Below are 144,179 nucleotides of genomic sequence, written 5' to 3'. Positions count from 1 at the left end.
CAAAATTTCTTGATCCCCCCATAATATTTCACTATTTTTATTTGATCCCCCCTGTGAAAACATTTAAAAAATGTGATGCCCCCTCTATTAAACATGCCAAAATTTTAACATGCTAAACACTTATCATTTTATTACACGAACATATTGAAAATGAAATATTCTCAGTGGATTGAGTCCAAAAACATATTTGAGGGAAAATTGCCTTGAAATAGGGCTCTTTCATGAATATTAGAAGTTGAGCAAGCCAGTGCTTTGAGTAGCTTATTCTGACTTTTTTTCTAATTTCCTATATTGGGCTATTAAAGAAAACTTGATCCTAAGTATCTCTGTAAAAATTTACATTACAAAGTTAACTTTTCGAAACAGTAACAACACATTATTTACTAAGAGGGGTCTATTACATGTCCCTCTCTTGAACGCTGCTTAAACTTAAGGTCTTACTGAAACCTCCACTGAGTCGCTAAACTTTTATATGGATAGTTCATTTCAGCTTGAACAATTCAATTACTCATTTATTGTACATTTCATTCATAAATGTGTGATAGTTATAACCTCAAAATATAGATTTATAAGCCTAAAAAGTACAAATTTTGAGGGAGTGTGAGGTATAAATGGAGTCAAAGGGATCTTGTAATGAAAACAAAAAGATACATAAGGGTTGTTCATCATCTCAGAATCATCTTTTGTATCAATACTCAACTGTTTGTATGCAATATTTTATCATTTATTGGAGAAGATATTGCTCTACACTATATTCTTTCATGATGCGGCGTGATTTGTATTTTTTGACAAAATTTTGCACAAATCGCTGCATGCAGATTTCGTTTTAATTTATACTTAATTTCTCTCAAACTATTAAGCTGATTATAACAAAATTTGGCAGTAATGCTTGTCAATTTAGTGATCGAAGTGAGTGAAATATAACGACTGAATAATTCGGATTATGAAGCACCTTTGCATTTTATATGGGACAAAATGACACAAAATGGCAGCTTCCTACATCACCAAAGTCGTGTGATGTCTTACTTAATTGTATATGAATGGTGTTAAAGATATATTTTCGATTTGACTGTTTTATAATGTTCTTGATATTTTGTCTCTTGAAGTATATGAACTACTAATTTCCATGTGCAAAAAATATTGATCCCCCCACTTTGAATTTATAAAAAATTTGAACCCCCCTTTTCCACATACAGAAAAAAACTTGATCCCCCCTGCATTTTGACCAGCCCCCCCTCCCAGATAAAAAATGATAAGTCACTAATGGAGATGTGTCAATAACGTATTTACAATGTTCAATATTTACAAGGACAATCCCCATCCTAACACCAGGGAGTGTTAGGACACCGGGCGGATCTGTTATTATGGTGGAGGAAGCCGAAGTACTCGGAGAGAACCACCGGGCTGCTCGGCGGGAACAGACAAACCGAAGAGATATCAGCAGATTGATCTCCAGGTCAAAGTCGGGAGCAACTTTGACCAACCGAGGCCCCCATAGTACCCATTCTAGTTTAAACACCGGTCTGGGTACCAGACCAGACTGTTGACACCGACTCTGACAGGTAAAATGAAGGGGTCGTCTCAAAATAAAAAAAAGTACTAAATAATTAGCTTTTCAAGGTAAAATTTGCAAAATAACAGTTAAACAAGATTTTACACAACGATTTATTTATCATTGTTTTCTGTTTATTTCCTATATTTTTTTAGTTAATGTATACAGTTTCACACTTCTTAGCTCAAAGGTATTTGTGAGCTATTGCCCTGATCACTTGGCATCCGTAGTTTTGTCCGTCATCTTTTCCGACTGAAAAAAAGTATTTTACCAAACTTGGTATAAACGAAAGCTCTTTAGATGCAGGAATTATGTCTGACAACCCTTTCAAATTTTAAAAATTGCCATCGCAGCCTTTGAGCGTTCAACTTCTTGTCCAAAAATGAATGTAGGATTGATGAATGGATGGTTGGATGTTCAACTTAAAGTGGCAAGCTAAATTCAGGAAAGGGAACATAATTAGATATGAATATTTGCCCTTGCATTGTACAAGACCGAAACACCGATTTTTAACGTTCCATTTCAAAAGGTAACTGTCCGCAGTAAAACATGCCAACCAACCTTAACACATTCTGACTCAGGGCCCACCATGCTTCGTGCTTAGTGGAGAAGCAGTAAATATCAATTTTTAAGTCTTTGGTTTGACCAGTGGCGGATCCATAATTTCCAGAAACGGGGGCCCGCTACATTTTTTTGGCTCTTAAAGGGGGGTGCACGATCCAAAATTTTGCCAAACATTTCTGTTATTTTAATTAAATTTTCCAGAAAAGGGGACCAGGTCCCTCTGGGCTCCCCTTAATTCTAATCCACATCTGTTGACTCGAACCAAACTTGGCAGAAATTTTCCTGGGTTGCCAGTTTCCTTTTTCAGAATGGCCGCCCCAGCTTTTAATTTGTTGGCACATATTTTCAAGTAATAATGTCAGCACTGATTATATGTTCCCGCTTCTCCCAAACCACTTGTTAACTTTAAGTTGTTGATTCTGGGGTTTTGTTTTGTTTTTTGTTTTTTTTTGGGGGGGGGGGGGGGTGGTGGGGGGGGGGGGGGGGGGGGGGGCTAAGAAGAAAACTTTCGTTCTACATTTTATTTTCAACAAATATCGAGTCTGACGTTTTTTCTTACTTGAACTGGTCCTTGATTTGTTACTTCATTGATATATTGGTACTGCCTTTGTATTGCAAATTTCTTTTTCTTACCAAAGTTTTGTTTATATCAAAAACCGGGATATGTTTATGTACATAACTATAGCATTATAGATGCAGGAAAAAAATCCTTCAAAATAACGTATCTGTCTTCATATAAATGTGAATGAGCTTGACGACATGTCCGATTGAACTGTGTAGTTATAGCGATAGTATGCTCCGTTTATGGACTCCTTATGAATCAAGTGCGCGGCTAAATTAATTTTTGAGACGACCCCTGTAATTTTTGCTATCAGAGTCGGAGTCAACAGTCGGAACCGAGACTTTCCGTAAATCTCTAGTAACTAGACGTGTTAGGAAAGGGATTTAAATACTCACTGGTGTTAAACTGATACTCGTAACTGGAATTACGACGATCCCAATATGGCGACGGCAGAAACAGGTAAAATCTTTTCAGTCATTTTTCTCAAATGTAGCCCGTTGGTGTCAAGAGTTACTCAGCTGCAAGGTTTTTCTATACCATTACATCATATTTGAATCGTAACGGTGCACTATAATTGTCTAAGCGCTTAGAAAATTGCCGTCGAAAAATTCGGGATGATAATCGTAATTCGATGGCATTTTTCTTGTTTGATAATCGTTATTTCTTTATGGGATAATAGTAACTGAAAAATAATAAATGTGTCTTCCAGCTTGTCAATGGTATTTTGTGTGTCAAAACGGCAATGTCCAGTAAAACGATGACATTAACGCGCAAAATAAAAAATAATTAAGCAACTTACAAGTTAATATTTAGGACAAATTTACTCACATGTATATATATCTCGATTTATAACTGACACCAATATGCATAACCTTTGAATATATACATGTACCTGTTAAAGATTTGGAAAATGAAGCAGCTGTCGAGTCAGTTATTGTGGTAAATAGATAATTTAAATTCTTTCAAAGTTTCAATGTTGTTTTCGCGTTTAGGGTTTTTTTTTGGAAGTGGGGAAAGGGGGGGGGGGGTATTAGCATTATCCCATATCCCAAAAGTGCAATCCCGTGTACCACATTTCAATATGCCATATGTTTTGCCTCAAATATTGCATATATCCAATCGACTTTTAAATCAATAAAAAAGGGCAAGTTAACCTCCCCTATCTCAATATTCCCTATACCACGGGGGTGGCTGTGGGTTACTTCCTATATAAATATATAAGTTATAATAACATGGATCAGATTTTTGGTCTTCGGCCAGAAGTGACACCACCCCTTCCCCCCGTGCCTTATACAGACCTCATTTATCATATGATCGCTGTCAGTTTTGAGTTCCCTGTTGTTTATATTCGGGGATGGGTCCACAAATTCTGTAAAAGGGAAATGGGTGGGGGGGGGGGGGGCTATAAACTGAACATTTATACTAAATTTCTGCGAGAAATGAACAAAATTTTCCATCAGTTACTTAACTGCATTATTGGATTTAACAGTTGATACTTTGATTGGTGGATATGAGTTTTCATTTTGCCCTTTTCCTTATATTTCAATAGAAATACATATAGTTTAATTTTGGAGTGAAATGTATCCCGGTTAATATAGCCGTTCATATTTTTCGAGTGAATTCACTTTTGTTCTGTTTTACACTGATATTTTATATGATTTTAAAAATTAAATTCAAATATTTTGATTAAATACCCATGTATTTTGGGACGTTTCTTTAAACAGGGTGGATGGTAAAGGATCTAGAATGGTTACCAGTTTATTTATTGTTCCTTGTGTTTATTGTTCCTTGTGTTTATTGTTCCTTGTGTTTAATGTTCCTTGTGTTTATTGTTCCATGTGTTTATTGTTACTTGTGTTTATTGTTCCTTGTGTTTATTGTTCCTTGTGTTTAATGTTCCTTGTGTTTATTGTTCCATGTGTTTATTGTTACTTGTGTTTATTGTTCCTTGTGTTTATTGTTCCTTGTGTTTATTGTTCCATGTGTTTATTGTTACTTGTGTTTATTGTTTTTATTAGCCTTAACTAAATGGTGCGTATAGTCTTGCGAAGCATTTGAAGGACTGAAAAAAAACACAAATATATATTATATATATATATGTGTATTGGTCCTCAGAAGGCATAATATGTAGATCATCACGGTCGAAACTGGTTTAATTACAAAGACTTTAATAGATAATCAAACAAATATTTTGTGCTTCAGAAAAACGCATGACAATTATGAAAGGCTAACTTTTGTTTTCATTTGATAGAAAAGTACTAAGTATATGGTAATTATGCAAGTACAAAAATGTTCTTTGTTACCTTCAATATTTTTTCTTTACAATAACTTCCATGCATATGTATGCAGCATATTTTTATATACCAAGTATTTATGATTTCTTGAATCAGTTTGTTTCTGATATGGCGGAATATGCGCTATGATTTCTTAAAGTTGCAGTCATTCTTTGAATAAATATAGCTTGTAAGGTAATTTAAGGCCACATCAATTTGATTTCTTGATCTTCGGGCTTTTGGCCAAACTATTAAAGAACACAAATCCATGTTTGCCAATGAACTCCACGTCACCATGTACTTTACTCCATAACACACAAAGCATTCCAACTTTTCTCTACTCTTATATTATCATTAAACGTTTTAAGGATGTCATATTATTAGAATGCCAAACTAAATTGGTGTTGTTAAAATTTATAGTTATTTTCTGACATATCGAAATGTCAGTGACGGTCATGTTGTAGCTAAGCATTTTTATAGTATTTATGGGCTATGCAACTTTTTACACATTCAAAAAGGTGTGACATTTGTTTTCAAGTCCGTATTTAAATAGAATACCAAACAATATTTCTTTTTAACTCTAAACATGAAGAGATCATGATGACATTTTTAAAAATGTTCTCCCATATTTTGTGACGGTCCTAGTTCCTGGAGTTTTCAGTATTTTAACATAGTTCGTTTTTCCCTATTTACAAATTTATTGAAGCTGGTCCCCCTTCCAATTTTATGATATATACTAGTATGTAGCTGTTTACATTAGAACTGTTAATCATATATGCACAAAAAGAAATGTCATAAGATGTGGGAACGTTTTCGTGATTAATTTATCACCATATTTTCATCATATGCTATTAGATAGACGTTTTTCGTATCAATACTAATCAAATACTATCCAGTTACGATTATCTTCTTATTTATTAATACCGAAATTACGATCATCATTTTTGCGAGTTACGATTATCATCCCGAATTTTTCGACGGCAATTTCTAAGCGCTTAGGCAATTATGGTGCACCGTTACGATTCAAATATGATGTAATGGTATAGAAAAACCTTGCAGCTGAGTAACACTTGACAACAACGGGCTACATTTGAGAAAAATGACTGAACATATTTTACCTATTTCTGCCGTCGCCATATTGGGATCGTCGTAATTCCGGTTACGATTATCAGTTTAACACCAGTGAAAACTGCGCTGGTGTTAAATAACAATTACACAATAACGATACACGATTTAAGTGTGGACCTTCTCAAAATACAATTGCATTGAAAAGTATCCAGGCGTAGCAGTTAACGTGGACTTCAAATTTAAAGACATGTACGGACATTTCATAGATATTAATATTTGTATTTGATTGATTTAGGAGTGCACAATGACTGATATGAATATAATATTATATGTTTAATAGTCAAATTATTCAGTTTGTCTCTCCACAAGTCCAGCACACATTAAACAATTTGATTTAATTCGTGTCTTGAATGTCTCCATAAAGTTCCGATAACCTTTAATGTTTTAAACGTCTGATGGTGTGTTCTATAAAAACTCAAAACTCTGAAATTCCTCTATCTATTTTTTTTCCTTTCGTGGATTTTTCTTAATTGGTGTCTCCTATATGGCATAACAGTTGATGGAGTTTATATCTTTGGAGCCGAACTTTACATCTTTATATCTCCAGCGCGGGACTTTATATCTATAGCGCTAAACTTTGCAACTCTAGCGCTATACTTTATATTTGCAGCGCTGCACTCTGCATCTTCAGCGCTTGATTTCATATCTACAGCGCTAAACTTTACATCTCCAGCGCTTGACTTTAAAAAACACAACTCTTTATCTTTACCCACAGGGCTTCGCAGATATAAAGGTATACTTTAGTGTGAAAATATAACGATGTCCCATGACAATTACATCACGTGAGTAAGGTTCTGTGAAAGTTTCACAAAATTCTGTCGAGAGGTTCATGGATCAGATACAAAAATGGACAGACTGACGAACGAACGAAAGAACGGACGGATGAACCCTCCACCTATTACTATATACCTTCCTATCTATAAAGCGGAAAGCATAATGAATATTTGCCAAAACAAAATGAATGAAATCGAAAAAATTGCCCAGCACATAATTAAGCAGGCCATACAACAGGTGAAAAGGAATATTCCGTTTTCAAAATAGCCTCCTGACACAAAGGCAATAAAATTAACTTCTGCTTAACGATATTTTCAACAACATCTTTCAACATATCAAGATAAATCGCGGTGTTCTGTTTAGTTGGTGGAGGAAGCCGTGATGTCAAGAAAAAAAACTACCGACCGTTCACCGAAACGTAAATTTAACAATTTGCTTTTTTTAGCACCCGTATGTGAATTCACACATTTTAACGGGTTTTTTGCAGGTATTGTCCCCCTTCGGAATAATATTAAATTACCATAATGGCATTCCTAGATAAAACGCAAATAATGATAATAAAATTGAATACTAGTAGGACAAACCAATATGTCTTCCCTGAAGGGTAAAAAAATCTAACACTTCGGATATTGGAACCATATTTTGCAGCTATAGTACTTCTTTAATTCCGCTTTCAGATTTATTATATACGACTCCACTGACGGACGACGAAGTTTCTTGAAAACATGGTTAACAATTTGTATTGAATGAACAGTTATGATAGAAGTCGTTATCAGAGCAAGGAGAGAAACAATGTTTCCAACTAAAGGTCACCGTATTATCTTCAACATGGAGCAAAACACATACTACATAAGAAAACTTTAACAGGTCTCGATATGAAAACAAAATAGAGAATAGAAACGGGAAATGTGTCAAAGAGACAAATCCGACCAAAGAGCAAATCACAGCATAACGCCATAAATGGGTCTTCAACGCAGCCAAAATATCCCGCACCCGGTTGCGGGCTTCATGTGGCCCCTAAACAATAATGTTTACTATAAAATAAGAAGACTTGGTATGACTTTCAATGAGACAACTCTCCACCAGAGACCAAATGACAAAGAAGTTATAACAACTATAGGTCACCGTACGTCCTTCAACAATGAGCAAAACCCATATCGCATGTAGTCAGCTAAACGTGTATTGTGAGATCTCAACCTCCCCACCCCCTAATACATCGAGCCAATATGGAATAAACAAACACAAATCACATTTAAAAAAATTCAAATAAAAGCACATTTTAAACATAAAAGATTGATGTAAAGTAAAACATCGGATTTTGGTGTGATTTGATTGCAGTAGTTTTTTTTTATTCCTTTATTTTATCATTTTGCAGATTTCCCTTATAGTCATTCAACAAAATAGTAAGAACAGGAGGGAACAACGATCTAAAATACTATAAAACAATGCAATTTTATGATAAAAATATTAATATATATATGAATCAAAGTACTGAAGTACTGAACATCGGATGACCGCAGGTTCTTGTGGATGGTCAAAAGCACATGTCACAGAAATAGATCACATCTCTATACCTGAAACTGAGGTTAAATTACAGAGATATATTTTTTTCTGATACAAGTTCGTGCATGGATGATGAATAAATGACAGGAAATTCAACCGCACCGTAATAACTATTATATTGTAGTGATACAAATCAATATACCTGGGACTATTATACTAATATAATAATAGTCCCAGATACATTGGTTTGTTGTTATATATTATATTAATATTACGGTTGCATGTATATATAATTTTCATCTATTTGTATATCATTCTATTCTACTGTTCTAATTATAGTGCAGGGCAATTGCATTGTGGACACTCTTCTGTTGCCGGGAGTTTCGCAAAACGTTCTTGAGATATTCTCCCGTAAGCTTTAACACAATTTTTCGGTACGTGTGCATAGATATCATCAATGATTTTTTACTTTTATATATATAACTAACGACAATACATTTTCATATTATTAATTTGTGTTTTAATAAAAATATTTATAGGAGTATCCATTGAAAAAATGAATTTGAAACAAGAGATAAGTAATGTTATTTTGCACTAGATAATGACCGCGGATCTATAATTTTTATAGATCGGTTGAATCCCAAAACTAATTTGCATAATGGAAATTTAATCAAATTTAGGCGATAGCAATACATCGAAATGACCTCACGGTCATCGCGATGTAAAAATGATCGTGTTGTTTTGCATGGTCCTCTTCTATGTATTGTGGAATAAATTATCATCATCTCCGCAGTATCAATCACATCCACACAGGTAACTATAATGAAGAATAATCTGGAATTTTGAGATGGTCCCCACTATAGCCTGTAGTAGTATTGGTATTTAACATCAGCGCCAGATTCGTATTGACTTTCCTTACACGTCTATTCATTAACTCTAACAATATCAACTGGTCAATTTAAATGTCCCACTTGTATTGTCAATTTTACAATCTGGTTGAGTCACAGTAACTGTATTTAGATTTGATCTTTCAGTAACTGCGAGTACAATTAAATCGGTATTTCGTGTCTTTAGTCTTTTTGTTTTTGTCAATCTGTTGAGTTTCGCCTTTTTTCCATCTGATTTTTATAGTTTACTCGTGTGGTTTCACCACTATCTCATGTGAAGGCGAAGGTTGGGTGCTCGCTAACATGTATAATCACGTCACATTCTGTATGTGCCTGTCCAAAGTCAGGAGCCTGTAATTTAGTGGTTGTCGTTGGTCTTGACCATCATATTTGTTTTTGGTTTTTGTTTTTGTTTTTGGTTTTGTACATGAATCTGATGTAGTTTTTTTCTCATTTGAATTGTTTTACATTCTGTCATTTCGGTGTCTTTTATATCCTACTATCCGTTATGGGTTTTGCTTATTGCTGAAGGTCATAAGGTGACCTATAGTTACTTACATCTACGTCATTTGGTCTCGGGTGGATAGTAGTCTCATTGGCGATCATACCACATCTTAATTTTATATAAACCTAATATCAAACACCAGTTGTGGATGTGTGACATTACACTCTGACATATCCGTAAACTAGATGTACTTGAACCCTAAATCTCGAAGTTCCTCCACATAAAATATGTTCCAAACTCAATGCATACAAATACGAATAATAGTATCGCAATATTACTGAAATATTGCGACATCTGTAAGGAACATTACTAAAATAACAATATGCAACTGTATGTATGACTAGGAGGTACGATGGGGACGCTGAAGTGCGATGGCCACGCTGAAGTGCGATGGTCTGCCGTCTTGTCTTATAACATCGACTTAGTGTTTGAGATAGTGATCCAAGATGGAATCATGATACAGTGACTATAAAAAGATATATTTCGTGTTTAGACAAAGCATTTCATATTTTCCTCCAGTTGTAGTAAAAAAATCTACTGTGATCTATCTTATTCCTTGCTCTCATTCACAGCAGCCAAATACATTTGTTGCTTATTTTGTGTCGTTCTGACTAAGCAAGTAGTATTTGAATTTCTAATGGCGGCCTCTTTTTTCAATCATTAAAATGCGAACTGGTTTGAATGGACAATACTAAGTAACCTTTGCATGTAGCGTCTATAGTGGTCAATTTCTAAACGCTTGTATGAACGTTGGATTATTTTTGTCCACAAAGAAAACAACGTTTCAGTTATGATTGGAAATGTAATGACTATTTATTATGACTGACGGGTTATATTCTCGGTGATTTACTTAAAACCCCCGAAAAGCTGTTTCTAACAAACAAATCAACTTCTACAGCGACAGGAGAACATGGAAAACATTGAAAATACAGTTTGTGTAATCCATCGCACTTCAGTAATACACCAACGCACTTCGATGTAGCTATCAACAAGATAGCGTTACAATGCCACCATCGCAATCCAACGTGATCAAAAACTCACTTCAGCGTCCAACCATCACACTTCAGCGTGAGCATCGCGATTCATAGTCCTACATAGAAAATTTCAATACTAATTAGATAAAAAAATGAAAACAACACGTTATAAATTTCGAAACGCTTTTCTTGATTTACCTTCATCAGATAATTTCAATTATACTATCATATCATTTTCTTTCAGTTTTTCAGACAATAAGTGATCTCCAGATGTATACAGAAGATAACATATAACTGAATAAAATAGTTTATCGAATGATAATCATTTTCAAAACATGTGTCATGTCTAGTCAATCATTATGCTCAATTTAGTTTACAACAGGGTTATTGCCGACTATTATTCCAAAAAAATTAACGCCTTCTTGTAACCGAAAACCCCTCAGCAACGATGTGAATTACTTGTATGAACAATAATAATAATAATAAACTGTAAACACAGAGATATGTTTTGCCATTTTTTTTAATTTGATGGTAAAATGCAAATGTTGAAATGAAATATCAATACTTTAACATGTAAGCTATGCAAAATATTCCAAGTCAATGAACCACGACTGAAGGTACAGGGCCAAAACAATCTCCATGGAAATGAAATGTGCCAATGCTAATACAACTTGACATACCTATGTCTCGCTTTATGACTCCATCAAGGCGAGACAAAAGTTGTACAAGAAAAATTTTCATTTCAATTCCGAACGACAAAATTCATTTTGACAAAAGAATGAAAAGACGACGTCAATGAGACAGCAATTCAACAACACAAAGAACAAGGAAGACATCTAGAGGTCAACATGCATAAGGTCGTCAAAGATATCATACTGTCGACGACCAGGAACATGACATTTCAGGATATTTCAGTCAAATGACAACAAGACACATCACGTTAAGGTAATACCAGACAGACAATGGCAAGGAACATTACATTACAGGAAATGCCAGACTTACGACAGACACGAACATAAGGAAGGACAATACTATAGCAAAATAAAAACACAAAAACTCAGGAAAATTAAAATTCACGAATCTCACTTTAAATCGTGGTGAAATTAAGTATTCCGCCTATTTATACAATTCCTGTTCGATTAATGACACATTATTGTTCGATAATAAGTCGTATCTTCTAATAGGTTTTTGATTTTTCTATAATGGATAGATAGAAAATGTAAAATGGTCGTCAAATGACTCATTGTATGAGTTACTGCCCTTTAATGAAGATTTTTACCCATTTTTGCATGTCGAAAATTATAATAGATAGAAAAATTGTAAGAAGCATCAGCATATCAAATCTATGAATAAGTCAACATAGCTTACCTTCACTTTTTTCCAGAAAACCTTAGAAGGTCGAGAGAAACTGTCATTTGACACTTTACATGATTAATTCCCCAATAATTGAGGCACTGTTTTCATTTTTGTAATTTTGCTAATTATTTTGAAAGCTATAATAAATAGAAACCGTTATTATCAAAAGGTTTATTGCACTTGAACGAAGAAATATTTTTTTGGGGGGATTGTCTTGAAATGTATGAAAGATAGATAGAATCTGTATGCACTAAAAGGATGAAGTATCGCCTCAATAAACAAAATGTATACACCTTAAAAGGAGTCATTTTTGTTTTTGTCATTTGTTTGTTTGCTATATTTGTAGACAACGCGGAACAGATTATGGAATGCCCATATAACAATTAATTCCCTTTATAAAAATAAGGAGATGTGGTATGATTGCCAATGAGACAACTATCCAATAAAGTCAAATTGAAGTGGATGTAACCAATTATAGGCAACCGTACAGCCTTCAACAATGAGAAAAACCCATACCGTACGGTCGGCTATAAAAGGTCCCGACATGAAAAATATGAAACAATTCAATTGAGAAAACTAACGGCCTTATTTATAACAAAACAGTTTACGAAAAACAAATATGACAGACATGAACCAACGACAACCACTGAACTCCAGGCTCCTGACTTGGGACAGGCACTTAAAGAATGTGACGGGGTTAAACATGTTTGTGAGATCTCAACCCTCCCCTAACTTGGGACAGTGGTGTAACAGTACAACATAAGAACAAACTATAAAAATCAGTTGAAAAAGGATTAACTCATCAGATGAATACAAATAGAAATACATCTAACAAAAACACAAGGTGGACGTGGACGGCTACCTATACATCCCAAAAACAAAAAGACACTATGTACAGATCTTTAATTCCTTTCAATGTACCTGTAAATCATATTTGTTAAATCACTCATGTCAAATATCTAAACACTTCAAGAAGTCAAAGATGATAATTATTTATAAGAACCGTATTTATATGGATTCATTGTTTGAGTGTATGTTCCATTTTGAAGAAGCATATGCATATGTCATCGCTTTTGTTCATTTTCTTTATTTACAGTAATCGCTAAATTTCTATATTTAATCATCCTTTTATTTATTGTAGTTTCAGTTTACATTATTTCACTAATCACAGAGTTTTAATGAATCGTTTCTTGGTTTTAAGTGTATTAAGGCATTAACCTTTTTATTTACTTTCATTTTAAATGGTGTTAAAAGACGCGGACCTTGCAGAAGACACCTATTTATTTGAAATTTTATATTATTATAAATAGCAGAACCATATAGGAAATTTACAGCAAAAAGTTATTTTATTGTCACAATCTATTAATTACCCACACCATTTCATCGAACGTGGTCTCATCTCATGAATATCATTGACGGCTAGCCTCATGAATATAAACGCCGGCTAGCTTCACACTAGTCTCATATCAATAAGAGTTATATTCCTTAAACGATTTTTACCTATTTTGCGTTTATTTTGGTTTTTTTTCGGTTGTTTTTTGTGTGTGCTAAATATGATTGACAAATATGCAAACATAATCTATAACATTAAAGGTGAAAATAAATATCAAATGTTATTGTTGAATGGATTCTGCGGTTAACCAATTAATTAATATTTCAAATGATTTTGGAAAAGCTTTAGATAGCGGTAAAGAAATTAGGGTAGTATTCTGTGACATAAATAAAGCTTTTGATCGAGTCTGGCATAAGGGACTGCTATTCAAACTTAAAAAAAAACGGGCATATCGGGTTCTTTATTAAAGGGGCACTAGCTGTCAAATTCATGTTCACCGATTTGACTCAAATTCTCATATTTGATTTATAACAATGTAAAACATTTATTCAAATTATAAAAGGTCTAAAATAAACAATATTCCCGGCATGGGCTCGATAATATGTAGCTTCGTTTCGTGTGTATTTTAGCATAAACGCCATCTAATTAACTGTCGAGTTGACCCCCGAAGACCTCCGATTGCCATATAAGCGATATAAACATAAATAAAGATATAAATAGATAGCAGAATCGTGCATTTGGATTTTTCTAGGTCTGTTTAATTTCATATTATAGATTAAAAATATATGTTAATCATCGTTTTTACCTGTATAAGAATGATTTTTTGTGGATCGAATCAGTCAATCAAATGATTTACCTTTGTTTCATTTTCAATGTTGACATTCTTTTCCTTTAAATAATTGAACACGCACAATGCATGCGGTATCAATCTCTAGCCAAAGGTTTAAATTGAAGTTCACATGAATACGGATTGCAAGTGAATAATTCATCCTCAATGTCTCTTAGCTTATTTTGACAATATTGAACCATACTGGCTGCTAAAAGCGATATATTATTTCGCTATTTCATTTTCATTAATGATTGAACAAAAAAAAATCGTATTTTATATTTTTTATATATCTCGTAGCTAGTGCACCTTTAAAGTGGTTTGAAAATTATCTAACACATTGAGTCCAGCGGGTGGTAATTAACGATTCAAGTTCTGAATGGCTACCTGTAAATGCATGCGTCCCACAAGGGTCCATTCTGGGCCCTCTCCTTTTTCATATTTATAAACGATATTGTAGAAGATATTCAAGCTCAAATTAAACTATTTGCAGATGCAACTTCATTATATATTATGGTTGACAATCCAACGGAAGCAGCTAAAATATTAAATAACGATTAAGATAAGATTTAAAATTTGTCAAAGGAATGGCTTGTGAATTTTAATGCCCAAAAGACTGAACGTATGAATATTTCAAAAAACTAAATAGAACCTTTCATCCTCCATTAAATATGAATACCCAAGAACTACAAATAGTAAGTAAACACAAACATCTAGGTGTCTTTTTTTCCAATATGGATCCTGGAATGACCATATTGAATATATAATTTCTAAATCTTACAGTAGAATAAATATAAAGAGGAAAATGAAAAATGTTCTTGATAGGTTTACACTTGAAAAAATTTACATATCATTTGTTCGCCCAACTCTCGAATATGCAAATGTCGTTTGGGACTCTCAATATCAGAATTTGATTACTAAACTTGAAAATATCCAGCTTGACGGGGCGCGTGTCGTCACAGGGGGTACTAAACTTACCAGTATTAATACTAGTAATTTATATGTGGAAACTCGATGGGAAAAATTATCTGATAGACGACGCAATCATAGATTAATTCTTTATCACAAAATTTTGAATAATAAAACTCCAGAGTATTTAAGAGACTTAATGCCCGATTCAGTGGGAAGTAGACATGATCATTATACAAGACAAAGAAATGATATTACTCAACTCAACACACGGACCCGTTTATATTCTGAATATTTTATCCCAGCAACGACAAGACTATGGAACACTCTTAACTTTAACATAAGAAAATGTGAATCTCTACAATTATTCAAAAAACAAATTCGTACCCAAAATAGTAAGGTCCCAATGTATTACTATGTAGGATAAATTCGTCATGCTCGCTTAAGAATGGATTCAAGTTCATTGAACTCTCACCTATTCCTTCGTAATTAAGTATACTCTCCAAACTGTCGTTGTGGTGATGTAGAAACATGTTCTCATTTTCTGTTATCTTGTCCCATATACACCGATTTAAGACATGAACTATTAGCTTCTGTTACAGTTCTTCCTGTCCAAGTTGACTCACAAATTTTGCTTTTTTGATTAACGGTACTCTCAGATGAGCAAAATAGTCATTTCTTTAGTTTGGTGCAGAAATACATTATCAAAAGCAAACGTTTTAACCCTTGATGTTACTGCTTCATCATTCAATAAGAACCCAAGCATTTCACACTATATACATTACAAAAATTCATGTTTATTTTTTTTTCTCTATTGTATTTTTCACCTTTTTCATATTTATATATTTATTACAGAGCATGCCAGTATTTATAATTACATAATTTTTCAATAAGTGTATTATTTGTGTAATAGGAGACAGATTTGTTACGCAAATTTGCTTAATTCTGAATCCTAAATATTTACTTCAAGTTATGTGATGATTTGTTTGAATAAATATTGTTTAAACTAATATATCCATCATCAGAATAAAAAAGCACTATCTAGTAGCCGCATGAAAATTAACTATGTATTTGCATTCAGGTATCACAGATCAAATTTATTCGTTCATTGTGTGTTAATTTGCGTTTTTTGATTGAGTTAAGCCTTCCAATTCAAATTTTATAGTATGTCTTTCTATGTTGTGATGTTATACTATTGTTTCAGGAAAGGGAGAAGGTTTGGTACCATTAAAACGTTTAATCCCGCTGCAAATGTTTGCACCTGTCCTGAGTCAGGAATCTGATGTACAGTAGTTGTCGTCTGTTTATGTAGTTCATACGTGTTTCTCGTTTCTCGTTTTTATATAGATTAGACCGCTGGTTTTCCCGTTTGAATGGTTTTACACTAATAATTGTTGGGGCCCTTTATAGCTTGCTGTTCGGTATGAGCCAAGGCTCCGTGTTGAAGGCCGTACCTTGACCTATAATGGTTTACTATTATAAATTGTTACTTGGATGGAGAGCTGTCGCATTGGAACTCATACCACATCTTCCTATATCTATAAACAAACTATGCTAAACAATACTATATGCATGTAAAAGCTATAACAGGATTACACACGGACACTTAAGAGAGCTCAAATCACTTCATCTTTTGAAATAAAAATAATTTCTTCTTTCCCTATTATTTACATTCTTACATAAAATTATCCTGTTTAACTTGTTATCTCATCAAATATCTTTTGAGTGTTTAACGGTTTGTATCAAATTACATATTCGTTGCGTGACTTTGCAAAAATAAAACAAAACAAAAACCGACAAACCCAAAAGGATTGGTTCCATTTCTTAGTCCGTTTTAACCGAAATGATTCGTCACGCATATAAATGTAACGAAACGTGGAAAATTTGATAGATTGATAGCGATTTATAAATATTACATTCTGGCTCTTCAGTGGAAATTTAATAACTTGAGACAAAAAGTCCTAATAACTTTGAATCTGTTACGATATTCAAGCATGAAAACAAAATAATGTATAGCTTATAAAACATCCAAATATACACTTACAATATCGGTAGGTACGCAATTTAATGAACCGGATGTTCTAGTTTGTGGAGTTCAATACATATAAAAAATAACACCAAAATATAACTTTAAATATACATGAGTGAAGGGTGTCGATTTTTTTTTTAATGAAAGTTAATAACTTAGATCTTACTCCCGTAGCACTAGTTGTGATATCTTCCTGGTTTTAAACGTGATGTGTATTTCCATACATTAATCGATCATAATTGTTAATACTTAAAGAATTAAATTCAAAGATATTTAATGATTTGTAAAACACTTCAGATATTTAAAAGGATTTGTGCACTTCCCTGTTCAGGGTCAGTGCTCCCTTTGTAAATTCACTATGCAGTATATATATAAACAGCTATATAATCGATGATAATAAGGAATGTTATTTCTAAATACTAGCATACAATTTAGACTGGGTGTTTCTCTTACGAAAGGGAGTTATATAGAGACTGTTATACGTTAACGTTTGATACAAGTTGAAATCCGACCACAAAAACTGTTAAGGAGAACTTAATTTAAAATGCATATACTTATTTCATGAAAATTTTATAGTATGTCTTTCTATGTTGTGATGTTATACTATTGTTTCAGAAAAGGGAGAAGGTTTGGTACCATTAAAACGTTTAATCCCGCTGCAAATGTTTGCACCTGTCCTGAGTCAGGAATCTGATGTACAGTAGTTGTCGTCTGTTTATGTAGTTCATACGTGTTTCTCGTTTCTCGTTTTTATATAGATTAGACCGCTGGTTTTCCCGTTTGAATGGTTTTACACTAATAATTGTTGGGGCCCTTTATAGCTTGCTGTTCGGTATGAGCCAAGGCTCCGTGTTGAAGGCCGTACCTTGACCTATAATGGTTTACTATTATAAATTGTTACTTGGATGGAGAGCTGTCGCATTGGAACTCATACCACATCTTCCTATATCTATAAACAAACTATGCTAAACAATACTATATGCATGTAAAAGCTATAACAGGATTACACACGGACACTTAAGAGAGCTCAAATCACTTCATCTTTTGAAATAAAAATAATTTCTTCTTTCCCTATTATTTACATTCTTACATAAAATTATCCTGTTTAATTTGTTATCTCATCAAATATCTTTTGAGTGTTTAACGGTTTGTATCAAATTACATATTCGTTGCGTGACTTTGCAAAAATAAAACAAAACAAAAACCGACAAACACAAAAGGATTGGTTCCATTTCTTAGTCCGTTTTAACCGAAATGATTCGTCACGCATATAAATGTAACGAAACGTGGAAAATTTGATAGATTGATAGCGATTTATAAATATTACATTCTGGCTCTTCAGTGGAAATTTAATAACTTGAGACAAAAAGTCCTAATAACTTTGAATCTGTTACGATATTCAAGCATGAAAACAAAATAATGTATAGCTTATAAAACATCCAAATATACACTTACAATATCGGTAGGTACGCAATTTAATGAACCGGATGTTCTAGTTTGTGGAGTTCAATGCATATAAAAAATAACACCAAAATATAACTTTAAATATACATGAGTGAAGGGTGTCGATCTTTTTTTTAATGAAAGTTAATAACTTAGATCTTACTCCCGTAGCACTAGTTGTGATATCTTCCTGGTTTTAAACGTGATGTGTATTTCCATACATTAATCGATCATAATTGTTAATACTTAAAGAATTAAATTCAAAGATATTTAATGATTTGTAAAACACTTCAGATATTTAAAAGGATTTGTGCACTTCCCTGTTCAGGGTCAGTGCTCCCTTTGTAAATTCACTATGCAGTATATATATAAACAGCTATATAATCGATGATAATAAGGAATGTTATTTCTAAATACTAGCATACAATTTAGACTGGGTGTTTCTCTTACGAAAGGGAGTTATATAGAGACTGTTATACGTTAACGTTTGATGCAAGTTGAAATCCGACCACAAAAACTGTTAAGGAGAACTTAATTTAAAATGCATATACTTATTTCATGAAAATTTTATATAGAAAGGTCAAAGTCCACGATTTGCCTTTGTAACCCTCCAAGAAAACCATTAGAATTTAAAAAATAAAATAAAAAGGGAGGTGCAAAATGGCTTCAGGTTTAGAAAAATCTGTGAACAAATTTCATTGAAATCCTGTCAATGGTTTAGGAGAAGTTGTAAATAAAATATGCCTGTCTCCATTTATTCATGTATATACATTGCAAAGAGGAAACCAGAAAATCATTCTTATCTAAACATTAAAAACAAAAAACAAAAACAAAACTTTATAAATTTCATGGGTCCGAAGCGCTTCTCTGGGTTTACCTCCATCAAGAACGTTCAAAGCCGAATATTTGATAGACAGGGATGTATAAGAACCGAAATAGTTGAAGATCTATATGACCAAAAAATTGCCTAAAAATAATAGCCAAAATCCATCTAAGGTCAATTTTGCCTGCGGCAGTTGAAACCTTAGTTTCTTATTTTATAAAAAGATAGTTAAGAAAGGTTCTTTATATAGCATGTTAGTAGGACCGAGGACACAGTTATCGTCCATAAATATAGTCCCTAGTGTGGACAGTGTATAACTTGCCAATGTTTTCATACACTTTCCAAATTTATTTCTTTATATTTTATGCATAAAATATTAAGTAAGGGGATGAAATTACATGTTAAAAAAAATTGGGTGCTGAATCTTAATGCTAAGTAGTGATTTGGTCCAGTTAAAAAAGGTAAAAAACTAGTATGTCTGAAGCTGTCAAACTGAATTTTAGACTCCCTTAACATAGAATTGTCAATATTTTGAGTTAGAGCTGGTAGACTTTTCTATAATTTTGATATTATTTGTCCCAATAGTAGTACACTACTCTTAAACATTCTTTTTGAGATAGAGAAGGTGCGATTTTTTTAATTTGACTTTATTGTCTAAAAGAAATGCACTACGAAATAACTGTGTTTCTCGGGCCAGTACCGAAGTACTGAATTCTGAGTTGATGATACCCCCTGGGGACTGATAGTCCACCAGCAGCGGTATCGTCCCAGTGTTGGAAACAATGAAAACAACACTTTATAAATTTCATGCGTACAAAACACTTTTCATAACATATGGCATGCAATATAAAATGAAGGTGATTAGTGTCATGCAATTGTATAAATTATATAATTAAGAGATTAATTGAACTAGAGTCGACCATTTTAAGAATTGCTTTTAAAAGCCAACCCCTCTCCATTTAATACATGGCAAAGTCAGCATTTTGTTAAAGGAACCCAAATTGAAAGCGACATGAGATTCACATATTAAAAAAAAATTAAAATGGACTGGGCGTGCTGTAGGAGAAAAAAATACATAAACCATAGGCAACTCAAAGAAAAAACAAATACATAAAAGCTACGGGGCTTCCAGTTATATTTCTCCTCTTATGATTAAAAGGAAATACTGAGTATATGGTAACTAAACAACGCACCAAACCAGAGAAAAGACATCTAAACCGAATCAGCTCAGCACCAAACCAGAGAAAAGACATCTAAACCGAATCAGCTCAGCACCAAACCAGAGAAAAGACATCTAAACCGAATCAGCTCAGCACCAAACCAGAGAAAAGACATCTAAACCGAATCAGCTCAGCACCATAAAAACAAAGACAGTTTCTGATACCCAATAACAACAGTACTCATGTCCCCGAATGACCACACACTGAACTAATTTTAAAATAACATAAAACGAGTGGTCCTCTCTCGAACTTCAACAGATGTTATCCAAAATGTGATACAAATGCAAGGACTACACACAAACAATAACATGGCCTCGTGATATCAAAATGCTAGAAGTTCAAGGCTTATGATAAAGTAGCAGTGGCGGAAGATAATAACGCACTCTTTATGTTTTATTTTGGCAACGTTGCTAAGGATGCGCATTCTTCGGGGGAAAGGGGGAGGGGATTCACTAACGTCATCAAATAAGTATAATAATAATTATAATATTTTGCTTTATTTAAATACTTAATTTAAAGTAGTTTTAAGGGAAAACTAGCATACACTGTAGTGATATTTTTGAGTATTGTCTTTATAGGTACTAACATTGAGTTTGTTCTTATTAAATCAAAACATAACTAAACATGATTGCCATACAGATATGAACACTTGTAGTCCTAGATCCTGTCGATACTGTTGTTTTTGAAGGCCGTAGAGTAATCTTTAGTATCTGCATGGTTGATAGTTGTCTCGTTTGCAATTATATCAGTTTTTATTATCATATTTCCTTATTTTTATAATGCTGTATATTTTAGCACGCGAATTCTTCTGCGGTCCATAAAATTCGAGACAAATGAAAAATTCTTACTTTTTTATCAAAGTAATGTACTACTAAAATCTGTAATTTTTTTGGTTCGAGCGTCGCTGATGAGGTGCGCGTCTGGTGTACAAAATTGTATGTCTTGTATCTTTTTCTTAGTTTTTTTTAATAAAGTTTTGACATTCGGCGGTAATAGCCAATATTAGAAAATGGTATCTCAAACAATTTGAACCTCGGTTTTCTGTGTTTTAAATAAAAAATATGCACATGGACCCCAATTTCTATTTGCAATTGAATGTGTGTTGCTAAAAGAATGTAATATCAAAATATCTAGAGAAATCAAAGATAGACTTTTACTGTATGCATTTGAAATGTCAGTGAAAATTGTCTACGCCTTTCTACTACTTATATAATTGTATGATTTCACATTTTTTTTTATCGCACTCACCATTCATTTTGGAATTAATTTTACTTTTTAAACCTCCATAAATGAGCATGTTGCAAAAAAATGACTTTCTTTATCCTCACTTATCCCTGATATCGTGAGGGTTACTTCAAATCTGTTACAGCAAAGGGAAGTATGGAGGACCATGGATCTCTAGTTCAAGATAACCATAATTTTACATAAAGTGATATTTTTTTTATTGGCCTTGTTACTGAATGTACACAAGGACAAAGACGACATGAACGATACAAATATAAAATTCACAATGCGATCAGTTACATACATAGCAATGTATCAGTTAGAATTAAAACGAAACTTTTTTTTACATTATCGTTCTGAGTAGAAGTAAAACTTCTGGTACCGAAAAAAAAAACAATCAAAGATCTTATCTGATTGTGTATCGGCTGTTTTAAGATATTTTAACTTTGATTAGAGATGTGCTTTTGTTGAAAAGGGGGTATAAGTAATAGACAAGTTTGGAAGTTGTTTACCATAAGTCTGTTTATTTTAAGACCAATATTAGCTCTGTATATTTTAAAATCTGTTAAAGACTGTACGGTTTGTGGTATTAAGAGATCATGTAAACATGGCTTCCTTGTATACCTTGTTTAACAATATAGCTCATGCATTCAATAAGCAAACAATTATTAAATGTCGGGTATTATTATGCAAATGATCACACGGTACACTGACAATATAGTTGGCATATCGGATTTCTGAAACTATCTATGTACCGATACTGAACATTATCTACATTTTTGGGTGAAAAAAATTGACATTTTGTGAGAAATCATCTTCAATGAACATCGTGCTGGGTTGAATGATATTAACCAAAAGGTTATAGCTATTTTTATATCATTAATCTCTCTACGAAGGTTTCAAAAAATATGTTCATTGAAAAGCTGAATGCGGAAGTTCTATAACGACTAATAGAATGGAATAGATTTCAACAAAGACATAAATAATTTAAATGGTTGTTCATGTACATGTAGTTCAGACTTCATTGACGTTATAGCATGGGCTGCATAGACGGGGAATAAATAGAGATTAGTTTGTTCAACCGGGGAACATGGCTTCAATTTCAAATGGAGTTGAAGATTTGTCACAACTTGAGAGACTTGATGAAGACACCATTCAAAATGTTCTGAGGGACAGATATGCTAAAGACGAAATATATGTAAGTATAATATTAAAATCAGTTGGCACACAGATAATATTGTATTGCCGATTTTTACGAGTTGACTTCATACTAGTTATATTATGTATGTCGAATGCCTTTCCAAAATAAAATAAAAATAACAGGGTAATTATAACGTATTGTATTAAGGTTCATCATAACAAATGGACAAATATGGCCGTATTTTCACCTCAAAAACTACTCTGTGTACAGACTTACCTGTGTAGTTTGGAAAGTTTTAAGGCCTGGCATCCACTAGATATATAAAAGTTAAATTTATTTTTCATATCAGAAAGATAAAATCGTTTTTGGATTTTGATGGGCATTTTTTTTCCTTCCTGCAGAAGGTGTAAAAATAAACAAACACCTGAATTGCATTTGATACTGTCCACTCAGTTTCTACCTTTAACTCACCTATAGATGTGTAGATATCTATTGTCCATGCCAATCAAGGACAATCAATACAATACAAACCAGTTGTTACCTGAGAGGGAGCATTTCAAAGTTGTATCCCAACTTAGTTAATTTTTACACCTTCTGCAGGAACGAAAAAAAATGCTCATCATAATCCCAAAAAGATTTTATCTTTCTGATATGCAAAATGAAATTAACTTTCCTATATCTAGTGGATGCCAGGCCTTAAAACTTTCCAAACTGCACAGGTAAGTCTGTACACAGAGTAGTTTTTGAGGTGAAAATACGGCCATATTTGTCCATTTGTTAAGATGAACCTTAACCACAAACCAAACACAGTGTGAACAATATTACTTTAAAGATAGAATCTAAACATTTAATCAGGAACACATTGGCCTTCTCGGGTTAATGTAAAACGTGTGACAGAAATACAATCGTTGGTCACGTTGGTCGCAATTTGAAATATGTAAATATGTGATTGATATATTCATTAGTGGTCATACCTTCGGAATCGTTTGACTCTAGTATAATGACCAACGACAATATGCATTTATATAGCCCTTTACCTAGATGCCAATAGTTTCCACTTACGACAGATGTTTGCATTCGACCTTAAGACAGTAGAAAGCAGAAGTACGGGGCAGAAACTGGTCAAACTTTTTCCAAATGTGGTAGTTTGTTCTATCGTCATTTATGTCGAGAAATTAGAACATCCTGTACTTTTATGGTTTAAAAATCTTTAGTTCTAAAATCAAAAATAGTAATGTTGGGAAGCAGAAATCCGGAGGCAATTAAAACACCCGAAGAAATCTTAATTTGGAATTCAAAAAACAAACGTTCATTATGTACATATTACGAATCTGTTCCCGAAAAAAGAGTGGTATTGGTCTTCAGATTAAATGTTTTGGATTCTTTTGTTCAATTCATGGTTAATTGGGCAAGTTGTAAGAAATCAATATGTTACAAAAAAATGCTGTGCCTATAATAATTATATACACATTATACAAACATAAAGTTAAGGTCTACTAAACTGACGAAATTGCTTATATATGTGCAAATGACATTAATTATGTGTCACACACAACTTTTGTGAATGTTTAAACCTCCTTACAATTATACCAATGGTTTTGTACTCAATTCTATGGATCGATCATTCTTGCAATTCACTGAAATAAAATTTGATTTTTTAAATTGCATAATCTTGGCAAATTTCCAGGATGATTGTTCAAGTGTATTTTAATATTTAGGACGCCTTTTTACTGGTTTTGTTTAGTTTTAAAGTTGCTACTAGTACAACATATCTCGAAACTGCAACTAAGATAGACGTAGGCCTATTTTTGTAGTAGTTTAATTCAATATGGAATAGAAAAAACATTCAAAAATAAAACCAAAATTCTAATGAAATCAAAGATATCTATATTGTCTTTCTGATGCAAATTAGTTCATTTCAGTTTTAGAATTTTCAATAAGTATATATATAATAACATGCTATTGTTTTGTAAATGTACAGCTTAAGGTCAAAATAAACAATATTAGTCTAGGTTTAAATACACTTCTTAATTTGTAAAGTATCGAAATTTCCACGAAACATGATGAGGTTAATTGGTTTATAAGTTCATATTAAAATGAAAGCCAAGTCCTTTTAAAGTTAAAATCAATTTTAAAGGCATGTAAATTAACACGAGTTTAATGAAGGAATATATTAACCAATAACAACAAAATGTATATGTGTTAAAAAGGTGAGAGAGAGCCTCAGATCTCAAGGCCAAAGTCTTTACAATGTTATACCCATATCACTTGAGAAACTACATAATGATAGGGTTTTACCTTTACAAATCCTTATTTCATATTACATTTTTTCTGCACTCTGATTTATTTAATTAATACAAAAATTGTAATTGTTTCATACTATTATCATCATATTATCTAAATGTTATTGTTCTATGGTCCGCGAAACAAATATTATCTGGGAAGAACTTATTGGCTTAGAAAACGTTATTTTAATACACTTCCACAACTGACGCATGCCTATCATGTCAGATGGGTTTGCTATTTCCCTTTTAATTACGCGAACAATGCATTTCAATGAGATCAGTAATATATGTTGCACTGAAAGTGAAAAGACATTTAAGCGTTATACTTTAAAGCTTGCCTGACTGCAGAGGCGATTTAGGGGGGCCCCTCTTTGTTGGAAAAATTTTGGTTGATTGTTTTAGGGAATCACTGAAGCATGACAGGAGCGGACCCCCTCTTAGGCAGTCAGTGGGCCCCCCTCATGATAATTTCTGGATCCGCCACTGGACTGTAGGACCATGAGAGGTGACAATTGGGGTCAGGTGTTCGTAGTTGGTGTGGTCTGTTGTATAGCTAATATTTCAGGTGATTCCTGTTACCCTTTTTAAATAAAATAAGGTCATTAGTTTGCATCCGTCTTCTTTCCGTTCGTCGTTAGACAAGAAGAAGTCGCATCATCACCTCTGAAATCACCAGGCCAATTTGAAACTTGGCAAGAAAATCATATGGAATGTCCTTTGTATAATTTCATCATTGTGTTCCGATCTGATGAATAACATGAAAAAACACGCCGAATAGAAACTTTGATCCTAGTTGGTCAATTACCAACAATGTTTTCTGCTAAGAAACTACCAGTCAGAATGTTTGGTGAAGTTAGAAGGTTGATTGATTTGAAGTCATTTTCAAAAGATCCTCATTTGATGTTGACCGGGTGGAAAACATGGCGGGATAGGGCGAACATTGTTTCCTTTGAAATCCTGTGAACAATAACATTTTCATATTCTTTTCTAAAACTAAAAGGCCAACAAAGCAGGAATGGTATACCAGTATAAAATTTCCTCTATATAATTGATCCTTATTTGGTTACAATCGAATTGAAATTTTTGGAGAGTATTGAAGTGAAGACCCTTTCCAAAAAAACGAAGCGTGGACATATGATCTGTATTTTAATCAGATTGAGGGACAAGCTGACTCGATCTCAGAATAATGTATTTACATAGATTAACAATAAACCAATAAAAGCCATAAAAAGGCCCAGGAATGACAAAATGTGATTAAATTAAAAAAAGAAAAACAACTGCCTGATTCATACAGCAGTTCGCAAAAACGATTAAACAATTATATGGCAGACAGCAACCAACGATAACCACTGGATTACGGCTAGTAGTTTGGTACAGGCACACAAAGAACATGTTGGGGTTAAGTATTCTGTGAGCACTCAACCCCCAACTTAGTGTAACAAATCAACATAAGAACACACTGTAATTATCAGTTGGACTCGTCAGGTTAGTACTAAGAATTATAAATACACAAAAAATCGTCCCAAAAGATAACTGAAATCTACTTCAAAGTCAAATTTTGACTAATAAATAAACCCTGTTCTCCCAGACTAATGATCAACTAATGATCTAATTGAAATCAATAAAATTTGTTAAAAAAACGAAAGACAACAACGACCACTGGATTACGTGCACCTGCTTGACACTATGAATGATATCAAAAATAAGGAGATGTTGTATGTTTGCCAATTCAATGAGACAACTTTCCATCAAAAGACTGAAGCGAAAAGTATGAAAAAAATAAAGATTAACATACGGCCTGTAAACCCACACCGTAGAGTAAGCGTTAAAAGGGCCAGGGATATCAAAATATGAAACATTTCAAAGAAATTGCCTGATTTAACTTCTTACATTGAAAGAAAAACAATTATGACAAACGGAGTAACGGTTTGGATTGGACGTTTGATTCTATCACTTTTGACGTCAATTGGAATTGATATTGCATCTTGCATCTTGCATCTTGAATCATTCATGGGCTTATTTTAGGACAATTCTCAGACTAGCAGAAATGAAATAACAAAACAATGTCAAATGCTTTAATACAATAATGTGAGTTTTCAAGCCCTTTTATTCAGAATGCGTATTTTGAATAATCCTTTGAAATCGGGTTTTCCTTTTGCCAACCGAAAATCATATTTACTCGGTATGATTTAAAGAAGTCTAATATTTCTGAATGTTTATCTTTTGTTTTACACCTCATTGCAATAATTTAATTACAAATTTGTTTTGTTGTCAAATGTGTCAGTTTATTATTTTTCTGTCAAGTTTTGTTTGTGCAATTTCTTGCAAAATTTGATAATCGATTGCGACTAATACCCATAGGTAAAAACAGTGCCAGTTACAACATGATTATATGCATAGTCTACTTTAAAAAGGAAAACGATTGTCGATTGAAAAAGACAAAGGTGCGCAGTGCATTTAATGTAGACTTCATTTTTAAAATGATTTCTATTGAGGTGATTTAAAAATATATTCCTTTCATTACTTAATTCAAAGACATATAATACAATATGTCTGTCTCTGCCTGATTGGAGTCATGTTAGCTTTATGGTTGCGGGTAATACTTATATGAACGTAAATAGCAATTGTAAATATAATGCTGATTACAGTCTTAAAATAACATAACAAATGTTGGATAGTTTGTCCATATGAAATCATAATACATTTCTTGGTAATAAGGAAAACGGATTTTCCCTGCAAAAATTACAAAATGTAAGGAATGTCAAACTTTCAAAGTGTAAAACTAAGGGTTGCCCTGGTTTTGCAGACATGGCTGGCTTTTGCCAGATTTGGCATAACTTCAAGTTTGGATTTGTTTTGTTTAAATGCTATTCAACTTAACAATTGTTCATTTTGTTTTCCCTACTATTTTGATCCGAGCACCACGGACAATTCTTATGAAGACGAAATACGCGTCTTGTTAAAGGCCTGGTATCTTTGATGAGTTTTTTTCAACTATATTGAGAAAACCACACAACAATCATGCCTCAATACGGATCCTCTAAGAGCCCGGCCAGAAAGTGTTGTTGCAAGGTTTCTATAACGTAAAGAGAGCTTGGCACTATTCCTTCACGGAGCATCGCCGGGAACTGACGCCCTCATTCCGAATATTTGTACATCACACACAACCATGGCTTTACTGTCCGGATAGATGACCGTATTTCTATGGACCTGAGACTACTATATTTGGAACTATCTTCACTCTATACTCTGAGATTACTATAACACATGTATTTTAGAAAGCTCAGTCATACTATAGAATGTATGTGTAATATCTCTCTTTATCCTTCTCTGATTTTTTTTGGTCAAAAATATGGTTAGACAGTTGTCACCGTGACTGCCGCATACATGATGGAATTTGAATTTGAATACGAAAGTTTACTTCCCTTTAATTCGGTTACATATAACGATATAAACATATGTTCGTGTAAGCTTTTTATCGAACTTATAACTTACATGTACTACATAAAACATTAACTTTGATAAAGCATGAAGATAAACGGGATTTGTGCAGCCGATATATGATACTGAAATGCATTAGATTTTAGCGAGAGAAATTTATATATTACTGAAAAATTATTACACCAGGGTTTTCGATATCATAAACTAGTCAAAACATTTACTAAATTTTATCATCGGTATAAGGACATCATTCGTAAATATAACTCAACATGCAGACATCTTATACGTTCGGGTATTTCACATCCAATCTTTTATGGTAATATTCTTTACAAAGCACAAAAATGTCAGTATTCACCTCAAAAGCTAACAAAACCTTTAAACAGACTTATTAAGAAGGGATATAGTTACGATACTGTTGTCAGGTCATTAAAGATTGAATATTTTGGCTTTAATATTGATTCACTTATAGGGTCTTTGCATCAGAATTAAACATATTTATTCTATAACCAGTTGTTAGCATGACACGGGTTATGTTCTTCTCATATATTTTATGACGGTATAATACTAAACCCCTAACAGGAGGGATTGTGCCTGATATTCATATGATGAAGACATAATCTTTCAATCAGTTTAATTGAGGTCTGGAGCTGGCATGTCAGTAACTGCTAGTAGTCTGTTGTTATTTATGTATTATTGTCATTTTGTTTATTTTCTTTTTGTATCCTATTCTGACATCGGACTCGGACTTCTCTTAAACTGAGTTTTACCGTGCGTACTGTTGTACGTTTGTTTTTTTCTACATTAGCTAGAGGTATAGGGGGGGGGGGGTGAGATCTCAAAAAACATGTTTAACCCCGCCGCATTTTTGCGCCTGTCCCAAGTCAGGAGCCTCTGGCCTTTGTTAGTCTTGTATCATTTTTAATTTTAGTTTCTTGTGTATAATTTGGAGTTTAGTATGACGTCCATTATCACTGAACTAGTATACATATTTGTTTAGGGGCCAGCTGAAGGACGCCTCCGGGTGCGGGAGTTTCTCGCTGCATTGAAGACCCATTGGTGGCCTTCGGCTGTTGTCTGCTCTATGGTCGGGTTGTTGTCTCTTTGACACATTCCCCATTTCCATTCTCAATTTTATTATACAGCATTGTCATTCAGAACCTGGGGCTTGTATCATAGATGGTTAGATGTTTTGGGGTTAGAAATATGTGCCATTCGTTCTAGATTGTGTAGCACATACTATGAGTAATATTGAATTACATGCAAATCACAGTGTCATCATAGTTGGCAAAGCACTTTTAAATTTCTATATTTTTATGGCCCGCAACAAAGTTGTCGGAACCATATAGTTTTACCCTTGTCCGTCATTCCGTCATTCCGCAACGGACAGTTATACGAACTTTTTTTCTACACGCCTTCACATATTTAGCTGATTTTTAGTATGTGAGTCTACTATGATGAGTTACAGATCGAATGTACATTTGGTTCCGCTCCGCTGATTTTTGCCGAAATTACGGGGCTTTGGACTTTGAAAATTTCTTGAAAACAGCAGCTGTACGGACTTTTTTTTCTAAACGCCTTCACATATTGAGCTTATTTTTAGTATGTGAGTCTACTATGATAAGTTACAGATCTGAGAATACTATAACACATGTGTTATAGTAGTCTCAGTACAGATCGAGTTTATATTTGGTTCCGCTCCGCTGGTTTTTGCCAAAATTACGGGCTTTGGACTTTGAAAATTTCGTAAAAATAACAGTTAAACAGACTATCATTCTTAAATTTCCACTCAAGCTTTTTTTGCGAGCGGGGCCATGCGTGTCTTCTTTTTCGTCTTCTTCCAATACAGTGCAGTCCTCTTATTGAGTATTATCGCACTATTGCCCATGCTGGGTGTGACAACACAGGTGCAAGAAAATATTTACAGGTGCAAGTTAAAAACAGTCTGATGGTGCGATTAGGGGATGCTGCAATTCAGTACACCCTGCTTGAAAGCATCTAGTGAGGTGCTATCCACCAAAGGTTGTGGAAGGCTGTTCCATATCCGTATACTGTCTGGAAAGAAGAAATGCCTGTATGTTGATGTTCTGACATACGGTACAAGAAATCGTGTTGTGTGTCCTCTAGCTACTGATGATGTATTATGTAGCTCTAGCGTTGGTATTGCTACGAGGCCATGTACTATTCTGTACATCATTACTGCTTTACATCTGGCCTTTCTCTCGGCTAGTGGTTGCCACTGTAGAGTTTTTAGCATTGATGTTACACTGCTGGTTTGTTTGTAGTCGTTCATTACAAACCGGGCTGATCTTCTTTGCACACTTTCTAGTTTCTGTATGTCAAGGTTGGTAAACGGGTCCCAAACTGAGCATGCATACTCAAGCAATGGTCTAACTAGCGTTGTGTAGCATACAGCTTTTGTTTGTTCTGGACAGCGGTGCAGGTTTCTTTGGATGAAGGCCCTGGTTGAATTTGCCTTTTTAGCTATGCTCTCTATGTGTGTGTTCTAATTAATGGTTTTATTGATTGTTACGCCTAGGTATTTTGCTGAGTCAACCATTTCTAAATTATGCCCATGAATGTTGTATCTTGTGGGATGTGGTTTGCGCTTGTTGGTTACGCGTAGATTTTGGCATTTGCTGGGATGGAGTTCCATTTGCCAATCAGATTCCCATCTGAGCAAGTTGTTCATGTCTTCTTGTAATAGTTTTGAGTCTGCATCATTTTGGATCCTTCTGTACAGGACGCAGTCATTTGCAAATAAACGAACTGTTGAATACTGTACGTAGTCTGGTAGGTCGTTGATAAACAAAAGGTACATGAGTGGCCCAAGTATACAATCCTGTGGTACTCCTGATTGTTCACCGAGATCTATGTTCTTAGCCAGTGGCGTAGCAAGGCCTTTTTTAAGTGTACGCCCGAACCTCGGTGAGGGGTCTGGATCCAGGGTGTGGCTATGAAAGGGACTACTGTGGGAGACCCCCCACGGAAGCTCACGCGTTATCGAGAAAGAGATAAGGAGATGTGGGGTGAAAGTGCAAACCACATATCGTATCTCAGCTTCCACAGAAATATAAAAAAGAAGACTGTAGACAAAATAAGTACATTTATCAAACAATCAAATGTTAAGGTATGTACGATATTGTGAATAAAAGATACCAGACTTGTATAAATCATTGCGTATGCAGTGTAATGCTAGAACCATTATAACCCTGTGCTCTCAATTTTTGTAGACAAATACCATTTTGATTCATAAATTCAAGTACATAGCAGATTTGCCAGTTGTAGCTTTGGCGTGATTTAATCCTAAAAATAATTCACTTAAGGGAGCTACCGTTTGATTTTTATGGGGGGGGGGGGGGGGGGGGGAGGGGGCTAGGACGAAAAATTTTGTCCTGCATTTTTTTTTGTTGTTGTAATCTTTGTCCTGTCTTTTTATTTTTCACTCTATTCGGTCCTGCCTTTTTTATTAGTTTATCCTGACTTTTTTACATAAATTGTCATCCTGCCTTTTTTTTAATGCCAAGTTGCTCATCCTGCCTTTTTTTTACTCAAAATTTCATCCTAGCCTCCCCCTCCAATAAAAATCAAATGGTACCTCCCTAAATGTATCACAAACTGAAAGCTGGGTTTGATATGCTTTATCTGTTGTTGTATCAGCAAGTAGAACAAGAAACGATAAGCTACAACAAGAGTCCTTACGTTGGTCTAATATTTGGTCTGCACGTATGAGAATGAATTCATTTTGGTTTTCTGGGGATGTGTATTTGACCAGTCTCAAGATGCATAGCAAAGACGTCATCCGAATTTGCAATTGTCTTAAGTGTTGCCATAAAGTTACTTTTTTTCTTCAGTATGGCTACGAAGTGGTATATTCTGTTTTCACAAAGGATGATTACATCAACTATTTTTGAAAGTATATGTCGGTTTTTTGTTAGAATCTCACGAAGAAAGGATGACAGTGAAGAACTAGAGAAGCTATTGACTTGGATATTGAATTTGCAACATCCAAAAAGTCTTGTCCCAATTTTACACAATGGATTGGTGAGCAGAATCATCTTGTATGTGTTGTTTTACATGTGACAAGTTTGACCAGTCATTTACAGGAGACAAAATTCAAAATTATTTTATTTTCATATCACATGTCGTTTGGCAAAAATAGCACCATAAACCTTTTGACTGGCCTAGTTAAATCCTTAATGCTGTCTCCTTGGCTTCAGACTATCAGACACCACCACTTTCATTGTTAACAAGATTTTATATATAATAAATTGCTTTGAACAATAGGAAACTGACTAGACTTCACAGTAGATTCAGACTTTGACAGAAAATGAACAAATATGTAATATCATATCATTTGATTAAAAAAGTTAATTTCGTCATTGAAGAAAATATTACAAGCCTCATGTGCTTTTAACCAATTCTTTTAATTTATTTAGATTTGTATATTTTTTTTCAAAATTCATGTGTACGCCCCGGCGGGCGTTTTGACGTAAACGTAGCTACGCGCCTGTTAGCCAAGTCCTGTATTGTAAGGATCAGTTGTGACTCGCAGGAACGGTTCTTTCTCAATCCATGTTGAGCGTCGTTTAGGATGCAGTAAGTTTTAAGATGTTTTATCGGCAATACTACTGCAGATAATATGTTCTAGGATCTTGCATGTGACAACAGTCAAGGAAACTGGACGGTAGTTACTGGCACGTGATTAATCTCCTTTCTTGAAATTGGTACAACAAAGGCTTCCTTCCAATCTGGTGGCATGGTGCCTTGATTGATTGATGCTTGAAAGAAAGTAGTAAATGTTGCTGCCAGGTACGGTGCAAGCTCTTTATTAAGATGTCTTTTTGGGATCTCATCTGGACCAGCTGCTTTATTCAAGTTACTTAACAATGTTTGACATGTGCATCATTCTGCATGGTACTATTTGCTGCACGGTCATCGCATGCTACCCCCGGGGTATGAATAATTGATGATCATTGATTTATTGAACACAGAAAATATAGCATACTGTAGTTTCGTTGCTTTCCCCCCTTCACAATGTCCCCATATACTTCCAGAACCTTATCGTCAATATCGACGTTTTGAGCCGTAGACAATGTACCAAATCAGCACATTCAAGATTAATGCACATTCGTGAAGTATTCACGCTGATGTGCAGTGGTACCAAAAGGCCTTAAGATTGAGGATTGAAGTATGATGGGGACAATTTTGTTTTGCCCTCCCCTTTTTTTTTTCAAATTCCGCTTTTGTTAACCCTCTTACTGCGGGAGGGACATATGTGTCTTCCCCTGGCTTACTGCGGGAAGGACATATATGTCCTCTGTGTAAAAAAATAGCTTATTTTTTTCCCTTATTTAATATTTCTAAAAAATACCCCTTCCTTCATTTATTGTATACATTTCATATATTTGAATCATTATGTGGTTATCATTTTTGTTATTTTTTCTTTTTCATTAAAATGTCATCATTACGTCATATATTATTTGTCGACATTTGACATCGTAATTGAGTTGTGAAGACAAGATAGCGCTTCCTTTTAGAATGAGGCATTTAAATGCTTCTTATTGATAAGATAACACAGAATCATACAGAAAAAGTTCAACACAAACAAATAATTATTGAGCTGTACAAGCAAATATATTTGCTAATTGGCTTTAATTTTGTATCCAAATATATATTTCAAACAAATGTCCTAAACTATCTCAGATTGGTAGGGACATATACTAAGTGTTGAACTTGGTGCTTGCAGGGTTTTTCTTACTAGTTTTGAAAACAAATGAATTACACAACGAAAAAGTCTGCGTTGGTAGATAAATGAATAAATAAGTCTACAATTACTGACGTGTAGTATTTAATTGGCATAAAAAAGCATTCTGTAATCTGAATATTTTTTATGTTTTGTTTCAGCTATTGTTAGCTTTAGTTTATGTGCACAAATGGATATTTACTATGCGGTTATTCAAAAACCGTTAGTCACAGAAAAACAGACAAAACAATGAAAAAAGCCCATACCGTATAGTCAGCTAAAGAATGCCCCGACATGAAAAATGTGAAATAATTCTAACATGAAAACTAACGGCATAATTTATAGCAATACAATTAATGAAAAACAAATATGACAGACATGTACCAACGAAAACCACTGAATAACAGGCTCCTGACTTGGGACAGGCACAACAGTGTGTGCTTTCTTTATTTTTCCGGTCTATTTTGTTGGCCAGTGTTCCCCAATGTATCTCACATTTCTGATAAGTTTAATACAATTTTGAAGATGGTAGCTTTGAAATATTTGCCGCTGAAAATTAATTTAATCTATTTGGTGTTATAGTTTATTTTATCCTGACAATATTCAACCTTTTTAGAACATTTCATTCTTATTATCTCTATAATTTTATAACGTGTGGCTTGTCATGACTCGATGATACACCACAATGGAACTATAACTATAAGCGTATCACATTTTTTACACTGCAAATCTTTCTTCACATTTATCCAATGAAATTTTTAATTTGAGACTAGTATAATGTTTATTCCTCATATCATGCTGCTAATAATGACGTTGCTTCGAACTAAACGTTTTATATATTTAGTGTAAAACGCAAAGTTGGGAAAAAACTAACAAAATCGGGAGATGTAAAGACATTTTCTAAAGATATGTCAATATAACATTGATGTACAAATATAAATGAACACATATGGTGTTATTTTGGATTTAGTTTGCGTGCGTTATAAACTTTTTATAACTGAGTTTATTGCCTACTGTTACCGGGTATTTTTCCCATATAGCTATATAAGTTCGTAAGAGCCCTCTAATATTTATTCTGTAAATATATTTACAATGATAGTTACTTATAGTATAAATATACTATTAAACAGGTTGGGAACAACCCCTCAAATGAGAGATAACCCCTAAATGTAATGACTATCCCTTTTATGAGGGGTAGAATTCAAGTGATAAAAATATATTTTTACAAAAACCACTTCTAATTACAAAAGGGCACATGTTTATATTATTTGCAGAAACTTAACCAAGAGAACAATATGTCTATCTGGTATTATCTTGACAAAACATGTCCATGAATTTTGTAATATTCATGGACTTCAATCTTCTTTAATTTTGAAACTTAACCAAGAGAACAATATGTCTATCTGGTATTATCTTGACAAAACATGTCCATGAATTTTGTAATATTCATGGACTTCAATCTTCTTTATTTTTGAAAATAAGAAGACCCCACTTTTAGAAAAGTTGTTCCAAATATAATGAATTTTCTCCCTATTCAGTTAAAAAAAGCTGAGTTATTATTTTTTCCTTTCTACAACAGCAAAATAACCCCTTGTCCGAGGGACAGACCATCATTTAAGGGATATCCCTCGTTTGGGGGGTTGTTCCCAACCTGTTAAACAAAAGTATTCAAAGAATATTATTATTGAAAATATTAGAACCAAACCTCGTCAGTATTATTTATTAACGTTTTGATTTTCTTAACATATTTAAAGTTATTATTTGGAAGAAGATCACTTGTATATAGTAATCTATCATTTTTTAAACGAACGTATCAAGTATTGACCTCTCGAGATAATGCTGACATAAAAATGCTAAAAGTTGCCTTGAAAGGCTATAGAATTGTACATCTGACCTTTTTAAAGTCATTTTACAGTTTATTTACAGTTTTATATACATGGTTTCACTCCTGACTATACATGCTATTTAAATTTTCTTAAAAAAGCACACACAAAAAAGTTTTCATTATTGCAACCAATTAACCAACATCACTATTACAATGCCGCAAACAAATTTGGTATTAGACGACAGGCAATAAACACATTATAGTGCATGCTTTAGAAAGAAAGTTTATATATATACATTCTTTGAATCCGACAAATTTTTAAGTTCAGATTTTAAAATCGATAGTGATTCTTTTTTTCGTATGGATAAATCTATTGTTTTTGCTTTGTATATGAGTGATACCTAACATCCACGCATTCTAACATCTATCTAAATCCCGAATGCAAACAAATCTTATTCGAAAGATTCCATATACATAGTGTTTAATTGTTATTATATTACAATATAATGATAAAAAAGATACTAGTATTACTAGACTTGTAATAGCTTACACCAATTCTACATAATTTAGTGTTCCGGCGGTTTTTGTATCATATACTCAAGATAAATGTATTACATTTATGAATGGGTTTAAGCATTGTAAGCCCGCCATCATCAGGGATTCACCTATAATATCATTTCAATTTTGTCGACGTTAATAAATCGGCTATATTTTTATGCTTTTTATAAGCTATTATTGGTTTGACCGAAAATATTTCTTTGCAAACCTGATCATGCTTGAGTAGATCCCAATGTTCAACGCAGCGAGAAAATCCCGCACCCGGAGGCGTGATTCAGCTGGTCCCTAAACAATATTGATATTATTTTTTCAGTTCAAATTTTAATATCAGAGTGCTATGAAAATACAGGTGCTTGTACATGCATGGAAAACGCAATTCAAACAATAAAAACAAAAGAAATATTTATTGTATAGGTTATAATCAGGATTCACTAAAAAGTTCATAACAATGTTTAGTGTCGTTTGGTCTACCATATGTTATGGAAGTATACTTTACAAAAATAGACTTGTAGTAATACATATACAGTATATCATTAATTTTCTCTTGTTATGCATGATGTTTAATTTACATTATTTGTCATGTTGTATATGTCATGTATGCTGTACAGTTGGATTACGCAATATCATATTTATGATATGTGCTTTATCCAATAAAATATTTGATTTGATTTGAAAAAACCCACTGAACATATGTAAAACTGACTTGAAATTTCGTAAAATATAGTGCTGTGTTGCAAAAACTGAACGTTTTCTTCCAAACACAGCAAAGTGCTTGGCTTTAGTTAATTGAAAAGCGCGAAACTTCCTTAGGACGTGACGTGAACACCATTATGACGTGATGTGATGTCATATAATTAACGTTATTTTTTGAAAAAATAAACATCTTGGCTTTATACATGTATACCTTAGTAAATCTTCAATTAAGCAAGGTAACATGCTGCTATACAAGATTGAATAACAAATACTGTTTATGTTATATTGTACTGAAATTGACCCGTTTCTGGACAGTGTTTGGAAATTTCGCTCCGCACTAAGAGGGTTAATGTTTTCGTTTAATCTTAATTATTTTCGGGGTTTTCTGTGTTAAACTAACATATAGATACTAGAAATAACATTTGTTTACTATTTACTATCAATAGACGTATTTACACTTGTATGCAAATTTGTCCGCCATTACGTAAAATCACACAGGTTCCCGTAAATTTTGACATCATAATTCAAAACATTTGACGTCACAATTAAAATGTGATTGTTGCCTGACGTCAAAAGGTGATTTGGAATAGATCTAAGATCATTCGGAGGCAAAATATAGCTAAATACCAAAAGTGTAAATACGTTAATTGCTAGATAATACTTTCCACTAGTCCAAATAATTATGACGTCTTTGAAGGCTATTTTAAATTTTTGCTTTGACGCCTTCCTGCGATGTAAGGCGTCAAAGAAAAAAATATAATAGCCTTTCAAGACGTCATAATTAATTGGACTAACTTTCCACATATTGCCACAGCGGCCAATAGGTTAAAGCGCTGACTTTTGAAAATAGAGGTCCCTGGTTCGAATCTTGAAGGAGACAATGTGATTTTCTAATAAGAATCATGCTCTCCATTACAATTAAAACAACATCCAATTAACACTTTTAAAGTAGTACTCACACCAGAATATGCAGTCATTATGTAGACCATTATTGATTATACGTGTATATTGGACTTTTCCAAAAAATGTACATTTTTGACAACTGGAAAATGAAAAAAAAAATGTTGAGAAATAAGTGATTTAATGTTGTACATGTCAATACTTTTACATCAGTATAAACCAAATGCAAAATATGCAACCTTAAACTGAACAGTAAATTAGACAACTCTGTCAAAGTGAACATGGTGTACTAAGATGTCCCTTTCACAACAATTATTTTAATTAAGGTTCTACCATGCTATAAAATTAGAATTTAAAGGTATTTTCCTTCAAGAATCTGACAAAATAAATGATTTTATACGGTTTAACTATTTGATTTGCAATTTTAGCTACTAGAAAATATTACAAGCTTTTTTAAAGATATTCACAAATGTCCACTGCGTAACGATATATGTCCCCTCTGAAACGCTATTGTTCACTACGCAACGGATTGTGTCAACTTCGAAACAATATGTTGTGTAGTGGACCGTTGTGCAGTGGAATATTTATATGTTAGCAGCCATTGTTGTTAAACATGGTTTCTCAGATACATGTTTTTGTGATTAATACATTTTATTTCATAAACTCCACGTTTTTTATGATTTGAGGTCATCATTTCTTAAAAAAAGACGTTGCAAAGTGGACAAGTAAAAAAGAACACTATCAATAGGACTTGCCAATTGATTCAATGCAGATGAACTATATCATCAGCATCCAAAAATGACCGCCATTTTACTAAATGAAAATTGTATTAGTGGCAAGTAAGACTACAATTTGAATAAAAGAATGATTAGAATTTTGCCACTTGTTTGTTGTTGTTGCGAAGTGGACATTTTTTCATTGCCACTACTTAAAAAGTTACTAGCACAAATCTATTTGTACTTATCTAAATATTTGAATACTTTTTGTAATGTTCAGATGTAACTCTATGATAAAACATTGAAAAAGGAGCAAAAAAGTGTGTCTTCTAATTTCTACCTATTATCACTTCAGATGGATGTGTTCTTGTTGCTATTCATACAATCTTACAATAACAGTAGTCTATATGTGCTGTCCCTCTATTTTTGTGTGGAAATTTTCTTATGTGGAGAATGAGAATAGAGGGACAGCATGTACAAACTAATTTTATTTGTGTTATTGTTTGAATAGGGACAAAAACACAAACACTTGCTATGCGTTATGAGTTTTGCTCATTGTTGAAGGCTGTGTGGTGACCTATATTTGCTAACCTTCTACGTCATTTGGGCTCTGGTGGAGAGTTGTTTCATTGGCAACCATACCACATATTCTTATTCTTACATTAAATAATAAACTAAACATAATTTGAAATATTTTTAGAAATTTTGATTTACTTAAATCAAATTTTAACACCAAAATGAAGGAAAAAAAGAAAAAAGAGTATTCAATGCCCGAAGTGTCAGTTGACCTTTTATTTAATAGTTCATTTAGATATATCTTGAAGTTATTTTCAAAAGTCGACATATTGTGTTTCGAAAGAAAAATTCAATAATGACCATGAAAAAATGCATTTTATATAATTTCAACTTGTGAGTAAAGTCACTTTATTTTTAGAATACTACGTCATGTATCAAAATATTAGGTTATTTACTGGTACAACTGTAGCTTTAAACTGAATTTCCTTCTGGAATATGAAACTATATAAAGTGTTGCAATCAAATCCCATAGCAAGAAAGTAAGAAGCTTGACTAGATCCTAAGTTTCTTTATCAAGATATCTTTTGTGAAACACAGATTTGACAATCAAAAATAATCTGGAAAGTGAGAAAGCTACTATTGTGAAATAAACCCTTCTCCCAAATGTAAGAAATGCAGTGTATTGACCACATACTAGATTTCTTGCTTAAAAATCCTTCATCTCAATTGAAAAACAGGATGCATTTGACTTTTTTGTATGTCTGAGGATTTAAATTACGAAATGTGATATACCATGTGTAGAAAATGTGTGAATGTGAGAAATATTATTATTATTCAAAGCTCTCAGTTTTAATCAAGCTGTCAGTGAAAACTTTATGAGCAAAACATATTTGTTGAGATATGAGAATTCTTGATTACAATAACGTTATTCTATTATCAGTTGAATATGTACCCAGGTTTCAGAGAACTTAAACATTAAATCACTAGAATAAGAAGGTTTTGTTGAGAAATTTAAATTGCTTCTTAGGGAAACAGAAAAAAAACACAAAAAGTGTTTTATCTTGCAAGACAAAAGGTCATTCAAACTATATCATTACATAATTCTAAGTGTATTTAAAACAACCTCTGACAGATCGTAATGCTAGAATTTTAGCAAAACATATACACAATGATTTACTTTCCACACAAATACAGCCATTGAAAATTTCATGAAAATTGTTTCCATTCTTTTTGCTTATAATGCTAGATAAAAATTGTACAAATATTCAGTTTTTTCAATGTTGTCAGATTTTGAGCTGATTTTGGGTACATTATTCTATAATGATGATCTTGTTTGTGTTTTGTTCCACTTACCGACTATTAAAGAAAATTATAGTTTAATAATTATTCTCTTTCACTTAAAAAAAAAATGGGGAAAATCATTTGTTCTTAAAAAAAAAAAATTAATACAAAAAATTCACAGATTTTTGATATTAGCCACATTATGATTATAAACTTGTGTTGCCAATGTATGCCCCTGGTATACCTCAACTTTCATGTAAATTTCCAGATTGTACATTTAACAATTCGGGTTGCATTCCTGTTGTACTGACACATTAAGTTTCTTCCTTATTTTGCCATTATATGCACATCATGACATATCTGATTTATTGTTATAACTTTTAATAGACCAATAGCAGTCATACATATGCACATGTTTGATAATAAGTGCTAGTTTCATTGTATAGCTGAAACATGTACTAGTGCATTAGTGAAGGATACCAGTTATGTGTATTTAGTAGTCCTGTCCTTATCTTTATACATGTAGAAACTAATTAAATTGTACACAACGTTTTATTGTTTACAATCATTAGGTTGAGGGATATAAATGCTTATATCTACTTCATATGGTCTCTGGTGGATAGTCTTCTTGTTGGCAATCATACAAAATCTTTTTATTTTTATATTGAGTGTTGTTTAGTTATCATTATTAAAGATAAATTCTAAGGTTGGAGTGTTTCAGACATCAACAACTTTGAAACTTGGACAGAAGCTTTTTTATAATCAGAAGTGCAATTATTTATTTTCCATTTTTCAAATTTTTCAGATAAAAGGAATTTTTGTTTGCAGTTAACATTAAATAGACACAGTTTGGGGTTAAAGTTTTGTTTTAGACATCTGACAATAACTTTGTCTAGCCCTAATAGAACTTTATGAAACCTTGACAGAAGCTTTTTTATGATTAAGAGATAATGTCTGAAGCAAAATTTTTAAAATATTTTTTTTCATTTTCTTTTATTACTGATACATGGACTTATTTTTTCGCAGTTTACATATACCGGTAGATAATTTAGAGATTATCTGAAAATTTTACAGAAGCTTAATTAATGCCAGAAGGTCCAACGACACATTCAATCGTCCTTTGATTTTTGTTGTCTACAAATATAATTCCTAGTGTGGACAGTGTATAACTTGCAAATTTTTTTCATACACTTTCAAAATTTGTTTCAATATACATTGTATTATGCATGAAATATTAAGTAGGGGGATGAAATTACATGTCAAATAATTTGGGTGATGAATTTTAAGGTAAAGTAGTGATTTGGTCTAGTTGAAATAGGTCATAAATTATTATGTCTGAAGCTATCAAACTGAATTATAGACCCCCTTAACATAGAATTGTCCATATTTTGAGTTGAGTTGATAGACTTTTCTATAATTTTGATATAACTTGTCCCGAAGGTAGTAAGTACACTACACTGTAAGAATCTTTTTGAGATAGAGCAGGTGTGATTTATTTTTTTAATTTGAATTTATTGTTGAAAAAGAAATTCACTGCGAAATAACTGTTTTCTGAATTCAGCAAAATGTAGATACTGTACTTTGGAAACTTCCCCTGAAATGTTTTGTTGGTATGAATTTGTCAAACTGAATAAAAGTATAGGTTTTACATCTTTATTTGATAGAAATAGTGTAAAAATGTCCCATTTTGGCATTATATGGTCAAAATAAGCACTTTTAAGCAGTTTACATTTTTATGCCTGAGAAGCATGCTGACTTTCTATCTGAAAGGTTTTTTTATTTTGATATTTGTGTTTCTCTGCTAAATTCAAGTTTCTTTTTTGACTTTTACTTACTATAGGCTTTTTTGTAACCTTTGGACATTGGACGGGTGTAGCATTCGAAGCATGAATTGCTCACTCTTCCGGAGAACCTGATTTTACTCTCAGTTTTTATGATCATTCACATTGTTTGTGCTTTGGTTTTTGGTGTTTATGGTGTTTGTGTTTTGTGTTTGCTTCTGCTTCTTGTTTTCTTGTCCTCGTCTGTGTTCCTAGTGTTGACGTCCCTTAATTGTACAAGTTTTTACTGTGAATTTGGTATACTTTTTGCTTTTCTTGCTTAATGTTTTGTTTTGCTATGCTATGCTGTGTTCTTGTTATTTTTATGCCCCCGCCGTAGCGGAGGGGGCAGTAAGTTTTACCTTTGTCCGTCTGTACGTCCCAAAATTGGTTTTCCGTTCTCTAAGTTTAGTTTGCCTCAACCAAATGTTATGAAACTTATACACAATGCTTATTACAACAAAACACTTATTAAGTTTGAATTTTGGTGGCGTCACTTTTACCTTTCTAGAGTTATGCCCCTTTACAAATGGAAAAATTGCTGAATTTTTCGTTTCCTTTCTCTTACTTTTGTTTGCCTCAACCAAATGTTATGAAACTTATACTTATAGATTATCATTTGTCATCTCAATGAGATTGATTTTCTCGCTTGAGCCGGTACGGCTCGGTTCTTAACCTATGACGATGTTGTTAATTTCATTGAAAACGGCACGTGCCTCCTTAGTTTCTATCGACAATTTTTCAAATCACTCTACTGTGCTGAGAAAGGAAATTATCAGTCAGTAAGATCAAAGGAAAATTTCGTAAAATAGCGATAAACATTGCTTATTACCACAAAACACAGATCAAGTTTGAATTTTGGTGGTGTCACTTTTACCGTTCAAGAGTTATGCCCCATTACAAATGGAAATATTGCTGAAATATTCGTTTCCGTTCTCTAACTTTAGTTTGCCTCAACTAAATGTTATGAAACTTATAAACAATGCTTATTACCACAAAACTCAGATCAATTACAAATTTGGGTAGCGTCACTTTTACAGTTCTTGAGTTATGTCCCTTTATAATGTTATATGCAAGCGGAGGCATCATCTGTGTCCCATGGACACAATCTCCATTTATTTATTCCTATGGTACTCTTTAAATTTTCCCTTAAATGATCTACTGTTACAGCATTTTCCAGCTATATTACAGAGACTACCTATACTGTTGTAGTAAATAATATTTCTTTAAATTGGACTATCTACATTATTTTCAGGTATAGTTATTTGTCAAATTCTTGAAAATGCCACTTGTTTAAGGCAAGCCATTGATCAGATACGTATTGACTGGTCCTCCATTTGCAGAAAATCTGCCATAGATTTGAAAACTAAAAATTCCTCCATAGATTAGGAAACTAGAAAACTTGCCATAGATTTGGATTTAAAAAAATCTGCCACAGATTTGGGAGGGCATGACATTATGTTTACCATAGATTTGAAATATGCCATAGATCTTGAACCCGCCATGGATCTGAGTCCTACAAATATATAGATGGAAGAATAATTTAAAATAAAAAAAACTTCAAAAAGTTTTAATTTTGTGGGAAAAAATACATGTTTATATAAGCCCCCAGCCTTCCACTTTCATTTCGAAAATATCTATTTTCAGGCACAGGCTTATATAAATTTGACTTTTGAATCATTGTAATAAATCTGATACATCAAATGAGTGTTTAGTTACTTCAATACACAATATATCATATATATATACATCATATATGAGAGCATTTAAAAGACAAATTTTTGCAATATTTAAATTTTTTAGGCCCAAATCTTGATAGTTGAAATTGTTCTTTTTAAACATAAAAAATAAACATCCAACAAATGGTCAAGTCTTTCTATCCTAATAGGTCTGAGGATACAGTTATCGGCCTATGACTTTCGTTGTCTACAAATATAGTCCCTAGTGTGGACAGTGTATAACTATAATTTTTTTCATACACTTTCCAAATTTGTTCCTTTGTATTTTATGTATGAAATATTAAGTAGGGGATGAAAATTCATGTCAAAATAATTTGGGTGATGAGTTTTAAGGTAAAGTAGTGATTTGGTCCAGTTGAAATAGGTCAAAAATTAGTATGTCTGAAGCTGTCAAACTGAATTATAGACCCCCTTAACATAGAATTGTCCATATTTTGAGTTAGAGCTGAAAGACTTTTCTTTAACTTTGATATAATTTGTACACTACACTGTAAGAATCTTTTTGAGATAGAGCAATTTTTTTAATTTGAATTTATTATCTAAATTCACTACGAAATAACTGTGTTCTCGGGCCAGAAGTCAAATTTTGCAAATATGTTTTTTCATTTCAGTATTTTTTTGATAGATGGACTAATTTCTTTGCAGTTAACATTTACATAAAGTCCAAGATTAAGTTCTTGAGACATTTTAAAACCACTTTGTTAAACCTTCATGGAATGCTATAAAACTTGAACAGAAACTTCTTCAAGATCAAGAAATAGCATCTGAAGCAAAAGCAGATTTTCAAAAAAAAAACAATTCTCTATTTTATTGATAAATGGACTTAGTTTTGGCAGTCAAACATTCACTTTTACACTGACAGCAGCAATTGTTGGCAAGATGCAGATTCTGTGAAACCCTTTAACAATTTTTATTTGTTGAGAGTCATTTTTTCGATAAATACTTATTGTTTCTGTTAAGTATGTTCACAATTTTTACAAATTGACATTTTGTATAGACACGTCACCTCCTTTTATTCATCAAAATGGAAGGATATTGTTTACATTAAGTTGAAAGATATTCAGCACAAGCCTTCTTTTATTCCTTCTAGATATCTTATAATTCACTGTGCACAAGTTTCTGTGTGGTAGAGAAACAAGTTCCTGGTGTTGCACAAGATATATGTTAGATAACTGAGAACTGCATACCATTGGATTAAACCTCTCATGTCTGACAGAACACAATTTTATTGTCCAAATAATATGATGTTTTTATCAGTGCAAAAAAATTATAGGATGGATATCATAATTAGCATATTGAAATGTAATATTATCCTGCAATATATACAGGAATCACATTTCTGAATAATTAGTAATGTATTGTTGTCTGGTGTTGTAGACTAACAAATATGCAATTGATAGTAACATTTATGGTAGTGTCTGCAACAAAGTACTTTTTATACGACCGCAAAAAAATTTTTGTGGTCGTATATTGGTATGACGTTGGCGTCGTCGTCGTCCGGCGTCGTCGTCGTCGTCATCGTCGTCCAGCGTCGTCCGGCGTCGTCCGAAGACACATTGGTTTTCGCACTCTAACTTTAGTTTAAGTGAATGGATCTTTATGAAATTTTACCACAAGGTTCAATACCACAAAAGGAAGGTTGGGATTGATTTTGGGGGTTATGGTAATAACAGTAAAGGAATTAGGGGCCAAAAAGGGGCCAAAAATAAGCATTTTTGTAACTTCCAGACATAACTTGTGTGTTAGTGTATGGATCTCTCTGACATTGTACCACAAGGTTCCATATCACTAAAGGAATGCTGGGATTGATTTTGGGGGTAATTGCCTCCAAATTTTAGGAATTAGGGGCCAAAAAAGGGGCAAAAAACAAGCATTTTTCTAGTTTCATGACAATAACTTGTGTGTAAGTGTATGGATCTTTCTGAAATTGAACTACAAGGTTCCATATCACAAAGGGAAAGCTGGGTTTGAGTTTGGGGGTAATTGCCCTAAACGTTTAGGAATTTGGGGCCAAAAAGGGGCCAAAAAACACATTTTTTTCTAGTTTCCAGACAATAACTTGTGTTCAAGTGTATGGATCTCTCTGAAATTGTACTGCAAGGTACCATACCACAAAGGGAAGGCTGGGATTGAGTTTGGGGGTGATGAATCATAATGGGGGTTCATAAAATTTTGGGGGGGGATTTATTTTTTTTTCCTTTTTTTTCTTTTTTTCCTTTTTTGTTTCTGTTAAAATTTTCCATTTTAAGTTGGTAATTTCTGATTTATATTTAAAATCAAATAATAATGATATGGTAGGAGATACACACCAAACAGGATGTGTAAATTATTATATAATAAGTATTGTGCAATAGCAAGAAATTTTCAATTGCACAGTATTGCACAATAGCAAGAAATCTTCAATTGCTCAGTATTGCGCAATAGCAAGAAATCTTCAATTGCACAGTATTGCGCAATAGCAAGAAATATCCAATAGCACAATATTGCGCAATAGCAAGAAATTGTCAATTGTACAGTATTGCGCAATAGCAAGAAATATTTAATAGCACAGGATTGTGCAAAAGAAGATACTTCCTATAAATTGCTTATTTCTTGACCAATTTCAATGGGGTTTTATTCTTGATTTCATGGGGTTCTTTAATATGCTGAATCTAACCGTGTATTTAGTTTTTGGATTTTGGGCCCCGTTTTTAAATTGGTCCACATTGAGGTCCAAAGGGTCCAAAATTAAACTTTGTTTGATTTCATCAAAAATTGAATTATTGGGGTTCTTTGATATGCCGAATCTAACTGTGTATTTAGATTCTTAAATTTTGGTTCCGTTTTCAAATTGGTCTACATTAAGGTCCAAAGGGTCCAAAATTAAACTTAGTTTGATTTTAACAAAAATTGAATTCTTAGGGTTCTTTGATATGCTGAATCTAAACATGTATTTAGATTTTTGATTATGGGCCCAGTTTTCAAGTTGGTCCAAATCGGGGTCCAAAATTAAACTTTGTTTGATTTCAACAAAAATTGAATATATGGGGTTCTTTGATATGCTGAATCTAACCATGTATTTAGATTTTTGATTTTTGGGCCCCGTTATCAACTTTGTCCACATTGAGGTCAAAAGGGTCCAAAATTAAACTTTGTTTGATTTCATCAAAAATTGAATTATTGGGGTTCTTTGATATGCCGAATCTAACCGTGTATTTAGATTCTTAATTTTTGGTTCCGTTTTCAAATTGGTCTACATTAAGGTCCAAAGGGTCCAAAATTAAACTTAGTTTGATTTTAACAAAAATTGAATTCTTAGGGTTCTTTGATATGCTGAATCTAAACATGTATTTAGATTTTTGATTATGGGCCCAGTTTTCAAGTTGGTCCAAATCGGGGTCCAAAATTAAACTTTGTTTGATTTCAACAAAAATTGAATATATGGGGTTCTTTGATATGCTGAATCTAACCATGTATTTTGATTTTTGATTTTTGGGCCCCGTTATCAACTTTGTCCACATTGAGGTCAAAAGGGTCCAAAATTAAACTTTGTTTGATTTCATCAAAAATTGAATTCTTGGGGTTCTTTGATATGCTGAATCTAACCATGTATTTAGATTTTGGATATTGGACCATAAAAGGTGAATGTCCAATTTAAAATTTTTAAGTTCTTAGACCACATTCAATCTGTGTTAGAAACCTATGCTGTGTCAAATATTTAATCACAATCCAAATCCAAAGCTGTATCAAGCTTGAATGTTGTGTCCATACTTCCCCCAACTGTTCAGGGTTCGACCTCTGCGGTCGTATCAAGCTGCGCCCTGCGGAGCATTTTATTAAAAGATAAAAAAAAAGAGATCGCATTACAAATAAAAAAAACCAAAATACCCTCCCCTTTACACATAGACACAAATGAATGCTTTATTTTGTTGATGAAAGTCTGAGATAAGGATATTGCATTCCTTACATTTTGTGAAAAATTGAAAAAAAGGTAACTTTTAATAATATATGGCAAACCCATGCTTCACAGTGGCATATGTCTTAATTTTTGTCTTTCTTTTCTTTCTCAAAAGGAAAATGCTGTTGTGAAGTAATGACTCATTTACCACCTAATCATACAAATCTACATAGACATAGCTAAATGTTAGGTTGAAAAATATTTTTTCTTAATATTTTTCTTTTATTATTCTTTCAGACAAATTGTGGAGAAATATTGATAGCAGTCAATCCATACAAGAAATTAGGAATATTTGATTTTAATGTAAGTATTTCTATTAATAGTAAGTTTGTTTGATGATACTTTGCATTATACTTTCTTAAATAAATTATAATATAATCAATGACTTCTGTTTATTCAGAAGTGTACTGGCTAGAACTTGTAAACTATTCAGAAGGTCTTATGAGATTTTTCATGGACGTGTTTTGTCATAGGAAGATATGTTGTGTTCCATCATGAACAACTTATAATTTAGGTATTTTTTCCAAAAGAGTCAAATTATTGGCAAGTCTGCCTCATGGTTAGAACAGTCTTATGAGGGGGTACAAAAAAGTAAAACAACAAAAATACCGAACTCCGAGGAAAATTCAAAACAGAAAGTCCCTCAACAATTGGCAAAATCAAAAGCTCAACCACATCCAAAGAATGGAAAACAACTGTCATATTCCTGACTTGGTACAGACATTTTCTTATGTAGAAAATGGTCGATTAAACCTGATAAACAAAAGAAGAATAAATGAATATTGATCATCAGTGGAGATAAAATGCTCACTCTTTAATTTAAAATTATCATATTGATAATAAGTGGACTGTACAACAGATACTACAGAAAAAAATAAACATTTTAAGGTTCATCCTGACACCTGGGACAAGTGAATGAAAAAAAAACAAAACACTTAGAAATGTTCATTTATCAAGAAAAACAATTAGAAGGCAGCTTACCAAACAAATTAAAGGCGAGAGTTGCTGAATTTAATCTTGTGTTTATAGTGATTTAAGTTTCATTTCCCTTGAATAACTAACTTTAGGATTCTGCCCCTTAGTCAAGGTAGTGATGTGAGTTGCCAGAGAGGATATACAAATCAAATGGGAAAAATAGAATTGTTAAGCTAATTCATTGTGTTTTAATTTTAAAATGTGTATTAACTATTATGCTAATAGTTAAATAATTCATGTCCAAGGGATTTTTTTTTTCATGAATTAAAGTACAAAATGTATGTTCTAGTAAGCATGACCTGGTTGCATACCATTTCAGAAAATGATAACTAATGAAGTAGATAACATCTACTAATCTCAAATTTCTACAACAATGGGAATTTGATATGTTTGTTTTTTAAAATATGGGTTGTTTATTCTGGTTTCATATTAGATTAGGGCATCAGTTAAGAAGAATGAATAACATTAGTTAGTAGTCAGTACTTGCCTCCTTTAAAGTATCATCAGTAATCAATGTAGAAAGATAATTGTTAAGTGTGTAATCCTATAAGGATCTACCCTCCAAATGAGTGGGGTTCTTGCTTTACCTCTGTCTGTCTTCCCATAACACATTTCTGTCATGTTTTTCCCTTTAACTACAAGTAATAGCTTTTTGATATATAGAACCAAGCTTCATCAGAGTTTTATCAATTCTGTGTTGTGTTTATGCCATACCCTATAACAAGTTTTCAGGTCCTTCAACGTTCTACTACCTGTTTGTCAAAACTTTTATCCTAAAAATGCCATGCACATCTATGAAACTTTTGTCAAATTTTTCTCAGCAACTATAACACATTACTTCTTGATACTAGTACATGGCACCAAGGTTCATTTGATTATGCCATACAGTGTGACATCTTTTCAGTCCTCTTTGATGTTTTACTTTCTGTTTGCCAAAGAATGTTTTTACAATATCATGCACAAACAATATATATGAAATTTTTGTCACATTTAGTCAACAACATTGGGAATGAGTATAATTGCTCACAGTTCATCTTGTTATTTTTGTTCTGTAACTTTGTGAAGGGGAGTTAATTTACTGATGTTGCTTTGCTTTTATAAATGAGTTCTTTGGTACAAATTACAAGTTTATGATAGAAAAATAGATTCACTATTGGAAATATATTAAACATGTTACAGCAATGATGTATCAGATATGAACCAACATGTACTCATTGGAATAGCAATATTACTTTTAGAAACATGAACAGTATGATTGGAAAAAGTTTGAAGCTAGCGCACCACCTCACATATTTAATGTGGCTGCTCGGGCTTACCAAAGGATGCGTGAAACAGAGACTAATCAGGTCATATTGGTTAGTGGTGAGTCAGGAGCTGGAAAAACCGAAAGTACCAAACTCATGGTCAAACATTTTGTTCATATGTGTCCACACGGAAATGACGATCTACACGACAAAGTTGTGAAGGTAAAAAATTGTAATTTAGATAGATATATTATTAAACTGACATATGCAAATGGTTTTATCAACTGTGTGCTCATCTTAATATGCTTTTATAGATGCCTATTTCTGTTGCTTCGTTCAAAGTGGCTAGTAACAGAATTCAAATGATACAAAAATTAAAAAGATTTAAGTATGAATTGAAGTGTATAAAAATATTAGATATATGACATATATGCGATGTATTTCATATGTGCGAAGGAATTAGTTAATGAATTATTTAGAGATTTTCTTTAATTAGACTCCTGTAAAGCAGTTATAACAGTTACAGTTGTTATTATATTCTTGAATATTTTAAGGTGAATCCCCTGCTTGAAGCATTTGGTAATGCACAGACAATTATGAATGAAAATTCCAGTAGATTTGCAAAGTTCTTGGAGCTAAGTTTTGAGGAAAATGGACAAGTGCTTGGAGGTAAAATATAAACTTTAACGATAACAATTTTATTTGATGGCTTTAGATAATTAAGGATCTCTCTTTTTAATGAATTTACAGATGCACATATCATAGGCACCACTGCCTGAAAGTTTATATCAAGGAAATTTTAGGACTAAAATATCTCTTTTTGAAATGATAGATTTAAATCAAAAGACACTCTTAATTCTCTCAATGAACAATTGAATTCAAAACAGTATATTTATAATAAATGACTTTTAGAAATGTAGTGGAAATAATTACAACCTGAAAAAAGCACATGTTATCGTATAAGAAATGAAAACAACACTGTATTAATTGCATGCGTCCCAAGTTCTTTTCTTAATTTACCATCATCAAGAACACTCATAGCCTAATATTTGAAAGACAAGGATGTATAAGAACCAAGACAATTTCAGAGCTTTAGAACTTATACATTTTTTAACAAAAAGATTACTACCACATTATTATTTAATGCAAAATGCACATTCCTGTTTTTCAGCTGTTGTTCGTGACTACATGCTAGAGAAATCCAGAGTGGTAAATTATAGTTATGATGAAGGGAACTTCCATATTTTCTATTCCTTGTTTGCTGGCGCCACTCGACAACAATTGGAAGAACTAAGTCTGAAAGAAGCCAAAGATTACAAGTTGGTATCTATCTCTCACAGAAAGAGAGATAGTGTTTGCATCTGTTTTTTATTTGTTTTCTTTAAAATATTTGCTTGCATACTGTGGATTCATTAAAATTCGTTGAATATCAATTTTCATAGATTTCTTGGTTACAGGGAAACCATGAATTTAAATGCTCAACTAATTACAAATTTTCTATAGGAATGTATGCAAACATTGACGAAAATACACTTTTTCCTCAATCAATGAAAATCGGTACATATGAAATAAATGAATCCACGGTTTACTGTTCCTTTGGTTATTTATTTAGAATATTTTTGATGATGGTGATCTCCAAATATTGTGATGTTTACGAAAGAATGTTATTTTGTTTAATGGGGATCAATACACTTCAAATGCAGTCTTACAATCTCTTGACATAGGATATTTGGTCATGACCTCCTTGGGTAAACTGAAAAAACATCATGGTGATAGAATGTCTTAAAATTACAATTACAATACTAATTATGTGCATATATGTTATCAGAAATAAAAAGTAAATTAAATATTGATTACAGTTTTCAAATATAAAAAAAAACATGGTAAAACATGACTCAATGTCCAGGTAATTAAAATTCTGCATGTTCAATAGTATTTAATTTAAATATTGTTGGAGCTATTTTCCTAATGCTTGTAGTTTAAGGTTTGGTTGGTTTGCTTGCTTTGTATGTATCAATGTTTGCTCAAGCATTGTAATAAAGATTGGCATCTGCAATCAAAAGATAGGTGGGGCTTCAGCTTGTATACATTAAACTTAAATGTTATTGGATGTTAAGTATACAGCAGAGTATAATGTATTCAAGCTGAAGCCCTGCCTATTTATTAATTGCAGATGTCAATCTTAATTACAATGCTTGAGCAAACTTTCATACCAACAAAGCAAGCAAGCCAACCAAACCTTGAAACTACAAGCATTAGGAAAATAGCTCTAATCTTGAAACTTTATTTTGCTTATTATTTTAACAAAATTTGAAAAGAATCTAATAATTCTTGTTGAAACATAGTAATTAAGTTCTGCATACACAACCATTCTTCATTTGGAGAAGATTAAACCATAAAATTCTAAATTATTTAGAAGAAAAAAAACCTCTTTATTATGCGTTTGGAAAATTTGTCACTGTTTTGCCTTTTGAGATTACAGTTACTGCAATTATTATAATAAGAAAACATTAACAGCTGTCTATCTGGTTTATAGATAAATGTTTCTTGTCTACAATGTAATAATTATTTGAAATATATCTATATTATAGAATATTGAAGAATGGTAGTCCTGAATTATTGAACAAAACTACAGAGTACAGTCAGATGTACACAGACCAGATGAGTGTATTACACCAAATTGGCTTTGATGAAGAGGTATGATGGATGATAATTCTTTTGTTGTCATAAGACCCTTTCTGAATATTAAACACACACATTTATTGCAAATATAGATTGAAATATTTAGAATTTCTGGTAAAATACTGAATGAAAATTACTGCAAAAAATTTTGGTCACTTTAAAGTATTCAAAATTTAAGTGATAAGCAGTAAAATTAAGAGAAAGCATTTTTAATTCTATATATCGTGAATGTCAAAATTTAAATTCGCTATATTCTATTGCATGAAAAATTACGTTGAATAACTGAAAATATTAATTTTTCATTACGTACCTATCTGAAAGGGATATAGCTTTTATTCCTACACAATAATGATATTAGTGATATAATGTAAACTTGGGTACTTTTTTAGGACATGGGTATTCTACACTGCATGCTAGGTGCTATTATTCATATAACTGAGGTGAAGTTTAGAGAGGCAGAGAAACACAATGAAGCTTTAGAAATTGTTAACCTTGATCATGTTAATACAGGTAATACTATTTGTTTTATCAAATTTTACTTTCTGGTAAGCTGAATCTTCTATTTAAAGGACAAGGTTCACTTTCGCCCAAATATGGCCTTGAATTTCAACTTTTTCATAAAATTTCAAAATTGCTAAAATTTGGTTCATAAATGGATCTATTTCAAAAACCTTACTTCTTTTTAAAAATAAATCTCTTCATAAGAGTACATTCTTGGCTTCAGAATCAGCACATTTTGAATATATTGTCAAAATACGATGATTTTGTGCATTTTTCGGACCTAAAAGCTTGAGGAAAACCTTTGGGTGGCAACCTAGGATCCAAAATGTTCTGTAATCAAAAGTTGCCAATGATGATTATGAATTCCTAGACACAAACACTTTCTGGATTGTGGGTGGCGGCCAAAGTAAATTGTGTAAAAAACTGAAGAATTATTGAAAATTTGACCAAAACTGACGTTACAACACAAATAGTGCATACTTAAGGAGTCAATACTTCTGTCTTTTTAATGTGATGTACCAGAATGAAGATATTTTGGGTTTAAGGTAATATCTCAACTATTTCTATGTGAAATTTGTAAATTTTTCGCCTGATTGAAAAAAACATCAATAATTAAGGGCCAATTTTAACCCTTCGTGAACCTTCTCCTTTGTTCATAATTTATTTATATTGAATATATAGCAATGTCAATTAGACCTCCTGAAGACAACATTATAAAGTGAAGGTCTTTTTGTGTCTATAAAACGCATTGATACATAACATGCACCCCCTTTTTTGATCCTTGAAACTGGAGAAAAAAAAAATCTTCACATATAACACACACAGATATTTTTAAAAAGTCCCAACTTCAATTTCAGTAAGGCAGCCATTGAAACAGGATTTTTTTGTACAAAAAGTTGATTCCAGTTCCAGGTTACAAAAAAATGTTGCCGAATTAAAGAGTTTATTGAACAATTTTGGTTTTTACCTGCATCACCATCGTCGAAGGCAGGTCTAGTAACCTCTTGTCTCTGTCCATCTGTCCGTCCGTCAGTCCAAACTACCTTGGGTTGAAAACATTTGTCAAAGTTTTTTTTTGGGCTTATATTGAAGAAAATGCTTTTATATTTGGTCAAAAGCTTGATAATGATGAGTTGTAGTGTGCAAGTAATATTTACATCTGGTGTGCAGCCACTCTCTGTTTGCTGATAGTTTTTATTTTTACAATACTCATTGTACAAGGAAATTTTTGGTCAAAGTTTGCCTGGCTTTAATGGTAAGGAATGATCATTTATGCTGCAGTATACATGCAGCGTTGATCAATTGCATGCAGAAACACAAATCCAGACCAAGTATTTGTCTTGTTTTAATTATTTCATGGATGTGTGCTAGTTTGTAAAGAAACAGGCAGTGTTAAACGGGAAGTTATTAAGAAAGAAAATTGATGTTGATGAAATGTGCATGGATAGGATTATTCTGTAGCAATTAATAAATGAACTTCATTCTAATTTTTAGAAGATAATATAAATCTGTACCAAAAAAAAATTGCTTTGAAAACATTAATTAATTTGTCAAAGGATAAAAACAAAGTTTAATTAGTCTGGATTATCTCTTTAGGTATTTCATGCTTGCTATTACAATTAATTAAAAAGTTAAAATCATCATATCAAAACATCATTAAGTATTTTACATGAAAGGACAATGGCTTTAAGATGTCATTAATCTCTGAGGCTTATTAAAAAATCATGATTATTAAACTATTATTGATGATCAATTGAGTAGTCTCTTCACAACAAATTAATTTACAGGTTAACCGTGTTCCATAGTCAAGTTTTTAACAATATGGGATTAACATGTCTGGAATTATGATTTATAAGAAGGTTTTATACAGGTTTTTTAAGTACAAATGTATAAAATCATTACTTAATTTACAATGTTCAAAGTCACATGACATGTGAGCTCCTGATACAACAGTTTTTTTTTAATGTGACTGTTCTTGTCAAAACCAACGTCTTTCATTTAATTTTCTTACAATTACCTTTTGCATTCCTTGTTAGAACACATATATAGACACGTAATGAAATTATCAAACACTAATGGAAATTTGGCCATTGACAAAAATATCTTCTCATCTTAATTTGGATGTTACCGAATCTACCTTCCAGGCTACATAGAGCTGGACTTATTTACACAAGAAAATAACAAAAAGTCAATGGAAATGTTGCAATTACGAAACAAGAAAGGCCAACAAAATTAACACATTTTTACGTATATCTTATATCACACTCTGTTTAGTGTGATATAAGAAATATCTGTTCATGTGGGAAATAGATAGCAGGCCACAACCGTAAGAGAAATCCTTCTTAACATTACAGGATTTATTATTGGGAGCCTTTATAGTGAGCCTAAGTTATAAAATTACATTGTTATTGGGTCACATAAATGGCAGCAATTATGCCACATAAGTTCTCCTAGGGTTCTATGGGAAATATATGAAGTGACTATAATTACCACACAGCTCTTATTATTCATATAAATAGTCCATTATTAAGATTCCTCACTCCATTCCAGCATACCTGTCAACTGACCCATATCCTGTGGGTCACAACTAAGAATTTCACCCCATACCCGGGAGTTTTTAAATACCTGCCGGGTCGTTAAATAACCCGGGAATTGGAAAATGACCCTTTTTCACCTTGATTCTTGAGCTGAAAAACAGTGGACTATTACCACAGCCAGAAGTTATTCAGTATTCTGGTAATTTAGAATACATCAATAAATTTTTGCAAATATCCAGGCCAATTCTGTGTAAAATTAAAAAAAGACTTGAATAGGTGTGATATGGTTTTAGAATGGCCATTGTCAACTTTGGGCATATATTCAAGTGAGCATTACAAACTCTTAAGAGCCTCTAGTTTTGTTTATTTTTCAGCTGCAAAGTTGTTGAATGTGAATCCATTGGACCTTGGTGTAGCACTAATAAAGACAAAGACAGATTATGGAGGTAAAGTCATTACTATGACAATTTTCTACCATTGTTGGGCGCATTTATACATTACTCAGATTAAAAATAATTTAAACCATATAGAGGTTAGATTGCCGCAGTCATTATCCATCTTGTGTTTGCACACAAGTTATTATATTTCTACAGTTTCAATATATAAATTTTATATTTCTAATTTGTCAGATTTTTGTGTGCTTAATATCTAAAAGATTAACTATCTTGAGTGGAGAGATATTGCAACTTACTTGCAACAGAAGGAGAATCCACATTTCAAGTACTAAAAATTTTCAAGTTGTAGCCAGGTTAATATCTTTGGTGGTTCAGTGTTATAAGACCAAGCAAATATGTGGAAAATATTAGTAGCCTAGCTCAAATTTAAGGGGCCATGGGCTACTGGGCACCTGCTTTTTTCCATCTCTGTGTTAAAAGTTTCAAATGAACACATATTGCTGCCAATAGCCTGTTATTAGGGATTATTTTAAAAGTACTGATATTTTTCTGCACTATTTTGTATACTATATTTATTAGTCCCCTACTGACGAAGTCGAAGGGGACTTTAGGTTTGCACTCCATCCGTCTGTCTGTCTGTCTGTCCGTCTGTCTGTCCTTCTGTCAGTCTGGCAAATCAGCTTTCCACACTTTTTTTCTTCATGCTTGAAGATATTGATTTGATATTTGGTACATTGTTTTATAATGACAAGTTACAGATCAAGTTCGAATTTTGTTCCGGTCTGATAATTTAGTCCAGAGTTATGGACCATAACTCTGGACCATATCTAATGTCAGAGTACTATGTTAAACCATATTTCTGTACAAAGGGAGATAACTCATTTTTTAAAAGACATTCATTGTTAAATTTTTTGAAGAATTTTTTAGCAGGTTTGTTTGTTATTTAGTATAAACTAATTTTCTGAATGCTATATATATATATAAAGAAATATTTATAAAGAGAAATCCTTTAATTAGATAATAATCTATTTTTATTAATGTATATATTTCAATACATTACATTGTGTAGATAAATGTTGTTGACATTTTATAGATAAGTTACAAATCTATATTAGTTTGTGACAAATGAAAGAAAAAATATTTGGAACTATTAATTATATTTGATTATAATTTGAAAATAGATATACACTGTATTACATCATATCTAATTTTAGAGAACTATTAAACATATCTAATGTTTTTTTCACTCATATAATCAGTTTTCCACACTGTTTTTAGTCATGCTTGAAGATATTGACATGATATTTACTTTTTGTTTACACCATGACAAGTTTTAGAACAAGTTAGCATTTTGTTCCAGTAAAACGAATTTTTACCTGGTAGGGGACTATGTATTGCCATGCAATACTCTCAGAATGCTTGTTAATTTTTACTCTTTAATAGTTTGTTCAAATGCAGACTATACAGATTGTTTGTTTCTTAATTTTGTATTTTTTGCATGTATATATGTATGTGTTTGTGTGAGAAGTATTCATGCAAAACTCATGTTGAAATACTGTAGTATGCAGAATAATGAAATTATTTATGAAGTAAATGGTAAAAAAAAACTATTAAGGTTAAATGTCAAAGAATTCTAGAACTAAACTTGCATTTTTTCCTTAGGTTTTGGAGGTAAGAATATGTAGAATTTCTAGAGGTGTGTTTTTTTCATTAGATTGATTTGTAACACTGTTCATTTGCAATTTGTTCATTCACGGTTAGTTCATTTTCTTTTCTTTTGATAACCCTTCATACTGCATTTAGTTTAGACCAACTCAAATATTCAGTTGAAATCTAAATAGTGTGCTAATAAATAAGTTGACATTGAAATTTTAGCTATGGAAGATATCATTATTGCAGTGATTATATCTTTTTTATTTTGATATCAATCAATAGACACGTAAACTTTCTGACATTTAATTTGCTGAATATTTTACATAATTATGTAATTATTTTGAAATTGTGAGGTGACAATTTAGTACAAGGTTTTAAAATACACTTAAAATATACTGTTTACATGTTATCTTTTTTTTATGCAGTTATTTTATGGATATAGATTTATCATTTTCAAAATAAGCTTTTACTGATATTCACTGTTGAGTGACCATCATGATATATTACACAGGATTTACACTTTTATGTCAGACAACTTTATAGAGAAATACATTTGAGGTAGATGGAGATTAAATTGATGATGATGACTCCCCTATAAGGTTTGAGGTCTTGTGTTCTTCATAGAAGACCTCAACAATAATTGTCAAGATAAACAAAAGCAATAATTGTTTTTTGTCGAGCCTGCAAAATTTATTTCTTGAAAGCAAGACATAGCAATCCTATATCCTGTCGTCGGCGGTGTCAACATTTAGATTCAGTCTGTGGTTAAAGTTTTATAAGACATCAATAAATTTGTCAAACCTACATGGAATTTTATGAAATTTGGACAGAAGCTTGTTTATGACCAAAATACAGTATCCAGAGCAAAATTTTGAAAATATTTATTTTCATTTTTCCATATTTTACTGATAAATGGACTTAGTTTTTTTTACAGTTAACATTCATATTTAGTCTGAGGTCAAAGTTTTTCAGTCATCAATAACTTTGTCAAGCCTTCATGGAATGATATGAAATTTGGACAGAAGCTTGTTTATGAACAAAATACAGTATCCAGAGCAAAACTTTGAAAATAATTATTTTCATTTTTCTGTTTTTACTGATAAATGGACTTAGTTTTTTACAATTAACTAGTAGATACAGTCTGGGGTAAAAGTTTGGTACACATCAAATACTTTGTCAAACCTTCATACAATTTTATGAAACTTTTTTATGATTAAGAGATAATGTCTGAAGCAAACTTTTGAAAATATATTTTCATTTTCAGTATTTTTTTGATAGATGGACAGTCTGGGATTAAAGTTTTTTGACATAAGTTTGTTAACCTTCATGGATTATTATGAATCTTGGACAGAAGCTAATCTTCAAGGCAAAGAAATAGCATCTAAAGAGAAAGTGATTTTTTTTCTAAATTCTGTGGACTCCCTTTTTAAGTCAACATGAGACTTTTACACCGACAGCAGCAATTGTAGGCGATACACAGGGTTCTGGGGAACCCCTTACAAATTTTTTGATACATTGGATGTATATAGTATTTCAATGAAATTTTGTATCGTGTACATACACCCAATATCATTTCTTTTATTGTTCATAATCAGAAAATTTGTTTCGAGAAAATATATATAAGTTTTTTAAAAATGGCTCACAGGTTTTTTTTATAGCTGCTTTCAAGTGTATACTTGATCTAATTTATTTGCTTATTAGTTTATGTTTGGTATTTGATAGTAACAAGCTAAACCTTTTTTCCCTTTCACCTATATTTTTTTAGCATATTTAACAAAGATGTAGGTAGTTTAAAGTAGAGCAGAAAATTCAAAATAACTGAAGGATTAAAAGTGCTTTTAAAATGATTACCAATCTTAATCATTAAGCTTAGAAAACTATCATTCTTTATCATTAGGCTCAGAAAATTGTCATTCTTAATCATTAGGCTCAGAAAATTGTCATTCTTAATCATTAGGCTCAGAAAATTGTCATTCTTAATCATTAGGCTCAGAAAATTGTCATTCTTAATCATTAGGCTCAGAAAATTGTCATTCTTAATCATTAGGCTCAGAAAATAGTCATTCTTTATCATTAGGCTCAGAAAATTGTCATTCTTGATCATTAGGCTCAGAAAAGTAAAAAAATTAAATGATATTTTGCTATGGATAATAGTTGTAAATATTTGTTTTATTTAACAGGTTATCCCATTGGTGATTACTTTTAGTTAGTTTGGAGGATCATTACTGTTTCCATGCAATAACTTGAGATCTATTCAATCAATACGTTTCAAATTTCATTCTTTTTTTCTCTGACATTACCAGGCTGATATCCAGTTGAAATTAAACAAAAGAAGTGAAACTCTTTATTAGAGAAGGTAAAAAAGGTCAAGTTGGTATATTTGAATTGTTTACATCTGTTTCTATGGGCTTTAAAAGTTTAATGTCTTCGCATGATTTAGGATGTTTTGCATCTTATATACGTGATTTTACTTAAATTATTGTATGGTACTTAAAGATTGTGGTAGTTACAAATACCTGTGGATCTTTTTTGTGCATAAGCATAAAATCCACAAAAAGATAAAAGAATGATCTTTTTAAAGAATTAATTTGCATCTTTGCCCCCAGTGACAGTTTTTTGTGAAAAAATCCTAAAAATGGGAAATAACCTCATCGAAAAGAGAAATTCGTGTACACCTTTTTATGTTCAGGCGTGTTTGAGTTGACTGTTTTGTCTTGAAAATGTATAAAGCAAACATATTTGATACATCTTCTCGCTTCAGATTCTATTATTTTTATATATTTATGCTACAGGTTGATATGATAACATTAAAAATTTACAGTAGTAAAAAATGAAATAAATGGATCAAGTGAAATACCTTTGTAATGAGTCATGATAACAGAATAGGTGTGTTTAAATAACAAATTTTAACTTAAAGTTCTTGACCACATACTTTACAAGTGGATCTTAAAAATGCATAACTTTAAAAAAAAAATCATTTTTTTGTGTGTGGTATCTAGGGTAATAAGTTTTTAACCTCTTTAACTTTCGAAAATTCCCCCTGACAGCCGATCGGAAAATTTGTTTTAAGTTGACAAAAGGCTTAAAAGTACATTTAATGATGTTCAATAGCTAGTAGATACATTTGTCTTTTAAAATACAACTGTCATGCAAGAATCGTAATGAAGCTATGTGGATAAATTTATCGGTTTTCAAGAGCTTAATTGACATCATGTCATCCCCACAATGTCTTCCATTTTTAAGATTAAAAAATTAGGTGGCGTAATGGGGAGATAATTTTGACGAAGTAAAATCCTGACTGTGACAAAATGGTCAAGTTCAATATTTTCACTTTTGCCATTGAGGAGTTATGGTCCTTGATTGTCTGAAAATTATGTTTTATGTTGTTTCAGTGCTATAGCTTAAAAACTAGCTATTTAACCAATCCTTTTTAAATTTTATTTCTCCATGAAAAATGGAGGTCAATTTCTATGTTGCCAATTTTCATTTTTGCCAATCAGGAGGTATGGTTCTTTAGATTGAAAAATGCAGCTTATTGTCTTTATCAAATCCATGAATTTGTAACATATTCCTTTATAATGTTAAAAGTTGTAAGGTTCCAATCAACACAGAAGTTACTTTGAATGTTCATAGAAGCACATGAGCATGGAATCTCTCATCACATTTTCTGGGCTTTCACTAATTTGTACTTGATGTTCAGATATGCTGGGCTTTCACTAATTCGTACTTGATTTTCAGATATGCTGGGCTTTCACTAATTCATACTTGATGCTTCAGATTTTTATTGTGTCTAATAATAAGATTGATTTCTTTGCTACTTTTTGTTGTGTCTGATGACATAATGGAGGTCAGGTTTTATACTGACAGTTTTCACTGATGCTGTTTAGTAGTTATAACCATTGATTGCTTTAACAATGACTAATATATGTATCACTCACAAGCGTGCCCTCCTAAAATGTCATGTGTCTTACCCTCCACCAAAAACCTGATGTTTTCAATCAAGACCCTTATGACTGCCATAGATGTTTTGACGTCACTGAGAACATATTAGTACTAAAAGTGTTTTTAGATGTTTAGGTGTCTTAAAATGGACACTTTTCTTACAATCAAAATTGTTGGACACATTTGGGCAATTTGTGTTTTTTAGGACACGTTTGAACAAAATAGACATGTTTCAGTGAGGCAGACACATTTGAGGGATGGACACATTTAAGAGTGTTACATATGTATATAAGAAAAAAACCTGTTTGCTGTCTTTTTTACAACATCTTTTCAATGTTTATGATCAGGTTGAAAAATGTTATGTGAACAAAAGAGGATGTAGGGTATATGTCAATGAGAGGGCAACCAAACAAGATAACAATGTTGGAAAGACATTACTTTTCCACATATGGTATACAACAATAGACCAATGACTACATCATATGTCAAGCTTTTGAATTGTAGTTGCACCAATTCTAGACAAAAAATGAATGAATATAAAATTGATAACCAAATAAAGCAAGATATTTTTAAAAATTCAGTATTTCATGAAATTAATTGGTTTTGTGCACTTGATTAAAATGATTTTTTTGAAGTGTATATTTGATTGGACTAGACAGATATAAAATACAGACATTTACGTTTAAGGTGAAGAAATCCATGTCCTAAAAAGTTTGAACCAGGCAAATGATGGACGGGATGCCCTTGCAAAAGCTATTTATGAGAGGCTGTTTGGCTGGGTGATCAGGACAATTAATGATGACCTCAATCCATCCAAGCAAAGGTTAGAACTATAAGATACAACTAATTATAAAATACTCCATTGTCACTGACTTGGACAGCAAACTTTTTAAGTGTCATGCTCATCAGGAAAAGGATTTTTCCATTTATCCTAAGTTTAAAGAACTTTTGCAATAGAAAGCAATAATTTTTTGTGTATGAGGAGCTATGTTATAGTTGAATTAGTTCAAATGCTCACATGATTTTTATGTCAAATTCAAATTAGGTGAGTTGATGGAGAAGTTGATTTGATTTTAAATTTAACTGCAAATGAAGTCTTTCTTGAAATGTTGAACATTAGACACAAAAAGGAAATGTGATTTTTTAAAGGTCTCCATAGAGCATAAAAATAGACAAAAAAATATTTAGGTAATGAGTTTTTTCCAGATTTGAATTCTTTGATTATTTATTCTTTTTATAACATTGACCATGGGCTTTTTAATGGAAGTAAAGTATAGAATACATGGCTTTTGGATTATTTAAACTGTTTCACTGCTATTTGTATACTCTGGATTTTTTCCTTTTCGTGGGTTCTAATTTTCATTGATTGAGGAAAAATGTATTTTCGTGGATATTTGATTTCATTGTTTTTCCAACGTCTACATACAAGCCTATAGGAAATTTACACTTTTTTGAACATTCAAAATTGGTTGTTGACTGATACCCACGACATCCAGGAAAATTGGTATCCTAATATTATAAATAATGAGTATAAATTCCAGATCACTGTAGAAGGGTGATATATTTGCATTATAATTTGCCTATGTTGATAATGTTTAGACTTCACAACAATGCCTGAAATATTTCTAAATTATTTTATTGTTTTTTTCCTACTATACTTTAACAGGAGTAGAATTGCTGCAAGTATTGGAGTTTTGGACATAGCAGGATTTGAAAATCTACATGTCAACAGTTTTGAACAATTGTGTATCAACTTTGTTAACGAGAGATTACAGAACTTCATGAATGAGAGTGTATTTAGGACTGAGAAGGCTATTTATAAAGAAGATGGCATTCCATGCCAAGATGTAGATTTTAAGAACAACAAAGACATAATTGAAGTTTTTACAAAGGTAAAATTATTATGGTTATGGCATAGAATGTTAGCAACTACAGGCAACTGTATGGCCTTCAACAATGAGCAAAACCCATACCGCATATAGCAAGCTACAAAAGGCCCTGAAATGACAAAATGACTGCTGTTTTGAATGCATATGTAAAAGTTCTATCTTTGTATTATAGTTGAATACAATGTATTATCATTCCAGAAATACTTAGGAGAAGTTAAGTGCAAAGTTCTATGCTTTGATAGAGTCAGCCTGTCGTCCACTTTTCTAATCTGTTAGATGGTTAAGGATGACAGCTTTTAATCTCGGTTATGATGTTGTAATGTTTAAAGGGCGATATGAATTACATACCCTATGCTAAAATTAAATACATTTGAGAAGCTTCTATTAGCTAGATATTCTTACTGGAAGTCTATTGTTAATTTTCATATAGATATAGTAAAATACTTACAGAAAAAAATATTTATAAAAATAGTTCAAACAGGTGTGTTAATAAATTGATTTATTTTAGAAACCAATTGGTATCTTGTCACTGCTGGATGAAGAAACAAAACTACAGCAAGGTTCCGAGGAAAAGTTTGTACAAAAAGTCACCAGTAATCACTCCGATTCAGGAATCATTATGAAGAGCACTACCAATGATCCTGTGTTTGGTATTAATCATTTTGCTGGAAAGGTTAGTGTGTAGAATGAGGCTTTCCAAATATATGGTTGGAGGAAGCAGGGTGTGGAGGGGTCATCTTGAATTGGTTGTAAGTTGTTGGAGTTTTTCAAATGATTGAGGATTTTTAGAGTTTTAGTTTTTGGGCTTCTTGTTCAAATTTCAAGATTTTTCCTTCTATAATATTTGATACCTCACATGTATCAAACCTTCAATTTATCTAGATTTGTTCAATATAAATTTAACGAAAAGCATGTGTCTTTGTTGGATATTCACATGTATGTCCTTCCTTATAATAGTATTTTATTATTATTAAGAAATGATTGCTTTTATTCTAAGACAGAACAAGTATGTTATATTTAGAATTATAATTACTTTACATTTTAATATTTCTGGAAAAGAGAACAAAAATGAAGTTGTACAGAGGGCTACACACCAATTTATAAACAAGTTATATTATTGTTTTGTACAATTTTGTTTTATTCTTTTGTGATCACTTTTATTTTGTCCTTAGGTTTTATACAGATGTGAAGGTTTCTTAGAGAAAAACAAAGATACATTGAACGATGATTTGTTTGATTGTATGAAGGACAGTGAAAATCCATTTATAAAGGACTTGTTCACAGTCGCAAAGGGACCTACTGGAACTATTTCTGAGTAAGTACATTGTCAATGTACTGATATTTTGATATAAGATCAGTATAATCAAGAAATTAGGGTCCAATTGTTGCCCTCTATTCTGAACCTTGGCATAATGTCTTGAAATTTTGTTTTGTGGGATTGTTGTCTCATTGGCATATACCTTACATCTCCTTTATTTATATGAAACAAGTTGAAATCCATCCTTTATAGGTAGTATATTTTCTAATGTATGAACATATTTTGATATTTGGAAATAGTAATTGTTCAATTGTTTTACAGTAATCAACAATTTATATAGACTTAAAAAACTTAATACTCAATCACAATTTGTCAAGCTAGAAAATTATAGGTAAACACATTTTTAAGGTAGAGTTCATCACTTCTGTCCTAAATGTGCCATCCTTACTCTCCATCTAATAAATTTTAAAAGGAGAAGGTCCAGTAAGGGCTTATTTTGGCCTAAAATTTGAAGTACATCTGATGAAAGATTTTTAACATTCTTTTATTCGATTCAATTAGTTTATGTAAAAGACTTGAACTGATTTGGTCAATAAAGACTGCTAACTTCAAGCTTAAATATGAAAAATCTATCAAATATGCCACAAAACGTCACTTTTCAGATGGTTTTTGACTAAATTGGAAGAGGCCACATTCGTGTTCAGTCTGAACCTCTATATATGTTATGTATCATCATCAAATGCAACATATATTTAAATATTATTGCGAACCAAATGAAAGTTTTCACCAGAATCATCTCCAATTGGTCAATCAATTTAAACTTTTGTCAGTTCTATTGTCCCATTGAATAAATACAATAGCTATTGTTCTCTGTGTAGTTTATTCACTGGGACCTTTAAAGGAGTAGGTTCGATAAGGCCCTAAAATGGTGCCCCTTTTTAGCTTAAGTTTCAAATTAGGACTTATTGACCAATATCACAATGAATCAATTAGCTAATGCAGTGACTAGATAGGAAATAAGTCTTTTTGTTGAAAATTTACGTTCCTGCGTTTTATTTATGATGTCACAAATAGTACTCATTTTGATTTTTCACGAAAAATCAATAAAAATGAGTAAATTTCCATTGATTATTGGACAGGAAACATAGAGTGCATACATCAACAAAGAAGATCTTTGAAAATAATGTTTGTAATGACATTTTACATGTCTAACTTGAATATTTAGTTTGTCGACGGCTGCGCTCTATGTTTCCTGGTCCTAAATTTGGCTGAAATCCGGCCGATTTTATCAAATTCGCAAAAAATCCCTTATTTTGACCTTATTGTGATGTAAAAATCAAGTTTTAGAATAAAACTTTGACAGAAATAGTTCTATATAACTTTCTCACATGTCTTTAAGTCAATTTAAAACATTTTTTATCTAGTAACATTGAACTTTATAATCTGGGCCAAATATGGCCCATTCCGAACTTACTCCTTTCTTCTAAGAGAAATCCATCACTCATTGATTAATTTACCTGTGTAAATTATCTTCTAAAAGATGGAAATACATGTTTTTACTCACAAAACTGCATGTGATGTTGTATTTGTTCAATATCAATAATATATTTTTAATCTATTCAATGTAAACAATGATTCAAGCATTAAAAGTTGATATCTGACTAAATTTTCAACATTGTTTCTATTGATTTTTTTTTTGTGTTTGACAAATAAAACTGGAAAATGACGATGTTTAAATTAAGACCTTCTTAAATGTATTCTATAACTAAAAAAATATGCAAATTTCAATAGGAACAATGATAAAAATTTCGTCAGAAATCAACTTTTTATGATTAAATCAGTGTTTATGTTGAACAAATTGAAAATATGTTATTCATATTAAATAACATTAGACTCCTAATCTTTTCAACGTTAGATCAGAATAGATTTATCTACTGTTTTAAGGATTAAAAAAATTGTACTTGAAGGTGATCCATCCCCCTTTTTTTTACTCAGCATAGTTGGTTGTATTATTCTCTCCTATCTTTAGGTGTGTCTACATCTCTTTTCTATTACATCCAGTTTGAATAATCAAACATGTTATTTAATAATGTTATACTTAAAATATTTCAGAACCCAGTTCCTTTTAAGACAGTCTAGAAGAACAACTACCGCTCTCCATAAATCAAAAAAAGCTTCTACACCTAGGTCTGATGATGTGAAGAAACTTAGTAAAGAACTTGGAAGATCTTTGAAGAGGTAATGTTTTATCATAGATATGGAGATCTTGTATTATTAGCATGATCATTATTTCCTCAGTATTGAATTTTACCTCGCCTGGTTCAATGCCATGGCTAGTTATTGCCATTACCTAACACCAATTAATTGTTATATTGTCATCAAATTCTCTGAAATGTTTGGACAAATTTTAAGCAAGCAAGCTTTGCCACAATTTTATACATCCCCAACTGATGGCAATTACTCTACAAGCTTTGCCACAATTTTATACATCCCGAATTGATGGCAATAACTCTACAAGCTTTGCCACAATGTTATACATACCCAACTGATGGCAATAACTCTACAAATACAGTACCTTCACACTTTTTTACAAAAGAAATATTTTTTTTCTGAAGAAGGGTATAAAATCGTACCCACATGTTTTCATTATGCATCTCTTATTTATTTTTTATACGACCACAAAAAATTTTGCGGTTGTATATTGGTATAACGTCGTCGTCGTCATCGTGGTCGTGGTCGTCCGAAGACATTTGGTTTCCGGACAATAACTTTAGTATAAGTTAATAGAAATCTATGAAATTTAAACACAAGGTTTATAACCACAAAATGGAAGGTTGGGATTGATTTTGGGGGTTATGGTCCTAACAGTTTAGGAATTAGGGGCCAAAAAAGGGCCCAAATAAGCATTTTTCTAGTTTCCAGACAATAACTTGTGGAATGGTGTATGAATCTCTCTGAAATTATACCACAAGTTTCTATACCACAAAGGGATGGTTAGGATTGACTTTGGGGGTTATGGCTCAAACCGTTTAGGAATTAGGGGCAAAAAAGTGGGAAAAACAAGAGTTTCCTGGTTAATGGACAATTTAAAAGCAGTGTAAGGGAGGTAATCCAAACACATTTAAAGTACAATGTTGTTTATATTTGGATTACCTCCCTTACACTGCTTTTAAATTATGTAAAAAGAAATGTTGTATTGTCTTGGTGTTACTATTAAAAGAATATTAATTTTAGCCATGATTATGTATGTCATTTTCTATTTTAAGACTTTTATGATGTATTTAATTGGTAATTATGGTTTCAAACTCCATTGGAAATTTGAATTGAGATTATGACCATATCTTGAGGGAAAGAATTTTTTTTGGGGGAAAAAGGGGGGGTGGGGTGTGAGAAAAAATTTGGGGGGGGGGGGTGTTAAATAAGAAATTGTGGGGGAGGGCAATTTTTTCTCATTTCAGATTTCAGAAATTAAAAAAGAAAATTTCTTCAAATATTTTTTTTTTGCAAAAAAAGGGAGGGGGTAAAACAATTTTTTTTTGTTTGGGGGGGTCAATAAGCAACAGCATAGTTTATTGCACAAAAGCAAAAATAAGGGGGGTAATTTTTTTTTGGGGGGGGGTCAATTTGCAACAGCATAGTGTATTGCACAAAAGCAAAAAATTGAATATAAATTCAAATCGTATAAACAATTCTAAGTTCTTTGACTACGGTTATTCTGTGTCAGAAACTATTATGTATCAAATATTTAATTACAATCAAAATTCAGACCTGTATCAAGCGCAAATATTGTGTCCATTTTTGCCCCAACTGTTCAGGGTTGGACCTCTGCGGTCGTATCCAGCTGCGCTCAACGAAGCATTTTGTTCAATCTTAATATATGTGTTTACATGGACTTTTTAATATCTATTCATGTGAGTGTTGTATGAACTTGGTGTGCTTGTTATCAGTACATTTTAATATAATCATGGTACTCATTTAAATCCAAAACCAGCTGTACTTATTTCCAATAAGAATACATAGCTGAGCTATATTAGACACTGTTTGTCTGTCTGTCCATGTACCTTGTCAGGACAACTCTTCATAGATTGCTAGAAAGATGTTAATGAAACTTTACACAGTTACAGAACACTAACTCTGCATGCTCCTATAGAATATTATCCAGGTCCAACATGATAAATGGGGAGATAATCAAACTTACTCCAATATACTAAGTGCTGGGGTATCCTATTGTGAGTTCACTAATAGTACTAGTTAAATTAGCAACAAAACAAATAACAGAAGTTCTTAGTCTGTTTTATCAGTTATTTTTCATATTATATTTTATTAATTTTTGCAGATATGGTGTGTCAACAGGAATGATGCCGAGTTATAGTGCAAAGAAACACAACACTGTTATTTCATATTTTAGGGTAAGTTAATATAATGCATTTTTAGTGTATATTTATGCTGTTTTAGATGCTGATATTGTTACATGTTTAAGCCTGTTATTGGAATCAAATCAATGTAAACACTATCTTGAATTGCATGAAAATACTAATATTACAGTAAAAAACCTGGACTTTAGTTGTGTAAAAGGAGAGTCATTTTTACGATGAAAAACCAAATAATAATCTTTATTCAAACTTAAATTATATGAGTTAGATTATAATAGATAAATACTATTTTTATGTCCCACCTAGGGGCATTATGTTTTTCGGTCTGTGCATCCGTTTGTCTGTCTGTCCTGCTTCAGGTTAAAGTTTTTGGTCAACGTAGTTTTTGATGAAGTTGAAGTCCAATCAACTTGAAACTTAGTACACATTTTCCCTATGATATGATCTTTCTAATTTTAATGCCAAATTAGAGTTTTGACCCCAATTTCACGGTCCACTGAACATAGAAAACGATAGTGCGAGTGGGGCATCTGTGTACCATGGACACATTCTTGTTACTAGTTAAACTGATTTTTTTTCTTTTTTCATAAAGATGCCTTTTGATTCTATTGGAAGATGTAAACCACTAAGGCTTTCAAAGTCATTATTAATCACTCAATGAAGGGTTACCATAAAGACCATTTCTTCAAGATTCTCTTCATTCCATTTATGGTGATATCAATTTTTTTTTCATTAAGACTTTGAAAGTTTGACTTATTACAAAAATCCCATACAATTCTACTTAGTTTCAACATATTTTATTGTTAAAAAACTAAACAAATGGATAAGACACAAGTTTTACAACTGAGCAATGTCTTCTCTTCTACTTGAAGTCTTGTAATTTAAATGGAGGAGATTGATAAAACTGACTATTTAATCCATTGATGACGTCTATTGTTACAGGCTTCCATGGACAAACTATTAGAGAAAATGAGGCAAGCAGAAGCTCATTTTGTTAGGTTAGTATACTTTTTGGTCAATAGGTTAATGCTCAAACTAAAATAGATAATCTACTTTAAAAAAACTATTTGTTCCTTTTGTATGGAAAGATAATTTGATCCATCAATTGTTAGTTATCTTTTTGCATCCCTAAAAGTTTAATGAAGACCTTAAATGTTCAAGTAGCTTTTAGAAGATAGGTCTTTTAAAATCAGATAAGGCTATTAAAGGCAAGAAAGATACTTGTGTACTGTAAAAAAAATAATCTCTTGTAAATAATTACGAAATAGTGTACATATAAATAAGTAAACTTGTGAAAGTGAAATATATTGCTTTGAAAGTTTGTTTAAGTTAATGTACAACTACTTTGCTGAAAGGGGTTGAAAGTATACAAATGATTAAATAAAGACGATTTTTCGTTCCCTATTGTTAATTTTCCCTTCCTTTTTGGATGGTGATGTTCCTTTGGCACCATCTTACGGTGTTTATATTTCACAACTCGTTCCCTATGCCCGTGTCTGTTGTGACGTTTTTGGTTTTAACGAACGTTATCTATGTATTACTGGTAAATTATTAAGCCAGGGATTTCGTTACCACAAATTACTTAAAACCTTTACTAAATTCTTCCACAGATATAAAGATTTGGTTTTGAAGTTTGGTTGTACCTGTAGAAAACTTATTTCAACGGGATTGCACATCCTCATTTTTATAACAATATTGTTTACCGTGCTCGGAAATTTAGAAACGATCCTGGTAAACTTATCGATCCTTTAAATAAACTTATTCTAAAAGGTTACCAATTCAACACTGTAATTAGATCATTAAATATTGTTTTTATTGGTACTAATATTGGTTTTGTTACCAGTAAATTAAAAGCAAACTAAATATTATTGTTATATACATATACACATTCATGGATCTACAATCTGTCGATACCTGTATCTTGGCATTGCACAAGGTCATGTTTTTCTCTGACTGTTTATGACGTCTTTACACTAAATCCATTGGATGTTGGATGTGTACGGATTGATAATTTAGTCTTAGATGCATGATTTTTTTTATTAGTTGTTAGTGGCTTTGAACTAGCTGTCAGTAACTGCGAGTACTCTCAGATCTGTACTTAGTGTCTTTTTGTTGTTCGGATGTACAAGTACCCGGCCACGTCCACTTGTATTTTTAGTATTTGTATTTTTATCCATCTGATGAGTTAAGCCTCTTTCAACTGATTTTTATAGTTCGTTCTTTTGTTGTACTGTTACACTACTGTCCCAGGTTAGGGGGAGGGTTGGGATCCCGCTAACATGTTTAACCCCGCCACATTCTGTATGTATGTGCCTGTCCCAAGTCAGGAGCCTGTAATTCAGTGGTTGTCGTTTGTTTATGTGTTACGTATTTGTTTTTTGTTCATTTTTTGTACATAAATTAGGCCGTTAGTTTTCTTGTTGAATTGTTTTACATTGTCATTTCGGGGCCTTTTATAGCTGACTGTGCGGTATGAGCTTTGCTCATTGTTGAAGGCCGTACGGTGACCTATAGTTGTTAATTTCTGTGTCATTTGGTCTCTTGTGGAGAGTTGTCTCGCTTATGCCATCACTTGGCGTCCGTCGTCTGTCGTCGTCTGTCGTTGTAAACTATTTCAAAAAATCTTCATCTCTGAAACTACTGGGCCAAATACCTTCAAACTTTAAATAAATGTTCCTTAGGGTATCTAGTTTATAAATTTTATCCGAAGTTTTGATCCATCGACAAACATGGCCGCCATGGCTAAAAATAGAACATAGGGGTCAAATGCAGTTTTTGGCTTATATCTCAAAAACTAAAGCTTTTAGAGCAAGTCTGACATGGAGTAAAATTGTTCAATTGGTCAAGATCTATCAACTCTGAAATTTTCAGACGAATCGAACAACCCATTGTTGGGTTGCTGCCACCGAATTGGTAATTTTAACAAAATTTTGCAGTTTTTTGTTATTATTTTGAATATTATTATAGATATATATAAACTGTAAGCAGCAATAATGTTCAGCAAAGTAAGATCTACAAAAAAGTTAATATAACCATCATTGTCAATTGACCCCTTAAGGAGTTATTGCCCTTTAAAGACAATTTTACACAATTTGTTCATCAAGTTTGCTAACATTTAAAAATCTTCTCCTCTGAAACTACTGGGCCAATTACCTTCAAACTTTAACTAAATGTTCCTTACGGTATCTTGTTTATAAATTGTATCCGAAGTTTGTATCCATCGACAAACATGGCCGCCATGGCTAAAAATAGAACATAGGGGTCAAATGCAGTTTTTGGCTTATATCTCAAAAACTAAAGCTTTTAGAGCAAGTCTGACATGGAGTAAAATTGTTCAATTGGTCAAGATCTATCAACTCTGAAATTTTCAGACGAATCGAACAACCCATTGTTGGGTTGCTGCCACCGAATTGGTAGTTTTAACAAAATTTGCAGTTTTTTGTTATTATTTTGAATATTATTATAGATATATATAAACTGTAAGCAGCAATAATGTTCAGCAAAGTAAGATCTACAAAAAAGTTAATATGACTATAATTGTCAATGGATCCCTTAAGGAGTTATTGCCCTTTAAAGACAATTTTACACAATTTGTTCATCAAGTTTGCTAACATTTAAAAATCTTCTCCTCTGAAAAACAGGTGAGCGATTCAGGCTCTTGAGAGCCTCTTGTTTATAAACACAATGTGAATAGATGGAATAAAGAGACAAAATACCTCCATCTATTTTTCTCTATTATTTCTTATTTCAGTTCTTCAAATAAATGTAATGCTTCCTTCTTTAGAGAGATCAGGGTAAATCTACTGTTATATTTGAACAGGTGTATAAAACCAAACAACATGAAACAGAAAGAAAATTTCAATGCCACTCGAGTGAAGGAACAACTGTTGTATAATGGGATAACTGAGGTAGCCAAGATCAGAAAGCAAGGTTATCCTGTCAGGAAGTTGCACGCTGATTTCTACAAACGGTACTTATTGTTATTAAACTAACAGTTTTGAGATAACTTTGTATACATCCTCATTTTAATGGAAACTTTAAAAAAACTCATGTTAAAAAGATTTTCAGTTGTATGATTTTAATGCCCCAGCTTAGATAGTAGAGGAACATTCTGTTTTCCAGTGTGCGGTTCTGTCTGTTAGTCCATTTGTCAGATCCATATCAGGTTAAAGTTTTGGTCTAAGGTGATTTATGTGAATTAATAATATATATGCCAATTATGGGTTTTGACCCAGATTTTCCAATCACTTAACAATGGAAATGTGATAGTGCTAGCAGGGCATAGTGTACTATGAACAATTATTCTTTTTATAATAATATTGATTAATACAAAAAAAGTTGCAGAATACATAAGACATAGGTATTACTATCCGGAGGCTGCAGCAATGGCTTAAACTATTTGTATAAAGCTTTATATGTCAGAAGTAGAAGACCTGGATGCTTCATACCTTGTATGCAGATACCTTATGTTACGAAGTTTCCGGCTGTCATATGTCCATTGTGCTTGACCTCATTTTCATGGTTCAGTGACTGCATTAAACAAATTACAGTTTTTGTTGTCATGTCAAATACTAACTTATTATGCATAGTAGGATAACTACTGTAAATTCAGAAATTATTGCGTGCATTTATTATTGCGATTTTGTCATTTTAGAATAAAATGCGATTTAAATTTTTGCGATATTGAGAAAAATCCTGTTTAATTCATATACAAAATTTCAAAATGCGAGTTTAAATTATTGCGATTATAACCCTGTCGCATTTTTCGCAATTATAAAAACATCGCAATAATTTCTGAATTTACAGTATATATGGTATATGGGTTCCTTGCAAGGTCTCCATGTCTGTCAGACATGGTTCACCTGACCTCAACTTAGATCAATAATTAAGGTTAAGTTTATGTGATCAAGTCTATATCTCAGATACCATAAGCAATAGGTCTGACAACTATATTTGGTGTATGGAATGACCTTGACCTCATTTTCATGGTTCTTTGGTCAATTTTTAAGTTTTTGTGGCTTGGTCTGTTTCTCAGGTACTATAAGCATATACAATAGGAACACTATATTTGGTGAATGGATTAATTGAAGGGTGTACATGTCTGTCTGTCATGTTACATTTGACCTTGACCTCATTTTCATAAATTATCAAAGCTAAGTTTATGTGGTACTTGTAGTAAAACCTTCATATTTAAGACTTTTAGCATAAATTCAATCAGAAGTTAAGCAGGCGAGACATTCAGCGTGTGCACTCTTGTTTTTTGTTGTTATGGTGTCAAAAAATGAAATGCCATAATTGAATTCAAACCAAGGAAGCCATAACAAGGCAAACCAAACATTATTTTATACCACATATCTACCAGGTTCTAAGCCTTTTACTTATATATTTTACATTTCCAGACGGTGCAAGGTTATTTCTTTCATACTGGAACTATTTGAACTATTCATATTTATGATGATTGTACTGTTTATATCCCAAATGATTATGAAGTCAATACAAGTTGACTGCTTAAATGACAAAGTTGAAGTATACATAGCTGATTTTCTTTTTTTTTTTTTAGTTCTGCTCTAAGATGGTATTTTGTATTGTATCGTCATTGCTTTTAACTGGATTTATGATTTTTGTCCTCATATTTTATATGGAAGATATATCTGGGCACATTAACATGAAACATATATTTTTTCATATACAGGTATTGTGCACTTCACCCAGACTTTCCCAGGAAGACAGCAGACGATGGTCAAGGTACAAAGTCTCTGGTTGAAAAGATTTTACCAGATAGATTTAAAACAGAATACAGAATTGGAAAACATAGGGTATGATAATGGACCATTACACAAATAGTATAGATCATCATCCACAGAATTGTATGGGTTATATATGTATAGATTTATGTCTGTAAAAAACTCACATCCTCAATGTTTAAATAAAAATTTCAAGGTATTCTTTTCATAAAAAAAAGAATTAAGAGAAAAAAATCTTGTTAGTTTTTCATGAACATTCAAATATTACTTTTGAATTTTGTGAAAAGAGTGGCAGATTGTTCAGGATAGGAATATTCAATGGTATAGAATGCATCTACTGTGGATTCATTTTTATTCGTGGTATACCAATTTTTGTGGGTTTCGTGGGTCACATCGAACCACGAATTTAAGAATTCAACGAAGAATAATCCCAGAGAAATGTGTATGGAGTCGCATGTTTATTTCCGGTTATGTTATGCAGTTCTAGTATAGTGTTGACTAGCGACATTGTAACATAACACATGTTTTTATTGAAAGAAGATACAAGTATTTTGATTAAATCAATAATAAATATATCGAATATCAGTGATAATTTACTTTTTAAAATTGATTAAAACTGTTCATGGAAAATAACTACAAGTTGTTTATTACCGTGTCATAGTTTGGTTTACTGGTGATTAAAAATCAGTAGGATTAAGTACGGGGATATTGCCCATAGGTAATATTGTTTATGACAGGAACATTTATTTTCACACCTTTTACTTATATGACTGTTTATTATATCGTGATCACGGAAATGAGCTTTCTATCATAGAGTTTTGAATGCCTTATAAAATTCCGACAAGAATTTATAAATTGTAAAACAAACAAATAATTAGTTGTCTCTGTCCATTATTGTAATAGAAGTTTTCAATGAACACTTAAACCTAGAATGACCAAGCGAGGAACTTTTTCAAAGAACACTTTAACCTAGAATGACCAAGCGAGGAACTTTTTCAATGAATTCCTTCTTTTTTGTTTGTTTTATGATTGATCAAACCCAGGAGGTTATATGATCTCCTAAATCAAAAAGAAATCCGCGAAAAATGTATCTGAATTTTTTATTTTTTTTTGTAATCAGCGATCCACGAATTTACGTTTACCACAAAACGTCTTTTTTTCTCTATCCACGAAAATTGATACCCACGAAAATAAATGAATCCACAGTATTCGTTAATTTTTTCTTTTGGTCTTTCTGAAATTGTTTTATTGTCATGTTTGAAAACCTCTTAATGGATTTTTAATACTTTTTGTATGATAGAGCAAACCTTATGTCAATATTATTGCTAAATTTTTTATGTTATGAAACTTACACACAATGCTTATAACCATACATACAGATCAAGTTTGAATTTGGGTGGCGTCACTTTTACCATTCTGGAGTTATGCACCTTTATAAACATAAAAATTGCTGAATTTTTCATTTCCGTTCTCGAACTTTAGTTTACCTCAACCAAATGTTATGAAACTTATACACAATGCTTATTACTACATAATACAGATCAAATTCAAATTTGGATGGAGTCACTTTTACCGTTCTTGAGTTATGTCCCTTTATAAACATACAAATTGCTGAATTTTTCGTTTCCTTTCTCTAACTTTAGTTTGCCTCAACCAAAGGTTATGAAACTTACAATGCTTATTAAAACATAATACAGATCAAGTTCGAAATTGGGTGGTGTCACTGTTACCGTTCTTGAGTTATGCCCCTTTAAAACATAAAATTTGCTGAATTTTCCTTTTTCGTTCTCTAACTTTAGTTTGCCTCAACCAAATGTTATGAAACTTATACACAATGCTTATAACCATATAATACAGGTCAAGTTTGAATTTTTGGTTTATTACCAAAAAATACAGATCAAGTTTGAATTTTGGTGGTGTCACTTTTACTGTTCTAGAGTTATGCCCCTTTACAAATGGAAAAATTGCTGAATTTTTCGTTTCCGTTCTCTAATTTAAGTTTGCCTCAACCAAATGTTATGAAACTTATACACAATACTTATTACCACAAAACTCAGATCAAGTACAAATTTGGGTAGGGTCACTTTTACCATTCTTCAGTTATGCCCCTTTATAATGTTATATGATATGCAAGCGGGGGCATCATCTGTGTCCCATGGACACATTCCCCATTTTTTTTATCTAACTTGTTCTTGTAAAATAGTTTTTCATCATATTTGCAATGCAGACGTATCTCCATGTTAGTTCCATTTCATTGAGTTGAAGTAATATCATGTATGTCTTTCATTTAGTATTGATATGTGTGGATTCAAAGATATTTCTTACTTTGATAAAAGACCACTGCTCTTGTCTCCTTAGTGAAATCACTTGTCAACAATTATATTATAATAATACTAGAGGAAAATATTTTGAGACATAATTATATAAAAAATATAAAACAATTAAAACTACCTTTGGTTTATAAAATAAATATTGTCAATTCTTAAATGAATCATCATTCTGCTGATATGATAGTAAGACTTTTTATTATATGGATAATTGAATGCTGTGTAAATGTTAATCGGTAAAATTTTATAAGATATGCATTTTATTTAGGGAAATAAAAAAACATGAATGTTTAATGTGAATACTGTATTTCAGATATTTATGAAAGAGTCACCCTATATGTTTTTAGAGAAATTCCTCTACATCAGAGAACAATCAGCCAGGAGATCTATGGCAACATGTATCTTTAAAATGTGGTCCGAAAAGAAAGCTGCTGAAGAATTAAAGGCAGTACAACGTAGAAAAAAAGTAGCACAACTACAAAGTGATATGGAAAAAGAAGCTGCAGAAAAGGAAATACAAGAAAGACGACAAGCTGAAACAAAAGTTTGTTCAGTAATTGTATATATATATAAAGACAAGCATTCAATTGGCTAGTTCATGAGATAATGTGCATGAGATTGAAATTAAAACAAACAATTATTTGAATATGGAATAATTTTGAATTCAGAAAAATTACTAAGAAATTCAAAATGTAAACTAACCCAACTAAATAGTGTTAGCCTTGCACCCAGTGCTATGGTTCATTTTACTTTCACTGATATTACTAACTCCACTTATCCACTTAACCCTCCTTAATTAGGTCAGTTTTCATCATACATTTTTATCAATTTTTTAGAATTTAAAATTATTCCAGATTCAAATAATTCTTTGTATTAGGATTAATTGACTTTTTTACGACAACACCACCTATTACTGATTAAGTGGAAAATTCCATAAAATAAAATACCAAAGAAATATAATAATTTGGAAACAATCTATTGTTACCATTTTAATATATGAATTTCTGGTTCATATTTTTCTATTATTATTGAAAAGATTATTTGTTTACATGTGTGTATACTATAAATTAATAATACTTAAAAAGAGTACAACAGGAATTATAAAAAATATTAAATCTATTGGTTTATTTGAATACTCATTATTTCAGAGGGACATTTCTGCTTCAATTGGTTCAACAACAAGTACTAGACTTGGAGCATCCATAGGATCAACAATAAGTTCTACACAAGGATCTTCTAGCTCAGATACTTCATCTTCTGGACGTGTTCAATTTGCTAGTTTGTCTCGTACGAGAAAACCTGACGGAGGAACAAAGTCTATTCCAAGTCCATCAGATTATAGTGAATCACATGGGACTGAACTTGGGATCAATGAACAAACTGGTATCAAACAACCTTGGAGTGGAGCAGGACCATCACCCAAAGGAAAGGCCCCCCCTCCACCCAAAAGGAGTCCACCCCCTAGAAAGAAACATCCCCCAGAAACAGAAAAGAAGAAAGAGTCAAAAGCGTAAGTTATCATTTACATCTATTTCATCATTTAATTGTAATTCAGTGGGAGAAGTATTAGAGATGACATATGCAAAAGTTTTGAGTGAGGTAAAATTATCCCCTATTTGTTGCTACTGACCTAACAAGTCCTGTTCAACATACATAAATATATAATTCAGTAATTACATAAAATTATTTTAGAGAAAATTTGATCAATAACAAAAACCTAATTGCAATAGTTTTATAATTGAAAATCTCAATCTGATTGTATTTATGAACATATCCATAGGTTTATTATGCCCCCGCTGTAGCAGAGGGGGCATTAAGGTAAACCCTTGTCTGTACTTCCCGAAATTGGTTCCATTCTCTAACTTTAGTTTGCCTCAACCAAATGTTATGAAACTTATACACAAGATCGGATTTTGGTGGCGTCACTTTTAGCGTTCTTGAGTTATGCCCCTTTATAATGTTATATGCAAGCTGTGGAAACATCTGTGTCGTATGGACACATTCTCCATTTATTTCTATTATATTTTTTCCTTTAATAGATTTTGGGATATATTTGCTAACATTCCCAGAGAGAAGAAGTCAAAAGATGTCCATGAGCGAGGGAGCTTACGTTTCATCAAAGTGATCACATATGGTTTACTATTCCTTGTGATGTTTGCATCCCTGGTCTTTCAGAAAATTAGTCTTATGTTACTTGCTAAACGCCAGGAAAAGGAATTAATTGTAAATAAAGGAGACTCTGCAGCTACTCCCCAGGAAAGAAAGGATAAGTTTGTAAGTTGTTTCTTTAAGTCAAAGTCCAATATTTAAGCCATTGATTCTTTGTTAACTTCTAGTAAAACTTTCTGACTATACTTCTAGGTTAATTAATATATTAAATTTATGACCTACATATAATGGTAATTTATTGTGTGTTTGTCATACTATTCAAACGCACCTATTAGGATAATTGAAATATCCTATATTGCTTTAAACTATCAACCTGTCTTTTGCAATGAGTGAAAAATTTTCATCTCTTGTTCAGTTGGAAGAAATTTATTCAAACAGTGACTTGAAAAGAATTTTGGCCTAATTTGTTTCATGAAAGAACAAAACCTCTTGGATTATGCACAGAGAGCAAATTTTACATCGTTTCATAATTTAAATATTTCACAAGTATTAAAGTAATATTATGCTGGTATAAACACTCTGGCTACCAAGTTAATGATACCCTTGGGGCTTTGCTGTCCACCAAAAGTTGCAAAGTTGTAGAAATGCAAAATTATAAAATATCAAAAGGAGTATAGGACCATGATCATTCACCATAAAGGTTTTATGAAGAAAGATAGAAGATGGATCAGTTTAATATGTACAGTAATACTTCTTTGCAGAAAGAAAAAGAAGAGGTATATAACAGTGCCAGATATTTGTTGCTGCTGTTAGCTGTGTGTATACCCTATGTACTGACATTTGTATTCAGTGTCTTGAAGACGTTGTTTGGAAATCTTGCTGTTCCAAGCAAGAGCACTATCATTATGGTAAGCTGTCAATACTCAAGGACATCTGTCTCATAAATTATGCCTAACTTTTTCTTAATGTAGTCCTAATAATATTTATAAAAAAATATTTGACTAACTCAGTTTTAGAGAATTTTATTGTACAGTCGAACCTCGTTATGTCAAAGTCGAAGGGATCGGACAAAAATATTCTACTTATCAGAGGTTCGACTCATCCGAGGTTGAATTTATCTTCATAGATTTGGAATGAATGAAATATGGCATGTGATTTGTGTAAGCTAGATATTTTGAACAGTGGCCATTTTTTGATATAGCACTTTATGAGTGTGTATTCAATCTCCATATTGTTTGGTCCCTGAATAAATTTAAACACACAAGGACAGACACAAAACATTCACAAGTAGAATCAAAATACAAATATTTACAAAGTACAGTCATTTTGATTATGAAATCACTCGCGGAACGAAACAAGTTCAAACAGATTTCTGATGATCGAGGGTCGTCTGCTTTGCATTCAATTATTATAAATAGATCATAATTGTAGTCATCTTGCTACTTATTGTAATTAATGAATTTTTACTCTAACGATTCATTTAAACTGGGTTTGGGTCATTTAAAGTTGTTTTATTTTTATGTCAGGTAAAATCTGTTCAACACAATAGAGTTACACGTGGACGATCAACAAAGGTGTTAATAACAGTCACCATAAACATGACATTGTAACTGTTATACAAACCAGTATGTTTACACAGCTTTAATCTCTTTTGAAAATGATTAGGTTGCATAAGAAATACATCCGATTTGAATTGTTATCATTAAGTCTGCATCTTAAGAAATTTCTTACTTTCGATCTTCGAGACATCAGATCAATTTTCATGAATTTTGCATCGATGGGACCATACAACTTACTTGACTTAAACTAGTATTCGAATCAACCGAGTTCGACTCATCAGAGGTAAATATGCATTGATCCAATGGGAATTTTATCGTGACCGAGAAATAACTTCGACTCGTCTGATTTTTTTACACAACCGAGTTTGACACAACGAAGTTCGACTGTATATGGCTATTCTCTCAAAAATTATAAAACATAGACTGAATCTGTAAACAGCAAATATGATAAGTAACACAAGAACTAAAATCATCCAATATGACCTAAACATCAATTAACTCTGTATTAGAGTAAGTATACCCCTACTTAAGGAGTGGGGGCTATATTGTAACCTCTTGTCTATCTGTAAGTCAAACTAATGTTTCTGTTACACTACAGAACAAAATGACTACATATTTGGTCAGCAGCTTGCCAGTGATCTATTGTAACATGAAAGCACTTTTCAGATCAGTTAGACACTCACTTCCTGTTTTTTGATGCTTTGAAATTTTTAATATGTTGAAAAAATCAAATATTTTCAGGAGCTAATGAAGCAGCTGGACAGTTATAAGTTTAAATGAGTGTGCGCAAGGACACCTACTGTTTGCCAATGCTGTGAATAACAAGTTGTGGTATGCCTACTCAGGCTACTGGTCAACATATGCAACTTCTTTTTTGCCCGCAAATGATAGTTATTGACAAATTTCAGAGTTTTTATCAGTTATCTAGAAAAATTATAGTAGTTAGATGGAAATTACAAACAGAAAAAAATATTAGCAATACAAAATCTACAAATATACCAAAATGTTAAAATGTGCATATAGCATGACATGAAAAAATGATTCATTTGTATATACTGATATCTTTGAGATTTTGAAATAGTTTTTTAAGTCATGTCTAAAGTTGATATTTTAGGTTACGTTCATGGAATGTGCTCACTCTGTAGGACTGAGTTATCTGGTCTTCAAATATTTAGGAGAAATGCATTCAGCTCGTGGGATCATGGTTATGAGTGCAACTTGCATTTTGCCTAGCATTCTAAAACCTTTTTTTGCCAAAGATGATTCAACCCCTAGAGCAAGTTTCAGAATTTTCAAGAGAATCCTAGGATTTGCCGCCGATTTAATGGCAATTATTGCACAGATATCTGTTATACCTGTCGTCATCAACAATGGCTTTCTTTTAGAAAGAGCGGAACCATCTAAAGAATGGGAGACAGTACTTGAAGTTGTATTTTGTTTGCTTCTTTGTTCATTTTCATGGTGGGAAAATTTTATGGATGATCGAGCATTTGGTTCCAGTCGTAGTTTCCTACAGCAATTTGTACTTAAGATAAAATTTGATTTACAAGAAAGTCGACCAATTGTTACAACTGTTACATCATTATTTAAAATAGGGATTACCATAGCAATGGCATATGTTTTACGTGATGGAATAAATATGGATGTATCCGCTGCCATGTCCACCCTCACTGATGACAGATATGAGAATGTTTTACCAGAAAAATGGTATGAGCATTACAACTACATTAAAGATTACACATCTATAATATGTATAACAATTGGATCATATCTGGCTTACTACGTTTCTTACACAATATGTAAACTCCGGATGCAAGTAGTGTCATTTTCAATGGCAGCCTTATTGTCCACTCCAGTTGCTGTAGGAATCGTAGTTCTCGACTGTGAATATCAAATCTTAGAACCCTTCACAAAGGAACAGTTATATTGTTATCATGCTCAAGCTACAGATTCATATGATGATTCACACTGGTACCATTTCTTACTGGGGTTACTTTGGTTGATTTCAGCCTACTGGATAGCAAAATATATCTGGTTCTCTAAGCAAGAAAGATTGGCAAAGATTGATAGGTATGCTTATTTTTCTATTGTTAAGGCAGAATCTTTTATGGATTATGTATTGTTTATGTAACAGACAAAAATATTCAGTGATAAATTGTCACCATTGGATAACTGTGTAAATGTTTCTGACAATATTTTCCTTGAATTAAGGTTAATGTATTTTTAAAAATGTTTGTACTCCCTAACACTTGAATATTGTTAGATTTGATCTTTACTTTGGTGAAAAATAAATCATATCAGCATTAATAATTGGAAGAAGACATTCAGTTTAAATGATTTGTATAATAAAAAATATGATAGCAACAGATTATAAGTAGATTTTCTAGATATTTGAATTCAAACTGCTTGAATTTCACTTTTCAAAGGTTGGAAAAACAGGTTTTTAATTCTTCTTTCTTTTCCAATAACATACTTCTGTATTACTATTTACTATTTTACAGATTGTTTATAAATCCACTGTACTGCAGTGTTTTATTAGAACAACATTTACTTATGAACAGAAGACGACACAACAAAAGGATTAGAAGAGAGTTTGAAGGGGAAAAGGAATCTTACAGGTGAATACATTAATTTTATGTAAAATTGTGGAAATGTTCTATTGAGTTCAATTTTGACTTTCATCAATAAAATTGAATAAGTACTATTTTTTCAATTAATGGGGAGGGGGGGGGGGGGATATAATGGCTCTTATCATGAAATTTATTGAGAATTCATCATTTGTAAATTTTTATTTCTGTCAACCTTATAAGCTGTTGTATTTATTATCAGGTTAAGCAATGATGATTCAAAGCATGCAGCAGGCACTGATAGGTCAAAAATGAAGAAGATACCTCCAATGATATATGCTTGTGCCACAATGTGGCATGAAAACAGATTAGAAATGGTGCAAATATTGAAATCTTTGTATAGGTATGTCATTATGAAATCTATGGTGCTACCATGGGTTTATAAGATAATATCATATATTGTATATTTATAGCAAGCCGTTTTACTATTTATTCTAACTTCAAGATATCTAATAAACTTCATAAGATATCTCATGCAGTGTATAAGATATCTTATATAATTTATAAGATATCTCATATAATTTATAAGATATCTCATATAATTTTCTTTATAAGATATCGTATAAATTATATAAGATATCTTATAAACTATATAAGATATCTTATGAACTTTATGAGATATCTTATGAACTTTATGAGATATCTTATAAACTTTATGAGATATCTTATAAACTTTATGAGATATCTTATAAACCTTATAAGATATCTTATAAACTATATAAGATATCTTGTATAAAAAAATATTTATTAGATATCTTATAAATTTTAGAAGATATCTTATGAAGTATATAAGATATCTTATAAAGTATCTTATATATTATATGAGATATCTTGAAGTTAGAATAAAAAGTAAAACTGCTTGCCATATATATTGGTTTTTTTTTAGTTAAATCTTCACTTTGTTTGCGGTACCTACAAAAATGTGAAAAGTTTACCCCATTTAAATTTCCCTGCCTAATCCTAGATTTATAGATGTTTAAATGTTTCATATATAAAACTGTTAATTATCAAGTTTACATGAAATTGATATGTAAACTCATTTAACCCTAAAGGTGAAATAACATTATATATAAAATCAGTCTTTTGTGTTGATCGGCAGATTACAAGAGTATGCAAAATTAACTTAGATCTTTTTTTTCATAATAATTGAATTGGCTAATCGTACATGTCATACATATTGACAACACAGCAATCAGTGACATGTTCATTAATGTTAATGCTAACATCTATTGATTGTTGTTATAACCCAAACATTTGGAATATAATGTAAAAATTAGATTAAAATAAATCACATTTAACTGATATATTCTTTCAAAATGCTCTGTTATACCAGCACAAAAATTATAAAATCCTTCATTTTTAGAAATGGTGCAATGAACCTAATTTAAACAACTAGTGAAAGATCTCTGAATAATGTGTATTTTAGTTTGCAGTACACCTATTAATTTGTAATTGATTATCTGTCAGTCAATCAATTTTAATAAGTTGTTTACATCTTTAACAATACAATACAGTAATTTTTTCAGGTGTATTTTCCCATTCAGCGAACATTTCTCCTGTATTAAAGATTTTATAAAGTCTCAGAACTATTTTCCTAATACTTGTAGTTTAAAGGTCTGGTTGGCTTGTTTGCTTTATTTGTATAAATGTTTGCAAGCATTGTAATTAAGAATGCATCTGCAATCAATAGATAGGCAGGGCTTCAGCTTGTATACATTATATATACTTAAATGTGATTGGATGTTAAGTATAATGCAGAGTATAATGTATACAAGCTGAAGCCCGGCTTATCTATTGATTTATACAAACAAAGCAAGCAAGCCAACCAGACCTTTAAACTACGAGCAATAGAAAATAGCTCTTTAAATGATTTCTTTAATCTAATTAAATGCACATTGAAATAGTGTGTCTATAGTTTGTGATTAGGTCTAGTTTATGGTGAACCACTAGTGGTAGGTCAATGATATTTGGTATGCAGTTGTAATAGCATTGGCACAATTCATTTCCATGGATATTATTTGGCCCTGCCCCCTCAGTCATGGTCTGTTGACTTTGAAACTTTTGCTTAGTTTACATGTATAAGTTTGTGATTAGGTCAATTTATGGGGAACAACTAGTGGTAGGCCAATGATATTTGCTATGCCGTTGTATTAGCATTGGCACAACTCATTTCCATGGATATTATTTGGCCCTGCTCCTCAGTCATGGTCTATTGACTTTGAAACTTTTGCTTAGTTTACATGTATTAGTTTGTGATTAGGTCAGTTTAGGTGGAAACAATTGGGATAGGTCAATGATATTTGGTATGCAGTTGTATAAGCATTGGCATATATCATTTCCATGGAGATTATTTGGCCCCGCCCCCTCAGTCATGGTCTATTGACTTTTAAAACTTTTGCTTAGTTTACATGTATTAGTTTGTGATTAGGTCAGTTCAAGGGGAACCATTAGTGGAAGGCCAATGTTAATTGGTATGCAGTTGTATAAGCATTAGCACGTCTCATTTTCATGGAGAATATTTGGCCCTGCCCCCTCAGTCATGGTCTATTGACTTTGAAACTTTTGCTTAGTTTACATTTCCATTGAGAATATATAGCCCCGCTCATCATGGTTCATTGACTTTGAAACTTTTACATAGTGTACAAGTTAATGTTTGTGTTTAGGTTTGTTTAAAGGGAACCACTTATGATAAATCAATGGTATTTGGTATGCAGTTGTATTAGCATTGGCACATCTCATTTCCATAGATTGGTTAGCCATGTACCTTTTGTCATTGTTCATTGACTTTGAATATTTGCATAATTTACATTTTAAAGTATTGCTATTTTAATTTCAACATTTGCATTACTGTCGATTCATTATTAGATGAATACCAATTTTCGTGGGTATAGGTGAACCACGAATTCAAATGCTCAAAGAATTACAAATTGTCTATAGGCTTTGTATGCAGACATTTCCAAAACCACGAAATCAAATATCCAAGAAAATTCAAGTTTTCCTTTATCCACCAAAATTGATACCCACAACAATAAATGAATCCACAGTAACAAAATTACGAAAATTTTCTATTGTGATGTCACAAAAAAGGAGAACATGCCTGATGACGTCACATATAAAAAATCCCTATCTTTTTGCAGGTCAGTGAAAAAAGTTTGTTTACATACATGACATATTGTCTCTAAATCTTTAGAGAAATAGATTCCACAACATAATCTCAAGGAATATGATATTTCTTGACTCACGTTTTAAATTTAACTGTCTGGAGTGAAGAAATTTTACTCTTGATGCAGTGGTAGAATAGTTCTTAAACAACCTTTGTGATTAAATTGGCTTTTCAGAAAATCTGATTGTAAATTTATTTTCAGCAATTCATTAAAGCCATCTTCTGCAACAAAACAAAACAACAGAACATTTTAGATATAATTACTGGAACTAAGTTGAGATTATTAAAGCTGTTAATTTTCTCCTTGACAATTTTTTTTATACCTTTTGGCAATAAATATAATGTAAGGAGATGTGGTATGATTGTCAATGAGACAACTATCCACCAAAGTTCAAATGAAAATGATGTAAAGTTTATCAACAGGTTGTAAATATTATTGCTATGGGCACCAATTGTGTCCCTCTAATAGCAGATTTGTTCTTGTTTTGTCTATTTCATGTGATAGAAAAATGAATAACACTTAACATTACTATGATGATGTTTTTGATTTAGAATGTTAGAAATTCTTTAATTATACTTCAGAAATTTACCCAGGGATCTGACTGTAAATAAATCTAGTATGTAACACAATAAATGTCCTTTTCTTGATTTGGATGTTTCAGTTTTAACATTAGAAACTCTATACTAAAACTTACGACAAACAGATTATCTGCCATTCCCTATTTTTAATTTTTTCTTTATGGACAGAGATGTTTCTTTGTGCCCTTAGGGTTTGTATGATGTATAACTTGTTTATTACACGATATTTTAGATTTCAATGAACGTAATATGTGTGTGAACAAGATTTTTGTAGAATTTTGTGTTACAATGTATTACAATTAACATTATTTTAAGGGTGTACAAGCCATGAAAAGGAAATAGTTTTAACAAAATTTGATTGCATAAGTATCATGCATAGATTTAAGATTGATTCTGCAAATTGAAGAAAATTTAAGTGCTTTCTTCCTAAATGGCATCAGATCCTCTTTATATGGTTCACTCTCAATAAATGTAAATGCAAATATGCTCAAAATTGTACTTAATTTATTTATCAACATTATGTCTATATTTCGTGGGAATTATTTAATCAGAGTACAAGAATGTATATGAGGACAATAAAAGTATAGAAAATAAATAATGAAAATAATTCAACTACAATGTACCAGTAAAATAACAATTAATTAGATTATAGGTATGAAGAACAGATAAATTATTAATTGTTTATATGTAATGTATCCTATGTTATATTGTATGTTCAGAGTTGATATGGACCAGTTTATAAGAAAACAGGCTGTTGATTTGTTCAGAGAACAGAACCCAGATGAAGAACCAGATCCAGAAGACTTTGAATATTATGAATTTCAAGGTTTGATTTTTAAGCATCTTATAATAAAACATGGCTTTGAATTTCAAAATACATTTTTAATACTTCACAAAAGTTCAAAGTATGATCTTACTTTTCATATTTTACTGTAAAAAGTATGAAAGAATTTGTGTTTTTAACTTAACACAGGAACACTAGGGATTGTTGCCAAACATGAAACAATAACTCAAAGAAAAAAAAGACATATACATGAATATTACATGTGACCATAGACAAAATAAGACGATAAAGTATGATTGCTAATGAGACAACTCTCCACCAGAGACCAAATGACGTAGAAGGTTAGCAACTATAGGTCACTGTACAGCCTTCAACAACCCATTCAGCATACTCAAAGCAAGCTATAAAAAGCCCCAAAATTAACAAATTTAAAACATTTCAAATGAGAAAACTAATGGCCTGATTAATGTACAAAACAGTAAATGAAAAACAAATATGATATACAGCAATAAACGACAACCACCGAATAACAGACTCCTGACTTGGGACAGGCACATACAGTGGTGTAACAGCACACCATAAGAACAAACTATAAAAATCAGTCTACTTGAAATTGTTTTCACTTTTCTTGCTTTCCTCTAAATTTTCTGATTTATTTATTGTTATAAAAATAAGGAGATGAGGTATGATTGACAATGAGACAACTATCCACTAAAGTTCAAATAAAGTGGATGTAAGCAATTTTGTAAGCTTAAAATAATTGAGTGGCGATTGTAATATTTCTTATATTCTTAAGGATGTACTTAGGTAAGGTCCAGGAATTTTTATAAGACCGCAAAAAAATTTTTGTGGTCGTATATTGGTATGACGTTGGCGTTGTCATCGTCGTCGTCCGGCGTCGTCGTCCGAAGACACATTAGTTTTCGCACTCTAACTTTAGTTTAAGTGAATGGATCTCAATGAAATTTTACCATAAGGTTCAATACCACAAAAGGAAAGTGGGGATTGATTTTGGGGGTTATGGTACTAACAGTTAAGGAATTAGGGGCCAAAAAGGGGCCAAAAATAAGCATTTTTGTAACTTCCAGACATAATTTGTGTGTAAGTATATGGATCTCTCTGACATTGTACCACAAGGTTTCATATCACAAAGGGAATGCTGGGACTGATTTTGGGGGTAATTGCCTCCAAATTTTAGGAATCAGGGGCCAAAAAGGGGCAAAAAACAAGCATTTTTCTAGTTTCATGACAATAACTTGTGTGTAAGTGTATGGATCTCTCTGACATTGTATCACAAGGTTCCATATCACAAAGGGAATACTGGGATTGATTTTTGGGGGTAATTTCCTCCAAATTTTGGGAATTAGGGGCCAAAAAGGGGCAAAAAATAAGCATTTTTCTAGTTTCATGACAATAACTTGTTTGTAAGTGTATGGATCTTTATGAAATTGTACTACAAGGTTCCATATCACAAAGGGAAAGCTGGAATTGAGTTTGGGGGTAATTTCCCAAAAAGTTTAGGATAAGGGGCCAAAAAGGGGCAAAAAATAAGCATTTTTCTAGTTTCCAGACAATAACTTGTGTTCAAGTGTATGGATCTCTCTGAAATTGTACTGCAAGATACCATACCACAAAGGGAAGGCTGGGATTAATTTTGGGTGTAATTCCCTCAAAATTTTAGTAATTAGGGGCTATAAAAGGGCAAAAAAACAAGCATTTTTCTAGTTTCAGGACAATAACTTGTGTGTAAGTGTATGGATCTTTATGAAATTGTACTGCAAGGTTCCATATCACAATGGGAAAGCTGGGTTAGAGTTTGGGGATAATTGCCCTAACGTTTAGGAATTAGGGGCCAAAAAGGGACCAAAAAACAAGCATTTTTCTAGTTTCCAGACAATAACTTGTGTTCAAGTGAATGGATCTCTCTAAAATTGTACTGCAAGGTACCATACCACAAAGGGAAAGCTGGGATTGAGTGTGGGGGTGATGAATCATAAGGGGGTTCAAAAAATTTGGGGGGGGGGGATTTTTTTTTCCTTTTTTTTCTTTAAAATTTTCCATTTTAAATTGGTTATTTCTGATTTATATATAAAAGCAAATAATAATGATATGGTTTGAATAGCATACATGTGAACCTCCCGACAGGAGTACAATAATCCCGTTTTCAGGAGTCTCCTCCCGACCTCCCGTTGACACTGTACGTGTCTAAACTACCCCGGCAAAAAATGTTTGGACTCCATGGTATCTAATATCCGGCACGGTGACGGAACATTAATAGACAGATAAAAGGTAGGTTTCTGATTATTTATTTGTTATTTTTATGATATCGAAGAATATATATACATATTTAACTATTTTCTATTGTGAGATGTAATATTTTCTACAACCGTTCTAGATTAACGGAGAAATAAGTAAAAATGCACGTCAAAATGACGAATTGAATGAACCTTGCCTCAAATTTTTTTAATATCTCGTTAAATTGTTCACATTATACGGAAAGAAAGGTACGGAAAGAAAGATATTGACATGGAAATTGCAAAACTAGCCACTTTGAGCACCTCAATACTTGTATGTCTGTGTATGGAACGAAAGAAATGCGTCATGTCAAAATGGAAGGAGCCGGTTTTGTCAATGTTGTTTACTACACAATCACCCGGTTTTGTCTATATATATGACCCGGTTTTGTTTTGTTTTGAAACCACAAATTTATGAAAAGCAACGTTAACACGGATCTAAACATTGTCCATCGAAAGAAATTCAACATATATGTTATTGTAAAACAACTTCACTTGCGTTTTTTCAACAAAAATAAATACTACATATTATTTATACAAGAGTGTAAGCACTGACATGTAGCGACTGCTTGAAGGGAAAATAGTACTATTACATTTTTCCCAGCATTAGGTTGGCCTTTTGTGTACATAAGGCAGGTGAAGGATGTCAACGTAGGAGCGCTGTGATTGGATGTAAGGGTACAATATATTTTTTTATTTATCTATGAATAACTGCAGTGTGTATATTTACAATATAAATTTTGAAACCCATTGAAATATTTTCTAGAGAATTATTCGAAAAGACTTCCAAAATTTCATAAATTTGGTGTAAAATGACGGTGGGCATGGATAACATAAACAACTTCCGTTGAAAGTTGGTCATGATACTATTTGGCTTCAATTTTTAAAACAGAATGATAAAGTACTAACACCACACATAACTGTTTTGTGTAGGTTTTTATTATAAAAAGTGGTAAATTTAGTATTGTCGCCTACGGCAGAATAAATAGTACCGTTTTCCCTGAATGATCGTAATTGAATCTATTTTGAAGATCTGTAAGATGATTAATTTGATTAAAGTATCACATAAACTTAACAGTGTTCATGGAACCATAAAAAAGTCAGGGTCTAATGAAACCTGCCAGACGAACATGAACACATTACAATCATTAAAACCAACCAAAAAAATAAAAAATAAAAACTTAACATTTACCAATTAATCAAGAAAATAAGTTCAAGGTCACAGAAATAGTCATGTGGCCATATGACCTATTACTTATGGTATTAGAGATACGGACTTGTGTTTCATATTTGTTTTTCATAAATTTGTTTGTACATTAATTAGGCTGTTAGTTTTCTCGTTTGAATTGTTTTACATTTGTGATTTCGGGGCCTTCTATAGCTGACTCTGCGGTATGGGCTTTGCTCATTGTCGAAGTCCGATCGGCGACCTGTAGCTGTTAATTTCTGTGTCATTTTGTCTGTTGTGGAGAGTTGTCTCATTGGCAATCATACCGCACTTTTTTATATTGAACACGAAATATTAACCTTGATCATGGATATCAACCATTATCAGTGTGACATTCACAGCTATTCATTTTGTTAGGAAATCGATGAACTATGAAAATGAGGTCAAGGGCAATGGACATATGACAGATAGAAACATCGTAAGATAAAAGATCTGTGTGCGAGGTATGTTGCAGTCAGGCCTTCTAACTTCTGACATATGAAGCTTCATACAAATAGTTCAAGCCGCCACGAATTTGCATCCCTTGGTCTCGCATTTCGATGATTTTAAAATACCAATGTGAATTTTTAGAATAAACATGACAATCCTACTCACATACATCCAATTTCGCAGGTATCCCTGTTTTCTTATTTCTTATAAAATTCTTAGTTGGTACACATGTTTACGATTTAGTTATATAACATTAGTGACGAATCCAGGCGGCGTATAGGTCCGACGCCCCCATCTCACCTTTGATGGCACCAACAAAAAATTAAATGATGTTTTTTACGATTTATTTTAGCTTAAAATCGTCCAAAAAATTGTTCTCCTCGCTACGCTCGGCGGTATGTAAGTTGTTTGAATTACGCCCACTTTGAAAAAAATCTAAATCCGTCCCTATATATTGTCAATGATATATTATCCAATGTCAATGTACGATAATCATAACACAATGGAGAGATACCAGAACCGTTTATTGATAGAACTATTAATAAAATAAACATTATTGCATTTTCTTGATGGCCTGAGACTATTATACAAATTTATACTTAATATTATCCTTTTCTCCCAATAAACATTCATTTTCTATGGCAATTATGCATGCATATACATTTGTCTTCTTATCATGTCTTATAATAAACACTTAGCCTTAAGAAGATTTATTTTAAACGATCATAGGAAAGATAACACCCCTTGGTAGATTGGATTACTTATAAAGATAACCATCCTGTTGTGCAGGAAAATCACATATCAAATGTGCGTGTTTCAATTTTTAAAACCGTAAACTCTAATTTCAAGTTTTATCACTTACATAGAACGTAAACCTCAATTTGCGTTATAACCTTCATTTCTATCTATTTCGCAGTTAAAGTATTTTTTTAACTGCAAAGCAAAATTATAATTATTTTTGTTCCAATAAAGTAGGAATTCAAGTGTTTACAGATTCAAATAAATCGTTTTCCAACGAGCCACCAGACTCCTTTTAAATGCCGAAGTTCAATTATGTTATGCGATAATGCATTTTTTTCTTTGACAAAACCGGGTTCTGCCTTGTGAAATCTAGGACAAAACCGGCTCCTTCCATTTTGACATGACCCATTTCTTTCGTTACATGCACAGAAATACAAGTATTGAGGTGCTCAAAGTGGCTAGTTCTGCAATCTCCATGTCAATATCTAATTTTAGTACCTTTCTAGCCGTATAATGTGAACAATTTAACGAGATATTAAACAAATTCGAGGCAAGGTTCACTCAATTCGTCATTTTGGCGTGCATTTTTACTTATTTCTCCGTTAATCTAGAACGGTTGAAGAAAATATTACATCTCACAATAGAAAATAGTTATATATGTAAATATATATTCTTCGATATCATAAAAAAAAACAAATAAATAATCATAAACCTACCTTTTCTCTGTCTATTAATGTTCCGTCACCGTGCCGGATATTAGATACCATCGAGTCCAAACATTTTTTGCCGGGGTAGTTTAGACACAGTGGTTGAAGAGGAAATAATCCCGTGTATGAATCAAGTATGAAAAATTTCTGCCCAACATATCATCTCAGGCATCTGGTGTAACTCACATTACCTGAAGTTATATTTTACCTGTAAATCAATTAACATGCATAATTATATGGCTTCACTTGTCAGCTTAGGTGTCAAACATACTGGTAATCAACAATTTTTTACCTCAGGCTAACTGCCGTTGTGTAACAAAAACTGGAGCGTTTTATTGGTCTCTTCTGCACATCTCCAGAATGTCTTCTGGTGAGGAGTCCAAAAAGATGAATCTGGACCTCTTCTGGAGATATTCTACGGAAGATCAATAAAACAAAAATTCAATTTGCCGTCGAATATAGCAGATTTTTGTTATGTTGGATGACATATTAAATGAAGTTTACGATGATTTTATAGAAAATTAAGATACGTCCGGTAGACATGACTGTAAAAGTGTGCTCTGTTCGTGACATTTTTCTTTGTTCTTTCCTCTAACTCAATTTTGCTAGACAAATCAGGCGTAAACCCCCACTATTTGATTTTTAAGAATAATCTTAAACTGCACAAAAATTCGCCAATGTTTGTCTCGAATATGATCAAAAAGGACATCTTGTCTATCCATTTTTTTTTAAAGTAACCAAACTGGATTATTTTTGTATAAAGCAAAGATGTCGGAAAGTTCTCAAAATCATTTTTCTCTGGTGGTTCTTGAAGAAAATCTTCTGGTCCTAACTATTATTTCTATTGCATAATTTCGATGGTTAAAACCTTCGGACCACCACTTTTCAAATATTGTCATTGTATATGGATCTATATGCAAGTATACAATGTATACCAGACATTTCTCAGACTGTTTTTTCTTCTTTTTTTTAATAAATCCGTTGGTGCAGTACTGATTGATACTTCAGTCTGGGAGAACAAGATTTATTTCAGTACTATAGTGGTAATTAGCTTTGAACAAACTTCCAGTAAATGCAAATACTCTTATTTCGGTGTTTTGTGTCTATTGTCTTAATGTAAGTTTTTTTTGTGTGTCTCGTACTGATCTTTGAGTTAGTCTACCGGTAATTGCAATTGATTTGTGCAGGTTGTTCTTATATTGTACTGTTACACCACTGTCCCAGCTTCGGGGAGGGTTGAGCGCTCACAAACATGTTATTGTACTGTTACACCACTGTCCCAGGTTAGGGGGCTAACATGTTTAACCCCGCCACACTCTGTATTTATGTGTCTGTCCCAAGTCAAGAGCCTGTAATTCAGTGGTTGTCGTTTGTTGCTGTGTTACATATTTGTTTTTCGTTCATTTTTTTGTACATTAATTAGACCGTTAGTTTTCTCGTTTGAATTGTTTTACATTTGTGATTTCGGAGCCTTTTATAGCTGACTATGCGGTATGGGCTTTGCTTATTGATGAAGGCCGTACTGTGACCTATAGCTGTAAATTGCAGTGTCATTTGGTCTCTTGTGGAGGGTTGTCTCATTGGCAATCTTCGTTTTTATATCAACCCTGCCATATTCTTTGTGTGCCTGTCCCAAGTCAGGAGCCTGTAGTTTAGTTGTTGTCGTTGGTTCATGTCTCGACTCATATTTGATATTTTGTAAATTATTTTGTTATGTATAATTAGGCCGTAAGTTTTTTCGTTTGAATTGTTTCTCACACTTTTCACGTCGGGCCTTTTGACAGTATCGGGTTTTGTCATTGTTGAAGGCCTTAATTACGGTTGCCTATAATTGCTTACATCCACTTCATATTTGAACTCCGGTCGATAGTTGCCTCATTAGCAATCATACATTTCTACGTTTTTATTTATTTACCTGACTTTTAAACTCTTGTTTCCTGAACTGAGTCCTGAACATGCATGACATATTTGTCACTGGGCGTTAAAAATTAGCAACAAACAATCAATCAATTTAAACTTGTGTTAAATAAGAAGAAAAACCATTTGATATTCATTCATTTATTGGGGTGGGGGGCAGGAGGATTTCATATATGAATATGGTTGGCTGGGAAGAGCTGAAAAATAGGCATAATTAGCGACAGATTAAAAAAGTTAATAATTAATGCCCTCTTCCCTTTCCCATCCTTCATCTATAAATTTAAACTGACCAGCACGGAATAGCCCAACTTGGTGTTGAAAGTAGCGTTAAACACCAATCAATCAAAATCCCTTCCCTAGAATATCAAATAGTTGTCCCTTAACTGTTATTGTCCGTGTAGTTCTTATATTTATCCAGCTTATCGTCCTACAGGGATGTCCTACTAAGACTGTCATACCATAAAAACATTTATAACACAGCTCACATTCTAATATATCTGCATTCATAAATTTATTAATGTCATTTAGACTAAACGACGTCGACGCCATGTTTGTTATGTGCCTCTGCCGTCTAAACTACCTATCAAAAAAGAAGAGGTGGAAGAGAGCCAGAAGATCTTCCCTATGCAAAAAAACAGAAATGGACCTCTTCTGGCTCACTACGGAAGAACAAAAAAACACGCCCCAGTGTATTTATTGGGTTACTTCCCTTGATTTATCCTGTTTTAAGTTACTTTCCTTTTAATAATGAAAATTTTTAAAAGAATATAGATAAAATATAAATTGACCAAATAATCATAAAAGGATGGTAAATAAATGATTTTAAATGTCTTAGGACAAATAAAAAAATAATAATTTGAAAATTATTTGAGGATTCTATACTTCCTTTGAAGGCTTAAATTGAAATTTATATAAGAACTATGACCCTTGTTTTACAGTTAGAATGATTTTCTGAGTATGCAAACAAAAGCTATTTGCAGATAGTTAAACAAATGTTCTGGTTGCAATGATTGTTTTAAAGAATATTAAGTAAAAAATTTAAAGAACATACTGAAAAAAAAATAATGTTAGATTGAACATGTAGAATATAAAGATGGAGAAACTTTATAAGTACAAGGATACTATAAACATAATAAATTGGATGGAAAGTTGAAGAAAACACACTTTAAAAGACAATTTTTACAGCACACGGTTACATTTACGACAAAACTTATGTCGATTAAAAACCTCCTGATCTGAGTCCTAATCTCCTGACCAAAATTTCCCAATCTCCTGATCTGAGTTTCACAGTCCATCACATGTATGAATAGGTAAATTAAAAAATTATAAGTTCTTAGACCACTTTCATTCTGTGTCAGAAACCTATGCTGTGTCAAATATTTAATTACAATCCAAATTCAGTGCTGTATCAAGCTTGAATGTTGTGTCCATACTTGCCCCAACTGTTCAGGGTTTGACCTCTGCGGTCGTATCAAGCTGCGCCCCAGCGGAGCATTTTATTGTCAGATGTTCGGACTCCTTGGTTCTTTCCTACCAAACAGGGTACAATATTTTGCCCCATAACACCCATTTTTCTTTTCATATAAGACTTCAATATCTCAGTAAAGGTCATTTTCCAAAAGGAGTAGGTCCGGTAATTGCCGATTTTGGCCTCAAAATTCAGGTTCATCTGATGGAAGATTTTGGACACTTTTTAAACACTTAAGTGTCTACTTCAGTTGATTCAATTAGTTATTGTAATTAATTAGTAATTAATTTGTGAAAGATTTGAACTGATTTAGTCATTAAAGAGGCTCAAATTCAAGCTTAAATATGAAAAATCTATCAAATATGCCATAATATGTCACTTTTCAGATGGTTTTTGTCAAAAATGAAAGTGGCCACGTCCGTGTTCATTCTCAACTTTATATATGTTATGTATTATCATCAAATACAACTTACATTTAAGTATTAAGAATGAACACAAATGCAGCCACTTCCATTTCAGACGGAAACCGTCTAAAAATTAACCAAAATGCTAAAATTTTGAAGACGTCAGTAATTTAGCATGACTTAATGATGCTAGTACCCGATACATGTGCATTGTATTGTCAAAAACAGCACATATTTATGTAACAGAAGCATTCTTTTTTCCAATAAATAGCTAAAAAAAAATTTTTAACAATTTTGTAAAACTGCTATATTTTTGGGCCAAAAAGGGGTCTTACTGGGCCTACTCCTTTAAGCAGATTCTAGATTTCCTTTCTTTCGATTTGAGACCCAAATAATACCTATGCAAATATAAGTTAAAAGTCCAAGTCAGCCTTTTCCTGCCATTTAAAAAAAATTATATATCTCGAAAAGGAGCTCCATAACCTATCAATATTTTTAGCTAATTTTGTTCCTTAACTAATGCTCTTCTGACTTATAGTATCAATTTTAGATTCTAGATTTGTTTTTAATTTCACCTAAGTACATCCTTAAGTAAAGGACATTTTTGAATGGAATAAACTTGAGTTCATTACTGCTTTTGATTAAAATCAATTTTATATCTCAATCTTTAACTTTCAGCACATATTCTGTTTGATGATGCATTTGAATTTGATGATGATGAAGATAGAGTGCCCAACTCCTTTGTGAAGCTGTTTATGGAGGTGATGCAAGAAGCTGCAAAGTAAGTGCATAGTTTGACTTTAAAAAGAAAAAAAAAGGAATAAAATTTCAACCTTGATTGAGTTTAATTATATTACTATACAAAATAAGTACATGATGACTCCATAACATCCTTTTGTTTTTGAAGACATGCTTCATGTTCAAAACTTATTTAAGATCTTAAGGTGGCTCGGGAGTCTTCCTCCATTTTGGATTTTGAAATAGCAGATAATGTTGGTCTAGATCTTTGATGAAATGTGCAAATTTTGAGAGTAGTATGCAATTTATGTGTAAGACTTTTGATGTAAATATAGAAAATTGTGGGTTTTATCATAATTACGGCTGTAATTTCCAAAAAAAAACACCTTATTTGTGTTTGAATAATTTTTTATTCAACTTTGACAAATAAGGGGAGATAACTCAGATAAAGTAATTTTTATAATAGAAAGTGTTGTGAATTTACCTATTTTAATCTGTAGCAAGAAAACAAGTTCGGTGACCCCATTTTTTCTTTTTCTTATGTGAAAGCATGTTATAAGAGCTATCTTCCCACATTTTATCTTAAAATTCTATCATGTAGTTTTCTTTTTATCACACACAATTTGATTTTCCATGCATAATCTATACAAAATCTGACAATTTTGCACAACCTGTAGCGTGAAAAAAAGTCCAGTGACCCACACTTTTTATTATATTTTTGAAAAAAGCATTATAAAAACTTCATTATGACAAATTATTAAAAAATTCTATCAGTTTTAATTAAGACGCCCCAGCCGCCTTAAGTATCAATTTATCAAATTTTATAGTGCCATCCATCATAAGGAAATCAAACTGGCTACTCCTATGAAGATCCCATCCCCATATGGTGCACAGCTTGTTTTTGATCTTCCGGGGGAAAATATGATGTATGTCCATCTCAAAGACAAGAACAAAATACGACACAGGAAAAGGTGGTCACAGGTATGTAAGATATGGATATTAACACATTATATATATTTTTGGTAAATAGAATTAAGCAAACAAGACAAGTTTTCTGACTGATATTTTATCAAGTGTTTTTGCCATTTTGCAGCTTCCTGCATCACGTCCATAAACAGCTTCTCAAAGGAGTTACTCTTATCTTCATCATCATCCAAATACCCCTTTATTACTTTTTTTTCATATCTGCACTTTTTCTTAAGATTGCCTTATGCAAATTTTATGAAACTCATACACATTGCTAAAATCCAAAACTCACTAAGAGAGTTTGAATTTGGGCAGTGAATCGCTTACTGTTCTAGAGTTGTGCCCTTTATATTTTTGAACATTGCTAATTTTTGTCGAGCCTGCGACTTTTGTCGCAGAAAGCTCGACATAGGGATAGTGATCCGGCAGCGGCGGCGGCGTTAGCTAACTTCTTAAAAGCTTTATATTTTAGAGGGTGGAAGATCTGGATGCTTCATACTTTGTATATGGATGCCTCATGTTACGAAGTTTCCGTCAGTCACATGTCCAATGTCCTTGACCTCATCTTCATGGTTCAGTGACTACTTGAAAAAAAAGTTAAGATTTTTTGTAATGTAAAATTCTCTCTTATTATAAGTAATAGGATAACTATATTTGGTATGTGCGTACCTTGCAAGGTCCTCATGCCCGTCAGACAGTTTTCACTTGACCTCGACCTCATTTCATGGATCAGTGAACAAGGTTAAGTTTTCGTGGTCAAGTCCATATCTCAGATACTATAAGCAATAGGTCTAGTATATTCGGTGTATGGAAGGACTGTAAGGTGTACATGTCCAACTGGCAGGTGTCATCTGACCTTGACCTCATTTTCATGGTTCAGTGGTTATAGTTAAGTTTTTGTGTTTTGGTCTGTTTTTCTTATACTGTATGCAATAGGTCTACTATATTTGGTGTATGGAATGATTGTAAGGTGTACATGTCTAGCTGGCAGGTGTCATCTGACCTTGACCTCATTTTCATGGTTCAGTGGTTATAATTAAGTTTTTGTGTTTTGGTCTGTTTTTCTTATACTGTATGCAATAGGTCTACTATATTTGGTGTATGGAATGATTGTAAGGTGTACATGTCTAGCTGACAGGTGTCATCTGACCTTGACCTCATTTTCATGGTTCAGTGGTCAAAGTTAAGTTTTTGAGTTTTGGTCTTTTTTCCTAATACTGTATGCAATAGGTCTACTATATTTGGTGAATGGAATGATTGTAAGGTGTACATGTCTATCTGGCAGGTGTCATCTAACCTTGACCTCTTTTTCATGGTTCAGTGGTCAAAGTTAAGTTTTTGAGTTTTGGTCTTTTTTTCTAATACTATATGCAATAGTTCAACTCTATTTGGTGTATGGAAATATTTTATGATCTATATGTCAGTCACACAGGTTTTATTTGACCTTGACCTCATTTTCAAGGTTCATTGCTCAGTGTTAAGTTTTTGTGTTTTGGTCTGTGTTTCTTAAACTATAAGCAATAGGTCAACTATATTTGTTGTATGGAAGAATTGTTAGCTGTACATGCCTGCCTAGCATGGTTCATCTGACCTTGATCTCATTTTCATGGTTCATTGGTCAATATTTAGTTTACTTGGTTAATGTTAAGTTTATGTGACAGTTGTAATAAAGCTTTATATTTAGGACTATCAACATAATATCAATGATTAGTAAAGAAGGCGAGACATTTCAGTGTGTGCACTCTTGTTTTGTTTCTGCACTATTCTATCCAAATTGTATGAAACTCATACAAAATGCTAAGAACCAAAACTTGCAGACAGAGCAAATTTGGGCAGTGAATCGCTTACTGTTCTAGAGTTATGCCCCTTTATATTTTTGGACATTGCTAATTTTTTTGCTTCTGCACTATTCTATCCAAATTGTATGAAACTCATACAAAATGCTAAGAACCAAAACTTGCAGACAGAGCAAATTTGGGCAGTGAATCGCTTACTGTTCTAGAGTTATGCCCTTTATATTTTTGAACATTGCTAATTTTTTTGTTTCTGCACTATTCTATCCAAATTGTATGAAACTCATACAAAATGCTAAGAACCAAAACTTGCAGACAGAGCAAATTTGGGCAGTGAATCGCTTACTGTTCTAGAGTTATGCCCCTTTATATTTTTGAACATTGCTAATTTTTTTGTTTCTGCACTATTCTATCCAAATTGTATGAAACTCATACAAAATGCTAAGAACCAAAACTTGCAGACAGAGCAAATTTGGGCAGTGAGTCACTTACCGTTCCAGAGTTATGTTCCTTTATAACTTTTATAACTTTTTTTGTTTCTACACTCTAATTTAAGTTTGCCTCATGCATATTTGTATGCCCCACCTAGGGCATTATGTTTTTCAGTATATGCATCCGTTTGTCCATTGGTCTGTCCGTCTGTCCCGCTTCAGGTTAAAGTTTTTGGTCAAGGTAGTTTTTGATGAAGTTGAAGTCCAATCAACTTGAAACTTAGTAAATAAACAATAGAACTCTGTTAAAACTAACAGTGACATCAAATGATCTCTAAAAGTATTTTCACGTATTATTAGCAAGCTTGAGATGGGGCATTCATATTTTTTATGCCCCTGCCGTAGTGGAGGGGGCATTAAGTTTTACCCTTGTCCGTCTGTACATCCCTACGTACGTCTGTCCCTCCGTATGTACGTTCCAAAATTGGTTTCCGTTCTCTAACTTAGTTTGCCTCAACCAAATGTTATGAAACTTATCCACAATTTTATTACCACAAAACACAGATCAAGTTTGAATTTTGGTGGCATCACTTTTACCGTTCTAGAGTTATGCCCCTTTACAAATGTTTATTACCACAAAACACAGATCAAGTTTGAATTTGGGTGGGGTCACTTTTACCGTTCTAGAGTTATGCCCCTTTACAAATGTTTATTACCACAAAACACAGCTCAAGTTTGAATTTGGGTGGCGTCACTTTTACCGTTCTAGAGTTATGCCCCTTTACAAATGGAAAAAAAAATGCTGAATTTTTCGTTTCCGTTCTCTTACTTAAGTTTGCATCCACCAAATGTTAAGAATGTTTATTACCACAAAACTCAGATCAAGGTCGAATTTGGGTGGCGTCACTTTTACCGTTCTAAAGTTATGTCCCTTTACAAATGAAAAAATTGCTGAAATATTAGTTTTGGTTCTCTAACTTTAGTTTGCCTCAACCAAATGTTATGAAACTTATGCACAATGCTAATTACCACAATACACAGATCAAATTTGAATTTTGTTGGCGTCACTTCTACTGTTCTAGAGTTTTGCCCCTTTACAAATCTCAATATTGATGAAATATTTTTTCTGTTCTCTAACTTTAGTTTGCCTCAACCATATGTTATGAAACTTATGCACAATGCTAATTACCACAAAACACAGAAAAAGATTGAATTTTGGTGGTGTCACTTCTACTGTTCTAGAGTTATGCCCTATAAAAATGGGAAAATTGCTGAATTTTTCGTTTCTGTTCTCTAATTTAAGTTTATGCCAATTAAATGTTATGAAACTTATAAACAATGCTTATTACCTCAAAACTCAGATCAAGTTCAAATTTGGGTAGTGTCACTTTTACAGTTCTTGAGTTATGGCCCTTTATAACGTTATATGCAAGGGGTGGCATCATCTGTGTCCCATGGACACATTCCCCATTTATTTCTGTATGTTTTTTACATTTTGATAGAACATTATCCAGAAACTACTTTTGTAGTCTATGTAAACACTGTGTCAATTTCAATACGATATGTTCATGCGTGATACACATGAATGAAAACGATAGGTCCATAGCAGGGCTTCCAAAACGGTCGTATTTTCCAGACTTGTCAGGTAAATTATATAAATGACTTGTTGTGCCCATGCTGAAATGGACATTTAAACATAGTTCAGGAAAAAAAATTGAAGTTTATGCGATCTTTTTGACCTGACCTTTTGCCTTAAACAGCCACACATTTCTGGTCATATAAGTGACATGATGGATAATAACTATCAAAACAAACCCTACTTTAATACCCTCTCATTACAATCAAGGTTAATTAGTTCTTCGACAGCTGAAATTTACCTGATCAGTTGACAGGTAAACTATTTTGTACTGGACATTGATCTGTCTGTTGAAAGTTATTTTCTTAAATTTCAGCGGTTTGAATCTAATTGATTTAGTCAACAAGATTTAGATTATCAGAAAACGTAAATAAATATGATTTGATGAAAATTTGAAAAGGTAGTAATAAAGGTTTTAAGTGAAAAATCGTCAGAACCACGTTGTTTGAACTAGTACACTTGTGGGCATGTGCGCAGTTAGAGTTTAAATTATGCATCTGAATTTTCAAAAATGCTAAAAATATCATTGAAACCTTTATCTTACACTCATTTCGAGTATTTTCCTGGAGAAATAAAGTGGAAAGAGTTACTTAAACTCAATTGTGCTTTGTAAACATACACAGATTTTACGTATCCGTCTCTGCTCCGTGTTTTACCATTGTCAAGTCAACATCCGGTATTAGGAAAATGTACTTTTGAAAAACGAAAGTGAAGTTATTGACAGCGTAATTTTGCACAAATAAAGAGTCTAAGGCAGATATTAGTACGCTGGTGTTGCACACTTCAAATGGTACACTGTCAATTTAACAGTTAATGCCATAACATCAAATTTATATAAAAAATCAAGTTAAATATTGTTTTTGTGTCAATCATAATTTATATAATGCCCAACTGATTACTACGGTTGCCTTTTATTACTAAGTCTTAAGGGATTAAATTCGAGATAAGACAAAAAATATGTCCGGCTGGATAAAATATTTTTTGGAAGCCCTAGTGAAATTGAATGATAACTAATGTTTTATTTGAGAATCATAAGGTTTAACACATTTTCTCTAGATGTTATTAAAAAAAAAAAGAGGTTATTGATGTGTAAAATGAGCTGCTGACACCAACATTTGATATTATTGTTGGCAAACTTGACACAAAAATATGTTTCTTCAATTACAAAGCCATATCATGTCCAACTCAACTTTTATTTTCTGAGTAAGAAGATTTATGGATTCACCATGGATCAGTGGTCAGTTGCTGTGTAGAACATTTAACATTTTAACATGCACAACAGATACATGGTTTTAATTGGTCTGTAGATAGCTTATATTTACTGTCCACCAAAGTTTATTATTAGTCTATAGAATGATTTCTGCAATGCATAATTAGTCAATAACTTTGACAAATTAGCCAGAAATTCTCAACTTATTACCGTTATTTGAAATAATATCAAAGATAGGAAATATAGTTTGCTGTTATTGTAGGTGATCTATATGTACTATTTGCTGGGATATCATATTATTGTAGGTGATGTATATGTACTATTTGCTGGGATATCGTATTATTGTAGGTGATGTATATGTACTATTTACTGGGATATAGTATTATTGTAGGTGATGTATATGTACTATTTACTGGGATATCGTATTATTGTAGGTGATGTATATGTACTATTTGCTGGGATATCGTATTATTGTAGGTGATGTATATGTACTATTTGCTGGGATATCGTATTATTGTAGGTGATGTATATGTACTATTTGCTGGGATATCGTATTATTGTAGGTGATGTATATGTACTATTTGCTGGGATGTCTTTTTATTGTAGGTGATGTATATGTACTATTTGCTGGGATGTCGTATTATTGTAGGTGATGTATAGTAGGTGATGTATATGTACTATTTACTGGGATATAGTATTATTGTAGGTGATGTATATGTACTATTTGCTTGGATATCGTATTATTGTAGGTGATGTATATGTACTATTTGCTGGGATATCGTATTATTGTAGGTGATGTATATGTACTATTTACTGGGATATAGTATTATTGTAGGTGATGTATATGTACTATTTGCTGGGATGTCGTATTATTGTAGGTGATGTATATGTACTATTTGCTGGGATATCGTATTATTGTAGGTGATGTATATGTACTATTTGCTGGGATATAGTATTATTGTAGGTGATGTATATGTACTATTTGCTGGGATATCGTACTATTAAAGATAAGAAATAAAGTTTCCTGTAATTGTAGGTGATGTATATGTACTATTTGCTGGGATATCGTATTATTAAAGAGTGTCAAGAGAGGGTACTTGGTGCCTTAGCAGATGATAAAATCAGTGAATTAGCCACATGGGATTACGATAATGCCCCTGGCAGAGTTGGCAAGAGTCAGATCTTCAATATATTAGATGATGAAGTGTTGTATAGGGTAAGGATCCAAATGTCTAAACTATTAATAAACCCATGTTTAAAATGACTGAAAGACTTGATAAATATTGTTTAATCAAGTTCTTCATATGAATAGAAATATAACACTTAGAAGCCTATGTTCTTAAATAATTGTAATGAAATATTTCAGGAAATCATGAAATGGAATATTGAGGTTCTGAAAATATTTTTGGAGGTCCTTAAAGAAACCTCAAAGAAAGTTGGGGGGGGTGTTATATAGTGAAGTGATGCACATGTCTGTTGTCTGTCTGTTTCGTCCTTAAGTCAATCTGTCACAACTTTGGTTTCTAGATGATAATCATAGTATCACTTGATGACCAAATCTTTTGAAATTTTTGAAACAATGTAATGAACCATGAAATACAGGTCAAGTTTTATTTTGATGGTTTTTACATTTACCCTCAAGAGTTATGTCCCGTAGTTAGAAAGTGGGTTCTCTTCTGTTTCCCAGTGATAATGATAATAACCGCTTGACCAAATCTTTGAAACTTACCATAAAATAAAGTTAACATTCGATTTTGATGATTTTGACATTTAATGTTCTAGAGTTATGCCCATTATTTACAAAAGTTGGGTTTTCTGTTTTGTTAACTGATGATAATGAAAAACTACTGGACCAATTCTTTTGAAACTGGAACACAATGTCATTGACCATACAAAACAGGTCAAGTTTAATTTTGGTGGTTTTGACATATACATTTGAAGACTTATGCCCTTAGATACCTAAAATTTCTATGCTTTGGTTTGTGGATAATATTTAAAGCACCACTTGACCAAATCTTTTAAAAAATACAGAACACGGTTGATGTTGATGGTTATGACATTAATTTTTTAAGTTATTTCTGTTTGTTATCTTAAAACTGTGATTTTTTTACTATTGGCAAAATCTTTTTTAGATTTCAACACAATGTTATGAAACATAAAATACAGGTCTCATTCAATTTGGATTTTGGTTTTGGAATTTACTAGTTAAAGAGTTTTTTCTGCAAGTGGGGGTATCTGTGATCTCTAGATCACCTCAATACTAGTTATATATGGTTATCCTGAAATTTAATTATGGAGGTCTGGAAATATTTGAGAAATTCCATAATTATATATGGATATCCTGAAATTGAATTATGGAGCTCCTTAAATTTAATAACTTTGATCCATATCATTATGATTGTCAAGTCAATCAAAATCAGCTTTTATATATTGGGTTCTATAGAGAAGTACAAGTTAAAGAATTGCTAAACTATTTGAATTTTAACATTAGCAGAACGTGACTTGTTGAAAATTCATTTTTATTTGGTGCTGATTGATCAATATAGTTGTATGGAATTTAGTTTAATATTAGGACTAATGTGATACATATGTACTCAGTAGTTATCAGTGGCGGATCCAGAACTTTTCATAAGGGGGGGCCCGCTGACTGACCTAAGGGGGGGCCCGCTCCAGTCATGCTTTAGTGATTCCCTATATAACCAACCAAATTTTTCCCACAATAGGGGGGGCCCTGCCCCTCAGGGCCCCCCCCTGGATCCGCCTATGGTTATTTTATATAGCATGTGATACAGGTTTTACTGTGTGTCATCAGTTTTATTCTGTCAAATTGCTACTTCTAGATTAAAAAACCTGGTATATATGTAACACTCAGAAACGTGTCCATCCCCCCAAACGTGTCCATATGACGTCGCTGAATTAAAAACATGTCTAGTTGCAAAAGGATGCCGAAACGTGTCATTTTTATGAGCGCTCAATTTTGTCCATATTTTCAAATGCCCATTCAATTATTTTAATTTTTGACCATCAAGTAACTATTACATGTCCACCGATATTAAAATTTATTATTAAATTTTGGTTATTGTTCTTCTTTTGACGTATATTCCTTTTAATTTACTCATTCATCTATTGTCCCACCTCCAAGCGTGAAAGGAGAATAGAAACATGGTTTATTAGGTCTTCTTCCAACCGACAGTTAAATCCTTGCCAAAGTTGGGCGTCTGTTTGGCTGGGTTGGAAGTAAAAGTACGCAGCCATATCCAAAACCTTGTGTAGGAAGAGATAGATCTACCTAATGTATTTATTGTTAATATGTTGTCGTCCTGAATATGAATTAAATATTTGTAACTGGACTTTAAGCAATCAACAGTAAAGAGTTGATTTATATGTTGCAAATCAAACTTGCAATTATTCTAATTTGAATATAAACAACTGGCGTTGAACAAACTAAATCTAACAAATTTAGGATTTTCTTCTTTAAACTCTGTTCCTTTTTAAATTTCCATTAATTATGCCGAAATACTTCATTCAGCATTTATGTCTTTTAAATACGGCTTTAATCTTTTTATAGGATCTAATCGAAACCCAACATATTTTCGTGTCCCTGAGAATTGAATTGCCGTAGAAATTATTGGCATCACTGAGGACATAATAGCGCTAAAAGTTCTGAGATGTTCAGGGGTCTTACAGAAGACACGTTTTGGCGAATAACAATTATTGGACACGTTTGGGGATGTGAAATTGGAAAGGTATGGGTGAAATAGACACGTTTGGGGGAATCGGACATGTTTGGGGGGATGGACATGTTTGTGAGTGTTACATAAAAATAGATATATAGTGAAAACAAATTGGTGCATGAAAGTTTGTGTAAGAAATATGAACCTTCCTTTCAGGCAGAGAATACCTTTATCCTTGCCTTAGATGGAGATGTTGATTTTACACCTAAAGCTGTCAGACTACTGGTGGATAGAATGCAAAAAAATGAAGAGTTAGGTGCTGCATGTGGACGTATTCATCCAATAGGCAAAGGTAACTTGTCATTAATTGCTTGATTTTGTGTGGTTACTGCAGGTATCAACATTTCCACCTATCTGATAGCTCCAAATTATCTGCAAAGGTCTGCAGTGTTCTCCCCAGAAATTTTGGATAGCATCACATTTGGCGTAAAAAAATAAACTGTATTTTTTTCAATGTCATTTGATGCGTCGCGGCGATGCTCTATTTCCTTTATGTTATATATGTTTATATTGTTCAATTCATAACTGAGAATACAATTAAACTTTAACCATGATAACAGTTGTTTCAGTTTATGCTTTCTATATTCATTTATACCGGTAGTTACAGAATTATTTTTTTCCTCTTGGGCCAAATAGAAATATATGTGTGGTTCCAGTTACCCTACCTACTCAACTAAATGAATGAATGAATGGTTTATTATAGTACAACCTGTATATATACAAAACTAGATATCAAGCAAAAAAAAAAGAACTGGTTTTTATATAAAAAGGGAAGAGAAAGTATCATATAGCAATGAAATTTCAATTAAAATTTTTTTTCCTTTATCATGTCTATGAAATTCATTGTTTCATGGTACTCAATGAATTAGTCCCAGTTATTTCTTTATATCAAAATGATATATATTTTTAACAAAGTTAAGCTACTTTAGTCAGTATATTCAAATGATGTATTTTCAAAAAGAATACATTTAGCAAAGATACCTAATAAATAGTCTGTTAATGCATGTGGAATGCGTAGTTTTCTCTTTTGTGATCATTTTTTTCTGTCTACTGTGCCATTTGTGCATAGTTATTATTGTAAAAATGCGGAATTTTGTCATATCTGGTACGGTTCCAATCCGTAGTTCACACAAATATTCCAATGGCGGCGGAAGAAAAATTTACGAAAAAATAAACAATGTTTGACAAGAGATTGGGAATGAATATGACGCTTTTAATGCATTAAACGGATGAAATATTAACTAAAGCCAATAATGACCTCTTTCTAAAGAAGTATCAAACTTATTTAACTCAAAATCAAAATGTTTAATATACGCTCTCGATTAACTAGTTGTACCGGAAATGAAAGAAAGTAATTTTTTAAAAGTTGTAAAAATATACGAAATCGTTTGTATCTTTGAATTTGGATTATGCAAACGTAGATTTTGAATTGTTTTTCAATTTTCTGATTACATTTTCTCCATGTCGAAATTTGCGATTGGACCATGTGGTATTAGTCATGTCACAAGTGTCAGCTTGGGGTATTCGTATCCATTCAGTTATCACCCAAAGGGCAATTAACACCTATTTAATCACTTTAAATTGCCTCTATTGTCGGACTTGAAGGGATTACAATTAAAGGTGATATAATTTTTATGATCACAAGCGGTAATTAGATGGAAGTTCAAAATTTAGAACATGGTTTTGCGATATAGAGACAAGAAAAAGAGCATCCTCAAAATAATTATAGCATCGCGGAAATTATTATAGCATTACGGGAAAAAATGTAGCGTCTCGGTGCCGCAACGCTAAAACGGCCTGGGGAGAACACTGGGTCTGTAAAGGAGTAGGTTCGATAAGGCCCTAAAATGGCCCCTGTTTCTAACTAAAATATCAAATTAGGATTTATTGATCAAAATTACAATGAATCATAGCTAAAACAATGATTTGATTGGAAATATGACTATTTGTTGAAAATTTATGCATTAGCGTTCTTTTCACAACATCAAAAATAGCAAACGTATTGATCTTCCATGAAAATTTAATAAAAACAGGCAATTTTCCATTGTTTTTTTGCACTGGAAAAAAACAGAGGGCATGCGTCTACAAAGAAGATCTTTTAACATAATATTTGTTATAACAATTTACATATCTGACTTGAATATTTAATATGTCAAAGCCTCTGCTCTATGTTTCCTCTGCCTTAATTTGTTTGAAATCCAGATGATTTTGTCAAGTTTCACCCAAAACTCTACTCATGGCCTATTTGGGTTGTAAATTTTAATGCATTATAAGAAAAGCTGTGCAAAAATAGTTCTATTACACTTTCCTACATGTCTTTTTATCAACTAGAAACATTTTTATCTTGAAACAATGGACTTAATGTTCGGGGCAAAAGATGACCCTTACCAAACTTACTCCTTTAAGTGACATAGATAGTCTGCTGGACTTCTTACATAAGTCTTGGATGGAAAGCATATAACTGAAAAAGAATCAACAATTACATCATATAGCAGGGCTCACACTATTTCAGAATCATAGGGAGAAGTGACTTCTCTTTTTGAAACTAATAGGGAGAAGTGGTGAGATGTGATAGAGAAGTGCTCGTTCGCTCGCTCACAGCGCCATAGTGTTTTTTGATTTTTACTATAATAAAAAGGGCTATATGTATCCTATTTATCTATTTTTTATATTGTTTAATTTATACCTGAGTATACAATTAAAGTAACAGTTGTTTCAGTTTATCATTTCTAGTTGCACAATTATATCTATATAGGTCCTCTTGTCAGAAACTATCAACTAAATATCTAGTACTAAAAAGGATTTTTTTTTATATCAAAATGGAAAAGAAAGTAAAATATATCAATTAAAATTCAATTAAAAAACTATTCTGTTTATCATGTTTATGAAATTCATTGTTTCTCATTAAAAGATACATTAATTTAACAAAGTTAAGCAACTTTAATCAATGAAATCAGGGACCAGAGATGTGACTCATTTCACAAAAAAACACTTGTTAATCATGACCAATTCAGTATAACTTACGATCATTTATTGTCATAAAAGTTTTTTGTGAAAAGAGCCCTGCTTGTTATTTTAGCAAAACCTGATGCCAAATGTTTTAAATATCAATGCAATCAGTGAATTACTACATAAACACCCATACAAGTAAATATGAATATGGCAACTGATACAAGGTAATAGCGACATGCCATTGAAAGTCTGTAGTTTGAATCCTTATGAAAATATGTGGGTAAGAGTTTGGCAGATCTGCATTAGTTTTTATGCCCCAACCGCGGTAGAGGGGGCATTAAGTATTACCCTTGTCTGTTCTCTAACTTTAGTTTGAATCAACCAAATGTTATGAAACTTATACACAATGCTTATTAGGGCCCCGCCGAATGGCGGACACCCTATAGTGATCAGTCTGTCCGTCCGTCCGTCCGTCTGTCTGTCAGTCTGTCCGTCCGTCCGGACGCCCGTAACAAATTGTGTCCGCTTTATATCTAGAGAACCGTTATGATTTCAAAGTTTATACTTGACATGTATCTTAACCAACACCAGAGGGTGTGTCATAATGTATGTACAACTTCCTAGGTTAAAGGTCAAGGTCAAAAACTTTGGTTTTAGTTGATAACCCCATGTCCTATGGTAAAGATCGTGTCCGCTCTATATCTTGAGAACCGTTATGATTTCAAAGTTTATACTTGACATGTATATAAACCAACACCAGAGGGTGTGTCATAATGTATGTACAACTTCCTAGGTGAAAGGTCAAGGTCAAAAACTTTGGTTTTAGTTGACAACCCCATGTCCTATGGTAAAGATTGTGTCTGCTCTATATCTTGAGAACCGTTATAATTTCAAAGTTTATACTTGACATGTATATAAACCAACACCAGAGGGTGTGTCATAATTTATGTACAACTTTCTAGGTCAAAGGTCAAGGTCATAAACTTTGGTTTCAGTTAACAACCCTATGTCCAATGATAAAGATACAAATTTTTTACCACATATTATTCACAGCGGGGCCCACAGAGATGGCTCCAATCTCAATGATATCTAGTTATCACAAAACACAGATCAAGTTCGAATTTGGGTGGCGTCACTTTTACTATTCTAGAGTTATGCCCCTTTATAAATGGAAAAAATCCCCTGAATTTTTCGTTTCCATTCTATAACTAGTTTGCCTAAACCAAATGTTATGAAACTTATACACAATGCTTATTACTATAAAACACAGATCAAGTTCAAATTTGGGTGGCGTCATTTTTACAGTTCTCTAGTTATGTCCCTTTATAACATTATATGCAAGCAGGGGCATCATCTGTGTCCCATGGACACATTCTCCATTGAATAAATTTTTTTTTCAGGCCCCATGGTATGGTACCAAAAATTTGAGTATGCTGTTGCTCATTGGTTACAGAAATCAACAGAGCATGTCCTAGGCTGTGTGCTGTGTAGTCCTGGGTGCTTTAGTTTGTTTCGAGGTTCTGCTCTGATGGATGATAATATCATGAGAAAGTATACCATTAAACCAACAGAGGCATCACATCATCTCATGTACGATCAAGGTATGGAACTTCATATCTGTTAAAACACACCTCTGCCTAGATGACCTTTTCACAATTTATTAAGTAACCAATGCAACCACCAAATATATCATTTCTAACTTAGTGTCCCATCAAAGTTGTAAATATAGCAAGTTCTTATAACATCTAAAATATGTATCTTTAAAAAAAATGATATTTAACCTCAACTCACAGAAGGGTATACGTAGTAAGTATTTTCAATGCATATTACTCAGCTTCTGTTTAAAGTAACTAATTGATATTTGACCTTGAGTTGTACCATGTGAGCAATTTTTAGATTTTCTGGTAAGTCACTTCTTGATTGACGATACTTTGAATTTTTTTTATGCCCATTGAGCATGGAATTTTTCATCAATGTCTTTAAATATGAGTGGGGTGTACTTTGCATGTAATCTTACTATAAATCATTTTGCAACATGCAGATAAGTGTATAAAGTTATATCTTATTTAGAATATCTTGCAATGTACAGATAAGTATCTAAGTTATATCTTATTTTGAATCAATTTTGTAATAGATCAACCTATTCAATTTCTTAATATGTAACCTGTTAGGATCCCTATGAAAACTTACATTTTTTATGGTTTTAATTTAGGTGAAGACAGGTGGCTTTGTACTTTACTTTTACAACAGGGATACAGAGTAGATTATGCTGCTGCTTCAGATGCCTACACCTATGCTCCAGAAGGATTTGGTGAATTCTTTAACCAACGTAGACGCTGGATGCCTTCAACCATTGCTAATATTATGGACTTACTGGCTGATGCAAGTAATACAGTTTCTATAAATAACAACATCAGCTGGCTATACATGTTTTATCAAGGTTAGTATATTAAAGTTTGGTATTAAAAATATCAGTTTGTTTTATTTGATATACCAAGGTCAGAAGGTCAAACTATGGAAATAGAAATATCAGCTGAGGTTGACCTGTTGTTGGTTAAATCCTGGTCCTTTGGTTTTTGTCTTGCCTGCGACAAAAGTCGCAGTACGACGAAAGTTGCAGTATGCGAGACATAAGTATTACTATCCAGCAGCTGCGTAAACTATTTGTATAAAGCTTTATAATTCAGAAGGTAGAAGACATGTATGTTTCATACATTGTATGCAGATACCTTATGTTACAAATTTTCTGTCTGTCATATGTCCATTGTCCATGACCTCATTTTCATGGTTCAGCGACGGCTTGAAAAAAAAATTGTTGTTTTTTTGTCATGTGAATTTCTCACTTATTATGAGTAATAGGATAACTATATTTGATATATGGGTTCCTTGCAATGTCTACATGTCCATCAGACAGGGTTCACCTGACTTCGACCTCATTTCATGGATAGTGATCATGGTTAAAGTTAGGTGATTGGGTCCGTTTCTCAAATACTATAAGCAGTAAGTCACTATATGTGGTGTATGGAATGATTGTAAGGGGTACATGTCAGTCTGACCTTGACCTCATTTTCATGGTTCATTGGTCAATGTTAATTTTTTGTGTTTTGGTCTGTTTTTCAAGTACTATAAGCAATAGGTCAACTATGTTTGGTGTATGGAATGATTGTAAGGTGTACATGTCTGTCTGACAGATATCATGTGAACTTAACCTCATTTTCATGGTTCATTGGTCAATGTTAAGTTTTTGTGTTTTGGTCTGTTTTTCAAGTACTAATAGCAATAGGTCAACTATATTTGGTGTATGGGATGATTGTAATGTGTACATGTCTGTCTGGTAGATATCATTTGACCTTGACCTCATTTTCATGGTTCATTGGTCAATGTTAAGTTTTTGTGTTGTGGTCTGTTTTTCAAATATTAATAGCAATAGGTCAGCTATATTTGGTGTATGGAATAATTGTAAGGTGTACATGTCTGTCTGACAGGTTTTATCTGACCTTGACCTCATTGTCATAGATCTTTGAAAATCTTAAGTTTATGAGATAGTTTAAGTAAAACCTCTTTCTTTAAAACTTTCAACATAAATCAATGGTCATTAAAGCAGGCGAGACATTTCAGCATGTGCACTCTTGTTGTTTGATCCTGCAGCTCTTTCTTTTAGCTAGACAAGAAGTTTATAAATAGCAAAATAGAGAGAAAAACTGTAAAGAGCAAAATTTATCAACAAGAAAAGATCTACAAATAGTTGAACACAACGAAGAGTCACTTCCCCTAAATGATGAACTTTGGGCAATTTAATCATTTTTTGGAAAGTTTGCTATAGCTTGCTATAGCAAAAACTTTCCTAAGGCATCGGCCTCAAACCAGAAGTGACAGACTATCTTACTTTAGGATGTGTGTTCTACTCCTAGATAATGTAGTACTGGTGTTTGACAACTAATTCTAGGAAGATGCTTTTGAAATTTGAGTCACTTCTATTTTGATTTATAGCTTACAGTTTGAATTAAAATATACTGAATGTTCATTGATAATTCAAATAATTCAACTTCATTTTGGTGAAAAAGGTCACAAACACTACTTCGCGGATCTGCGCTGAGCGGAAAGTAAAATCAATACACATCTACACGAGACAGCAGCTTCTACGTTATGCTTTTATCAGTATTCCCCAGACATGCGTGAGATCCATATCAACGGGAGTACTATAATCCCGGTTTCAGGGGTTTCATCCCGTCCTCCGGTTGAAGAGAAAATAAATACCGTGTTTAAAATATTTCATGAATGAACATTTTTGAGGCATACTACGTAAAAGCCTGAGTGTATCGAAAGTATCCCAGTATCTCATCTCCGCCCACAACAAACTCAGACTATAATGAACTCGGCCCATTACATAATCAGCATCAGAAAATCAGAATATAACAAAATTTGTAATTATACTACTTGCTATTAAGTCTCCCAAACAAAGTTTGGAGACTTATTGTTTTGCTCAGTTCTTATTATTTTTCTTCTTGAGGTCTATTTAGGGGTATTTTGAGGGGCCAACAGAAGGGAGGAATTTACAAAGAACCCTATGGGATTTATTTTTTTTCAATTTTCAAATGACTATAACTTGAAAACAGTAGGTAATAGACACACACGGTTTTTTAAAGGCAGTGCTTTAATGCCTTTCTAGTTGCCGTGTTAATCTTTCTTTCCGCGATATCCAACTTATCTACGTGGGGGGTCATTAGGGGACAACCATTTGATATTCTGGGGGGGGGCCAGGAGGATTTGTTTTGGATCGGTTATTTATTTTTGTAAACTAAGAGGACAGATTATCTATTTTCTGCACTATTGAAGCAAGATTTTTCATTTTCATTAAAGCAAGGGACTGATTATTTATTTTCACAACTATATTTATAATATTCGAAAAACATACAATTTTTAAATTATTTGTTTATCATAAATAATTCATGTATAGTCAAGTCATTATGTACCATTTAATCAGAATTAATTATTATCCTCTGCAGAAATGAATCTTCTATATCCCCCAATGCATATACATGTACTGCATACATACACAGTATTAAAGTTTGGTTGTAACTAAGGCTCTTTTAAGAGTATTGGTAAACATGTTTCGCCGAGCAGAGCGAGGCAAAATTTTTTTTGAAGGATTTTTGAACCACTGAAGGCCCAAAAAGCTATAGAACAAATGATGCAAAATCATGCCTTCTGGTGTTCCCCAGACCCTTTCTTAAACTGAAAATGCAAGTTCTGTTTTAATAATTTTATGACAATATTTTGGTCTCAAAGCAAAATCACGTTATAGATTCAGTGTAAGACTTAAGTTTCTAGGAACAACATCAAAAGACAAATATGCATGATATTAAAAGCAAAAATGTAATTCACATAATTAAGTCTGTGGCTGCTGTGTTTTTTTAAACTCATGATCAAGTTAATAATAAAATTACTAAATTACAAAATGAATGCGACACTAATAGAATACAGAAGGGCAATCAATGAACAAAAGACAAATAAATAAGAAACATTGATCCCGAAAAATTAGGGGCTACGTCTGAGGGAGAACAGAACTTGCTTCTTGCAAGGCACTCACGGTGAACACAATTTGATATGGAGACAAGCGTTTGGTTTTGAAATTTCCTACATGAGGCATTTGTCTCAATGTAGTTACGGCCCTGGTTTAATAAAAGTGAGGTAAGTGTTCCTGAGACAATTAACCTCAAGTTAAATGAAACCAATTTTCTGACATTTCAAGTATATTTAAATAATATTTATACTTTTATTATTAAAAGATATGGGAAGTGTTTCCCGATTTTTTTTTTGGAAAAAAGATGAATTTATGAAGAATCTAGTGCCATCTCATACTTTCGATTAGACCTGCTGAGTTATTTATTTTCAATACATTGCAAGTCAGGTAATTTATTTTCAAACTACCACAGAACAAACCATTTATTTTTGTGATTATCAAGGCTGAGTTATTTATTTTCAAAATCCTCCTGGGCCCCCCCCCCCCCCCCCCCCCCCCCCCCCCCCCCCCCCCCCCAGAATATCAAATGGTCGTCCCCTTAGTCTCCAAGTAGATCCGGAAAATGTTGATTCTCTCCTCTTCTTATTGTGATATAAAATGTTTTTTGTTTCATTTCATTTACATTGGGAAATAGAGAAACGATCATTGTGTTTTGTTAGTTTTAAAAACTTTTGATATATTTGTATTTTACATTATAAGCAGTCAACCGATTAACAAACTAGAATTATTTGAATTCCGTGTGGAAAGAGGTCGGGTTAATTTCGAGTGTTATCTGCAATCTAGATGTTTATAAATCATTTCAGTCGTTGGTATAATAATTAAAGGTCGACTGAACATGAATTATATTATACAATTTAAAGCGCATTTCTGTTTATGCACGCGAACCCGTCTAACGTAATTGTTATTTCGCGGTTATATAAAGTAGCAAATTATCGTTCCTGAATAGGTGGCGCCGTGGTAGCCGATCCTGTTCTTCAACTTCCGGTTTCTGCACTGTGCAACTATTACAGTTGCATTTTTAATTAACGATGCCAAGTACATGTTGTTGTGTACCTGGATGTCATTTAAGAGGAGGATATGCATTTCCAAATGACTTAAAAAGAAGGAAAAGTTGGATCAACGCCATGGCCCATACGCAGATTGGACGAGAACACGATTAGTCCATCTCAATCAGCTGTTGTTTGCAAGGCACATTTTACTGAAAAAGACTACGTGCAGGAAACTTTTCATGGTAAAACTCTATTTTCTTTTTAAAATATATAGTTATATATGTAATCGCCATGCGAATAAACCAAAGTTTTTTTTACAACCGCAATTATCGTTTTAGAATAAAAGGGGGTGGTTAATTCAAGACGTCATAATTTTTTGGATTACGATTCAATGTGATCTGTTTGAGATTTTTTGGTGCTTGCTACAATTATAATGATTTCTTACAAGAGATATATCATACTGAGAATTATTTTAGCAGTAATTATGCTAATGTAGTAATGACAGGAATGCATAAGCTATGCCTCATAGACTTTCTTGAAAAATATCAATGACAATGTTAACAGGAACAAAACAATGAATCCGGGTCCGTTCGCGCCCAATCACGTTCACCCCCATGCACGTTCGCCCCCTTTCACTTTCGCACCCTACACGTTCGCACCCAAAGTCCGTTCGCACCCTACACATTCGCGCCCAATTTTTATTGGTTTTGTTTAATAATTTGTAAACGAGTTTTGGTAAGTGTATTGCTATAAATATATATTTTTTCATTGTTTCTAAATAAAGTGAGATTCTGACAAGGTTTTTTTTGTGTAAATGGTAAATGTATTGCTATTAAATAACATTTTTTTTTCATTGTTTTTAAATTAAGTGAGATTCTGACGACCAGTATTTTAGTTTTGTGTTGAATAATTTTTAATCATGTTTAGGTAAGTGTATTGCTCTATATATATCTATATATATACAAGTCTAAATTGAAAACAACGTTCAAACCTATGATTGCGTTGGATAAAAACCGCAATTTTTATACGTGTGCATGTAAAACAAATATATATATATATATATAAATTTTTTTTTTTCATTGTTTCTAAATAAAGTGAGATTCTGACAACGTTTTTTTAGGTGTTGATAAAATCTTAATCATGTTTTGGTTAGTGTATTGCTGTAAATATTTCTTTTTTATTGTTTCAAAAGGAAATGGGATTCTGACAACGTTTTTTTTTTATATGTTGAATAATTCGTAATCATGTTTTGGATAGTGTATTGCTATAATTATTTTTTTTCATTGTTTATGAATAAAGTGAGATTCTGACACACATGAGATCAAAGGAGCCAAGCTGTTAAAAACAATTATCTTTCATGTTTTTTATTTAAAATCTTCAAAGTTTTACTCATACCAAGCAAAATACATGCAGTATTTACATTTAAAGCAAGTTAAAACAACCATGACAACAATCATGATTTTTAAACACCCAACAATAACATCATATTAGGCTGTGTATAAATACCAATTAGCAGTAATCATACATAATTAACATTTAATAATTAATCATCAAATCAATTTAAAACAATATTTCATTTAAAAATTCCCGAATTTTTATTTATGAAAATAAAATTATTTTACAAAACATCTAAAAATTTATCAGGTTTTTGAATAAAAAAAGGTGCGAACGGACCTAGGGGGCGAACGTGTGGGGTGCGAACGTGTATTGGGCGCGAACGGACCCGATACCCAAAACAATGACATGCTCTCATCTATATTATAGTTATTTAGGTACAAACAATGTATGTTTGTTGCATACATCTCTCATTGTTTGTCCTCATTAGAGCTTATGTTTGTATGTTTGTCAATATGCCGAATCAAAATAAAGTTTTACTTACTTACTTACTTACTTTGGATTTACATAACATACATTTTGATGTACATTGATTCAGGCTAACATAGTTTTATCCAGATTGTAATGAATAAATCTAGTTAATATTTTGCCAGGTAGTACAAAGTATGCATTGCTAATGGAAGTTCATTTAATTATCAAATAACTAATGTTTTATAACCTTTTTCAGGGCGCAAACCCACCATACAGAGACTTAAGTCTACTGCCATTCCCAGCCTATTTTCCTGGATTAAGCAAGAGACTGAATCGTCCGCAAAAAGAAAAATCAGGGCAGTTTCCTGTGAAAACAAAAGAACTAAACTTGATGAATATTGTAGTAGAAATCTAGAGGAAAGTTTTGATTGTAAAGTTGGTTTTCCTGAAGAAGTCATTCATACTGCAGACAGGATTTATGACTGTCCACCACCAACTGCCGAGCTAATGTTGAGCTTCACAGATGGAATTACGCAAACACCATCAATGCCTATATTTTCAGCAGAGAATTTTGAAATGAAGACACGTGACACAGCCATGCATTTTTATACCGGTTTAGAGTTGTATACTAAATTTTTATTTGTTTTCACCACACTTGGTCCAGCAGCACATTGTTTGAGATACATATATTTTCAAATTGATAGGGTGTCATTTGAAAATCAGTTTTTTTATGACTTTGATGAAATTGAGGCATTATACAACCAACTTTCAACTGTCTAGATTCTAGATTGAAACTAGTGTTAAGAATATTGTGTAAACATGGATTGTTTTTATGTCTAAACAGTGGCGTGAGGCTAACACTTGGCCATTAAGTGGTTAACTCAGGTATTTTTCGCCATCCAACTTCAAATTAAAGTTTCCTACAACTTGGATTATTATTGACAGCACAGAATATCCCGTGATAAAACCTAAAGCTCCTAGAGCTCAGGCAACCTTTTCATCATATAAAAACAGAAACACTGAAAATACTTGTATGTTCGACACCTGGTGGTTTAGTCAACTATGTCTCTAATGCATATGTTGGTTGTACCAGTGACTGTGAAATACAACTGTAGTTGAAAGATGTAGAATAGTTCAATTATGTGATCCAGGTGACAGTGTGATGGCAGACAAAGGTTTAAATGTGCAAGATTTGTTTGCTCAATTTTTTCAAAAAAAGAAACAGAATTAGTTCCAAAACTCTTATACGGGATAGAAAAGTCTCCAATTAACACGTGCACATAGAGCTAATTATTGGACTTGGCAAAACATACAAAATTCTAATAAATCCTATGAATGGAACTGAAACAAAATTTTCATCTGAAATAACATTTAGTTGTTTTATGTTGTGTAATTTTAGAACTTGTATTGTGCCAAAGGATGCATAAATAAAAGTGACACAATGAAGTTTGTTCTGATATATATATATAAATATTATTTACAATTACATGCACATGTAAATTGTAATGCATATAAAAATAAGGAGATGTGGTATGATATTCAGTGAGTTTATCGAACCAAAGTGCATAAGAAATGGGTTAAGCAGTTACAGGTGTTACTGTCACCGTACAATCTCCAACAATTAGAAAAACTTGTACTGTGTAAAAAATTTCAGAGATCTTACAACTAAGTTTGACTTTGGTGAATTGTTTATATCTGTTGATGTAAATATAAAAAAGAAGATGTGGTATGATTGCCAATGAGACAACTCTCCACAAGAGACCAAATGACACAGAAATTAACAGCTATAGGTCACAGTACGGCCTTCAACAATGAGCAAAGCACATACCGCACAGTGAGCTATAAAAGGCCCCGAAATGACAATGTAAAATAAGAAAACAAGAAAACTAACGGCTTAATTTATGTACAAAAAATGAACGAATAACAAATATGCAACACATCAACAAACGACAACCACTGAATTACAGGCTCCTGACTTGGGACAGGCACATACGTGTACATACAGAATGTGGCGGGGTTAAACATGTTAGCGGGATCCCAACCCACCCCCTAACCTGGGACAGTGGTGTAACAGTACAATAAAAGAACGAACAATAAAAAATCAGTTGAAAGAGGCATTACTCATCAGATGGATAAATACAAATACAAGTGGACGTGGCCGGGTAGTTGTACATCCAAACAACAAAAAGACACTAAGTACAGATCTGAGAGGACTCGCATTTACTGACAGCTAGTTCAAAGCCACTAACAACTGATAAAAAAATCTTGCATCTAAGACTAAATTATCAATCCGTAAGCTTCCTTTAGAATTTTATAAATTTTAGATTTTACATTTCTGAGTTATGGGGTTTTATTCATTAAAAAAGGGGGGATTTTCCAGTTTTTGGACAACAACTCAAAAATGCTTTAAGCAGTTCGCATGAAACTTTGGTGAATTATTTATAGCTATTGATGTAATCTCCCTATTGATTTTCCTAAATTTCAAATATGACATTGAGAAGAAATTGAACTTTATTTGTTTATAGTCTGGCAACAGATTTATTAAGTATTGCGCAACAGCACAGTGTATTGCACAACAGCAAGAAATCTTTAATTGAATATAAATTCAATTCATATAACCAATTTCAAGTTCTTTGACTACATTTATTCAGAAATTATAATATGTCAAATATTTAATTACAATCCAAATTCAGACTTGTATCAAGCTTGAATATTGTGTCCATTTTTGCCCCAACTGTTCAGGGTTGGACCTCTGCAGGTGTATCCAGCTGCGCTCAGCGAATCAGTTTATTTCTTAATTAAGAACTCCTTTTTGTCGAGCCTGTGACTTTTAACGCAGAAAGCTCCACATAGGGATAGTGATCCGGCGGCGGCGTTAGCTAACTTCTTAAAAGCTTTATATTTTAGAAGGTGGAAGGTCTGGATGCTTCATACTTTGTATATGGATGCCTCATGTTACGAAGTTTCCGTCAGTCACATGTCCAATGTCCTTGACCTCATTTTCATGGTTCAGTGACTACTTGAAAAAAAAGTTGAGATTTTTTGTAATGTTAAATTCTCTCTTATTATAAGTAATAGGATAACTATATTTGGTATGTGCGTACCTTGCAAGGTCCTCATGCCCGTCAGACAGTTTTCACTTGACCTCGACCTCATTTCATGGATCAGTGAACAAGTTTAAGTTTTGGTGGTCAAGTCCATATCTCAGATACTATAAGCAATAGGTCTAGTATATTCGGTGTATGGAAGGACTGTCCAACTGGCTGGTGTTATCTGACCTTGACCTCATTTTCATGGTTTAGTGGTTATAGTTAAGTTTTTGTGTTTTGGTCTGTTTTTCTTATACTGTATGCAATAGGTCTACTATATTTGGTGTATGGAATGATTGTAAGGTGTACATGTCTAACTGGCAGGTGTCATATGACTTGACCTCATTTTCATGGTTCAGTGGTCAAAGTTAAGTTTTTGAGTTTTGGTCTTTTTTTCTAATACTATATGCAATAGTTCAACTATATTTGGTGTATGGAAATATTTTATGATCTTTTTGTCAGTCACGCAGGTTTTTTTTACCTTGACCTCATTTTCAAGGTTCATTGCTCAGTTTTAAGTTTTTGTGTTTTGGTCTGTTTTTCTTAAACTATAAGCAATAGGTCAACTATATTTGTTGTATGGAAGAATTGTTAGCTGTACATGCCTGCCTAGCATGGTTCATCTGACCTTGACATCATTTTCTTGGTTCATTGGTCAATGTTTAGTTTACTTGGTTAATGCTAAGTTTATGTGACAGTTGTAATAAAGCTTTATATTTAGGACTATCAACATAATATCAATGATTAGTAAAGATGGCGAGACATTTAAGCGTGTGCACTCTTGTTTTATTCATAAATTACTTTATACTTGGAAATATAATTTTGCTTGGAGTTATAGTTTCTTAAAAAAGTATTGTCATTGAAAGAGTTGACATGTTGCAATGTACATTTATTCTACATAGTTTTATGGTACCAAATCAAAAGTTTATATAAAAGAAAGAAGTCAAAGGTTTCCCATCATAGTTTAGTTACATACATTTTTTTTGTACCTGAGGTCGTTGAATATAGATCATTTTATATAAATAAGGAGATGTGTTATGATTGCCAATGAAACAACTATCATCCATACATCGTACCTACCAGTAACAAACCACATTTGCGAAGTTGAATAAAATACAGTTGATAACATTTACTTATTACTAAAAAGAAAATGCCAAACTATTTTAAACAGTATTTGACTATAAACATAGATAAAAAAAGGTACAAAGTGGACATAATGCACTAGTTCATAAACAAGTGAGAACAATCGCCTTCATATAGTGCTCAGAATATGACATTCATAAAACTTGTTCAATATCATTAGAGAACTCTAAATCTTAAATACTGAAAGCCACCTCTGATAAGTACAATGTAATATGCAAGATAATGATATAACTGGACTAAAAATACACACAACCTGTAATTAACTGCCTTTACAGCGCTTTCACGCTTTGATCAGTAATGATCACAGGATCATAAAACAAATCAAATGAAATATAGCGGGAGTCCCTCTTGGATCAGCCGCACCCCCTCCTGTTTGAGAACTTGAAAACGGTTGAGATCCCCACCCCTAAACCATATATATTCTTGTATGGGACAATAAAACAAGTCAAATGAAATATAGGGGGAGTCCCTGGGTGTCACCCCCACCCCATCCTGTTTGAGAACTTATTAACGGTCCAGATCACCACCCATAAACCATATATATTCTTGTATGGGACAATAAAACAAATCAAATGAAATATAGAGGAAGTCCATAGGGGTCATCCCACCCCCTTCTATTTGAAAAATTGTAAGCGGTCGAGATCCCCACCCCTAAACCATATATATTCTTGTATGGGACAATAAAACAAATCAAATGAAATAAAAGGTGAATCCCCTGGGGTCACTCCCACCCCCTTCCTGGGAATGACTAATTATGGGAGCTTTGTTTGGAAGACTTCGTAACAGCATCATGTTACAATTATTTCTTGTAAATTAAGTAATTTTTTTTTAAATTCGGAAAAAAGTTTAACACCCAATCTACACATTTACAACCTATTTGAAATATTACACATCTACCGTTGCAAACTTTCCACAGGTGCTATCCAGCACTTTGATTGCAATTACCTGTAAATCTATGATAGATTTAGAAAAACTATACACAGCAAATGTGATTATCTAGACAAGATCTAAAATAACTTCAAGTGATTACAATTGTCATTCGACTCTTCATTATGATTATTTTCCTTAAATGATTTGACCATATTTCAAAAAATATTTTTGGAGATGATCTAGATCAAATCTGATCACAATTATACTCAGTGTGAAAAATGACTGTAACTGTCCAAATTGGTATTTAATTTGGTAGGTACAAAAAGGTAGAAAATACTAAGGGAACAATAAAAAATCATAAGTCAAGGAAAAGCAGATACATGTAATATTATGGCCAAATGTAAAAACAACAAAAGGCAAATTACAGTTTGCAAATTAATACACAGAAAACTAAATACTCATGATATGTGATGTCATAATCAAAGAAAAGAGGACTGGATTGTGGCAATGACAATAGAAAATTATCTGTAGTCATCTGTGACACAGATATTCCATAACAATCCAAATCAAGATGGTATCATAAAATTTTTGAAGGGATTACTTTAACTTTAGAAAGCTTGAATCCATTGCTTCCCATTAAGCAGCAACTCTCTTTCAAGGACAGTGTGATTGGAAACAGAAGTTCTGGAATATTGTATCAACTGTGAGATTTAAACTCACTATACAGGCATAGCTGAAATATTGTATCAACTGTGAGATTTAAACTCAATATACAGGCATAGCTGGAATATTGTATCAACTGTGAGTTAAACTCCATATACAGGCATAGCTGAAATATTGTATCAACTGTGAGATTTAAACTCCATATACAGGCATAGCTGGAATGTTGCTGCATAGAAATGTAAAATTCATGATTTGAAAACTGAAATTATCTCTTTTGTTGCAAAATTTAGTTCACAATCAACCTTCATTGTCATTTTCTAGATGTAAGTCGAAAAATGTAGTGAATGCCCTTATATTTTCCTTATTTTTATATTAACTGTATCTGTGGTACCCTTTATTTTAAGTTGGAATAAAAGTGTTCAACTTGGTCTCCAAACTTTGAACTATTTAGAGTGACATCATCTATATACTGGTGGCAGACACAGACATGAAAGTTTTAGGATAAAGCTAGCTACTTTGCAGTCTTCTTTTGGTTGGGTTGTTGTCTCTTTGACACATTCCCCATTTCCATTCTAAATTCTATTCCTGTATGAAATCAGCCTCATATGGATAAATGAATAAGGTTGTAAGAAGAGGTGCACGGTTGGTTCCCATAGGAATGCTGATTTGTCTCTTAAAAAACACATCCACTAAAGTAACAAATATGTTTTAAATTAAAAAATCAAGCATCTTAATGTCAGTAAAAAGAGAATTTTTAGTTTGAATCTGAGTGGTTTTGAACAAAATATTATTTATCCTTTCCTAAAACAAGATACTGTCAAGTGGGAAATTTTCTCAAGTGTTTTATTTTTGGATAATTTCACAATTAAGGTAGATGGGGTGTCTAAATTACAATCCATAGAATTGTTTAATAATTTGCCAAAATGTAGTTTATATCATGGTTTTTTTTTAAAAAAATAATAAAAAGAATGGGTCACGGGGCATATTTTCACGCTACAGGTTGTGCAAAATTGACAGATTTTGTATAGATTATGCATGGAAAACCCAATTTTCTGCCATAAAACGAAAACTACACCATAGAATTTTGAGATAAAATATGAGAAGATACCTCAAATATTATGCTTTCTGATAAGAAAAGAAAAAATGGGGTCAACGGACCCGTTTTCTTGCTACATAATAAAATAGGTAAATTCCTAACACATTCAATTGTAAAAATAACTTTATCTGAATTATCTGCCCTTACATTTGAGTTGCCACCCCTTATGTGGCAAAGTTGGAAAAAATTGAATCAAACAAACTTATTCTGTTTTTTGTAAAATACAACCATAAATATGATAAAACATGTCATTTTCTATATTGATATGAAAATTCTTACACATGAATTACCTTCTACTCTAAAAATTTGCACATTTTCTTAAAGATCTAGACCGATTGTTTTATGGTATTTCAAAATCCAAGATGGAGGAAGACACCCTTAAGGTAGAAATTAAGAAAGAAAACTAAACGATAGAATTTAAGTTAAATTATAAGAAGATTACTTTTGTAATGTGTAAACACATGTTCATTTAACTTCATTATAATATGAACTTTTTATAATTATACATTAAATTACGGTTTTGACTGAACATGGAAATGAGATAGTGTGAAACCAGTACAATTTCTCAATATTTTGGTTAATTAGGTAGTTTACCTTTAAATTATGGTAACATTAACTTGTACACAAGGTCCGCAAATTGTCAAAAAATATCATAAGGACTTAAAGAGCTACCGTCCCGCATCGAGGTGTCCTACGAATAAATTTTCTTGTTCAAGGTGCTTATATGGTGAATATTAATAATACCACTAACAGATGATTTTATTATTTTTTAGGTGCATTAATGGTGTCAACTTTAATTGGACCTTCCACAGTCATAATGATGATAGCTGGGTCCTATTTGACTGTGTTTAGATTGGACCTTCTGGCATCCTATGCCATAGCCCTTACACCAGCATTCATTTACACCATACTTTGCTTCACAGTAAAACCCAAATACCAGATCATGGTGGCAGAAATCTTAAGTGCGGTCTATTCCTTTATAATGATGGTTGTATTTGTTGGGTGTATAATTACAGCTGTCAGAGAAAGTCCGTTTCATCCTAGTGTTATCTTCTTATGCGCAATGGTTTTCATTTTCTTGTTTGCTGCTGTTCTACATCCTTGGGAATTCAGCTGTATCATATACGGAGTTCTCTACTTTCTGTGTGTGCCCAGTGGATTTTTACTTCTTGTCATTTACTCGCTGGTTAACATGAATATAGTTTCCTGGGGAACCAGAGAAGTTCCAAAGAAGAAAACAAAGGCAGAGATAGAGGAAGAAGAGAAAAAAAGGAAAGAAAAAGAGGAAAAAAAGAAACAGGGGTGGTTCAGTCGTTTCATGCCAAAGTTTCAGTTACAAGATCTAAAGGGTTTGATGGACATTACCAAAAAGGAAGACAAAAGTGTAGTTCTTTTAGAACAGATGAACAAAAATATGGAAATGTTTATGAAGTTACAAGGTAAAAGTGGAGCTGTACTAGAAGAAGTCAAAGTGGATGAAATAAAGCCTCCAAAAAAAAGAAAATCTGTCACATTTGCTGGAAGTATGTCAGATAGTGACTCAGATGAAGAGGAAGAAAAACGGACAAAAGAAGAAGAATATATTTATCAGAAAGAGAAGAAAAAGAGAAATGACCTCAAAAATCCCAAATGGTTAGAGCTTAAAGAATTTCAATTTGGACACACAATGCAGATGAATGAAGAAGAAGTAGATTTCTGGCAAAATTTTATCAAAAAGTAAGTTCTTTCTGATAATAAACTTCTTTACTATCCAGTGATTTATCTTGAAACCTGATGTGGATAATATAAGATAAGAAGATTTAGTATGTTTGCCAATGATAAAAAAGACCCATTGGTGGCCTTGGGCTGTTTGGTTGTGTTGTTGTCTCTTTGACACATTCTTCATTTCCATTCTCAATTTTATGATTTCATTAAACTACTACAGCAATCCCTAAAGTGTTGTTGTTAAATATTAGTATTCACAAGTCACCTTAAAGTTCAAAGATTTTAAGTACAATTTCTCTTGATAAAATATGAAACCGGAAATATATCAACTATATGATATGGACAAATGGAAAAAATCTGTCCATTCTTGACTTTGTCAGGCACTTTTTAAAGTTGTGGCTTAAACTTGGTTTCTATGGTTTCTAAGGCTCCATCAGTTTAACTAAAAAAAGAAAAATCACACCTCCACACAAACTTAATGTTTTGTGCCCAACACAATTAAAAACTATAATTAGGTCATATTTTTTTTATTTTTATTTTCAGATACCTAGAGCCACTGGATGCTAACAAAGATGAACAGAAGAAAATTGCAAAGGAACTTGCTGAACTACGGAACAATGTTGCAGCTGGGTTTGCCTTTATTAACCTAATTTGGGTAGCCATCAACTTCATGTTCCAGTTGAGAAAGCCTGCAGTTATAACCTTTCCTTCAGTTGTATGTATAACTGCCATTGTTAATCATGCATTTAATCTTTGAAGATACAATGGGTCTGTTTGAGTTCAAGGGTATAAGTTTTCATAAGTCTGTTTTTACCATTTCCATACTTTTTTTAATTGCAAGACAAACTTCTAGTTTAATTTCTGCATAATTCAATTCATTAAGTATGAATATTAGTATAAATTCTAAGAACTATTGTTTGTCTTGTGTTTTTCTTCCTTTGACTCATTGTTCTTTATTTTAACCTTAGTATCTTCCCGTCTTTTTTGTTACCATATATCAGTAATATATTATAGATTAATTGACTTACTGGTATCAATGTATGTAATCAGGTTACTCAATATTACTGCAAAAACCCTTTTATAGCAGCTTGGATGCTTGCATTAAGGATGCAATGTCCATTTCAGCCATTATGTTCATTGCTCTTTTTTTTTTGGTACAAAAAACTTTTTATTCAAAACATTTCTAGTGTGTACCAAACTTTAACAGGAACTATGATTTTTTTTTTCAATCATTAATGAGAGTGAAATAGTGAAATGATAATTCACGCAGCCAGTTTGGTTCAATTTTGTCAAAATAAGCTAAGAAACATCGCTAGGCATGTACAGCTATTAAAAGGAAAAGAATGTCAACATTGAAAGTGAAACAAGGGTAAACCATTTGGTTGACTGATTCGATCCACAAAAACTCATTCTTATACAGGTAAAAACGATGGTTAACATATTTTTTAACCTATAATATGAAATCAAACAGACCTAGAAAATACCAATTGCATGTGTTTGCTATCTATTGATATGTATATTTATGTTTAAATGAGGTCACCGAGATGGTTAATTGAGGTCACCTAGATGGTTAATTAGATGGCGTCTAGACCAAAATACACACAAATGCTAATAAATATTATCGAGTCCATGCATCATAAATTGTTTATTTTAGACTTTTTAAATCTTGGATATACGTTTTAGTATGTTATAAATAAAATATGAGAATTCAAGTCAAATCTGTGAACATGAATTTGACAGCTAATGCCCCTTTAAGGAGTAAGTATAGAATGCAATATTGGGTGAGGAGCAACATATTTTACTCATCAACAATGCTCTACTTTTAAGGTATATCTATATCAAGGGAAGATCAGTAAAAATATCAGTAAATATTGCAATTTTATTTTACAAAGAAATCACCTTGAAACATGTGAAATATTTTATATTATAATATAAATTTGATTCTTCAGTTCAAGAAATACATTTGTTTTTATCACTGCTACACATGCAAAAATACTTCTGATTTTTAATATAGGGAAAACTTTATAACTGACTAGACACTTTCAACAAGGAAACTATTAAATTCTGATATGCCTACATTCTAGAAACCATTACTGAGGGTAATATTTATCAATTAGGGACTTTTTACAATATATATGGACCTGTTCAGATTATATTGACCGAGGACGAAGTCAGAGTGTCTATATAATGTAACAGGTCCATATACAATGTATTGACTGAGGAAAAGTACTTAAATTAGATATTACATATGGTTTTTTCTGTGTATTTTACATTGTATTTTGCAAGATTTTAATATTGACCGTCAACACGTGTGTGATGTTACACTTTCACTGTTTCACTTTCACTAATGTTTTAGCACTGGAAAGTAGAATCAAGTAGGAATCTAACAATATTTATTTGTACTTTTGACTTATAGACACTTTGTATATATCTGTATATTATTTACAGACCAATGCAGAGAATGTTGATGAAGACAACATAAAGATTGATGCTCTTGGATTAATGTTTGTAGTATACTTTGTTGTAATACTTCTGATCCAGTTCATTGGAATGCTAGTGCATAGATGGGGCACATTCATGCATCTTATTGCCATTACAGAAATTCCAAATCCATGTAAAAAAGATATTGATGAACAAGTTCGTGACAGTAAAGATAAACAAAGAAATGCAAGAGATATGATTCGTCTTTGTGAAGAAATTGTCGGTGAGCCAATGCCTGATTATCCAAGTGATGAGGAAGAAGAAGATTCACGTGATAGAGCAAGAGAAGAATTGTTGAGGAAGAAAATAGAAAATAATGCAACACAAGGTGTTTCAGAGAATCTTCGAGAAAGTCAAAGAAATCCTGGCATTGGAAGGTCTCTGAGAAACACCAGAGCAGGAAATCTAGGTAGCACCCGAACACGTCTCGGAGAAACTGTTAGAGATGGTAACTTCAAAAGAATGGCTAAGACAATATTAGCCCGCACACAAAGAGAAGTTTTCAATAATAGTGAAGAATCTGGATTTAAACCTAACAATTTACGCCAAAGGGGTAAAACTAATCAAGATCCCTCCAGGATGAATAGTGAGCCTGTGAGGAAATTTGGTCACAATACACCAGTGTTTACTGACTTCATGGAAAAAGTAAACGAACGTCAACTTAACACATTGGTAGAAGGGGCTGAAAGGAATGGTGGAAATTTAGGAGGTTTACGTTCCACTTACAATCCAAGAAATGCTGGTATAGAAGATGAAGAGTCAATATATGATGAAATTCCAGGAGCTGGTACACTAGGTCGTGCTTTCCAAAAGAAAATACATAAAATGGCAAAAACTGGTGTGAGGCCATCTGATAGAAATGGTCCTTTGCAGTATTCTAATAACATAGAAATGCATCATCGAGATATAGAAAGAGGAAACAGGTTATGATTCGACAACAAACTAATTGAAATTTATTGAAAAAAGGTGGGTGTTTATTTAGTTTTGATAATTTTTAGCTTATTTGACTTTGTTAGCTTTTCTCATGATTTGCTGCTAGTCACACATCTGTTAGTTAGCATTCATAATATTTTTCATATTCTCCTTTGAAACACCTCAGTCAGTTTGAACCAAACTTAGCAATCATTAACTTTTGAGTGTCATGTTTCAAAATTTGATCTGAAGATTAAACCAACCAAAAATAGAACATAGGGATAAAGCAAGCAAAACATTTTTAATGATTCAACTTTTATATAATCCTTAGGGCTTTTTGTACAATGTATATGTTTTGCTGGCATCATCTTTTTTTATTGTTCATGAAAGAAGAGGACGATCTTTTCTGGTGAAAGACATGATTCGAGAAATAGCCTATTAATTAAAGATATGTGGGCCCTAAAGTTTTCATTTTGTCCTATAGCTTGTCTGTCCTACAATATACAATGGTTTTTTCAGTATTGGGTATTATTCTCTTTAAAATGAAATAAAACAAAGCAAAATATTTTTCATCTATCAATTGCAGTTATTACTATTCATTTGAAAATGTTTTTTTTTAATCATTATTAGTTTTTTCCGTTATGCAACTCTTGAAAATGCGAATGAATCTGAATGTTTATAGATTAATCTTTAATCTTACATACATGTAATGCTTTACTGACAGTTGAAATTTTACAATTGGGTGAAACATGTCCGGTTAATTGTATCTAATATACAAATATTTTACCTGTGACGACAGGTAATTTCAAATCAAAGTACTGAAGTACTGAACATCGAATGACTGCAAGTTCTTGTGGATGGTCACAAGCAGTTGTCTCAGAAAAAAAAATCACATCTCTATACCTGAAAGTGAGGTTAATGTACAGATATAAATTTTTCTTCTTAGACAAGTTCGTGCGTGGATGATAAATAAATGACATGGAATTCAAACTCACCGTAATAAATATGATATTGAAGTGATACAATTCAGTATACTCTGGTTTGTTGTTATATATTATATTAATATTTGTATATTACAGTTACAAGTTTATATAATTTTCATCCATTTGTATATCATTCTATTCTACAATATTAATAATAGTGCAGTGCAAGTGCATGGTGGACACTCTTCTGTAATAATTCGATTTTTCTAATAGATTGGATTTGAGTAGGCATTCATATTTTCCCGCCAAACTTTCAATCTCCCATGCAGAGTTATCGGCCCTTGAGAGAGAGCGAGGACCCATAACTCTGCATGGGAGATTGCAACCGTTCTTGAGATATTCTTCCGCATGCATTAACACACATTTTCTGTACGTGTGCATAGATATTAAAGATTTTTTACTTATATATATATTTCTAACGACAAAACATTTTCATATTACTAATTTATTTTCTAAAAAAAATATTTTTAGGAGTATCCATTGAAAAAATGAATTTATAACAAGCGATAAGGGATGTTATTTTGCACTCGATAATGTCCGCGTATTTATCATGTTTATAGATCAGTTACAATCCCAACACGAAAGTGACGTAATGGAAATCTAGGTGACAGCAATACACTGGAATGCCCTCATGGTCATCCGATGTAAAAACCATGGGAGATGAATTTTGATTTCACAGCTGGGTGCCCAAGATACACGAATGCTCCATTTATTGTAGTAAACCATTAATAGGGTGTAGATGGGGGTTTACAAAATAGAGAAAAATTGGCAAAAAATATAAAGAATCGAGAAGAAGGACCAAAAAATTAAAGAATAGAGAATAATGAGGTGCTTAAATATAAAGAATGGAGAATAATGGACTAAAAGTATAAAGAATAGAGAAAAGTAGCCAGAAATTAAAGAATACAGAAATGAAGTACCCCTTCAAGACCCTCCTTTATTTCAAACCTATAAAACAGGTAGTTTCAAAAGCATGCGATGTGGATTTTGATTTCACAGCTGGGTGCCCAGGATACACGAAGGCTCCGGCTCCGTTTAGTTGTAGAAAACCTTGTCAGATATCGTTGGTGCACTTATGGATTCCCTGTGAATATGATTAAGATACACACACTTGCTGATTATAAAAATGTAATCATATGAATTTTTTCTTTGAAATTTTTTGGCTTTTAATCAATGATTGTTTTAATTAAGACTTATTGGTTTTGCTCAGTTCTTCTTATTATTATTATTCTTCTTCTTCTTCTTCTTCTTCCTCTTCCGCCGCTTTTAAATTTGAACTTGTCCGCACCCGTTCTCCAAAACCGCTTGTCAGATTAACTTAGTGTTTCACAATATGCTAGACTAACATGTCTAGTGGTGCAATCAGGGTTTTATTTGTGCATTGGGGTTAATAAAGGGGTACTTTGAGGGGCAAAAAGAAAGGAGGGTTTTACTATAGAACCCTATGGGATTTTATTTTTTAAAATTTTCAAATGATTATAAATTGAAAACCGTTTGTGATAGACACAATCTTTTTAATTGAAAATGTTCTAAATGATAAAGCACATTAAATGAAATACAGGGTTAGTCCCCAGGGGTCACCCCCAACCCCTGCCATTTAAGAAAGTTCTAATATCTTTTAAATGGTTGAGATCCCCACCCCTAAACCATATATATTCTGGTTTGTCATGCTAAGATGGTTTGAATGACATACAGGGTTAGTCCCCAGGGGTCATCCCGACCCCCTGCCATTTGAGAAAGTTCTAATATCTTGTAAATGGTCGAGATCCCCACCCCTAAACCATATATATTCTGGTTTGTCATGCTAAGATGGTTTGAATGATATACAGGGTTAGTCCCCAGGGGTCATCCCGACCCCCTGCCATTTGAGAAAGTTCTAATATCTTGTAAATGGTCGAGATCCCCACCCCTAAACCATATATATTCTGGTTTGTCATGATAAAGCACATCAAATGAAATACAGGGTTAGTCCCCAGGGGTCACCCCCACCCCCTGCCATTTAAGAAAGTTATATTATCTTGTAAGTGGTCAAGATCCCCACCCCTAAACCATATATATTCTGGTTTGTCATGCTATGATGGTTTGAATGATATTCAAGGTTAGTCCCCAGGGGTCATCCCGACCCCCTGCCATTTGAGAAAGTTCTAATATCTTTTAAATGGTTGAGATCCCCACCCCTAAACCATATATATTCTGGTTTGTCATGCTAAGATGGTTTGAATGATATACAGGGTTAGTCCCCAGGGGTCATCCCGACCCCCTGCCATTTGAGAAAGTTCTAATATGTTGTAAATGGTGGAAATATATATTCCTGTTCGTCGTGTCTCGAACATTTGAATGATGTATAGGGTCAGTCCCCAGGGGTTCCCCCCACCCCTAATGTTCTAGTATCTTGTAAATGGTCGAGATCCCCACCCCTAAACCATATATATTCTGGTTTGTCATGCCAAGATGATTTGAATGATATACAGGGTTAGTCCTCAGGCATCACTAATGCATATAGTTTACTGGACCAAACCAATTTTCACTGGACTTTGTCCAATGTCAGGCAACACTGGGAATTTCGAATTATGGGAGCTTCGTTTGGGAGACTTCGTAACAGCATCCTGTTACAATCATTTCTTGTTTAAACAGATCTTTAACAAAAATTTAAAAAATGTTAACCTGTTCTTTCTGAGCTTCCGTTTGACTAAGTTTAACCCACTAGCAATACAAATTGACCAAGTCTAATGGACTACTAGTACTAACTCACTGTTATTTTCAGGTTTAAAGAGTATATTTAAAGCCTATAAATACACTAGTTTTATTCAAAGTGTTTAAAAACAAAGATTTATTAACATTTCAAATCCTATTTTCATACTGTCCGAAATATAGCACTCTTCAATCAGCCACATCAGTTATAAAATTAGTTATTATTTTCTCTTCCGTAATCAACAATGGCGGATCCATGCTTTCTTGTCAATCATTTCGTGTCACATGCCGAGTCACGTGATCGTAGACACTGTTTTAATTACAATTTGACTGGTCAGTACAGGAAGTGACCAATCTCTGTGTTATAGTAGTCTCAGTTCCCATTAATAAAAAACCATTTCTGAATTTACAGTATTTGAATTCCAGGAAAAGAAATAAATGTAATGCATAGATATCACTTTTAATGATACAGACTCCTTGGAGCCTCTAATTATCACACATCTAATTTATATTTCAGTTTATTGCAATTCAATTATTATTTAGGCAATAAAATCTTTTCAGACAATACATTTGTTGAAGTAAGATTCCTTAAGTAAAATGTTGGTGTTTTAGTAATTGTTTTATTATTTTCTGTTTTAGGAGGAACATTTAAAGATGGCATTCAGGGGAAAAGGACATTGATGTCTGTGATATTTATCTTTTTGTATTTATACATATATTGTAATTATATATCTATTTGAAATATTACTGGTACAAACTGTTTTCATGATTAAGAATGTGAATTGAATACCTTTGTTTCTACTGTTTGTTTCTGATGTAAAATGCATGTGATTTTATATGGTATTTGTTTTTATAGATAAGTTTTTTTATGTGTTTTATATTATATTTACCATGCTTTACCTTGAAAAGTGTTTAACAAAATGTTTTACATTTGTTAAGATTTTTACAACTGCTAATGAAAAATTACTGTGAAGTTTTGATTTCCTATGCAAAATTCATTGAAGTTTCATGTGGAATTTCTACAGCTTACAGTCTTCTATAGCTACTAATACTAACACCTAAATAACAGAATTGAAAATAAATCATGTAAATTTAAGTAATCTTTGCAGTGATGATTATATCATGGGCAAAATTCTGCTCTTAAAAAAGTATTAATGATGTAATATTGTATAATAACTGCATGTACATTAAGGCATTAGTGATTTGTTTACTTAATAATGTCTCTGATCACAAAAAAATCAATCTTCAGAAAACTAATTATTCATATACATTATAGTTTACTAACAAAGAAAACACAAAACAATGATATTCACATTGAAATCTTGTTGTAAATTTTAAGATTTGAATAGAAGAAAACTTTATACCCAATTCATTCCAAGGCAAGTCAAGTAATGTGTTTGTTTATATAGTCTGTGTCAGATTGAATGATGTCATGTTTTATTTATGTCTTGTATTAGTTGTCAGAATATTACGATAAGAAATCAGTGAGGGGAACAACAAGTGAAAATTTATCAGTATACATAATGAAACATTGAATATTTGTGAAATATAAAGCATGGGATAAAGTAGATATGGCACTTAATTGTGAAAAGCTTCATTTCAAGCTTGTCTTGATTCAAAACATGCACAGGTACCCTGCAGTTTTTGTGTGCATATTTGGGTGTGTCCATCAGCTTTGCAAGAAATTAAAATTGCATAGGTCATTGTCAATAACTTTGACTTGATCTATAACAACTTTTGTCTTGACTTCTATTTCAGTATCACATATAGTTGCTCTATCTTTAGTTATCCTTTTTCTGTATGCAATATGGATTGTTTGGAAAATTTAACAATTTGTTGTTGAGAAGATTGAGAAGTGTGTAGTACAAATTGGAATACAAGATTATTTTTTGGAATTTTGAGATGTAAGAAAACATACAATATAAAAAAAATATCCTAATTCAAATTTTCTCTTTTATAAAGACATGTGAAAAAAATTATATTAAAATTTTTAGCTATTAAAGCATGTAAGCGGAATAGATAATGAAAAGAGATTTTAGGATATTATTGGTAGCTCATGGAAATGTAATGCATACTCTTAACATAATCTGAGCATGAACAGAAATATATTTATATAGATTCCACCACTGCATCAAGTGTGATACAATGTGTTTCCTCTCAAAAAGCTTAAATTTCTAAATTTAAACTTTTGAGGCTTGTGACGTTGTCATTTTGGATAAATTTATTCTAGACATCCTGAACAATCTCTGTGGAGATACATTACATTTACTCTATGCCAATATGATCTCAATGGTCTAAAGGGACCAAATTTGATTCTGCATTCAATGATGACTATTTTATATGATTATTAAACTAATTAAATCAGTATTGTGCAAAGTTAAAAGGTGAGTTTACATTATTCATGCTACCGGTACTTGATCTGCTTGTTTATATAGAAAACATTATAACATTTATACTATTTATTAGCATTGTTAATGTGTAAAAGCTTATATAAAGCTACAGTTAGTTATTTGGGAAAGGTTGAACACAATATTATATTTGTAAAATGTGTCATATTTTGATATACAATATATAATCATTTTTACATATCATTTATATTCGCATGGAAATGGTTTTGTTAATGTTTTGTCTTCAATAAAATCTGTTGTTTTCAAATCTTTTCCTCTTTTTTCCTCAATAAACCTTTTAGTGATAATGGACAGCCATGTTGAAAAGAAGTTCCTCATAATTAAAAGATTTGAATTAAAATTTTTAGGACGATTTTGTTAAAAAATTATATTTATGTCTCACCTTTGATAAAAGTTACAGAATGCTAGATAGACATAGGGATTACAATCCGGTGGGGACGGCATAAACTATTTGTATTAAGCTTTATTTTTCAGAGGGAAGAAGACCTGAAGGCTTCATACCTCCCATACAGATACCATATGTTAGAAAGTTTCTGTCTGTCATATGTCCATTGTCTTGACCTCATTTTCATGATTCAGTGACTACTTGAAAAAAAAAGTTTTTATGTCATGTAAATTTCTCACTCGTTATGAGTAATAAGATAACTATATTTGGTATATGTGTTCCTTGCAAGGTCTAAATGTCAGTCAGACAGGTTTCACCTGACCTCGACCTCATTTCATGGATCAGTGATCAAGGTTCAAGTTTTTAAGTCTGTTTCTCAGATACTGTAAGCAGAAGGTCAACTATATTTGACGTATGGAATGATTGTAAAGTGTACATGTCAGTCTGGCAGGTTTCATATAACCTTGACATTTGCACAGTTCATTGGATTTTGTGTTTTAGTCTGTTTTTCTGATACTATAAGCAATATTTGGTGTGTGGAATGATTTTACAGTGTACATGTTAATCTGGCAGGTTTCAGTTGACCTTGACTTCATTTTCACGGTTCATTGGTCAATGTTAAGTTTTTGTGTTTGTTTTTCCTAAACTAAAAGCAATAGGTCAACTATATTTGGTGTATGGAATGATTGTAAGGTGTATATGTCTGTCTGGTAGGTATCATCGGTCCTTGACCTCATTTTTAAGGTTCATTGGTCAATGTTAAGTTTCAGAAGTTAGGTCCTCTTCTAAGATACTATAAGCAATAGGTTAACTTTATTTGGTTTATGGAACAATAATAATGTGTAAATGGGCTTTGTTCATTATTGAAGGCCGTACGGTGACCTATTGTTGTTAATTTTTGTGTCATTTGGTCTCTTGTAGAGAGTTGTCTCATTGGCAGTCAAACCACATCTTCTTATTCTTATATGTATGTCTGGCAGGGTTCATCTGACCTTGACCTCATTTTCATGGATCATTGATAATATTAAGTTTTATGTGATACTTGTAGTTAAACTTTAGGACTATCATTATAAAATAAAAAAAATAGTTAATAAAGCAGACGAGACATTTCAGCATGTGCACTCTTGTTTATGTCAATATTTAAGTGAATTTTACGTTGCATACATTTAACCTTTAAATCTTACCTGAAGAAAATGTTATACACTTATAGGTTTCATAAAGAGGTAGAATTGGATATTGCTTGATATCAATTAGAGTTATTTAATTTCAATATGATAATAAATGAGCATAGAGTTGATATCAAGTGATATCCAAAAATCTCACGAGTTGTTAAACTAGAGTAAATATACTCCTTGTGTTATATAAAAAATCAGTGAATTCTTGATCTAAGTCTTTAGCACATACCAATATGATGTCAAAAGCCCTGTTCTGATGTCAAACTTTAATATCAGACAGTTTATATTTTTTATACGCTTCACAATGTAATGAAATTTGACAAAAAGAAGATTTTCTGGTGTGAGTGTTTTTTATATTATTGAAGAAATCCCATATCTCTGTTGCCATGGACGAAATGTACAATGTCTTAATTGTTGAAAGTCGTCAACAACCTACTGAATAGCCAATAGACAAATCTTGAATTGTTTTTCATGAATTACACCAGTTGACCAGAGGTCAATCAGCATAAATTACGTCATCGAACAATTGATTTTCAGTACTTCTTACTGAGACATTATAACATAAGCATTGTGACGTAGGAAATGTATGGGAAAGTGCACAAATTTGAACTTTGTCTATAGGAATATATCAATATCATCTCATGTTGCTAGATAAGCCAATCAAATTAAAGCATTTTTTGTATCACTTTTGTATTACTCAGCATGATATGAGAAATAAAGTACAAACCACAACCATAAGAGAATAACAATAAACCTTACAGGACATTGTGAATATCATTGCTTAGTGGCTTATAAAATATAGAGAATGACAACCTACCTAGTAGTTACTATTTTGATAAGACTTGGATTAAAAAGTATAGCTTGTGTTGTGGCTTTGTCCATCATTGTTGGCCATATAGTGACCTCTAGGCTGATCGTTTGTGATGTAATGGTTGATTGATTGATTACTGGTTGTTTAACGTCCAGTGTGTAAGGGTTGATGTGTCATTGATATCTAGCTTACATTTGTTATTATTAATTTGAGTCAACCATGTAGATGTGAATGAAAAAAAAAAACATTTTCACTCATTACTGTTAAATTGCTGGCCAAATATGAAGGCATTCTGTTCTGTAGTATAAGAGAAATGTGTGCTGAAATTTTTTTAGACGGACAAGGTAACTGCAATATATTCCCCACTTCTAGAGTAGGGGTATAATGTTCATTTTAACACCATCATCAATATAAGTCAATACAAATCTTTCACACAAAAAATAAATGTGGATAGTGTCCACATGTGGACACAGATGATGCCCCCGCTTGCATATCATATAGTTATAAAGGGACATAACTGAAGAACAGTAAAAGTGACGCTACCCAAATTTGAACTTGATCTGAGTTTTGTGTGTAAGTCTCATAACATTTGGTTGAGGCTAACTTAAGTAGAGAACAGAAACTAAAAATTCAGCACTTTTTCTATTTATAAAGGGGCATAACTCAATAATGGTTAAAGTGACACTACCCAAATTCAACTTGATCTGTGTTTTATCAGTGAGAGTCAAAATTAAACATTGCATTGTATAAAGCATTGATTGTAGTTGATTCAACTATAATCATGGACAAAGGACGATAACTCCAATTTTAAAAATAACTTGATATTTAGAAGAAAATAAAAATTTTGCAATTTTTTCCATTTATAAAGGGGCATAACTCTAGAACGGTTAAAGTGACGCCACCACAATTCAAACTTGATCTGTGTTTTGTGGTAATAAGCATTGTGTATAAGTTTCATAACATTTGGTTGAGGCAAACTTAAGTTAGAGAACAGAAACTAAAAATTTTGCAATTTTTCCAATTATAAAGGGGCATAACTCTAGGACGGTTGAAGTGACACCACCAAAATTCAAACTTGATTTGTTTTTTGTGATAATAAGCATTGTATATAAGTTTCATAACATTTGGTTGAGGCAAACTTAAGTTAGAGAACGGAAACTAAAAATTTTGCAATTTTTCCATTTATAAAGGGGCATAACTCTAGAACGGTTAAAGTGACGCCACCAAAATTCATACTTGATCTGTGTTTTGTGGTAATAAGCATTGTGTATAAGTTTCATAACATTTTGTTGAGGCAAACTCAAGTTAGAGAACGGAAACCAATTTTGGGACGTACGGACGGACGTACGTACGTACGTACGTACAGACGGACAAGGGTAAAACTTAATGCCCCCACCGCTACGGCGGGGGCATAACTATAGTCAACTTTTCTTCTGATGAAAAATGCTCTTTATTGAAAAGTTGTTTTTATATGTTCCATATTTCTGGGATATTGTTCCATACACATTTACCCTACTTCACATATGACAGTTGGTTATCTTCTCAAGATCTATGTGTCTGCTACAGATACTTCCTTGAAATTACAATCACTGTCATATGATATTTTCACTATCAATAATAAAGTGGTGAGCAGGTGATAATGATATGTGTAATATTTGTTGCAGACATTTTTTCCCTTAGTGCTTTACTTTTTAAAAATTATTTTGACTCTCAACATTGACTACTGTGCAATATGACAGGTATCTCCTACAAAACAGGAAATGTTTTACCCTTCCAGAGTACCTGATATCACTTGCTTGTTTTGCTCAAAGCGCTTTTGTGTGTTTGACGATCATGTACAAATATACCTTCTAATTTGCTGATTGCCATCTTCTTATAAATTCCTTCACTTACATGCATGTGATTTCATTATATAATTCCTTCACTTACATGCATGTGATTTCATTATATAATTCCTTCACTTACATGCATGTGATTTCATTATATAAGACAGATTTCTTGTTTTGTATCAAACTTTAATATCCATGTATAATAACCTATTTAAAAAGCATTCCATATATCACAACAAATACAATAAATGATATAACAAGCACTTTATACATAACATTACTATGCCCTTAATTAAAGGAAAGACCATAAGCTCACTGACCAGTCCCAATTGACCAGTACATAAATTTGAATCCATAAGTTCCTGAACAAAGTATTGCAATTTTAAGTACAATTTTATGTGTGATTTTTTCAACAAATTACTAAATTAAAGCTTTAATTTAAAACAGTTCATAGCTTAAAAATTCCACATGATAATATGCAAGTTTTAACATACTAAAACTTTTGTTGGTGAGTTTTAATGTGTAAAAATCAAATGTGTTATGTTGCATTTTGAATTAAACAGACCTTCTCTGAAAAAGAAAAAGTTTGGAAAAAGATAATGTAACTGATTATTATACACAAAGCTATAATGGTCCCAACTAAAACTAAGGTTTGATAATGTTTACAGATTCAGATCGAGACAAACTTCATTAAATAATCATAATTTGTATACATAAACAATTAAAAGAGAGCATATTTCATTGTAAGTATATGTATCATTTAAGTAAGACAAAAACAACCTGTAGATGAAAACTTGTGTTGTCATTTTTAAGACTTAAATGTAACTCTTTATAATCAGTTTTTGTCATCACAGAATGTCCTATTCATAGAAGTACAAATTGTATCGTAAACAGAAAATGAGCAACCTGATTGAAGTTTAACTTCGATTACAATAAAATTAAAGGTTTCTGGAACTGTAGTTTTGGAAGTATAACAATCTTATATTACAAAATTCTTATAACAACAACAACAACATATTATAGATAGATAACAACATTTAAAAGCTTGTTAAAAAAATATACAACAACCTATAAATACTAATATTGTTAAATATAGCCAGATGTACAACATAGTAAATAAAGCTAAAGCTTGGTTTAGTATGGTTACAACAGTTACATTTGGCTTATGTAGTACAAAACAAAAGGTGCCCAAGAGCTTGAGTTGTTTATCTGGCAAAAATATAGCATTTTGATATTTATTTTTCAAATGTTTTTTTACTGAAAAAAAAATTTATTTACAGTTTCTCTCTATTCATTCCTGTTTTCAATATAATATCCAAAAACATCAAAGGTTTAAAAAATTATCATTAAAGGGCAATAACTCTTCTATGAAGTCAATTGATTGTTTTAGTCATATTGGCATTTAAGTTAGATTTTATCTACCTGTAAGTTATCACAGACAGACTTGTAATTGCTAAAGATATAAGTCCAATAATTCTAAAATGACAAATCTGAAATCTTTGAAAATTTTAAAAGACTTTGTCTTTATTGAAAAATAATTGTTTCAAATTTTACTCTATATTCATTTATATGAACTTAGATTTTGAAAGACATGCTCAGAACAACAGATGCAGTACATGCATATCATAATACATTCATCTTCAAAGGGCAGCCAGTTTTTATTTTTAGGGGAGGAAGCCAGGATGAGATGAAACAACCATTTTAAAAAAAAGTTTACTGCAAGTATGTGTAATTAATAGTACACAATAAATTATGATTTCTTTTTAAAGAAACAGAGTGTTGAAAGGCTATTTCAGAAATAATATGCTTTTGTAAATACAGAAGTGTCTTATTTATAAATATTGTGTCACAAGAGTAAAATTATATAAAAAAAAAAAAGAACAGCTAAAAATATAAATGGATTTCTAAATAAAATGAGCATGACACTTTAAAACTCTTACCACAGTGAATTGTTTTGCTTCCCGGAAATTAGCCATCTTGTGCAAAACAATGTAAATTTTGACTGTTTTCCTCCTAATTCTTGACCTGCGAGACCTTGAGATACCTATCAGTATCACATTTAGTAGTGATATTCTCCCAAGTTTAGGTTGTTTTTGTAAGTTCCAGACCTCTGTACTGATTGGGCAAAACAGATAAGTCAAGTCTATCCCT

General features: G+C 32.4%; 1 protein-coding gene and 1 long non-coding RNA gene across 2 annotated transcripts; both read left to right on the top strand.

Moving 5' to 3' along the window:
• Window positions 1-22,615: 22,615 nt before the first annotated feature.
• On the top strand, window positions 22,616-138,075 carry LOC127730360 (uncharacterized). The gene is made up of 35 exons (XM_052238730.1): window positions 22,616-23,083; window positions 48,718-48,783; window positions 50,694-50,921; window positions 51,254-51,368; window positions 51,871-52,018; window positions 53,291-53,396; window positions 53,771-53,891; window positions 56,794-56,865; window positions 63,097-63,232; window positions 64,076-64,301; window positions 64,807-64,971; window positions 65,471-65,613; window positions 67,669-67,794; window positions 69,893-69,965; window positions 70,872-70,927; window positions 73,750-73,899; window positions 75,622-75,745; window positions 78,314-78,544; window positions 79,149-79,510; window positions 80,040-80,274; window positions 80,871-81,017; window positions 82,783-83,738; window positions 84,170-84,286; window positions 84,498-84,638; window positions 88,757-88,863; window positions 98,688-98,790; window positions 99,575-99,728; window positions 105,820-105,999; window positions 108,674-108,809; window positions 112,870-113,070; window positions 113,682-113,909; window positions 127,423-128,365; window positions 128,897-129,068; window positions 130,802-131,800; window positions 136,060-138,075. Exons 1-34 carry the CDS (start codon window positions 22,976-22,978, stop codon window positions 131,762-131,764), a joined length of 7,539 nt encoding a protein of 2,512 aa, XP_052094690.1. The 5' UTR covers window positions 22,616-22,975; the 3' UTR covers window positions 131,765-131,800; window positions 136,060-138,075.
• Window positions 117,696-121,234, top strand: LOC127730377 (uncharacterized). The gene is made up of 2 exons (XR_007995086.1): window positions 117,696-118,224; window positions 120,045-121,234. It is a non-coding gene; the product is annotated as an uncharacterized LOC127730377 (long non-coding RNA).
• Window positions 138,076-144,179: the final 6,104 nt, after the last annotated feature.

Source organism: Mytilus californianus, unplaced genomic scaffold (genome assembly GCF_021869535.1).
Source record: "Mytilus californianus isolate M0D057914Y unplaced genomic scaffold, xbMytCali1.0.p SCAF_2, whole genome shotgun sequence".
In the NCBI taxonomy this organism is placed as follows: Eukaryota; Metazoa; Mollusca; class Bivalvia; order Mytilida; family Mytilidae; genus Mytilus; species Mytilus californianus.
This window is presented reverse-complemented; position numbering and strand designations above follow the sequence as displayed.

Bases quoted from the DNA above. Each gene is read 5' to 3' on its own strand.
- LOC127730360 (XM_052238730.1), top strand. From the start codon at position 22,976: ATGGCTTCAATTTCAAATGGAGTTGAAGATTTGTCACAACTTGAGAGA. The intron at 52,019-53,290 runs GTTGGTATCTAT...TCTATATTATAG, and splicing joins AAAGAAGCCAAAGATTACAA to AATATTGAAGAATGGTAGTC. The intron at 64,972-65,470 runs GTTAGTGTGTAG...TTTTGTCCTTAG, and splicing joins TTAATCATTTTGCTGGAAAG to GTTTTATACAGATGTGAAGG.